Source organism: Pinus tabuliformis, chromosome 6, assembly GCF_031772625.1.
Source record: "Pinus tabuliformis cultivar Carrire ecotype Pingquan chromosome 6, CPIR1, whole genome shotgun sequence".
NCBI classification, from domain to species: Eukaryota; Viridiplantae; Streptophyta; class Pinopsida; order Pinales; family Pinaceae; genus Pinus; species Pinus tabuliformis.
The window spans coordinates 795,419,333-795,563,511 of NC_142292.1; the positions used below are offsets into that span (position 1 = coordinate 795,419,333).

The 144,179-nt window shown below is 36.4% G+C and overlaps 1 long non-coding RNA gene and 1 pseudogene across 1 annotated transcript; one reads left to right on the forward strand and one right to left on the reverse strand.

The window, feature by feature from the left end:
* The first annotated feature begins 48,469 nt into the window (after positions 1–48,469).
* On the forward strand, positions 48,470–97,501 carry LOC149261198 (uncharacterized). Its single transcript, XR_016248408.1, has 3 exons — positions 48,470–48,694; positions 48,790–48,888; positions 96,688–97,501. It is a non-coding gene; the product is annotated as an uncharacterized LOC149261198 (long non-coding RNA).
* Positions 97,502–143,964: 46,463 nt separating this feature from the next.
* Positions 143,965–144,179, reverse strand: part of LOC149261199 (hypersensitive-induced response protein 4 pseudogene) — a 348-nt pseudogene continuing 133 nt past the window's right edge.

Consider the following 144,179-nt stretch of genomic DNA (forward strand, 5'->3'; position numbering starts at 1 on the left):
TTATTCAAACCACAAAATGTACATGGTTTTCTATGCCATAAACATTGCTTTCTAACTTTCTTTTAATTAAAAGGAATGTTGGAATAGTTATACCTTGAATAGTTGTCTTTGGTGCAAATTTGGTGAGGATAACTTGACTTAGATCATCCTCTGAAATGTTTGCCTCAATTTTGATATGACTTGCAATCACGATTGCTATAATGGTGTGATGTGCTCGTATCCTGCACTGATTCAGAATCGTTACTTGACAATTCTCTTACTTCTGTGCCTTTGGAGTTTCTTTCATCAGTGGTCTAGGAATTTCTTTCTTTGGTGGACTTGGACAATGTTCCATCTTCATCTCTACCATAGCCTAATCCTACATATCGAGGTGTTTCTACCACTTGGGTGGGATTCACAATACCTTTCCCATTAATTCCAAGGCCTCTTCCTTCATATCCCATTTTTTTCATCAGCCTCGAGCCAATGCTTGTGGTGTGCTTTCCAAAAGCACCAAAATCATCATCACAATGGGAACACAAAACTAAAGAATCATTGAAACTGTTTACCTCAATTGTTGATTCTACATTAGGTGTGGAGGACGGCTCCACGAAGCCTTCACCACGCTATAACTTCACCAAGTCCTCTTCCATGGCTTGCAATTCCTGAATTTCATCCTCTTCTTCTTGCAAAATTCCCTTAACCTCAACATTATCTACTTGAATGCTTTGGTTTATTTCCTCTAATACTTTGAGCTATGATTCTTTCATTACATTTCCCATCTTTAATCCAATACTTGCAATCTCTGTTAGACCTACTCTGATACCAAACTTGATTCAGATCGAGGGAGGTAACTGGTCCAAGACATGATCTAGTCTAAAGTCCCTTAAGTAGGACACAAGTTATTAATAGAGATCTTCTGACTTGATTGCGTTAACAAACTTGAATCCAATTTGAATCAAAACATTCCTTAATGTGTTTTTTTGTCTCTCTATCATTACTTAATGCATGTTCATGAACATAATTGCGGAAATGAAATAAACATAGTAAAACATGAGACAAGAGATCAATCAAATATGAAAATAGATCATTGAATTGTAATGGAGTTCACCCAATGTGAGCTACCTCTATGGGCTCACTTAATCCGTGAACCTTTTCATTCTATTTGTCAGGATATTCTCCTTTACAAAGGGTTGAATGCCCACATCATTAATGGAAGAAGAATTCCCACAATAAGTGGAAATATCAAAGAGATGTTCTCATGCACAAAGTAAAGAGTTGATTCTCACAAGAAATTGGCCATGTCTCTCCTACAAAGAGACGATCCTCTCTAAATGGGCCGATCTCTCACAAGCATGTGGAACAAAATGGATTCTGTCAAAGCTAGTGGCAAAGGTTCTCCTTGAATATGGTGCTCATACTCAAATTACATCATCATCATCAAATATGTCTTGAAATTCTAAGACTTTTGACTATAAACATGACTAATTTATAACAAAGTGCTAAAATGGTGTTTTCTTTAGCACCACACCATCTTGGTTTGTGTGCAAAACTCAAATAATGAATTCCCCGCAATAATTTAGATCTGGTTATCTTATTTCAGCATACAAAAATCACTAGAATCTACACTATACATTCATCATCTTACAATTTCCCAAAAGAGGCAAAAAACCCATAAATGCATGAAACTTACATTGGGTTTTGTGCAAGGCACACAAGAAGATGCTCAAAACTTAGGAAACACAACATTAACATGTGGGCTTCAAATATGAGCCTACAGATAAACTGATCAAAACTCAACAAACACAACACCAACATGTCCATCTCGTCAATTTGATATTTTTGACTGCAAACATGACTACTTTAAGATGAATTTTCAAAATGGTTTTTTCTTCAACATTGCACCATCTCTGTTTGCGTGTAAAACTCAAACAATGAATTCTATGCAATGATTAAGATCTTGCTACCTTGTTGTAGCATACAATGATCACCAAAATATGCAATGTACATTTGTCCAATTACAATTTCCTAAAAGAGGCAAAAAAAACCATAAATGCATGAAATATTACATTGGGTTTCATGCCAAGATGCTCAACTAGATGTTCAAACTAAAAAGAAACCATCAACAAGACCGTCTCATCGTTTTACAACTTTTTACTGTAAGCGCAATTTTGTTCTGAACAGTTCAATTATGCCTAAAAAATCATGCCAAAGCATTAATGACAAATTTGGGCTTCAAACATGAGCCTTCAGATCTGTTGCTCGAAACTCAACAATCACAGCAATAATAGGTTTGTCTCATCACTATGAGACTCTTGACTTCAAACAAGACCCTATTTTGAACATTGCAATTATGCCTTGAAAATTGTGTTAACCATTAATCACACATATGGGCTTGAAACATGAGCATTCAAATCCATTGCTCAGATCAAAATTTGGTCTGCACCAATGGATTCCTTTCGAAATTCTGAGAAGAATAAGTATAAACTTGACTACCTTTTGACAAGTGCAACTCAATCTCATAAAACATGTCAATCATTAATGACACATGTGGGCTTCAGCCATGAGGCCTCATAACTATTTCTCATATCAAAATTCTTACCGCACCAATGGATTCCCTATGAATTTTGGATAAAAATGAGTATAAAGTTCATATAATTATGTCACCATCATTTATGGGCCCCTCGTGGGCTCTCTGCCTTGAAATCGATGCCACAACAATCCTCTCTTTGCAATAAATACAAGCTCTGTATTTGAATCTGTGCCAAGTACCACATCTTCCTTTAGCATAATGACCACCAAATTTAACCAAATATGCCAAATTACTGTTGTCACTAACTTGGTCTAGAGCTTTGCTAATTGTCACTAGGTTTAGCCATTAGCTTGGTCAAAACTACGAAATTTAACCGGACCACAATCTTGGCCATGGTCCAAATTTTAACTGGAGCTCTGCTAAACTTCCCATATGCCAAGTTTGACTAGCTAACCAAGGGCTGCCACTTGGTGGCCTCAAATTAAGCCACTTCAGCAATCAACCCATCCACATCACTTGCCGCTGAATTGAACAGTCATTGCCATGTGACCCAATCTAGGTGCCAAATGTGTCGAATCATTGAGCCACAATTCAATATGTATGTGTGAGCCATATAACAAAGTCCTCTGTGAGCTTGAACTTGGTACAAAAAAAAACCATGAACATTTGCAAACCATAGAGTCACGATCAAGCCATATGTATAAGCCATAAAATGAACCTTCATAAACCATAGATCCAGCGATCAAGGCGTTCGAGCCACAAAATGAAGCCCTCCATGGGCTTAAACATGGAACAAATGAAAACCATGAACCTTCTCAAACCAAAAAGGTATAACTTGTTGTTTGTTGTGAGTTAAGTGTCCTGCAAATGAAATTCATGGTCACGTATATATACATATTTGTGTGGACCTAGGGCATATGGGAGCCGACTGATGAATACCTTTGTTTCTCTAGGTCTAACCATATGACCTATCATATGACCAAGACTTTTTCCATATGCCACAATCATTTGGGCCTAGCCCCTCATGTCATGCAACCAAATCCCTAGAATAGAGAAATTTTGAGGTAAAAATGAGCCTCAAAACAAAATTGTACAACAAAAATCAACCTTATATGAACCAATAGGATTCAATATGATGATCTTAATCAACGGGGATGATTCACCATTTTTTGACTAAAAAGTTAAAAAGTTAAAAATAAAAATAAAAATAGAACTACTTTTCAACTCATATTTTCAAGTTATCTCCCTACAATTTTACTCAAATTTCGCGTGAGAGCACTTATTGAATGCATAATTTAATTTTTCATCTAAGGAGTACCCATGTTGCGTAATTTAATGTAGTAGGTTCCATCAAAATTATACAAGATGGGTAATCCTTGGATGCAAAATTAAATTATGCATCCAATGAGTTCTCCTGCTTGAAATTTGAGTAAAATCTCAAGGAGATAAGTTGAAAATACGAGTTCGATTTTTTTTATTTATTTTTTTTCATCCAAGAAATTTCGATTTGATCTCTTCGAAAAAATCCTTTTTAAACATTATGGATCACAGAAGTCTAAACTTAGTAATATAATCTTATTTTATTATTTCCATTATTATTTTATAATATTCCTTAGGAGGGTCATTTTAGACCTCAAAATTTCTCTAATTAAGGGTCATGGTCACCGGTGTATTGACATAAGCATGATGCCATCACGCCACAAGGCCACCTATGAAAGGTGTCATGTGTCACCTAAAATATGGTCGATCTGACACTAAAAAATGCCAACTATACCTTCCATGTGGCAGTCATCTGTACTGCCACATCTCCTTGCTAACATCATCATGTTGACGTGTCATGCTATTACTAGGCCATGCTTGTATATTGACGTCATCATTGAGCTTACATGTCATGCCTATGTGGGGAAACACCTATAATTAAATAGTACACAAGTTCATGCCTTGTCTGTCGTAGATATTCCTCCATTCATTCACTGCTTTTGGATTTTGAAAAATTGTACTTGTTGGATGTCCACTACCATTGATTGAATGTGGACATCTCGATCTACTCTGGAACATGCACAAACTTTAATAAATTTGGGGTTTCGCCCCTTTTTCACCCTTTTCCCATAGTTGCACTTCAAATTGTCATAACTTGTCATTTAGAAGGTGTTTTTTCAAGTGTGACATACAATTAGGTCTTGGAGATGACTATCCAACCATATCATCCATAGCATCATTTGGGCATCATAACTTTGAAAAAAATTCAGTAAACATTGGGCCACTTTGACATCGTTTGATGAAAACTTGTCAAAAGATCAGACTATCATATTGCTTCCTTTGATTCATTAATGACACTTTCACTTCTTTAGGTTCCCCCACTATTATTAATTGCACTAGTTTTCATCAATGACAACGCTATGTCCAACAACTTGACCATCATAAAAAATAAACTCTCTGAAGAGAGGTATATGATATTTGAGTAGAATAATGTTCCAAAATTTTATAACAAGAGTATCAGACCTAATTGGACAAAAGAATACATCAAAAGCAAAATACCAATATGATGAAGTCATGATATACTATTAAGTAGATGGGTCTAAGTTTGTAGCAACAACCTGGATGGGATATTTTTCATCATGGTTTTAACCCCAGATGGGGGCGAGATTATGAGATGCTGGTATATATGCTCGATCCTACGATCCAATCCCTTCATATGTCAGTGCAAGTGCTTGAGGGAGTGGAGAATATCCACTTGACGATCATGTTGATCCAAAATAACTCTACTTAGCAAGAATTTCATATGCTAGTAAAGGTCGAATACCTACATGTATTGGTTGTACCTGCCTCGTCTATGTCTAGTATCAAGAACCCAATCTGCCAACTTTGCAAGAACTTCCATGTCTGAGAGATGAGGTCTTTGGGTAGAGCTCTCTCCCTTATCACAAGTGATTTATTCATGTATAGGACATGGGGTGAGGCCTTGTATATGGTGGTTTCTTCCTCCAAGCAATGGTGCATTCTCATACTACCCCTATGGTTCCTCTCTTGGTAGTAAGCAACCCCTCTATTCACTCGAGCTCATTAGCATTGCATGGGAACAAGATCTAAGAAGCTAGAAAAATTAGACTCCAAGTAGCGGAGAGAAGGAGATAGACAAGTGCTAATGAGTCTCCATGTTGTAAGGTCATGGGAGAGATACAACTAGAGGTCTAATCACTGAGAAAACTTCCAACCTATCCTATTAAAGGCGAGAGGTCTGAAGGTTGGGAGATGCAAATTGCTAACCATAGAGGGTCAAGACAAGAATTGTCTTCGGAGCCCAAACAGGGTGAGAGATCACAGGAAGAAAGGAGGAGAAGAGAATAGATAAAATTTTGAGAGGGAGAGATGGGAGGCTAAGCCGGATGGATTCAAGGGACCAAGAGGGGCATGTTTAGAGAATGCTAGAGATCAGAGACTGAAATGTGAAAGGGAGCAGAGAGAGGTGGAGGCGATGAATATTAGGGAAACTTGAAGTATGATAGGAAAAAAAGAGAAAAATTATCTGGAAAATGGAAATAAATGATAGAGGATGGAGATGATACCGTCTTCCTCACGTTGCAAACCAAGCAGAAGCTGAAGACTAGTCAAGAAAAAGAATTATTCCAGCTGCAAGGGGTGATGTTTCTTCGTCTTGAGCACTGAATATTCAATAAGGGCCAAGATACTCAAAGAGATGAAGCCAACTTTGGTGATTTCCAAAAACCAATTGCAAACCCTACCAAGCATGAAGAAAGCAAATATGAACCAAATTGCATACCCCAATGCCATAGATAAATTCCTCATGTGCTGGAAAACATGCGTGAATAAGTAAACGACCACTTAGGTGATACAAGTTACGCTATGGACTGGTTGCATGTTGTGCTACGTAATGGATGGCATGCTCGAACTCCAGGTAATTAAATCAATCATAGGGGCATGCTGCCACATCCCACAGTGCTTTGACTAGGTTACACGACGACAACCCTCCTCCCCTAGATTTTCTTGATAACACCCCATTTAGGGATGTTTAGATAAGTTTATATATACATAATGTAAATTTTTACAATCGTCAACAATTATATTTAAATTTAATACGCGCGCACACACACACACATTAATTAATGATATTCACTATTTAATATTTGTATATGTTTAAATATTATATAAAACAAATATTTATGTTTCTATATAAAAATAAAATAAATATTTATTAGAGTGAATATTTGCATCTATTTAATGCTTATAAATTTATATTTACAAAAATATATATTGACATATTTATTATTTAAAATATTAATTTTTAATGTTTACATATGCTCACATATATGAATGATTAAATTATGATATCTCATATTTGGTATATTATTCATATTTATATATAAAATTAGTGTTATATATAAATATTTATATATTTATATTTTATTTATATAAATATTAAACATAAGAATCTTTAAATGGTTTTTATTTATTTTTTATTTTTGTTGTTTAGATTTTCAAGTCAACTTAGTTTATTCACAATTCTTATTGAATAAAGTTGATGTCACAAATCTCAAAGAGGATCTATTTTCCTTGATTGTCCCAAAGATGGACCATCTATCAAATTTAAAACATCCAGATCATTGGAAATTGGAACAATCGAAGAATATTTTTCTTGGAAACTTGGATAGAAAACCAATAAGAGGACAAAAGCTTATGCATTCTTGAAAGGAATTTCTCTAGCTCAAGCTCTTCACTTAGATTCGCTTCTAGTGTTGGAGATTCCCAAATCATAATCAATTATATGGTCAAAGGCACAAATGCACAAGACATCACACTCACTTTTATCATCAATCAAGTTCAATATCATGCTTCACCTTTAGCATGTCTGATTGAATGGTATCACATTAAGAGGGATGTCAATCAATTGGCATATCACTAAGCTAATTACACCATCATCCTAAAAAAAAAGGGGGCATATTTTTTAATAGTAAGGCTATGATACTTGGTTTTCACCAAGGTGACCCAGGGTTTATATGTATGCCAAAAAATCCCCTCATATACGAAAATTTTCAACAATTGTGAGTAGGCGAGGTCTCACTCAAGATATACTGATGGGTTTGAAGAACCTTTGAAGGTGTTGTAGCTGCTACAATAACCCCAAATTTTTTAGCCTGTGCACCTAAATTTTTGCCCCCCCCTCACTTTTCAAGGTTTTAATGGTTATTATTTTTGTTGGACTTGGTCAAAATCCTTAAATAACCTAACTATAATCGAAGGTTGTAGTTGCTTATATTTTCATGAGGCGCCTTATCCATGCTTGCCTTGCCTCATCCTAGTTATCATTTTCTAAATGCATTATGGTTTGTGACATATTGCAAAGAATTCTTTTCAAGCTTTGTGCCAATTCTTTTTGTATTTCTTCCTACTATAGGTGAAAAATACATTATATTTAACGGATTATGAGAACTATATTAAACTATGTTTTGTTTGTCCAAGGTTTGAACGAGGTTGTTGTTGGATCAATATACTTGTCACACTAGTAATAGTAAGAAATACAACACATACATCAAAATAATAATGAGCACCTTCACAGTCATAGTCCTATAGAGATAAAGGACAATGAAGTGTTTGGTCACAAAAAAACCATAAAGCAAGTATTTGTGGAAAATTTTGGCAAGGATCTCTCTAACATATATGCATAATTTGATGAGAAACCAATTGCTTCGACTTATATTTCTTAGGAGGTATAAAATGCATAAATAACAACAATAAATTTTAAGAAACATAAATCAGTTAAGGTCCCTCATATATTCTTGGTATATCATTTGAATATCTATGCCATGAAGTTAAGATTTGACCACAAGGTTGAGATTTAGTAGGAAGATTTTGTTGGTGGAAAGAGTGAAACCATTGAGTGGAAATCGAAATAAATATTTAAACAAATCATAATATGGGAATCATGCTCCTCCAAAGACTAATCATGGACTTCCAAAGGAAAACGAACAAGTTAGTAAGGGATGCAACTAGCAAGGGACCATCTTAAGGCTCCATATTTGTTGGTGAATCCATTGCTCAAATACTTGATGTTCACTATCCTTTTCCACCTCATCTTGAGTTTGCATATCCTCCCCCGTATAGGAATATACTGGCAAATACTGTCAATACACTTATTGATGTACACATTTTCTATACACAGGTGTTGCATTTAATTAACAAAATAAACTTACCAGTCCCATTTCGTCCAACATTGCCCACACCAACTTTACCACTGTCACTACTTACTTTTGATATCCCTGCTACTCCAGGACTTCAAGTTAGGGAGGTATAAAGTGATGAATCTGAACTAGAATCCTTAGATTAGAAAGGACACTACTTGAGTCGGTAGTGTGGTTGAATTAGAGAAGAGGAAGTTGAAATTTGTCAAAACTACCAAAGCATGAAGTATTCATCAGTTTAGTCCTAGATAAAGTTATAACATATGTAGTTTCTCAAGAAAATCTAGTTTCCCTTTTATCAAAGGAGGTTCCTATAATAAAGAAAAATAAGCTTGTTTTACAAATCAATATCATTCCAAAGGGACTACATGGAAATAGTATGCATGAAAGCAAATATATTAAAAGTAGTGAATGGGAGTTGAATGAAAGGATTAATATAAACATTTTCCAATTAGGGAAAACCCAATATTCTTTTGGATCAACATGAAATGCAATAGATGGAGAGTGCCCTAGTGCTGGTAAGTATTACCAATATTTTCTTGTCATTTTCATAGATTGTATTATTAATATTAAATCTTCTTTTGGAAAGAGTATGCCAATTGAAGAAAGGAAGCATTTAGGTCAGGAAGTAAGTCATTTTTGTGACTAATTGCACACTAATGAGGATCTAGACTTCCATTGTAAGGAAAAAAGGTAAATGTTGACTCAATAACATATTAGGAAGTTAAATTGTGACCAATTTCATGTTAGGGAGGTAGATATATATCCTTTGTAGTGATTTGCGACTTGTCGCATATTGAAATAACGACTTGCTTCTATAAATTGTGATTATGCAATTTCACTTATCATTGATCGCTATCATAGATGATAATAGGATCATGCCTCCTGTCTTTGTGATATGTGATTGTGATTTATGACTAAGATAATCATAATTTATCTCTCTCAAATTTCATTCTAACTCATAAACTTGTGACCTCCTTCAACTTATCACATCTTTCCTCATCAAATTGTGACTTATATCAAAGGCATCACATTTTGACGATTGGTCACTTCGTCCTGTAATGGTTGTTGATCAATATATAATAGTACATATAGGTCATTCTCAAACTTTTGTTGATCCCATTCATGAGGAAATCCTCCCCATAATGTGGTTTGTTGTGTACAAGGAGCTTCTTATGGCCAAGCTTACATTATAGCTGATTAGGTAGCTTATTTTTTGGAAGGATTAATTGCTTGAGTTGTACACAACAATGGGAAATGATGTACATTGGATTGCAGGTAATAAAAATAGTAGCCTCTTTGTGCAACCACTCAAAATCAAGCATATGCAAACATGGATCTTGATCTATAGAGAGGATTTACAATATTAGATCTACAACTTCAGTGATCTGTGTTAACCAAGCAACCTTTGCAATTTTTTGTTTTCCTTTAGTGAATGATGCAAGCATAATCACCAGAAAGGTTCCCATGTGATGAGTTAGGAAACATTGAAAAATGTTCCAAATAGATATAGTCAGTAAAATTATGAAAGAAAAAACTTGGATTCCATGCCATTAGGATTTATATTAGGAAATGCTATGACACCAATTCATTTCTAGTTTTTGGGGGTCCATTTGTAAGCTACATGATGAGAAACACACAGATACCATTGAAGAATGGATTTATGTATTGAAGACTAATACAAATGCTTGAATAACTCATTAGAAGGGTCCTAACTCTGTTTGTGGTAAATGTAAATCAATTCCACCAATACCCAATCTCGTGAAGACAAAATTCAGCTATGTTGATATTGATAGGAAAGTTTATGTTATGTGATGATACTAGTGCTACTAAATATTTAGCAAAAGTTTGTATATTGATTGTGCCTTAAACAGGTGGAGTGAGATTCCAAGTATATAGATAGCATGCCATGAATTTTCTTATGCAAGGGTCAATGGCCTTGTTTATATGTTTAAACGCAAAACAAATGAATAAATCATGACTGAGAAAAATGCAAGTTCATGGGATGTCATGGGCGATGAACATGCCAAAATAGGTATCATGGTGCGGTATTAGAAATTTCTCAAAAGATGCATATTGTAGGCCTAAAGACAAAATCAGATACCTCTTATCATGTGTATGTCAAAGCCTTACAATAGGGCAATTCGATTCATGTTATGTAATTCGAATTGAATTTGAGTTGGATTTTTCTATGGAAAATTTCCCTATGTTTATGAATGATAGGTTTGGTATTAATAGGATCACAAGGTTGTGGCTTGGTTAGATGTGGTATCAAGGAATTCATTGATTGATTTTTATGCATAGAATGACCATGCCTACCTAGCCTTGAAAATGTTTCTATAATATGTTATACCTAGCTCAGTCACAAGGACAACTTTACCACCAACATTTACACATTTAAGAGATTTATAACATGGAAAAGCAGTCCATTCTTACATAATTAAAAGTATATCCATTAGGGCCTTGTGAATGATGGATTGGTAGTTGATTGGTTCTATGATTATTAAATTATACTCAAGATTGAAAAATACAAATGTTGGTTGACCTTCCTAGTTGTGCTAGGCATCTTAATGAAGCACTAGACTTGATCGAAAAAATTACAATAGAACCTAATGCTTTTGCTTGGAGTTGTTTTCTCAGTGCTTGCAACATTTGTAATAATAGAGAGATGACAAAATGTGTAGAAGAGTCAATTTTCAGCTGGAGTCTTCGACACCTTTTCAGCTACTTTCAAACATCTATATTGATGCTAAAGAGTGGGCAGATATGAGAAAGAAATACTAGACAATGAAAGACAAAGGCATTGAAAAAGCACCCAGATGTAGTTGAATTGAGGTCAATAAGAAGGTGCATTATTTTCTTATATGTGACTGGTTTCACGTAAATGAAGATTTATCTAGAGTTTGAGAACTTGTTTTGAGAAACAACAGGGGAAAGACTATAAAGAACATCCTATGCACATACACATTCCAACTCTATTATTTTGGAAGCAAAATTTGGATTTTGATTTCAATTATTCTAGTAAAATACTTTGTTTGTTCCCTTGTACACATTTGACATTAATTGGAAGAACCAATGCAACATCACTGCTAAAATATGATATCATTGTCATATGTCATATCATGGGCTTAAACATAAAGTAGGAATTGGATAGTGATGATTTTTCATAGCCCTTATTTGTGGAGATGATTTTAATATTAACATTGTGCTTCATTGCAACTTGAATAAAGAAAATATATTAACCGTGTGATTTAAATTCTTTCTTAGGGAGTGATAAAAACGAAAAAGAGGCAGTAAATTTTTTAAATGATTTATTCAATATTAAGGAGATGTAGAAGCATGTGTGTCGAAGGAAAGGATTCGTCTTGTGGATTTTGAGCAACTCAAAAAAATTGGGGTGGATCACCTGAGAAGTTATTGGGATTATCAAAGTCTCGCTATTAAATAGACTAGTCGAGAAGTAGAAATCACAAAAGTAGGTTAAAGGGAAAAATACAATCTTTAAGAAATCAAGATCAGTTCACATTGAGATGATACAAGCAAAGGAGAAAGCTTCGGATGATCCATAATTTTATCAATGGAAAATGATAATCAACATGGAAATATGATTACTTGGCTACAACAATAATCTAGACTTCAAATCTCATGTAACAAGAAAATCCATTGCATTCCTTTTGTCATATTGCAAATGTTATTTTATGTCATAATTATAAAAATAAAAAATGCTAAAATCATGTGAGCCAATATGAATAGGAAAATTCGTTAGAATTAAAAGGTCATAAGGCATATGAAAAGTCACGGGGAAGGTAAAATATCACCCAACCTTTTTTTATAAATATTTCCTCATACCTCAAAGGGAATGGGATTTTGTCACTTGAGCTATGCTAACATTTATATAGTTGTTTGTGCTTAGGTAGCTAGAGCACTCTTACTCTTGGCAGCTTTTAGGTTGAGTGGTGGTGAGGCTATGTTTTTATCTTGGAGATGACCCTCATTACGTTATTAGATTTTGATGGGTTTGTGGCACATGTACTTGGATTTACAACATTATTAATAAGAAGTTCTTCATTTTTGCACATATTCCTAGACATTCCTCCATTGAATGTAATGGCCAACAAATAGTCTAATTATGTCTACATGTATGCTTTCATATTAATCTTTATGTTAATGAACTAATTTGTGGTGTATGACTTATATGTTTGCTTTGAATCTTTATAGTTTTATTCCACACTATGCTAGTAACTAAATTTGAACTAATTTGCAATTAATCTCTAGTACTTTCTTATTGGTATGTTTCAGATGGTCTTAGCTAACTTATTCCTCTTCAAACATACTTTTCTTATTGTTTTGTTGTTATGTTCTTGTACATTGTTCTGCAAGTTGGTTAATTGTGGGCTAAATTCATTCCTTATTCTCTAGGAATTTCACACTTTCTCTCGCACTAGCTTCTTTTCATTTGATAGCTAAGAGAAAGTACACATGGTGGCAACTGAGCCCACATACCGAATGGTGCTCCTATCCCAAACATTGTGAGGTCTAATTGTGACTTCACAATAGGGAGACCCCCTTACTATTGGTGGTACATTTTGGCCATCAAAAAATTTGGCACTAGGAGGGTAGATGACAAGTTGACCCTATGGAGCTTACATCTTAAGTTTTACATTAAATGGCTCCTTCCCAAATATTTACTCTAGTTTTTTTTTTCCTTTTCTGATAGACTAAATATTTCAATGCCCATAGAGATAGTTGATCTCTTGTCGCAGAATAAGTTTGATGACAAGTATTGAATATTTTCAATGGAACTTATGCTTCAATTTATTCAAAATTTTCTTTCTAATGATGTTCATTGTTAATATGTTGCTTGCAATATTTTCACCATTTCGCTTGAAAGTCATGTCAAAGAATAGTGCAAAACCTTACCAACTGCATCTATCTAGTCCTTCGAATAGTTAGTTAAGGAGATTCATTATGATTTTGACATGTATGATTTTCAAAGTCTCTTTAAAAGAATCAATTAGCTTACAATGAAACCAAATGAGTCATTGGAAGATTTTGTTGATATATTTTTCCATCTTTGTTATCAATTTCTAGAGAGAGACATGGATTGGAGTTATTTGCATGAAAAATTTCGACGATTGTTTTACCTTTCTAAGTTTGAAATGAATATTAATAATCAATAATCAGATGATTTTAGTAATTTGCAAGTTGCAAATCAACATTATATTATCCCTACTTCCATTATGCCAACTTTTGTCTCTTTTTCATTTGTGACTGAAGGAAAATCTCAAGCCTCGGAGGAGGTTATTGTCACTTCTGATATCTCTCATCCTCCCTCATATTCATTACCAAATGAATTGATTTCTCTTTCTAACAATGAAATATATGTTATTAGTGATCTAGGTGTTGAAGAAATTTACATGAAAAGAAACAAAGTTTTCTTGCTTTGGAAGCTCCAATAAATCCCATTGAAGTGAGGGAAGCTCAAACTTAAATTAGTAAGCCTTGTTTTAATTATCACGTTGATGAAATGCACACTAATTTAGTTAATATTCCATCTCCCCGATAATATGCTCTTACCTTCACCTCCCTTCCATGACTAAGGCATTGTCTTGGGTGACAGTGGATGTTCAAATGATTTTATAGAGCATAACTTGTGTGTTGATTTGTTAATTCCTCAAGTTGATGTGAATATGCAAGATATGAATTTTGAATCAGATTTAATTTCTACCTATGCACGAGAATATTTTCATCTTCTTTCAGCATCTATGCATTATTAATTGTATCCTGACTTGTTTGATGAATGTGTTGTGCCAACAATCATTTTAAATCCTTTGGATTTTTTTCTTCTAGACTTGATTGCAATCAAGTACAAGGTAGTGATGTCTCTCATCTAGAAGATGAAAAGAATGAATCCAATGATCATATACTTTTGATTTCCAATATTTAGCCTAGGAATAAGATGATTCTTCAACTTAGACCATTCATCAAATTCTCCAATTGATTCATCTACATTTTTAACAAATCAAGAATCTTTTGTCTAATATGATGAAATCTAAATATCTTATCAAACCAATGATCTTAACAAATGTCATTTTGTTAACAACGATATTATTGATATATTTGATTATGGATGTTCGTATTCATCCATTAACCTTAGCAAGCCACCAAAATTTGATGATTCATTGTTTAAAGGTTCAGAGGTTTGTCAGGACAGTGAGGCACTTCAACTCTAGATGATGCTTATGTTAGGTCCTCATGATCATGACAAGATCCATGAACTAGGTTAGGTTAGTGTTTCCTCACAAGATTATTTTCCTAGCTTTGTTTCATTGAATGAATGTGCATCTTTGAAATATTTCTAGGGTTTTCAAGCTTGTCATTTTGTTTATCATGATAGAATCGTTGATTGGTTGGAAAAATCCTTTTAATCAAACTCTTCTGTAAGCAAACAACCTCTCATTTCTCCTTTACTTGATACAAATTTAAATATGATTGCATGCATGTTTTTGAGAGGTTTTTACGGTTTCCATGGTTACCATTCTACATTTTTCATATAGAATTGTGGTCTGGTTAGAAAAATCCTTTCTAGAAAACTCTATTACCATCAGGCGGGACCTCCTATCTCTTCTGCAAGTTACACAAGTAAATGTCTTTACATTGGAACATTTTTTTGTACTAGTAATAATCATTGATATTTTTTTTTTGCAGATAGAGAGAAACTCTAGTGGCTCCATTAGAATTTTGAATTCACATGATCTCAATCTCATTTTTAGTTAGATTAGGGTTTAGATTTAGTTTTATTTTATTTTATTACTAAAGTAGTTTTGAACACAATTTCTTTCATACTTAGTTTCATGCTTGCATTAATATATTCATTTAATTTAATTAGTTCCATTGCTTTACTCTTTCATTCTGCCTTCAATTGTTGTTTGCATTTAATTGCCTTTTTCTTTTATTTTGCATTTAATATTCATTGCCTCAATTTCTTTTCTTCCCATTGCATTTATATTTCTCTCCTTCATTGCATTAGTATCATTTCCTAGCATTACTTTCCTTCATACAAGCCTGTACATAAATAAACCCCTAAAAGAGCCTCTCCTCCCATTTTTCCCTAAAGTTGAAATCCCATCACTATTGTGTGGGATTGTGATGGTTACTCCATGGGGAAATCAATTGTAGACCATGGAATTGAACTATGTGTTCAATATCTTTCAACGAACCTGCTTTGTTAGCAAGGAAAATATGATTTGATACTTGTGGGGAATGCTAATCAGTTTATACAACCTATATCTATAACCTAGGCTTTGTTTCTAGTCTGATTGTGAATATCTTTGATCTATGTGCTTTTATTGTCCACATGTGTCTTGGAGATGTGATGTAGAGATATAGTAGGAGGGAAAACCTAAGTTAGAAAATATTTTAGTTTTTATAAAGAAAGAAACAACTGCTCTTGCCTATGAAATAAGTTGGGATACCTCATCTGCCTTGGTGTAAAGAAAAACCTAGTAAATAATGGCAAGTGCATGGAAAGATAAAAATCAAATTAAATGGGTAAAGGTATGAGAAAGGATTCTTGCATAGATAGATGAAGCAAGAAACTTTGTTGATACTATGGATGCTCACTAGTAGTGAAGAAATGCTTATGGTTTCTTGAGTGACTACATCAAGGATGTGAATGCTTTCTAATAGTGGAGAACCACCAGAAACTCACTTTAAGTTTTGAACACAATAAATCCTCTGTCATGTTATTTATGTCATTGTCGAAGGATTAGGGTGTGAACTCTTGGTTTGGTGAATATAGCTAGCAAGACCTAACTATGAGATAGAAAAAAGGCACATCTATAAATGGTCAAGTAACTCAAAGTGGTACCCACAATATTTGTCCCTACTTGATTGCATTTATCTTTGGAAGAGATGAAGGCAGAGATGTTGGATTCTACAAGTGTTTCACCAATTGTTGCAACCACTACAAAACCCCCAAAATTCTTAGCCTGTACGCCTAAATTTTGTCCCCCCTCGATTTTCAAGGTTTTAATGGTTATTCTTGTTGTTGGACCCAATAAAACTCCTTAAATAAACTAACTATCATCAAATACCATAGTTTCTTATATCTTCATGAGGCGCCTTGTCCATGCATGCCTTGCCTCATATTGGTTATCATTTTCTGAAAGCATTATGGTTTGTGACATATTGTAAATAATTATTTATATGATTTGTTCTAATTATTTATGCATTTCTATCTACCATAGGTTAAAATTGCATTACATTTAGCATATTATTGGAACCATATTTATTTATGTTTTTCCTATCCATAATTTGAGAAAGGTTGTAGTTGGATCGATAGAATTGTCACACTAGTAATGTTAAGAAAGCCAACACATGCATGACAAGAATAATGAGAACCTTCATGGTCATAGTTCTATAGAGATAAAGGACAATGCAATGCCTAGTCCAACCAAAGCATAAAGCAAGGATTTGTGGAAAATTATGACAAGGATCTCTCTGACGCATGCATCATTTGATGAGAAACCAAATGATTCAGCTTCCATTGCTAAGGAGGAAGAAAAAGAAAAAAGAACAACAAGAAATTTTAATAAACACAAATCGGCTAAGGCCCCTCATGTCTTTTGGGTATATCTTACAAAAAACTATGCCATGAAGTACACATTTGAATATAGGGTTGATATTTATTTGGAAGATTCTGTTAGTGGAAAGAGAAAAACCATTGAGTGGAAATCAAAACAAAAATTTAAACAAAGAAAAATATGGGTAGCAAGCTCCTCCAAAGACTAATTATGGACTTCCAAAGGAGAAAAAACAAGTTAGTAGGGGATGCAACTAGAAAGGGACCATCTTAAGGCTCCATAATCGTTGGTGAATCCATTTCTCCAAGATTTGGTGTTCACTATCCTTTTCCACCTCATCTTGAGCATGCATATCCTCCCCTAGATGGGAATATACTGACAAATATTATCGATGCTCTTATTTGTGGAACCATTTTCTATACATAGGTTTTGCATTTAATGAACAAAAGAAGCTTACTAGTCCCATTCCATCCAACGTTTCCCACGCCAACTCTACCACTACCACTACTTACTTTTCCTAACCTAGTTGCTCCAAGATTTTATGTAACTATATCACAAAATAGAAGAAAAGATAGATCAACTACTTGAATATAAGCCTCTTTGAGGGGGAAACCTCCTTTTACATCACATAAATGAACAACTATTAGATTATTCAAATGACAAGACCTCCTTGTTATATATAGGAGTCTAAAGGGTCAAAATATAATTAGGGCCTACATAACAATAACAATGTAAGGGCTCACAAATAACATTAATAAGCTTCTATAGGAAGTAACGCTAACAATATGGGGGCTACTGTAGTATTATAGGTACCTAACAAGGGCACAAAAATAAAAATATGGGGGCTACACTAGTATTATAGGGACCTAACATGCCCCTCTCCTTCATAAAAGTGTTTTTGTCAATGCTTGATTAATTATGGATCCATTGTCAAGGACTCTTTGGATATCTAGAGAAATGGATGACTTAGATGTTTGAACATCTTGTGAACATAATTTTGCAATTACCTGTCATTGTTCCTTCTTCAAAATATTTTTTCATGCCATTAGATCTAATTATCTTCCTAGGTTTCCCTTTGATACACCTTAATTCAATTTCCTTTCCTTTTGAGAAAAAAATCAAGAAAATTTCTTGTCCCCAAAGATTGTGACCATTGGACTCCTAATACAACATTCGCACCACTCATCAGAATGGTAAGCATTGGACTATTGAATACACATTTCCCCATGGTTAGATTGATATTATGGCACTTCCCTGAGAAATTTATAGTTCCTCCATTTTCAACCATCACTTGACACTCCCCCGGATGTGGGTGTCTAGCAAGGGTAAGTGGCAGGTGGCCATTAAGGCACCACCGCAACTTGCTACCTGTCTCAATGCCAAGGCAGAGAGCAGGTACAAGTATGTGATGGCATGCAGCAAACAATTAAAGCACCAGGCAGTAGATGTTAAGGGAGATAAGTTCCAGGCGATTGAGGTTACGGGAGATCAGAGCGTGGTTCAGGCAGCATTGATGGTAAGCGAGACTGCTCCGGTTTCGAGGAGATCTGAATTGATGGAGTTGGATACGCAGCAGTTGGCAAGAGCGCAGGCCTGGCTATATACTGCGTCCGCAGAGAATGCTGCTAAGAGAATGTTGTATGCTGTGGGCAGAGGGCAAACCACCGCTCTGCATCACTACCTCCAGCATATTGCGCAGTGTCTTCAGGAGCTTAGCTGGGGATCGAAGATGCGTCGTCGGGGGGTGCCATGTCGAGGTGGGCGTTCGGGGGTTCGTTACGATACTGAGAGGGAGGAACCACCTCCGATAGCTCCGATGGCCACCATTTCCCCTTCATCTTCCAGTTCAGAGGATGAATTTCTGCTCATGAGGGACTCCTATCAGTCCTTCCGCCTTCGCATTCCCAGAGGGCTCCTTCAGACGGATATCATGGTCAATTTTACAGTGTATCTTTCTGAGGCTCCTCCAATCAACCCCACCGGGTCCTCCCCTGCTTTTGACAGTCTACACAGTAATGAAATTCTGCTGGGGGATATGCAGGGAAGATTGCACAGGATGCCCCGTCCGCAAGCGCCCATGGCTCATGTCGTCCAGCCTCCGCAGGCTCAGCATCAAGAGAATTCCATCTGCGATGAATCAATGCAAGAGATTCAGCCAGCTATGAATCAATGTGTCCAAACTGGGATTGCAGAACCGGTTCACGCTCTTCAGGGTATGGAGGGGCACATCCAGGTGGATGAAGAGTCCGTCATATGGCTACCGCCCAGCCCACCGCAACAGCAACTGCCGGCGACGCCCAGTCACCCTTCCTAATTCTGTTCAACAGCGCTGTTCCAGGTCTTGCTTTGTCTTTGCATATGTCATTGTTGGTCACTCTTTCAAATCTCGCTCTGTCCATGCTCTCGGCCCTATAGTGGCTTTGTGTTTCTGAGTCGGTTTTGTGAATTGTAATGGTGTCCACGCGGCACTTTTGGTTTTTTGTGAGGCACATCTGGACATTTTGTGAGGCACATCTGGCCTCTTTTTGTAATGCTGTCTCAAAGGTCTGAGTCTGAGTTTTTTGTCCCAGTTGTCATAGTCTGAGGGTGGCCCAGTCCCCTCTGTTGATGTATCTTATGTAAATATTTTCCTGCTTAATAGAAGTTACTTTTACCCAGAAAAAAAAAAAAAAAAAACCATCACTTGACACTCTGGTGTTAGATATAGAAAGCAGTTCAAATCCTTGGCTATATTACAATGAATAAAATTATGAGCACTGGATAAATCAATCAAAAGTATTACATTTTTCTTCTTTATATATCCTTATATCTTGAGAGTTTCATGAGTGGTAATTCCTTCCATTGCATTACAATATATGGTTGGATTCATTTATTCTTTTTTAGCCCATGGGGTTGGTTCATGGTGTATATTTTCTTCTTTTTATGTTTCCTGTTCTTGTTCTTACTCCTCTTCACAATCTATGTAGAATAATTTCTTCTCCTCACACTTATGACCTTTAGTGTATTTCCTATCACAACTATAATAAAGTCCTTTCGATATTTTTTCCTTTAGTTTTTGTGGTGTCAACCTTATAGGTTGTCGGAAGCTAGGAGCTTCAACATTTCTATATTTATAGTTGTGAGTGGTAGAGCTCCTTGTTGCCATAATTTTTCTTTCAAATTTTCTTGCCACCTTGAATGCATTCTCCAATGACTTAGGTTCCCAATGGTGGGCATCATGTTGTATATTATTCTTTAAAGTCCCTATGAAGACATCAATCATATGCTCCTATGTATTATCAATTACCTTGATCTTCAATCTTTGGAAGTCCTCATTGTTCTCCCCAACTGAACCCTTTTGTTTAAGATTTATCATTTGGATAAAGAAGGTTTTTCTTTTCATATCCTCATAGTGTTCTATCAATTCCTCCATACAAATTATCCAAGTAACAAATTATTTACAAGAACAAAGCCATTAATACCATACAAATTTATTAGGTTCTAAATATAAAGATGCAATGTTTACCTTTTTTGTATGTTGCACATCGTGTAGATCAAAGAACTGCTCCATTTGTAGTGTTCATGTTCCCAAATCCTTTACATCAAACTTCCTCATATCGATCTTTGGAATGTGGTGGGTCTTAAACCTAATGTTTGAGTCTCTAAAATCGTAATTCATATTCCTTTTGTCCTTATTATGAATTTCATAGAATACCTTGTCACCACTAGGAAGCATTTCTTGTAACAAGTTTGTAAAACCTCCCTTCAAACATTTCTAGGTAGCTTTTCATTTATGTTTTTAAACCATCCTTCAAACCTTCCATGTATTCTTTTAAACCATTCTTCAAACCATCCAACTTAGCTTCTAGTTCATATTCCTTTTCTTACTTTTAGGAGCTCGATCTTGAAACTTTTTTATCTATGTAATTTTAGCCTCCAAAGTTCTACATTTTGTTCTGTGATACTATTTTATTTCTTCTTTCCAAACCCACTAGTGAGACTGAAATTTGATTCTTCAAGATGAATTTATGCCAAGTCTCCCAATACGACCTAATTGTGGACTGGTTTAGTAGAGAAAACTTGTACAGTATGCCACATGTCATTGTTTTAGAATTTAACCCTGAAATTGATAAAAGAAAAACTATAGTATGTTAAAGTCTAGTAACTTTTTACAAAATTCAAATCTGATGCATGAAGATAAAGTTATGACAATTTTCCTAGGAACACCTGTTTGAGACTAAATTCTAGAGCATATAAAAACCCTAAATTCCTTGGACCATATATATGGAAAATGTAGAGAACCAAGATCTGAATTTTTTACACGAAGTTAAAAAATAATTCAACTCCATGTGGTAAAATTTTCAGCTTTACAAGCCTCACAAAAAAAATGTTATAGCGAAAATTCCAAGATGACTTGTTTGAAGAAGTGAAGTCCTAGGATCCATAGATTTGATACCAAATGTTATGTTATTAGATCACAAAATGGAAGAAAAGATAGATCAACGACTTAAAAATAAGCATATTTGAGGGGGAAACCTCGTTTTACATCACATAAATGAACAATTCTTGGATTATTCAAATGACAAGACCTCCTTGCTATATACAGGAGTCAAAATGGTCAAAATATAATTAGGGCCTACATAACGATAATAATGTAAGGGCTCAACGACAACATTAATGGGATTCTATGGGGCACAACAATAACAATATGGGGGGATAAAATAGTATTATAGGGACCTAACATGGGAACAACAATAACAATATGGGGGTTACACTAGTATTATAGGGACCTAACACAAGACCTCAAGTTAGGGAGGTATCAAGTGATGAATTTGAACTAGAATCCTTAGATGAGGGTGAGATGGATAATAGAAAGGACACCACATGAGTCATTAGTGTGGTTGTATCAAAGAAGAGGAAGCCAAAATTCATCAGAATACTTCCAAAACATGAAGAACTTGTCGGTTTGCTACTAGATAAAGTTACATCATATGAAGTTGTAGGAGAAAAACTAGTTACCCTTTTACCTAAGGAGGTTCCTACAATAAATAAAAATAAACATGTTTTACATATCAATATCATTCCAAAGGGACTACATGGAAATAGTATGCATGAAAGCAAATATATTGCAAGCGGTGAAAGGGAGTTGAATTAAAGGCTCAGGATGGACTTTTGCTAATGAGGGAAAACCCCTTATTCTTTTGGATATACAAGAAATGCAATAGATGGTGAGTGCCTTGGTGATGGTAAGTATTACCAATATTTTCTTGTAATTTGTACATATTGTATTATTAATATTAAATTTGGTCTGGGAAACAATGTGTCAATTGAAGCGTTTAAGTCGGGAATCAAGTCATTTTTGTGAATAATCACACACTAATGAGGATCTAGAGTTCCATCACAAGGAAGAAAGGTAAATGGTGACTTAGTCACATACTAGGAAGTTAAATTGTGAATAATCACATGCCAAGGAGGTAGATAGTGATCTATCATAGCAATTTTCCACTCGTTTCATATTGAAATAGCGACATGCTTTTGTAAATTGTGATTATGTAATTTCCCTTATCGTAGATCGCCATTGCAAATGACAATAGGATCATCCCTCTTGATTTTGTGATGTGAGACCGTGATTTACAACTAAGATAATCACAGTCTATCCATCTCAATTCACATTCTAACTTAGCAACTTGTGACCTGCAACTTATCACATCTTTCCTCATCAAATTGTGACTTATCTTAAAGGCATCACACTCTAACGTTTGATCTCTTTGCCTTTTGATGGGTTGTCAATTAATATATGGTAATGTGTATAGGTCATTCTAAAACTTATAATGATCCCATTCATGAGAATATCCTTCCCATAAGGTAGTTTATTGTGTACAAGGAGCTATTTATGTCCAATATTACGTTATAGCTCATTAATTAACTTATTTGGTGGAAGTATTGATTTCTCAAGTTGTACACAACAATGGGAAATGATGTAACATCCGATTCAACAGTAGCCTCTTTGTGAAACCACTTAAAATCAAGCATAGATAAATAGGAATCTTGATCTATGGAGAGGTGTTAGGGTCCCACCCTAACCCCCTTATTTATTTAGTAGGATCGAGTCATAGTTATAGTTAAGTAAAGAGTCAATAAAGCCCATATTAATAATTGTAAGTGGTTAACCCGCAATTAATGACGAGACCACAGTTAGTTGCAAATGGTCCATGGTATTAGATAGATGGTATTAATAAGAACCATGGTATTGATCCATGGTATTGCATGTATGAGTCATATATAAAGGATAGAGACTCCCTGCGAGGAGCATCGTTTCTTATTTTGTAATCAAGCTTTGCTCTATTGGAGGTTGCCCCCTCGAAGAGGCAAGTGAACATTGCTTTGTGAATAATAAAATACTTGCTCTTATTCTCACTATTCTATGTTCTGGGTATATTTCTTCACATATTTGGTATTCTGGTAATCGTCTTGCAGGTTAAGAGCATAACAAGTGGTATCAGAGCACTTTCCAGGGCAGGTGGGATCTCCATTTCTTAGCAAATTTTTTTTTGGCTAGAGACGTGTTCCGGTGTCTTTAAACCACGGGATCTGTTGTTGAGCGCATAAACCTGCAGATTTGGGGAGACATGCACGCAGGAAATATAAGAGGTGGTCACGCTTGTTGGACTCCCTTGTAACCCCTGTGAGTACCCCTTCAAGTAGTAGCGCATTAGACAAAACCGCACACGGACTGTCTTCCAAGTACCCTCGGGGTATATCGGAAGCCCCCTAGCTCCTTTGAAACCTCGCCATAGATAAACATCCGGCCGTCTTGCTGCTACAGTACACCAAGAACAACACTCGAAGAGATTACTCGCCAGTACGATAGGGTAGTAGGGTTGTACGGCTAAGGGTACGGTTGATCCTCCTTAGTTAGAGTCCTGAAACATTGGGCCGAGTACTATTGTCAGACCTTATGTATATTGCGATCTGTAGCACCTGACACTCCTCGAGACCATAGTTCCCTTTTCTATATTGGGATCACGCATAATCTCTGCCAGATCAGATCTCGCAAGGGGTTTGCAGCAGCAGCAGACATCAGTCCCGCAGTTCCGAGTTAGCAGACCAGCCTTTCTGATCTATTAGATCCATCAGATCCGCAACAATAATCTGTCCGTCGATTAGAGCTATCCGATCAACCATTCAGATCTCTCAGATCCACCAGATTTGAGTAGTTGTGTGGGGTTCCTATACCGAGGCGTGATTTTCGCAGGACTTTTGGCAGCATTGACATTTTGAGGATTCGACTACTGCAGTATTCCTAAGCAAGGAGTAAAACTCCATTAGGAGACCCCTCGGGGTGCTTATTGGTGATCTAGCCCATAAGAGTCAGGACGATGAGTTGAGCAAGGTCGTATCATTCAATTGTTAGTGAAAAAAATTTGGGCGGTCCCAAATTTCAAGTACATCGGATCGGTGCATGGTAGCAACTAGAGCTCAAGCTATGGCCTATGAGAAGATCTACAAACTTGAACAATCCTTGCAAGCTATCCAAGCTCAGCTTGACAAACTAACTGACGCACTCTCTAAGGGCAAGGAGGAAGCCCTCGAGGAGGCGTATATTGGCAATGGACATAGTGAGGGTGAGTCTAGCCACTCTCTTCACCTCTGGGGCACCCACCAACAATCCCGTCCGCGACCTCCCAAGCTGGATATGCATAAATTTGAGGGTTCTCACCTGGCCGCATGGGTAGCACAAATGGAGCAGTATTTCAATCTGAATAACATATAAGATAATGAGACTCAGCTCATGGTGGGGAGCATGTACTTGGACAATGAAAGATGGCAATGGTGGGAATGGCATCAACATTGCAATGGAAGTTTTTTGACTTGGGCCACCTTCAAAAAAGCTCTTACAGAGCGCTTTGACCAGGAATTTGCTTTTTTGGGTCGTCTCACTAAGCTCTGACAGACTGGCACAGTGGATGAATATGTAACAGCCTTTGAAGCCTTAGCTTTCCACACTAGGGATCTCCCAGATGCGTTCTACACAGAATGTTTTATCAATGGTCTTAAAGAGGCCATACAAGCCCACGTCTGACTACACCACCCTCCCACATGGTCAGAGGCTTGCAAGGTAGCTCGTAACATGGAACGTGCGTTAGCAGCCCAGTCCATTCGCCCAAATTTCACCGCCAAGGGTCGCCCCCCATAGGCTCACAGCACGACTCAAACACTTAAGGTTCAAAAGGTGTCACCTGCAGAAATGGCAGAAATAAGAAAGCAGGGATTATGTTACTCCTGTGATGAAAAATACTCCCCAGGTCATAAATGCAAAGAGCCCAAATTTTTTCAAATTGATGCCACTGATTACAGCTCATCGGAGGAAGCCCCACCACTTGAGGAACTGGAGTAGGTAGAAGAGGACAACCAGAAGGACAATGTCCCTGACGAACCAGTTATTTCGCTGCATGCTTTGGCAGGGATTTCTTCACCTCAAACTCTCAAAATCAGAGGTTTTACTAAACATTGCCTAGTAGTAGTCTTGATTGATAGTGGAAGTACACATAATTTCATCCACCAAAAAGTCGCGGAAGCAATGCATTGTTTTGTACGAGCAGTTTCTAACTTCCAAGTCCAAAATGCAGATGGGGGAACAATGAAATGTGAAGGCCGCTGTGAAAATGTCAAACTTCAAATGGGGGATTATTAGTTGAAGACCCACATGTTTGCCATACACATGGGAGGGTGCGACATTGTCATCGGTGCTAAATGGCTTCACACTCTTGGGCCAATCACAATGGATTTCTAGGAGTTATATATGAGCTTTAAGCATAACAACTCCACACATACCCTTCGTGGACTCCAGGCAGGAGCTCCCTCTATCATCAGCTCACATAGGATGGAAATATTGCTAAAATAGGGCCATCATGGAGTTATAGCTCAATTTAATGCCATCCAGGTCGTCGAACCCAATTCTCCGCTGATTCATCCTGAGATGCAACAGATTTTAAATAACCATCTGATAGTCTTTGACAAGCCTCATGAGCTTCGACCCTTGAGAGGGGAACATGATCATAGCATCACCTTGGTTCCAGGGGTCCAACAACTAAATGTGCGCCCATACAGATATCTGTTCACCGAAAAGAATGAAATAGAAAAAATAATCAAGGAACTTTTGGAAGCAGGTGTCATTCGTCCCAGCATTAGTCCTTATTCATCACCGGTGGTCATGGTGCTCAAGAAATATGGGGAATGGCGGATGTGTCCAGACTTCAGGGCCCTCAATAAGTTGACAGTCAAAGATAAATTTCCCATCCCGGTTGTTGATGATTTGCTGTATGAACTCAATGGGGCTCAATTCTTCACTAAGCTGGATCTTCGCTCAGGCTACCACCAAATTCGCATGAAGGAAGTCGACATTCCAAAGACTGCTTTCAGAACTCATGAAGGCCATTATGAGTTCCTGCTCATGCCATTCGGTCTTTGTAATGCCCCATCTACTTTTCAGAGCCTTATGAACCACCTTCTCAAACCATATCTCAGGAAATTTTTCCTTGTCTTCTTCGATGACATCCTCATCTATAGTTGCACTTGGGCCGCACATCTTCAGCATGTAGATCTGCTCTTGCAACTGCTCCGCAAGCATAAATTATTTGTTAAGATGTCCAAATGTTCTTTTGGCATGGAAGAAGTTGAGTATTTGGGCCACATTGTGGGGCGTGAAGGTGTCAAGGTGGACCCCAAAAAGATCCAGGCAATGCAGGATTGGCCTCAACCTAAGACCTTGAAGAGCCTGTGAGGATTTTTGGGTCTCACAGGCTATTATCGCAAATTTGTCCGCAATTATGGTCGCATTGCGAAGCCCCTCAAGAAAAATTCATTCTTCTGGAATGATGACGCACAACAGTGATTTACAGCTCTAAAAAATGCCATGTGTTCCACTCCAGTCTTAGCACTACCTGATTTCACCAAATCTTTTGTCATTGAATGTGATGCTTCGGGTTCGGGTATTGGGGCAGTCTTAATGCAGGAAGGTTGACCCTTGGCCTTCACAAGCCAACAACTAAGTGGGAAGAATTTGGGACAATCTACCTATGAGAAGGAAATGATGGGCATCTTACATGCAGTAGATACCTGGCGACCTTACTTACTAGGGCGACATTTCCAAATCCGCACAGCCATCAGAGGCTTAAATATTTTTTGGAGCAACGCCTATCCTCCCCACAACAAAATAAATGGCTCGCCAAAATGTTGGGATATGATTATGAGACCATTTACAAGAAAGGGCGCGAAAATAGTGTAGCAGATGCATTATCTCGCCAATTTGAGGAGGAAATTACCCTGCTCGCAATTTCCCTTCCCATTCCAGAATGGATTGAAGAGGCTTGTAGGGAATGGTTTTCACATCCCTGGCTCTCCCAACTCATTACTCAATTGCAGGCGGATCCAAATTCCACCAACAGCTACTCGTGGCAGGATGAGATTCTTCGCTACAAGGACAGAGTCGTAATATCACCAACATCCACCCTCAAAAGCCACATTTTGGCAGAATTTCACTCATCCCCCATTGCAGGACATTCAGGATTTCAGAAGACATATGCTCGCACTAGAAGATCATTTTTTTGGACAGGCATGAAAAAGGACATCCTTACTTTTGTAGCGGAATGCGAGGTCTGTCAATGCCACAAAGGGGAGACAGTAAAAGCACCAGGCACATTACAACCGTTGCCCATCCCGACATCTATATGGACGGAGGTTTCTTTGGATTTCATTACAGGTCTTCCAAAGTCAGGAAACAAGTTAGTCATCGTGGTGGTTGTGGACCGAATTTCTAAGTATGCTCATTTCTGCGCCCTACCCCACCCGTTTACACCGACTTTGGTCGCTCAATCTTTCGTGCATTAGATCTTCAAATTGCATGGCATGCCCACTTCTATTGTGTCTGATCGTGACCCAATCTTCACCAGTAATTTTTGGCAAGAACTCTTCAGGCTACATGGTACCCAACTAAAACTCAGTACTTCCTATCATCCACAAACGGATGGTCAAACTGAAGCCGTCAACAAATGTCTGGAAACCTACCTTAGGTGTTTCACTTCAGAAAAGAAACATCTATGGGTACAGTGGTTGCCTCTAGCTAAATGGTGGTATAACACCAACTATCATGCCACCACCAAAGTGACTCCCTATGAAGCAGTTTATGGTCATCTCCCTCCTTCCCCTACTTCTTATATCAAGGGGTGCTCAAAGGTACAAGCAGTGGATCAACTCCTACAAAACTGCACAACCATGCTCGCCCATCTTAGAGAGAATCTTCATCAAGCTCAAAACCGCATGAAGCAAAAGGTAGATCAGCATCGCTCAGAGCACCAATTTCAAGAAGGGGATCAGGTATTTTTGAGGCTACAACCATATAAGAAAACTGTTAGGATATTCCGACACATAGGATATAGTTAAGTTCAACTTGGTCTAGTATAGAGTTAGGTTAGAGTTAGGTAAAGTGTGTTTCTTTACCGTTGTACATTTTGTAACTTACAATCCGACGGTCACGATATGTAGTGATCCGACGGTTCACTCTCACCTCGGTATTACCGACACTTGATCCGTGGCTTGACACCCGATTGGTCCATGAGTTCTATTTAAAGCGCATGGAGGGTCATTGTTCGGGTAATCCGTGCATGAGAGAAGCTTATGTAAATTTTCATTCTTTGATTAATAAATTGTCTGTACCCACGTTGGGACAGGCCGTGGACTGTTTCCCTCCTTGCACTCTGAGGGTTTTAACCACGTCAAAAATACTGGTGTATTGATTTGAGATCTGGTTGTGAGCGGTGTCCTTTTGGTATTCTTCTGTGGAACTTACCCTGTAAATTCCTACATGGTATCAGAGCTATTTGAGGGCCGCGTCCGTTGGTGATCCAAATCTGAAGCCGGTAGAACTGCATGCGGCTGTCGTTTCCTAGATCTGCTGTTTCTGACTGCTTTCGGGCCGAGAGGACTGCTCTGTTGCATTCGGAGCATCTGTTTCAGTGAGGAACCCCTTTCGTTTCACGCGAAAAGGTTTCCGGTAGCCCTAGCTGCGTCATTTTTCAGATCGGGAGGTATACAGTGTTTTTTGCAGTTTACTGTCATTTTCTCTCTGCTTATTTCGGTTTCGGTTTATTTAGCCTTTTTTTTTCCCGGATCTATACCTTTCATTTCTGCGTATGCTCTTTGCCCTGCGACTCTGTGCGATCTGGGCAAATCAGAAACAGAAAGAAAGGATTTTTCTCATGCGTATGCTCTTTTCCCTGCACCTTAGTGTGATCTCGGAAAATCAGAAACATTGAGGAAAATATTTAGTTTTTCGGCTAAAAGCTAACTTTGAGATTTTTTTTAAATTTCTAGTTTTTTGGCTAAAGCTAACTTCGAGCCGTAAGGTTCGTTTTTCTTTGGATATTCGTGTTGGGTTTTGTGTTTTGTGTTTTGTAGGGGAAAAGAGTCTTCCCAAGGCAAGCACGCAAATCGAGGCCCCCCCCCCCCCCTCTCTCTCTCTCTCTCTCTCTCTCTCTCTCTCTCTCTCAAATATTTTGTATAGATCAATTGGTTCAAAGACCTTTTAAGAGAGTAGAGGTCTTGGGTTCAAGTCTCCATTTTGTGGGGGCGGATTTTTTCATTCCCGCACATTCGCGCACTTTGCCGGCAACGTCAACAAATTTTTTTCAAAAAGCCATAACTTCTTCATCCGGAAGCCTTTTTCAGAGCCGTTTTTTTTAAAACCGCCTATTTTTTCGAGATCTATCCATTGGACCACTTACTTTCAGCATCTTCAGCTTCAGTTGTTTTTCAAAAATGGAAAGTCCATGCCAAGTCATTCTTGACAGCACTAACTACTTCCAATGGGTAGCCTACATGGGAGATTTACTTAGAAGTAAAGGTCTCTTCAGAATAGCCACAGACCAAGAGAAGAAACCCAAAGATGAAGACAAGGCCGAAAAATGGGAAAATCGACAAGATCAAGCACGTGGCTTGATAGGAATGTCTGTTTCTCCTGATCTTAGATTCCACATTGCAGAAATTGAAACTCCTCATGAAGCATTAGAAAAACTTGCTAAAGTTTTTGGGATTAAAAATGAAATTAGATCCCATCAACTTGAAAATGAGCTGCTTACTTTGGATCCTAATAATTTTTCTTGCATTGAAGATTTCTTGTCAAAATTCAAGAACCTTAGATATCTCTTGGAAGGTGTTAAAGTTAAGAAAGATGATGGTAACCTTATTTATTCCATCCTTACTAAGTTAGGACCAGCCTACTCTGTATTTGTTTCCACTTTCCATTCTACCAGGGAAGCTTTCATTTGTCAAGGCAAAGACTACAAGCCCCTTTCCTTTGACTCCTTTTGTGATTCCTTAATAAGAGAACAAGAAAAACTCTTACACCTTGGTCTTCTTAATCTTGGAAACTCTTCCACAAAAGCGTTAGCCGCCCAGCAGCATCCAAATTCAAAGAATCCTAAGAAGTCTTATCCTCAAAGGAATGGTCCTAAACCAACTCAGCCTCAAGATGAAAGATCATTTCAGCAATATGATAAGCCCAATAAAAACAAATGGAAGAAGACTGATAGACATTGTAACTTTTGTAATCGAGATGGCCACTTAGAATCTAAATGCTTTAAGAAGATGGAAGCCTTGGAAGCCGCAATGAAGAAACATAACATCCATCTGGAGCCTACTTCAACTTCAACTTCCGGAACGGCATTTTCTGCATGTCATCGTCAATCATCTCAGTCTGGTTATGCATTAAATGTATCTTCTTCTTCTTCTCATTCTCATGAGTGGCTCATTGATTCTGGAGCCTCTTGTCACATGGCCAAAAACCAAGCCATGTTTTCTTCTTTAAATGATTGTAACACCAAAAATATATATGTTGGTGATGATAGATCTCTTAATGTTGTAGGGACTGGAACTGTTCATCTAGACAATGGTCAGTTCAATGATGTATTATGTGTTCCAAACTTATCCTGCAACCTTCTATCTGTCTATCAGATAACTCATTCAGGTGAAGGTAAAATTGTTGAATTTTCACCTCATGATGTTGTAATCAAGGATCTAAAAGATCCTAAACAGATTCTAGCTACTGGTCTTGCTGATGATTCCAAAAGGTTGTATAAGTTTCACAACTTTGGGTCATCCCATCTTCCCTCAGTATTTGTTGCTCATAATGATGAAGTGAGCAAACTTTGGCATGAGCGGTATGGTCACTTAAACTATCGCTCCCTTCAGCATCTATGTAAAGAAAACATGGTGACAGGTCTTCCTATGGTATCTTGCAAAGATGGTGTTTGTTCCGGATGTGTACTCGGAAAACATCATCGGGACAGTTTTGACAAACGTGCCTCTTGGCACGCCTCAGCCCCTTTACAGCTTGTGCACAGTGATTTATGTGGTCCTCTTCCTGTTGCTTCATTCTCTGGCTGCAAGTACTTCTTAACTTTCATTGATGATTTCTCTAGACGCACTTGGGTATACTTCTTAAAACTCAAGAGCGAAGTATTTACCACCTTTTTGGCCTTCAAAGCATTTGTTGAAAAACAATCTGGACATCAAATTCTTAAGCTAAGAACTGATAATGGTGGAGAATATGTTAAAAATGCATTCATCAACTTTTGCACCGAAAATGGAATTCAAATGCAACATACTGTTCCATACACTCCACAACAAAATGGTGTAGCTGAAAGGAAAAATCGCACTTTAAAGGAAATGGCTAATTGTATGCTGCAATCTAAAGGACTCAGTCTTAGTTTTTGGGCCGAAGCAATTAATTGTGCAAATTATATAATCAATCGCACTCCTACTAAGGTTCTAGAGAATATCACTCCAGAAGAAGCTTGGAGTTCCATTAAACCAGATGTAAGTCACTTTCGTGTGTTTGGAAGTGAAGCATGGGCCCATATTCCAGATGAAAAGCATAAAGCCTTAGAACCTAAGAGTGAGAAATGTACTTTTGTTGGATATTCTGAAGATGTAAAAGGCTATAGACTTATTCCATTTAAGTCCAAAAATGTTATCATTAGAAGAGATGTAAAATTTGATGAAAATAAATCGGCCTGCGAGCCTAGTCCGGCGGATGTGCCACCTCTTCCTATCTCTTCTATCTTTGAGAACATTTCTTCTTCTGATGATGAAAGCGAGGATGATAATCCTTCCCCACCTTCTCAGGATCCTCAACTTCCAAGATGGGTCCGTGCTACTCGGGATGCAGCAGGTGATCTTGCCGGTGATCCTACAGATCAGCGACGTACACGTTCTCAGTTTGAAAGAGCCTCTTCTTTACTGGCTCAAGCTCCAGTGAATCATGATCCTGACACTTTTGCAGAAGCTTCAGGCCATCCACATTGGGAAACAGCTATGAATGAAGAATATCATTCATTGATGACAAATGATACATGGGATCTTGTTCCTCTACCAAAGGGACGCAAACTTGTTAGATGCAAATGGGTTTACAGAACCAAGTATGGACCAGATGGGAAAGTTGATAAACATAAAGCTCGTCTAGTTGCTAAGGGCTTTTCACAGGTTGAAGGCATTGACTACACTGAAACCTTCTCTCCAGTTGCCAAAATGAACTCTATCCGCCTTGTTCTTTCCCTTGCTGCCTCTTTAAAATGGGAAGTACATCAAATGGATGTTAAATCTGCCTTCTTGCATGGGGACTTGCAGGAAGAAATCTATATGGAACAACCCATTGGCTTCATACAAACAGACTCCAGCCTAGTTTGTCGCCTTAAGAAATCCCTTTATGGCCTCAAGCAAGCTCCTCGAGCTTGGTATGCCAAAATGGATAGCTTTCTTTTAGAATCTGGCTTTTCTAGGTGTCATTCTGACAATACTGTCTACACCAAGAAAGTGGGCAACTCTCTCATCATCCTTGTTCTTTATGTTGATGATCTTATTCTTACTGGTAGTGATCCCAACCTTATAAACCATGTGAAGTCCAGCCTTAAAAAGAAATTTGAAATGACAGACTTAGGACACTTACACTATTTTCTCGGTCTTCAAGTCTTGCAATCCCAAGAGGGTATTTTCCTTTCCCAGTCCAAGTATGCTTGTGATATTCTTCGTCATTTTCACATGGAAGACTGTAAGCCAGCCCCTTCTCCCTTTCAGTCTGGAGTCAAACTTTCAGTCTCTTGTACTTCTCCTGAAGTTGATGCTACCTTATACCGTCAACTTGTCGGAAAACTCTTGTATTTAACCCATACTCGTCCTGATCTTTCCTTTGTTGTTGGCCTTGTTGCTCGTTTTATGCAAAACCCCCGTGAAAGTCATTGGAAAGCAGCTAAAAGAATACTTCGTTATGTTCGAGGTACAATACAGTTTGGGATTCATTACAGTGCCAAAGCAGCTCCTCTGTTAGTTGGTTTCACTGATTCTGATTGGGCTGGTGACCTTGATGATCGGAAGTCTACTGCCGGTTATGTCTTCACTCTTGGTTCAGGACCTATTACATGGGCTTGTAAGAAACAGGCTGCCATTTCTCTTTCGTCAGCAGAAGCAGAGTATCGTGGTGCCGTGGAAGCTAGTAAGGAAGCCTTGTGGCTTCGTCAGATCCTATCAGAGTTTGGCTTTGAGCAGCAGCATCCAACCACACTTTGGTGTGATAATCAAAGTGCCATTCAGCTATGCAAAGATCCAGTCCAGCATCAGCGCAGCAAACACATTGAACTACACATGCACTTCATCAGAAAGCTCATTCTTGACCATGTTCTTGAAGTGCAATATTGTCCAACGGATGATCAGGTTGCAGACATCTTCACAAAGGCTCTCACAGAGGCGAAGTTCACTAAACTTCGATATATGCTTGGAGTTCAGGAAGTTGTCACTAAGGGGGGATAGGCTCTAGTGCCTCCTTCCTTCTCCTATTGTGTCATATTTGTAAATCCTTCAATCCTATCCCAAGTTGTTCTTAAGGGGGGATGTTAGGATATTCCGACACATAGGATATAGTTAAGTTCAACTTGGTCTAGTATAGAGTTAGGTTAGAGTTAGGTAAAGTGTGTTTCTTTACCGTTGTACATTTTGTAACTTACAATCCGACGGTCACGATATGTAGTGATCCGACGGTTCACTCTCACCTCGGTATTACCGACACTTGATCCGTGGCTTGACACCCGATTGGTCCATGAGTTCTATTTAAAGCGCATGGAGGGTCATTGTTCGGGTAATCCGTGCATGAGAGAAGCTTATGTAAATTTTCATTCTTTGATTAATAAATTGTCTGTACCCACGTTGGGACAGGCCGTGGACTGTTTCCCTCCTTGCACTCTGAGGGTTTTAACCACGTCAAAAATACTGGTGTATTGATTTGAGATCTGGTTGTGAGCGGTGTCCTTTTGGTATTCTTCTGTGGAACTTACCCTGTAAATTCCTACAAAAACTTCACTCAAAGACAAGGGTTGTCATAAACTATCTCCAAAATTCTACAGACCATATCAAGTACTTCAGCACATTGGAGAAGTGGCTTACAAACTAGCTTTTCCACCCACTGCAAAAATCCATCCAGTTTTCCATGTCTCATGCCTCAAGAAAGTGATTGGGAACAATTGCAGAATTCAAACCAGTCTACCTAAATTGGATGAAGAAGGGTCAATCTGGCTCCAACCTGAATAGGTCCTAGACACACGAGGATGGCACCTGCGTGGACGCATGATCAGGGAAGTCCTCGTCAAGTGGAAAGACACCTCTCCAGAAGATGCAACCTAGGAACCAACCACTATTCTTCAGCAGTTTCTGCAGCTTCAGCCTTGAGGACAAGGCTATTCTTAAGGGGGAGGGCATGTTAGGGTCCCATTATGTAGTAGGATCGAGTCATAGTTATAGTTAAGTAAAGAGTCAATAAAGCCCATATTAATAATTGTAAGTGGTTAACCCACAATTAATGATGAGACCAAAGTTAGTTGCAAATGGGCCATGGTATTAGATAGATGGTATTAATAAGAACCATGGTATTGATCCATGGTATTGCATGTATGAGTCATATATAAAGGATAGAGACTCCCTGCGAGGAGCATCGTGTCTTATTTTGTAATCGAGCTCTGCTCTATTGGAGGTTGCCCCCTTGAAGAGGCAAGTGAACATTGCTTTCTGAATAATAAAATACTTGCTCTTGTTTCTCACTATTCTATGTTCTGGGTATATTTCTTCAGATATTTGGTATTCTGGTAATCGTCTTGCAGGTTAAGAGCATAACAAGAGGATTCACAATATTGTATCTGCAACTATAATGATCTACCACTGATTTCATGACACTGATTCATTTCTAGTTTTTCAGCTCTGTTTCTCGTGAAAACTCACAAATACCATAGAAGAATTGATTTATGTACGGATAAATGATGCAAATTCCTGAATAAATTATTGGAAAGGTCTAAACTTTGTTCGTGGTAAATGGTGATCACTTCCACCTATACCTGGTCATGTGAAGACAAAATTAAGCTATGTTTAGATTGATAGAAAACTTCAAGTTATGTGATGATACTAGTACTACTAAATCTTTAGCAAATGTTTTTATATTGATTGCACATTAAACAATTAGGATGAGATTCCAAGTATATAGATAGCATGCCATGAATTTGCTTATGCATGGGTCAATGGCCTTGTTTATATGTTTTACCCCAAAATAAATGAATAAATCATGGTTGAAATAAATGAGATTTCATGTTATTTGGTGGCTGATGGACATAACAAAATAGGTATTAGGGTGCAATCTTAGAATTTTTTTTAGAAGATGCAGGTTCTAGGCTTGAAGACAAACCCAACTATCTCTTATTCTGTGTATGTTGAAGTCTTGAAATGTGACAAGTTGATTCATGTTTATGTAATTTGAAGTGGATTTGAGGTGGATGTTTCTGTGTGTAATTTCCTTATATTTATGAATGCTAGGTGTGGGAATAATAAGATGACCATGTTGTGGTATCATGGAATGCATTTATTGGTGTTTATGCATAGAATGGACATGCCTACCCAACCTTGACATTGCTTCTGGAAGATGTTATACCTAGTTTAGTCACTAGGGAAACTTTGTTGCTAGCATTCACACATTTAGGATCTCTAAAACAAGGCAAAGAAGTCCATGCTCACATAATTAAAATTAAAGCCATCTAGCCTTGTGAATGAAGAAATGATAGTTGATTGGTTCTATGATTATTACATTATACTTAAGATTTAACACTGCAGATACATGGTCAACCTTCTTAGCCATGCTAGGAATCTTAACGAAACACTAGAATTAATTAATAAAGTTTCAGTAGAACTTGATGCTTTTTCTTGGAGTTGTTTTCTCAGTGCTTGCAACATTTATTATAATAAAGCAATGATAGAATGTGCAGAACAACTAATTTTCAAGCTAAAATTTTATGTGCCTTATGAGCTACTTTCAAACATATATATTGATGCTGAAAAGTGGCCATACATGAGAGAGATGCATTAGACAATGAAATATAGAGACATTGAAAATACGCCCAGATGCAGTTGGATTGAGGTCAATAAGAAGGTACATGCTATTCTTGTAGGTTACTGGTTGCAAGCAAATGAAGAAGATATAACTAGAGTTTGAGAACGTATTCTAAGAGACAAAAGGGGAAAGACTACAAAGCACATCTTATACACACATGCATTTCAACTCTATTACTTTGGCAACAAAAACTAGATTGATTTCAATTGTTCTAGTAAAGTCCTTTCTTTGGTGTCCTATATGAATTTGGCATACAATTGAAGAACCAATGAAATGTTACTAATGAAATATGATTAAACATGATATCATTGCCATATGTCATATGGTGGGCTCAGACATAGAGTGGGAATTAGACAATGACAATTTTTCATAGCCATGATTTTTGGAGATGATTTTATTCTTAACATTGTGCTTCAATGAAACTTGAACAAGGAAAAGATATTAACCCTGTGATTGAAATTATTTCTAGGGGAGAAACAAAAACCAAAAAGAGGCAGTAAAGATTTTAAATGAGTTATTCAATATTAAGGAGATGGTAGAAGCATATACATCCAAGGAAAGGATTCGTCTTAAAGGTTTGGAGTAGCTCAAACACATTGGGGTGAATCACTTGAGCAGGCATTGGGCTTATCAAATCTTCACTAGGAAATACACTAGTCAAAAAGAAGAAATCACAAAAGTAGGTTAAAGGATAAAATACAATCTTTGGGAGAGCAAGATCAATTCACACTAAGATGGTACAAGCAAAGGAGAAAGCTCTAGATGATCCATAATTTTATCAATGTTAAAATAAAATCAACATGGGAGTTTGTTTGCTCAGCTACATCAATAATCCAAACTTCAAATATGATGTAACATAAAAGTCCACTGTGTTCCCTTTGTCATATTGCAAATGTTATTTTATGTTATACCTATAAAAATAAAAAATGCTAAAATCATGTGAGTCGATATGATTAGGAAAAGTCATTATGATTAAAAGGTCATGGAGCATATGAAAAGTCATGGATAAGGTGAAAGATCATCTAACCTATTTGTATAAATATGTCCTCGTACCTCAAGGGGAAGGGGATTTTGGTACTTAAGCTTCACTAACATTTAGATACATGTTTTTGCTTATGTAGCTAGAGCTCTCTTACTCTTGGCAGCTTTTGGGATGACTGGTGGTGAGGCTAGGGTTTTGTCTAGGAGATGATATGAGAAACTCTCATTCCATTATTAGATTTTGATGGGTCTATGGCACATGTACTTGGATTTGCAACATTATTAATAATAATTTCTTCATTTTCGTACAAATTCCCATGCATTCTTCTGTTGGTTGTCATGGCTAACCGATGCTCCAATTATGTGTGCATGTGTTCTTTCATATTGGTTTTATGTTAATGAACTAATTGATGGCGTATGACTTATATGTTTGCTTTGAATATTTTCTCTCTTATTCCATGTTATTCTAGTAACTAACTATGAACTAATTTATAGTTAACCTCTAGTACTTTCTCACTGATATGTTTAAGATGGTCTTAGCTAATTGATTCCTCTTGAGGCATGATTTTATTATTGTATTGTTGCTATGTTCTTGTACATTGTTCTACAATTTTTTCAATTGTGAATTGATTTCGTCCTCATTCTCTAGGCATTTCACACTTGCTCTCACACTAGCTTCTATGCATTTGATATACAAGAAAAAACACACATGGTGGCAGTTCAGCCCACATACTGAATGAAGATCCTATCCCAAATGGTGTGACGTATAATTTTTACTTTAGACCTAGTAGAGTCCCTTACTATTGGCAGTTCACTTTGGCATGTGAACAGAAGGTTGTGCAAGGAAACAGGGGAAATAGAGATGACTTTGATTGAAAATAACCCACCTCGAACTAATGCAGTTTCCATATGTCATAGATATATTCATTAAACAAAAATGAATTCATACACCCTTACAACATGCATTAAAACCTTCCCAACAACTACAACATGTATTGTTTGAACACATTATGTGGTTTAACTAGAAAATTAAACTTTCGACAGGAATTCATTGCGTGAGCGAAAAGCCAACTCTGCTTCAAAACAAAAGAGGCAAAGTTCATTTATTTATGCAGTGTCACATTTATTTACAATATAATTCAACTATACACTATTAACACAAAACATTGCCACAAACTTTGTTACGACTCTATAATTATTTCGTTGATCTCACTATTGATACGAAAGACAAGTGATAAAACCATGAAACTGGAACAAAACCTCTGGATATTTCATATTTATAATAATCATTTGTAGCACAAGTTATACACAAACTCTATATACCCTAATATGAGAACTCAAATTATGATAATTTATTACACTGTCTAGCCAACGCTATTACAATAAATAGAGTAAATATTTACAATAGAAAAATATACTATCAGATCCATAATACAATCATCAACACAATGAGATAGCAGAACTATTATTCAACAAATGAACAAAAAAGAAAATCAAACAAAGCAAAAAAACCACTAATCAGACAACATAACCCACTACTATTGGAAACAATTCCTTTTATAGCTTTTTTCTTCAATATCCTACTTCAAGGAATCCCCAGCTAGCTCACCTAGCTAGCTTGCCCTAATGCATCATCCTCATACATGTTGAGCTAAAACCATTCATTAGACCAAACCAGGATGAATCACAACCATTGCCCATATCTAACCAATCTGCATAGTTGGAGGATACACTACCAACCAAGGAATATTTTGTTTAAGGCGTAGTATTCTTGACCTTCATCACATATTTGTGCATTCTGTCAGGAATATGTGGCATGTTGTGTGTAGTTTCCTTCATCCTTCGCGTGATTTCTCCACACTTAGAAAACATTTCAAAAAATTTCTCCCTTTTCTCATTTTTATTTCTTATCCCCAATACTCCCCCAAAACTATTCGTGGCTCATCCTTGGGCCACTTTGTCGTGGTTGTGAACCAATGGAAGAAAGAACCTCTATAGTCTTTGCCACAATTTTTTTAAATATTTCTTTAGTAGTGTGTGTGATTTTCTTTGTTGCCTCTACCAATCCTATAATATTTGTGGTAGCCTTAAAAGGCATAGGAATAATTTGGAAGAAAGTTTCATTCTCAGGAATGACTTTGTGCATTGTACATTGTGATTTGTGCTGCAACGAGATCATCTATGAGCTGCATGGATTCAACTTGCAATTGTTTTACTTTTTGAGCTAGTTGTTGTTGCTCCACTCTTTATTGGTTAATCTTTCTTCCCAATGCTGCACTTTTGACAATTGAAACTTTTTCATTTTATAACAGCTACATATAGTTTCATTTTGTTGCTCCATAGTTTTAATCCCTACCCCAATGTCTTTGAGATCGACACTATCTTGCAATTTATTCCATAAGTCTATGTTGACCTCATATAATTGTGCACTCATTTTCAATCTTTGATGCACTCTCAAAATATTTGGAGGTTACATATATGCTTTCCCTTCTTTCTAGTTCTTCTAGTGGGGTAGTGGGCTTGATATCTAATTGTAGCTCTACAACCTTTTCTTTTAGGCCACAAACAACCTCTTCAATCTTATAAATTTTTTGCTCTATGGGATTGTTAGTTTCCATGGGGACACCTGACATCTTACTATATAGTGCTTGAAACTGTACTTCTTAGGTAATGTGTTGTTGCTAAGAATGTAAAACATGCATTGGAAACTAAGAAATAATTAGAGGTACCTGGGGTAACACTTGAGCCCGTTGTCGGTCATTAGTATCCTTGAAGTGTACTGTGACTAGGGGGATGACCAAGGTGTGTTGCTCTGCGAAATTTTGGGATGGTTTTGATGGTTCTGGTCATATCTCCAGTACAAGAGTCATAGTTGTTGGCTCTGCTACACTTGTTGTAGGAGTACTTTTCCTGGATGCCTTGATCATTAGATGCAATTTCTCTAGCTGCTACTATGTTTGATCATGCAATTCCCTCTGTTCCTGCAAAGTTTTCTCAATAGCTATGACAAGAGTGAAAATTCCCTACCCCATCACTTACTTGATTTTCTAAACTAATTTCTCTAAGTCCTCCTCCGACATAGAAGGTTTTTCAAGGATCATTATCTTGCTAACCTTTTTATTCTTTTTGGCACCCTTCTTCTGACCTTACAATGGCCTCTTCTCACCTCTTGGTGCAGCTTCCTCTTCCTTGGGTTCCCATTGAGGCGTGTTGGGACCCTCTTGTTCAGGTTCCTATTGTGAAGGTTTTTGGTATTCCTTCGGTTGTGGGGAAGATGGCCCAGTCTATTTTGGTCCTTGAAAGTCCCATTTTTTGCCATCGTCAACTGTATGTACCTGTTAATGCTCATTAGGGGTTGGTATATGCCAATTCATCGACTAGTAATTCATTATTTGTGACACTACATTCTCATCAAGACTGTAACAACACTTCCACCATTGGTTTTCAAGGTATGCATGTGCCTATATAGACATGTGGTGAGGAGTTGTTTGGAACATTGCAATTTCCTTATAGGCTTCAACGACCTGGACCAAAATGCACGTTGCCTTAAAAATAACATGATAACTGACTTATTTCCATATATAAAATTTTATATTTGTATTCATCCAACTCTTTTTATCATAAGTATACTAGATTGATCCAAACCATGGTGTGATGAATTTCATCTTGTTTGGTAAAAGGAAAGTTGGTACCTTGAGAGACTTTCCATTTTTACAAAGAAATCAGGATCAGTGGCCATGTATAGTGGAACTCTGCATTCCTATCCTGTGCCTACAAGCAGTCCTACATAAATTGATTTAGTATAAAGGTGGCCCATTTCATTTGAAAACTTGCGATGCATTTCATTGTGGAAACCACTTCTCTTATGGGGAATTACTCCTTTTGGCACTTCCTAAGAAACTTAGAAGACATTAGTTGCATGGAAAACTACACTTTCTCATCACTTATAAAGGAGATTAATACCCCCCTCTATCCGAAAATTGCACTATATTTTTCTATCACCTCCTCGGCAATATACTTTTCATTCTTTTTGTCAAAGAGATTTTATGGATCCTCTCCTACCATGGATAACCCGTTAATCCGAGATACAATATATGAATCAATTTCTATGGGTCCATCGAGCTACATAATTATGTTTGTACACAAATCAATAGTAACTTGACACAAATATTTACTTTGTTACTAGGACCAAAATTGGGGATATCCAACAAAATTAAAATACCCAATTTATCAAGCCCCCTAGTCCATTGCTGAGGTTCATATACCTGTGAAATTTTTGGTTGCACTATGATAGTCATGTACTTGTCCTGAGAAAATTGGGAAACGTGTCAAGGTATGCGACATCATGGTCATTATTTTTTAGCTTGTCAATCATGTTAAGCATGTCACCTTGTTTTTTATTTCCTTGTAGAAATGGATTTGTTAACAGTTTATACTTCATCTCTTTCAACAACTAAGTTTTTGGTTTTGCAACAAGTTGTGGAGGTGGCACACCACTAGCGCCCTTTGTCCCTAATTTCTTTGGAACTGACGATGATTCCCTGACATATGTATCTAACAACTAAAAAATTCATTTGCAACTACACTTTGATTTTAGAACCTCTCTTTGTTTGTGCTTCATACCTCAGATCTATTCTCACAAATATGAGATAATGAGAAAATGGTTGGATGAAGTACTAGTGACTTACATGTCTTGTGCACATTTTTAGTTGCAATAACTCTTCATAATATTGGTCATATCTTATAATAACTTCACCAAACAAGAACATTGTCTATGATTCTAACCATGGTGGAAGTCATGTCAACAACCTTTCTGATATAGTTTCCAATCTAGGACATGCTTTTCTTTAACTAAATTTAATGTCTTTTTACATAAATTTCCATGGTGTCCCATCCACATGGGTGTCACATTCTTTTTCCGATGCTTTTTTATAATTTCCTGGTTTTAGTTACCATCATCGACCACTAGCTATAGTCCACTTTTCATGCTATCACTAGTACTGCACACTTTCCTTGGCTACTTGGTCACCCAAAATTTCAATTTTCTTGGTGTGCACTGCATTAGTCCTTTACTGCTGCAATGAGAAATATCTACTCTCCCAAGTTTTTCACATTGTTCTTGTAGGAACAACATTCTCTAGGTTCTCTGCTTCACAACATCTACCTGCAAACACTAATAAGGTTACAAAAATAAAGGAGTTTTTTCCCTACAAATAGATCTACTATGAAAAGTGGGGCAATTGTCTCTATATAATTTTGGTTAGTTCCCATTGATAAGTTCATTGACACGACCCTCATTCAATTTCTCCAATTGTAATATCATTGAATTTTTGACACATTGGATAGTATACAATCCAAACAAATGCATCTGAAATTTCCCAGAGTGTTTTAGAAATTTGTTGTCATACATCAATACAAGATTATCAACTTGGAATTGATTTTGCTTGATATGGAAATCATGCCATGCCTTTTCCCTAGCCTTCACCTCCTAATAGGTCAACATTGTTTAGTTCCTCAGTTCAATAAAGATGTAAAACTAGAGATGAAAAGCTTCATTACTAAACTACATATCAAAGTATTTTTTTAAGAATAAATCATTTTTCCAAACACAATTGCAAGCAATATTTCAAAATGCAATATTTTCAAATGTTCTATTTTGTTTTGATTTTCTCTATAGGAGCATGCAATGTACAACTTTATAAGTTCAATACATAAAGTTGACTTTTCAGTAAATTGATATATAATCGTAGTCTAAAACCTCTCTACAATGAAAATTTGGGATATTAATAGTTGAATAAATTAATGAAATAAATAACATCGATATTTTTTTATGGTTATGTAATAGTCATGGGAATGAGCATAAGGACAAGCAAACAAAAGGAGAACTTTTGGGAGAACTACATTGAAGAAAAATCCCATTATCTAATTAAATATAACAACATATAAGTGAGAGGAAGAAGCTTACCTTAATAATGTGATCGCAAACAATAACACAATACTCTTTGTGCCATTAATATTTTCTCTGGAATATTGTCAAGTTGGTAGTGAAAGGTTTGGAGTTGAAAATAAGATCACCAAGTGCAGTTCTATTCTAGATGGAAAGGTCCAGTTGTACCCAACCTTGTGAAGAAGGATCATCCCTTTCTCTTTCATTGTCCCTATCAACAAAACCTTTTCTCTCGGTCTCTTTAAATTCTTGGTCCTATTCCCTTTCAATTCCTCTCTCTCTCTCACTCTCTCTCTCTCTAAATTCTTGTTCCTATTCCCTTTCAATTCCCCCCCCTCTCTCTAAATTCTTATTCCTATTCCCTTTTAATCCCCCCTCTCTCTCTAAATTCAATTCCCCTCACGAGTCTCTCTCTCTCTCTCTAAATTCAATTCCCCTCACGAGTCTCTCTCTCTCTCTCTCTCTAAATTCAATTCCCCTCACGAGTCTCTCTCTCTCACACACACTCTCTCTCTAAATTCAATTCCCCTCACGAGTCTCTCTCTCTCTCTCTTTCTCTTTGAATTCTTGTTCCTATTCCCTTTCAATTCCCCTCACGAGCCTCTCTCTCTCTCTCTCTCTCACAATTCTATTCCCCTCTCTCTCAATTCTCTTTCTCTCTCTCTATATTCAATTCCCCTCTATGGTTTCGTTCCCTTTTCCTCTCTACACCATCCCCGATAAGTTGATCCTTCTTTGATACCAAGCTCCCTTGACTAGTCACTCAACCCTCTAGAATATATCCCTTCTTCCCTTGGCTAGATCATTTCAAAGAGCCCTCTCGAAATCCATTCCAATAGAATTTTCTTTGATTTTTGGGTTATTTTTTTGACATAAAATAAATCCTCTGACATGCCAAGTAAATAATCCTTCATAGGTGACATCATATCAAACATAAGTTTAATACTTTCAAGCACTAATTTGCTTTAAAATCAAGTTTAATATTTCTATTTTGAAATTGACATGTAATTTTTTTAGCTCGTCTCTTTCTTGAATATTTGAAAAGTCTCATAGGGATATTGTCAATAATAATGGAAAACTCATGTCATAAACCTCTCCAAACACCATTAACAATCCATAACACAGTGAAACCATCGATGGTCACATTCCCTTTCCTTCTCCCCATTGTCCCCGATTCTTGTTCCATCATTATGGACATTTTGATAAAAATCTCCCTTGATCGACCACTAACCTTGCAATTAACTCTATTCCTACTCCTCTAGCTTAGGTGATTTCACAAAGTCATCTGCAATCCATCCCAATAAGATTTTCTTCATTTTCAAGTATTAGGTCATGAGGTCGAAACCCTATGGATTTAGGGTATATTTTTTGTCATTAAATAAAGTATCTGACATTTCAAATAAAACCTACATCGATTAACATACTTTTTGGTGTCTATAAGCTAAAACAAATAACCTAATAGTTTTTATTGTGAAACTCACCCAACAATTTTATGGCATGATTTTTTTTGGAATTTCTATCAAGTCTCTCAACTTTAAAGTCAATAATATATTTCTCAACTTTGGTCCATTCGTTTATCGAATGTTTGGAAATCTCTCAAAAATCTTGTCAATAATAACAATGGATTTCCCTTATGATCATCTCCATAGACCATTATAGTCCTATAGCATAATCCCTACATAATAGCTATTACATTTATTTGCATTGGAGCATTACTCTCCAACGAAAGGTGACAATATTAGTAGTCGGGAGCCTAAAACTTCCTACTTAGAAGTTAAATTGGGTGAGAGGAATCAAATGGGAAGCTTAAGGAAGTTAACGATAACCAATTTAACCTAATTTGGAAACTTGTCAAAGTTGGAGCCAAGGTTGGTACTGTACATGGCAGTTATAACATAAAGCATGTCATCAATTGTAACAACTACTACTTCTCGAATTTTGAGAAGCAGTTCAAGGCATTACCATTGCTGGAAATGCTCCCAAATGACAACATTTTGGTGAACCTCGCCTGTCTCTCTTGTCACTGTTTTATTCCTAGTTCTTTGCAATACAATAAACCTATTTGTTTTTTAGTTTGTAAATGGTTTTTTTTGTTAACAAAGAGGGCCTCCATCTTTGGATTAGATGCCATTTTCTTTCAAATTCATCCTAAATTTGTACTTTCTCTCATCTGTTGAGATATACTACATCCTTATGTTATTAAGGTCAACAAAAATTCCACTTTGCTTTGAATGGTGTAGTTAACTCTGTTGGCTGCGTGAACATAAGGTAACATGTCTTGGGGAGATTTTTTTTCCTGCATAGATTCCAATATCCATATAAGTCACATCCTTTGGAAACCTACTAGTATCCCTGTAATTCACATCCTTTGGAAACCTTAAACTCCCGTAGGTATCACAATTGTGGGGATGTGTTCCCTGGTTCAACAATGTCTGATCATTTCCTGCATTTTAACAATATTCCATAGGAAAAATTTAGATTGCAGCAAGTAACCTTGCAGATAACTTTATACTTATAGACATGTTTGTACTTTGATATCCTTTTGTTCATTCATATCCATATTTATGGGTTTTACTTGGTGTCTTGTCTTCTTCAATGCACTCAAGTGCTTTGTTTCTTTGCTGTTAATATTACATGAAGAAGAGCAAATTTGGAAGTGTCATAATTTCCCCTTTATTATCACACTGCAAATATGAGTTTATTGAAGAAAAACACGCACATGAAATATTGAGCAAATTGCTGCAAATAACTGCCTTAGGTTAAAATGATGGTTGTGCTTGGGGGACTCGGTGGTGATTTCTCTACTATTAAATGTTCTTAACTCATTGGAAATTGTGATTGCATGTATTTTTCTTTGGATCAAGCATACCAACTAGAAATTTAGCATTTTGTCTTGATTTACTGCTTATTATACCAATTAGAAATTTAGCATTTTGTCGTGGTTCACTGCTTATCAATTGTTACGTGAACACTCTAGGTTGAGAGAAATCTCATATTCCCAAGTAAAACTAGGTTAATTTCAAGAATAAAAAGAATAAAAGACTTTAAAAATTGAAAATTAGAAAATAAGTTGTTGCATGTTTATACTAACCTTGGGGGTTGCCCTAGGTTTTGGGGCAAATAAAAATAAGGTTGAGCTCGATTTTTACTGGTGATCTCATCTTTTTGTACTTTGTATTTAATAGATTTTACATTTAATAAATATATGACAGATTTTAATGGAAGCCAATAAATATTTAACAAATTCGAAGTGAAGATAATTTTTTGTTAATTATTGCATATTCCTATATATATATTTTTTCCCATGGAAAAATTTGTAATTTCATTAAGAAACATAAATTACATTTTGTAGATGCATACGCATATTCCGATATTTTTATCAATAGCCTATCATCTTCTGAAGAAGCAGCAAAGCTAGTTACCTGTATCCACGCAAGGAGGTAATAGCCCAACAAAACTGTGAAAAGTATCCATGAAAAATGCAGCAGACTCAAAAAAGAAATATATTATATTTATCCATGCAGGGAGATAATATTCCAAAACATAGTACTGTGCTATTCATATAAATAGCCGCATACTAGATCAGTAACAGTGAAAAGAAATATGTACAAAAATATGATATCGAAGCCCAGAATCTAAACCATAATGTCCATAAACGGCTGGTGATAGTATTGGTAATGAACTCCTTCATTCTGTTCACGGATCAACTGCCCGACTCCCGGATTGCAGCTTCTTTGGAAAGACGGTCAACATCTGTGTTCTGCTCCCTTAATAACCTTCCTGTAACAACAACATGTCCTTTACATCCATTGAATTACATTCTTGCACATAAGTAACTGCCTGGGTAAAACTTGCATCATGGTAAAGACCGATTTAGCTTCAATTTCCAGAACCTCTTCATTTAGTGCGCTACAAGCTATCCTAGGTTTTTCTCTAGCTCGTTTTAAATAAATTGAAATGGAAGATGTATCTACTTTGGCTCTTTCCTAATACTTCAGAAGAATTGAATGTCACATATTCCTATATATATATATTATTGAAATTGAAATATATGTTTTTAAAAACTTATATAGATTAATTAATTTGTTCTTTAAATAAATTCACAATGTAATAATGATTCTATCATTATTATGGACTATTTCACAAATAATTAAATTTGACATTTTTTTTCAAATTAGATGAATTAAAATCATTCAATTTATAACTAAATTTAATCAATAAATAACTAAAATAACAATTTCACTTACTTATTTATTTGAAAAAGTTACTTAATATTTTCAATTTGATTTTGTTATTTTTATTTTAGTTAGTATAATTTCATTATAAAGTTAATCAATTAATAGGTTGATATTGCAATTTTTAAATATTATACTATATTCTCATAGTTTGAACAATGTAAATTCGGAGACATTGAAATTTAAAAATATTGAATCTAATAACAATTTAACAATCTTATCAACTCTTTGCACTCTTTTTTTTTTAAGACAATTGCTAATATTTTATTAGTGTTAAATTTGAAGAGCTTTCGTTTAAAATAGAGTGAACCTAAACACTCGTAAATTTTGACGGGACATTGCGCATAGGCCATGAGGACGTTTTCAAATTTTTTGGATCCTCAAATACATGCAATTAAGGTGAACGACTTTGACAACAGCCATTCAGAATTGTAGCCGTATTCCAACTCTAAAGAACGAAGTATTTAGGGAACATTGCCCCATTTCCAACTCTAAAGAACGAGGTATTTGGTGAACATCGCCCCACTTCCTGGGTTGGACCATTAGATAAAGACAGCGTTCAGAGCAGGGGGACAACCAGAGAATCATGAAAACCAAAGCCAAAGAAGCTATGAAGGGTCCAAGAGGCCGAGAGGAGAAGCCGGCTCCAGAAGGAGAAGCCCAAGCTCTTAATCAGGATAAGTTGGAGATCTCACAGGACATCGCAAGGGTTTTAAACATTGTCATTTGAAGGGAATTCTAAGGGTTTTAACCATTGGCATTTGAATTGATAGAGATATTCCAGGTAAAGCTTTTCTGCTTTTTATTTTTTTGTCAGTTTCATTTTTATTGGTTTTTGGCATGGTCAGTGATTTTATAAGGAATTTTGCTCTGCAACAGGTGAATGCAAAGAAGAGGGTTCACCATCGTGGAAGAAGGTGAAACGAGGAGGGTTTGTGCAAGTCTGAGGGATCAGCCTCATTCTTCGTCTGGAATCAGGTTGGTATACATTTGTCATTTTCTTTCTATGTATGCATTCTGTCATTACCTATTTTTCGACACGGAAAAAGAAAACAACTAGGTAAATCCCCGTAAGATAATGAGGTTAATATTTAGAAATCTGATGTCATCTTGTGGTTGATAGTATGAACTAGGTATATATTCTTTCATTAATACAGAAAAGAAAACGGCTAGTTAACCCCGTAAGGTACTGTGGTTAATATTTAGAAATCCGAAATCATCCAGTGGTTAATATCCAGAGCTAGCTAGATGATTACGTTGGCCAGTCATGGTATAGTTTTTTTAAGCTGTGGTGGTGCCTTTATTTTTCTATTCATATAAAATCAAGTTGATCCATATACATCAGCTTGGTGGCCTCAACTTGCCCATATGGGAAACCAAGTCTGTTGGCCACCTGAGATTATGATAGGCCATCCAATAGCAAAAATTAATAAGTCTTTCAATCCACGTTAAGTAAACCTCACAACAGAAGTCACTAATCAAGTTCCAACCTAACATAAGACTATTGAAAAGAAAATGCTATCCTAAAAAAGAAGCAGACTGTAAACTACATGAATTAATCCTTTCAGTCTTCATTGTCACAATCCACCTTTGCCGGTGCTACTGCCGAGTCCCACGGTGCTGGAGATAGCTTCTTCAGTTGTTGCTGGATTTCATCCCGTTTGCTGTCCTGCATAATCATGATGATTTGCAGGTTTTTCATATCTTTCTTTATATTTGGCATACCTTGGGCGATTTCAGCCATTTCGCCCGCCACCTGCTCCAGCGCCCTGGCAAGTAAGCGCTTCAACACCCAATACACGTGCAAGGCTTGCTTGTAGAGTGTCATCCTCCCTCTGGTGTGCCTTGGGTCGAGTATGATGTTCCCCATTCCTCCATCTCAGGCTCAGAGTCTCCTTCCATGACATTGTCTTCCATTTCCAGAATGAGCTGAAGAATGTCAGCGTCTGTTCCTTCTTTGTATGAACAGGCTGCCTCTTTGATCGCTGTCCTCATGGTTTTCCTGCTACGCCTCTGATATACTGGTGTGGAGGTCGTCGGGTTGTTTCTGCCTGGCTGGCTTTGCTGCCCTCTTCCTTCGTGACCTCTTCCTCTGCCCATGCTAGCCATCTTTCCCTCTATAGCCTCCTGTTGACAGTGATCAACATCAAAAGTTAGTTTATCAGAAATTACATTTATCCCCAACGCCTACATATCCTTGTCACTGGGCTTGCCCTCCCCACTCCGGTTTCTCCCGGTGGTCTGGATGCTCCTTGGTCTCTCTTCCCTTGGGCTAAACATGGGCGGGCCCTCAGTTGTCCTATCCCCCACCCAGATTGCATGCTTAACTCCCTCAGGCGGCCCCTTTGCCCAGCTCTCACAATACCTCGGCAAGCCATTGCTCTGGTTCTCGTGCTTCCTTACCATACATACCTCTACCCCAATCTGAATCGCCTCTTCCTTTGAATTTCCCATTTTACCCCCCTTCGCCACCTTACTATGCGTGACAGGGTGAATCGCGGGCTTGTTTAGACACAGCCTTCCCTCAGCGATTCCTAGCTCTCCCCCCTCCTCCATCATGCTATGAATGGTCGTAAGAGATGCAGGAATTAAGACTAAGAAAACATACCCGAACTTTCGCTCGACCGCTGAAGGATCAAACGCCCGCTCAACTCCTTTCTCCACCTTCCTTCGTTGCATACTGATCTCTCTTTCCCCCTCAACCACCCTCATTAACCCTCTCCCACCTGTCCTACGTCCCATCCCACTTCCGCCATTGTTTCCTCCTTCCTCCTCCCCCTTTCTCCTGTCACCTCGTCGCCTCGGAATTCCCTCAGGCATGCATGCTGCCACCACGTCCCTTTGAATTATTATGAGGGTAGTTGGTGGCCGGCTTGGCCAACCTCTCCCCTGTGCTGTCCTTCTGGTCGTACTCCCCACTTCCCTCACCCCGATCAGGGGAGTCATGGTATAACTTTTAATTATAATTTTACTTTTGTATTAGTAGTGTTGTGCATACAGCCGTTCATGCTGGTATTTTGTAGTTAGTTGTTTCTAGTTTTGTATTTTTTGTTTGTTTCACATCGTGTTTTAACTATTAGCTTTGGGGGCCTAAATGATTGAATTTAATTAGTAGGTTGAATTTAGTTGGGCAGTAGATTGAATATAGGGGCTTCAATGTTTTACATTATAGCCAGCTATTTATAGCTTCGTTCTTTGTTTCATATTCTTGTGTGTAAAGATCACCAGTTTTAGGCAGGTCAATGTAAACTGCTCTTATGCTAGAGGTATCTAGTAATTTGGGAGAGTTGCAGGTATAAGGAGACCTGCACAAATAATGTAACACTAGGAAGGACCGTAACCCTGTTCAACCATAAGTGGTTTGTCTTATGTCTATAGTCAATGAATGATTTGTTTTTTCTAATTTGTTAAATTAGCTTGTCTGATTTATAATTTGGGCTCTATTGTTAGACTAGGATTGTTAACATCGTCACATTATGTTTCAATCATTAAATTTTGGAGCTGAATTTAATTTATGCTAGATTTAATTTGTAGACTGAATTTAGTTAGATGGTATATTGAATATAGGGGCCTTGATGATTTTCCACAGTTTGTACACGTAGAACAAATTTTCAGTCATTTTTTTCTTTAATAGAATGAAATTCAATATTGAAAGCATATTGATCCAAAATGGATCTTAAACCCTCTAAAATGTAAGTCTTCATATATGTTAAACTATCAGAAAACATTATCGCAGAGAAAAACACTAAGAATGGCTGAAAACAGAGCTAAGCGGAGGTTGAAGTAACATTGCACAGGAGCCGTTGGATCGGACAGGTCGACAACCCAGATTAAATCGGGATGTCGCATCGGGAGAGGCTAGCGGAGTATATCAGAGGCAACGCTAAGGGAAATGCGACTGCGATCAACGATACAACATGAGCCGTGGATCAAGCGCGCATATCAACAGTGGACATGAACGGAAACATATCACATCACAATTTTCTAAGAGGAGGACTTAACACGGGTTGCAGGCTTAAGCGATATGCGATGGCCGCATTATCACATCGCAATGAACCATGGGGCAAGGATCAGACCCATAGACTTTAACACTTGCAATGAGCACTTTGGTCATAGCTATCGGATTGGCGAAAGGAATGGACAGTTGTGATTGTATCGGCGATCAGAACGATTGGGGTGATCGGAGATCAGGGATCGGGAGCGCAACAGAGCAAAGAACCGTTGAAGCAGCGATACTACCGATGTGTCGATAGCCGATGAGGTTGATCGGAGCAATCAGAGATCGAGAGCGCAATAGAGCAAGGGACCATTGAGGTAGCGATACCGCCGATGCACCGAGAGCTGATGGGGCCGATCGGAGCAATCGAGGATCGCAGATTGATGAATCACAATGCCAAGGGACCATGAACTGAGCGAAAGGTGATATGCGACATGCCCGAACCCGATGATTTTATAAATGCGGGTTTAATGTTTTTGAGTTCCAGATTAAAGCATTGCGATCAGGTTTTTCCGTGTATTTCATGTATTTTTGTGTATTATTGAAAATGCTCTGTATCAGGACTTTATCACACAGAAAGGCCAGACGGTCAGGTTACCTGCAGCCGCCGGTCCTTTTCGACTGTAAAACTATTTCTATTATGAATATTGCTCCACGCTGTAAGCATTATCCTTGTAACAGAGAACATGTCATAAAGACCAGCAGAGAGAGATGAAGCGACAGAGAGCAGAAAAGACAGAGCCAGAAGAGAAATGGTAGGACATTCCAAAGGATCCTTGGGAGGCAGCGTTACTTTCTGGGCTCGAGAATCTCGAGCGAAAGCTCTATATATGTATCCCATTGTTGTATTGAGAAAAGGGCAGGGGAAGGAAAACTGATAACTGTAATTTCCCATTATATGAAGACATAATATAGAGGTCAGCACTGAAGGCTTGGACCAGGAGACGTAGCCAGGAAGTCTGGTGAACTCCTTGATTATTTGTTGTGTTGATGTGTTGAAATTTTATGTTTTCTAATTATTAAATGTCTGTATTATTCGCAATCTTTTCTATCCATTGCACTAAATAATATAGGCATTCCTGCAAACGAGTCTGTAATACCTTTATTTTCAATTTTAAGATCATTTCAGATCAAGTGGTATCAGAGCATTTGATTTTGGTTTTGTTAAGGTTAAACAAGATTGTGCTGGATTTTGAATGCTAACTAGATTAAAGCTCAGACTAGGAGAAGGAGAACTTGTTGAGGCTAATCTAGAGATTGGAAGAGTCTATTCTCAGAGGAGAATGGCAGAAGAAGCTCCATTGGGATCAGAATCTCAATTTATAGAAAGTTTTATGACAATCCGAGCTATATGGTGGAAGAGATGTATTTGGAGTTTAAGAAGGGTTGAGGTGAAAGCACTGCAACAAGCAAACCAGACAAAGGAGCAGAGGAACCTTTTCTAGTTGCCCCTCCAGAAGGCAAAGGGAAAGGGGAAATGCCTCCTCCACCATCTCCTCCATCATCACCTTCATCATCCTCATCATCTTCTTCGCATAACACTAGCTCTTCTAAGAAGAAGAAGAAAACTTTGTTAATCAAATTAGATGTGAAGTTTGATTTGCCAATTTATGATGGAGAAATCAATGCAAAAAAGCTAGATAATTGAATAAGACAAATTGATGTATATTGCAGGTACAGAACATTGATTTAGAAAGGAAGAAGATTCAGCTGGCTAGCCTTTGACTCGGAGGAACTGCACTAGTATGGTGGGAAGGCAAGACACAAGCTGATCTGCAAAAACATGGTAAAACCATTTCTACCTGGAATGAATTTGTTTCTGCTATCAAAAAGCAATTCTATCCTTTAGCTTACATGCAGCAGGCAATGATGAGTTAGCAAACTCTTCGCCAGTTGAAGGGTCAAAGTGTACAAAGTTATACTCAGGAATTCAGAAAGAGAGCTTTAACTCTAGGTATATCATTAGATTCACCTGAGACTTTATTGAATTATATAGGTGGTCTTTATAGCTATTTAATGCATACTATTCTCATGTTTAATCCCACTATCTTAGATGATGTATCAGTTCAAGCCACACATCTAGAAGCTAAACGTAAGAATGTAAACCCAGAGGTTGGGGGATCATCTAAATATTCTGTAAGCAAGAGCAAAGAAAAGAAGAAATTGAAATGGAAGGAGAGGAAAGCAAACACTGTAAAGAAGGATAAATCTTCATGCACTCATTGCAAGAAAGGACAAAATGAGGCACACTGCTGGTTTTTGCATCTAGAACAGAAAGGTAAGAAGTTTGGTGGTAAGGAGAGAAAGAATGCTGCTGCTATTCAGTAGGACTTGGGATAAGATTCAGGCGATGAAACAACAGTTACAGCCACAGGTATTAAAGGTAAAGATTCTGAAGCATCCACAAGTAATTCTGCACAATTTGTTGATAATGAAAGTAATGACAGGGAAAGAAATGAACTTTTTCGTATTAGAGTAATTTCCAAGCATAATAAGATTGATACTTTATTTGATAGTGGATCACAAGTAAATTTGATTTTTGAAACAATTGTAAAGAAGTTGGAATTACAAACAAAACCTCATGAGAAGCCATATCCATTAGGTTTGGTGTGTGATAAAATGAAGCTACAAGTAACGAGACAATGCAAACTTAGGTTTGCTATTAGATCAACATTTGTAGACGAAGTTGAGTTAGATATAGTTCCATTGGATTTATGTGGTATTGTTTTGGGAAATCCATACTTATGATAGAAAAGCTATTTTCTATAGAGTTGAGAATAAGTATCAACTTACTAAAAATGGAATAGAATACATTGTAAGAGCTCATAAACTCAAAGGTAACTACTCTCTCATAAATTCAGGGCAGATGAAAAGAATTGTGAATTCAAGTAAGCAATTTTTACTAATGGTTGTAAAGGCAAAGGATCCTAAAAAATCCAATGCATTTGAAGGCTGTGATTCTAAACAGAAAGATGATTTAGTTAAAGTTGTTTTAGAATATGATGTTCTATTTCAAGAACCTAAAGGTCTGCCACCCAAGCGAGAAATAGTACATGATATTTATTTGCAGCAAGATGCTCCATTACCTAACATTGGAATGTATAGGTTGTCAGCTTTAGAGAATGCAGAGATAAAGAAGCAGGTACAGGAGTTGCTCAATAAAGGGTTTATATGACCAAGCACATCACCATGTGGATCTCCAATCGTGCTGGTGAGAAAGAAAGATGGTTCGTGGAGAATGCACATTTATTATAGAGCACTAAATAAAATAACGATCAAGAATCGTTATCCTCTTCCTTGTATTGATGATTTATTAGATCAATTAAAAGAAGCAGTTTACTTTTCTAAGTTAGACTTGTGAAGTGGTTATCATCAGGTCAGAGTTGCAGAACATGATGCATGGAAGACTGCTTTCAAGACAAAGCAAGGATTGTATGAATGGTTGGTTATGCCTTTTGGCTTAACTTATGCTCCTGCTACATTTATGAGAGTTATGAATGATGTACTTAGACCATTTATTGATGACTTTGTAATTATTTATTTAGATGACATTCTTGTTTTTAGTAAGACATGGGAAGACCATGTAAAGCATGTAAAGCAGACTTTAGATGTTTTGAAAAGAGAAAATCTCTATGTAAAACTGTCAAAATGTGAATTTGGCAGAACATCCTTAAATTATTTGGGTTATATTGTAGGGGGTGGTGAATTGAAGATAGATCCCTCTAAGGTTGAAGTCATTGTGAACTGGCCTAAACCCAAATCTGCTACAGAGGTTAGGGGTAGGGGCAACACAATACTAGAGAAAGTTTATTGCTAACTTTTCTTTGATTGCAGCTCCATTATATGCTTTAACAGGATTGAAACAGGTGTTTTAGTGGGGAGGCAAATAACAGAAAGCCTTCGACACCTTAAAAGAAAAAATCAGTACAACACCAGTACTAGCACTGCCAGATCTTCAACATCCATTTGAGATTGAGACAGATGCCAATGACTATGCCATGGGAGCAGTGTTGATGCAACACGGAAAACCCATATGCTATCATTGTGAGACATTTACTTCTGCAGTAGTTAATTATCCCACATATGACAAAGAATTGTATGCATTAGCACAAAGTGTGAAAAAGTGGAAACATTACCTAATGGGTAAAGAAACAATCATACATACAGATCATCAACCACTTATTATTTGCACTCACAAACTAAATTGCAGCAATCAAGACATTATAGGTGGATGGATTTTCTACAACAATTTCATCTTGTCATCAGATATAAGAAGGGCATACACAATAAGGTTGCAGACATGTTATCAAGACCAATCATAAATGCATCTACTATACTTAAGCATAACTCAGTAATGCATGAAAGTTACATTGAACAATATGTTCAAGATGTAGATTTTAAAGATGTATATGCAACTTTAAGTCATGGCAAGCAAGTAGAAGAATTGGATTATTATGTAAAGGACTAACTCTTATATCATTTGGGAAATTTATGCATTCCGCAAACTGAAAGAGTTAACATAATCCGAGAAGCACATACTTCTCTCATATCAGGTCATTTTGGTGTAAGTAAAACAGTTGCACAAATGCAAAGGTTCTGTTATTGGCTAAGAATGCATGAGACAGTTTCTAGATATATCAAAGGGTGTACTATGTGTGCTACAAGCAAGCCCAATAATAGGAAATTAGGCTTGTACACTCCACTTCCAATTAGGATTTTGTTGGGGGATTGCCAAAATCTATGAAAGGTCATGATTATTTGTATGTTGTCGTGGATAGGTTCAGTGAAATGTGTATTTCAATACCATGTAACAAGCAGGGTACAGCGGAACAAATAACGAAGTTGTTCTTTCAGAATGTATGGGTTCATTTTGGGTTACCCACTTCTATTGTATCTGATCGAGATTCTCGATTTGTTGGGAAGTTTTGGTCAAATCTATGGGAGTTGATGGACACCAAGTTGAAAAAGAGCACAAAATTTCATCCACAAACAGATGGTCAGACAGAAGTGGTCAACATGACAGTGATTCAGTTGCTCAGAGGTTATTGCAGCAAACATCCCAAACTTTGGGATGAACATTTGTGTTATGTGCAACATGCTTACAATCGTGCCAAGCACTCTCCTACTCAAAGATCTCCTTTTGAGACTTGTTTTGGTTTTATACCAAAGTCTCCCTTGGATTTTGTCTTTGGTAAAGACATAGCAGTTGATGGACACAGTGATGTGGACAAAGCAACCAAGTTCATTGAACAAATCCATGAAATTCACTAGGCAGTACAAGAACAACTGGAAAGAAGTCAAGCCAAGTACAAGGTGAGACATGACAAGCATCGAGTTGAGCATAGTTTTCAAGTTGGTGATCAAGTCTGGTTGTAATCAGCAAAGACAAAATGCAAGGTGAAGGTAAGAAGCTAAAACCAATAAGGTATGGACCTTTCAAGATACTTGATAAAATTGGTGAAAATGCTTTTTGCCTTGATTTGCTAGCTTATATGCAGATCTATTCAGTCGTTAATGCAGAAAACTTGAGATTGTATGAACCTTCATTGATTGAAGATCCTGAAGAGCAAAGTCAGTTGCCTTCTATTGGGGATTTGTTACCTGAGTATCTCAATGAGTTACACGAGGACATAGTTTTAGATAGGAAGGTAAGAACTACGCGTCAAGGGGATGTTGAGTACCTGAGAGTAGGACTCAAAGGTTCAAATCCGAGCAAGGCACGATGGATAGAAATTAGACAAGTGAGGGAACTGTATCCTCACTTGATCGATGCCTAAAAACCAACTTTTGGTGGTCCAAAAGATTTTCAGTGGGAAGGCGTGATCCAAAATGGATCTTAAACCCTCTAAAAATGTAAGTCTTCATATATGTTAAACCATCATAAAACATTATTGCAAAGAAAAACACTAAGAATGGCGGAAAACAGAGCTAAGCGGAGGTTGAAGTAACATTGCACAGGAGCCGTTGTATCGGACAGATCGACGACCCAGATTAAATCGGGATATCGCATCGGGAGAGGCCAACGGAGTATATCGGAGGCAACCCTAAGGGAAATGCAACTGCGATCAGCAATACAATGTGAGCCATTGATCAAGCATGTAGATCAACGATGGACATGAACGGAAACATATCACATCGCAATTCTCTAAGAAGAGGACTTAACACAGGTTGCAGGCTTAAGCGATATGCGATGGCCATATCATCGCATCGCAATGAACCATGGGGCAAGGACTAGACCCATAGACTTTAACACTTGTGATGAGCGCTTTCGTCATAGCGATTAGATCGACGAAAGGAATGGACGGTTGTGATTGAATTGGCGATCAGAACGATCAGGGTGATTGGAGATCGGGGATCGAGAGCGCAATAGAGGAAAGGACCATTGAAGTAGCGATATTGCCGATGCACCGATGAGGCTGATCGGAGTGATCGGGGATCGGGAGCGCAACAGAGCAAGGGACCATTGAGGTAGCGATACCGCCGATGCGTCGATAGCCGATGGGGCCGATCAGAGCAATCGGGGATCGCAGATCGACGAATCACAATGCCAAGGGACCATGCACTGAGTGAAAGGCGATATGTGACATGCCCGGACCCGACGATTTTATAAATGCAGGTTAATGTTTTTGAGTTTCGGCTTAAAGCATTGCGGTCAGGTTTTTCCGTGTATTTCATGTATTTCTGTGTATTATTGAAAATGCTCTGTTTCGGGACTTTATCACACAGAAAGGCCGGACGGTCGGGTTACCCGCGCCCACAGTCCCTTTCGACTGTAAAACTGTTTCTATTATGAATATTGCTCCACGTTGTAAGCATTATCCCTATAACAGAGAACGTGTCATAAAGACCAGCAGAGAGAGATGAAGCGATAAAGAGCAGAAAAGACAGAGCCAGAAGAGAAACGGCAGGGCATTCCAAAGGATCCTTGGGAGGCAGCGTTACTTGGGCTCGAGAATCTCGAGCGAAAGCTCTATATATGTATCCCATTGTTGTATTCAGAAAAGGGCAGGGGAAGGAAAACTGATAACTGTAACTTCCCATTATATGAAGGCATAATATAGAGGTCAACACTGAAGGCTTGGACCAGGAGACGTAGCTAGGAAGTCTGGTGAACTCCTTGATTATTTGCTGTGTTGATGTGTTAAAATGTTATGTTTTCTAATTATTAAATGTCTGTATTGTTCACGATCTTTTCGATCCATTGGATTAAATAATATAGGCATTCCTGCACATGAGTCTGTAATACCTTTATTTTCTATTTTAAGATCATTTCACATCACATACATTGCTAAGAAAGTTGTTAAGTTTGTGACACAGGATCTTAAATTGCCCCTCAGCCAGCAAGTTGGCCAAACAGATCCATAGTGTCTACTTTGAATCTTCTTTTAAAAACATAAACTGCTGAAATGATTGTAAAGGTCATGTTTCTAAATCATTTATTTTCTAGCAGGTTGGCCAAGTCAACTCATAGGGTCCATTTACTTTGTGATATTAGATTTAATTGATGATCCTGGTCTATTAAATAAATTTTGTCCTCTAAATATTGAAGCTGGTGTTGCACTAGTGCAGGAACAGATATAATTTCAGCCAATAGTTAAAGCCTTAAAAATAATTGGGTTTTATATCAGTTAGCCATTAATAATGTAGAACCAAAAAAATCCATGAAAATACTGTTTTTGTTCACTTCTTGTTCATGCATATTAGCCATCTCATTGTCATCTATCCTTTTTTATTTTATTTAAAAACATTTAATGATGCACCCTACCCTCGAGCTGGCAGGCAACGGTGAGTTATCCTCATGCTTCACGAAGAGCTTGAAACACAATTGGCTTATGAAGAGTGAACATGTCGCTAACGGGATTTGAACTTGGGTGGGAACAAAAACAATTCTTCCTTGCAAATACTCTATCTATCCCAATTGACAAAATGTCATCAATCTTACTGTTTGTGTTACTTCTTGTTCATACATATTAGCCCATCCCAATGTCATCTATCATTTTTTAAATTTTATTTTAAAACATTTATTGATGCACCCTACCCTCCAGCTCATAGGCAATGGTGAGATATCCTCATGGTTCACAAAGAGCGTCAACCACAGTTGGCTTATGAAGAGTGAACGTGTCACTAACAAGTTTTAAACTTGGGTGGGAACAATAACAATTCTTCCTATCAAACACTTGAGCCATCCTAACTAACAAAATACCATCAATCTTATTGCCTGATTGTTCATATTTAAGATGAAAATTCTATATTAAAACTGAATGGAGATAAAACAACCATTGTTCCCCTTTTTCTCTTAGCTTTTCCTTTCTCAATTGTGAACCCGCACTTATCTCATTGAGCTTTTGTGGATCCTCTCTTTGGTCTATTTTGAGTCCTCTTGCTCAAGAGACCTTGTTCCTCTCCTTTTGAGGACGTTGTCTCCTTGCCCTCCACCTCCTCTGTGTGCCACATTCCTTCTGGCCCCTCTCTCGTTTAGTTGTCATTGTTATTGCCTAAAATTTTCCTATGCTGACTCCCTTGTCAGTTGTGGTACTCTTTTTTCCCTTTCCTTGATGTGTTGGATCCTGTAGTCCAATTTTCATTACTTGGCCTTTTCCTTGTGAGCATTCCTTGTTACTCCCTGCCTTGCTTTCTTTTTAGTGTTTTTCCCTTTTGTTAGGAAATCCCTTACGACAACTTGCTGCTCCCTTTTTATTTTTATTTTTTAATTTTTATGAGTCTTTTGGATGATAGCAACTTGGTAGCCTCCTCCTACTTGTAGTATTGCACCTTTTGCTCATGAAGGTTATTTTTTGGCTAGATTTACATCCTCTTGTCACTAGTGCTGGTTTGTAAGCTTGTTGCATTTTATTTTGCTGTGTCACCTTTGTCGGGTCTCTTATTTTTGCTTTGCTTTGCATTTTACTCTCTTGTTTTCATCTTTGTTTTATATGAATGGTTCCTTTAGTGATGGAATAGCTTGGTTAGCATCCTCCTTTGGTCCTATTAGATTTTCTAAATGATTGTCAACAGACTTAGCACTAAAAGAATTCCTAAATTACTAGATCCTTGAAACCTGAAAGGCACACACAACTGCAATTATTGCTAAAGCCTAAAATATACAAGCATATACTGCAAAAATCTTAGAGAAGGAACTCATGGGTTTGTCTCAAACCTCTCTACTGTTCTTAAGCAGGAAGAAAAATATAATTGCAGAATGCTTGCTAAATCATTGTTAAAAGTAAAAGAACACAAGAACTCAGTAGATCGACTGTGAAGACTTGTTATTGCTTGCTCATTATTCTGCAACGAAATCTGCTACTGGAAAACAACTTGCTCATTATTCTGCAATGAAATCTGCTACAGGAAAACAACAACAAACTAAATTCAATGTTTTCCATTAAAAAACTGAAGAATAAACCTACATCCCTACCTTCTTTCTTACAGATTGAGAAGAAGAGTAGGTACAATGAATTTGGACACATGCACAACAATGCCTCAACTCTAGATGATCTGAGGCATGTAAGCATGCACCCTACCTACTAGACTGAATCTAACTAACTAAACTTATACTTGAGCTAATAATTAGAAAACTGCCAAATAAAAATAAAGTTAACACATGCAACTGCACACGCCATCTTTTACTGAACTGAGAAACAACTTGCAAACTAACACATGCTGTTAATTTTCCTTAGGGATATATTGTTCTTTGCTTTGATAATTGCATTACGTCATTTATACATAAAATTCACCCCACAGTATTATAACATCATTACATCATGTGCAATTATGTAGAAAGAACAATATCAACAACAATGCAGTGGAACATAAAGTAACAACAGAAGAAAAGAAAGTACACATAGAGACACCAGGATTGGTTGCAGACCAGGGTAAAACCCCACAAGGGGGAAATCCCAGAATTCAATTCTTCTTCTTCTATTAGATTTCATCAATTGTTCAGCTGAGATACAAAGTACATCCATGGAGAAATACATCTTTACAACAGACCATCTAGGGCCTACCCAGGTCAGTTCATGACTTTGTTTGTGAACTGACATTCGATAAATCAAGAGTGTTGTAATCATGTCGGGGCAATATCTTCATTACAAACATAACAATACTGTCATCAAGAAGATAGGTCATTAGATTACTGTAAGGTTTTATTGTCATTAGGGTTTCACTTGAGGTTTCTGCATATGTTTTAGAAACGTTGTAAGACTATAATATATACATGAAGCCATTATATGTCATAATACTGCCCATCATTGAGGTCATACCAATACATTAATACAATGTCATATGCTTTGCACACTATGCCATACGAAAACTGATACATGATGTTAGTGAACTGTAAAGGTAATAATGCCACTAACCTACTAATTGAACTACAAACCCTTACTGTTCCATGCATATATTATACTGCTGATTCATAACTCAGAGAGACTATGTAATAGATTAGTGCCATTATCATTAAGATAATTGAGATCCAATACGTAAATGCCATATACCATTTCTTATGTGCCAAAAGAGACCATATGATCTATGCCATGCGTACGTATGTGTTGAGCCAAACAGAGAGTGATGAATGTCAAACCATGGATATGTTGAAAAGTGTAACTAGGTTCAGTCTTCATAATGACATATGTAATTGATGAAAAGAAGAAAAATAAAATTATTATTGTAATGCTTGTCTCACGGGTTTCATGCGAAAGGAATTTTATTTTTAGTGATGGCTCCTATTAAGAGCCTTTAGGATTTGTCCTCTAGTCATAAAAGTCAATTTGAGTCTATGTCATGTATGAAGGACCCTTCTTGGGCATATTACATTTTGTATGAGTCATTAGATAAGTATAAATAGCCCTCCAAGACAAACGCGAGTATCTTCCTTCAAGTCAGCTTCAAAAGGAATAATATTATCTCTCCAAATGACACGACCTAGCTGGATGAAAATTTGGCTTATTATGAGGATGTAACAACTATAAATAGGGCAGCCTGTCCACATTTCATAGTAAAAATTTCTGTGAAGCTCTGAAGTTCATAAGTGCCGCGAAGATTAACGAAAGGGTCAAGGAAGGCAACCTATAACCAACAAGTAAAAGAAGAAGAAGATCGAACCAATTTTAGATATGTTTTGGGCTCTATCTTGTCACATGTGCGAAGTAAAGAGGAAACTTCTGTTGCAGAAGTAATCGAGGGTATTGCTGAAGGATTAAAGGTTGGGAAGGTCACTTAAGAAGCTGAACTTATCAAGCCGAAGTATGTGAGGAAGTCTCCCCTCCAAGCGAAGTGATGGTAAGGTGTAGAAGTTAGTTATCATACTTATCACATGTTGCAATTAGGGTTGAAATGCAGTGCAGGTCTGAAGCAGAAGGAAGCCGAGATTGAAGGGTAGCTGAAAAGAAGGAAGAAGCAGAAGTTTGACTAGTATTGACTTGGGAACAAAGAGCAATGGAAGGGAACTTGTGTCTTGGTCTTGGAGAGGAAAATAGGTCAAGGGTCTTGGTCTTGGTATTCGTCAATTGGAATCTCTATAAGAAGAAGAATTTGTTTGGGTTTTCCTCTCAAAGAGTGAGAGGTTTTGGCCCTGGATGATAGCCTACATTCTGTGTCTCTTGTCTCTTTATGTTTATGCATTGGTAGCTGTTTGATGAAGAAGAACACTATAATAACATAAGTAAAAGAAGATCCTAATATAAGAAGTAAAAAGCATTCACAAGCAGTTATCTAAGAAGAGAAATCACCTAATACTTGATGCCCTAGATTTCTCAACAGGATAGAGCCAAACTAGGATGCAACTATAACGTGATGTCATGACAAATCTATAGTGTGAATGTGTTAATTTTGAGTTAACATGTCCTTATTATGATACAACTACTTCAAAGATTCATATAGCCCATTTTTCATTAACAATTACATAAGATTCACTGTAACTCAAGAAAGAACATAGAAGACAAGCCAAGACAAGAGTACACAAGATATGGCTTACGCCAACGAAAAACCCCAAGATGGGGAAAACCCTTGATCAATTATTCTTATTATAGATCATCAAATGTTTAGAAGAGAGAGAGAGAGATAAAGTACAATGATTTAAAGTCAATACTGACTTGTCAATATGAAGATCTAGACATTACAACCCTTAAACAATGAGTGATCTACTCAAGACTGTAATCTCAACATGAATTGGATACAACTGAAAAGGTTAAGTCTGGTTAGGGCTGTATACTGTCATCCATCCAAAACACTGATTTTGGTTGGGGCTGCATACTGTCATCCATACAAAATACTGAGACTGGTTAGGCCGCATAAGGTTCATTTTCATCCATCCAAAACACTTCTTCATAACTGCAACTGAGCTTCAGATGCAAGGAGCTTCCATTAGGGTTGGTCTTTGATAATGTAAGGCATCTCAACCTCCTTTACTTGGGCTATATATACAATGGTCCTTTCTCAAATAATAGGATAGTGATGTGGCCTCATAAGGAGAGGGCTTCTCCTTCATATTATCCACAAACAAGCCTAGAAACTAACTCGGCTTTTCACTCTTCTCCTTAACATGAATCTGTAATAGTAAAATAGCCCATACAAACTTGTCAAGGCTTGCTTCTGTCCATCAGAGAGAGTCTTGCCCCTAGAGCAGAAATTAACCCAGAAACAGACCATCCTTCGACCTCCTTGAAGATGTCGGCTGCCTCAGACATAGATCCAAGCCCTTTGACGATCTCAAAATGAGGGAGAAGGCTCTTCTATATATACAATTCGGTGGAGATTGTTGAAAAATGTGCAACAAGAAATGTTAAATTTAGAATGTGCTAAAAATAGAGCTTCTAAAAATAGCATGTCTAAAAATAGCAGTTTAGCCAGTGAGGTCATTGGCCACATTGGGTGAGAGGTGAAACTGCTAAAATAGAAAGTTCTAAAAATAGCATTTCTAGGTCCCTTCCTAATTATAGCAGTCCCTAGTCTATCTATAAGAAGTAAAATTAATTTTGGTCTTAACAACAGTTGGAAATATTAATTAATTAATTCAGTTGAGTTAATTAGTTAAGGAAATTCGAATTTGAAGTCTTTGTGAGCATGCACATGAGTTGTCCCACTGATTGAGGAATTTATCCTTAATTTCCTCCACTGATTGAGGGAATAAGTATGAGTTCTATAATGAGAGAATCAGTTGACTTAGTTCTAACTAGTCAAGTCTAGTTAGATTATTTTAACAAGTTGTTAAAATAATAAAATATAGTTTGTTAATGCTTGCATGCATGTGACAACTATTATTTTAGATAACTGAGAATTCACTCATGGATAACTGTTGCATGTCAGTTCTGTCAGAGACCTAGTTGAGATCAGATGTGGGACAGTGTACTATCAGATGCTTGACTATTTCTAGTAAGTAGTTTTTGCATGGTTGAGGAACTAGTGTCCTCAAGGATTGTGTAGTTGGACCATTGGTTAATTTGGTATGTTTGGAATTAATTTCATATGCTTTTGCTATTATTTCCTAAGCAAACTGTGCAAGGAAATAGGGATTGGACCATAGGTAAAGCCTTTATATACAAGGCTTGGTTGGTTCATGAGACATGTCTTCATATCTTCATAGTTCATTGAGAACTGAATAGCTTGAGAGCTAATTCTTTTTGTATTGTGAAGAGGATTTCCACTCATTGATAATACATGGATGGGGTTTTATGCTGGTGCTTTCCCCTGGTTATATCTTGTGTTATGTGTGATTATTTCTCTTGATCAGTTATGCATGTTTCTACTTGATGTTGCTCATGAATTCGATTATGCTTCCGCTTAATGTTTTGTAGAAGTAGAACAAGTATTATGCTTTAGGACATTGCATATATTAGTTTGTTCTACAAGTGAAATTTCTACATAGTATCAGAGCTAGCTGATTTGTAGAAAAATTCTACAAAATTCTACATGGTATCAGAGCACAGGTGATTAAGCAAGAACAATATACTAACAGGAGAAATTCGAAGTTTATTATTCGGGATATAGATCTCAAGTTCTTATCAATCTATTTCATCAATGGCGTTCTATGGTTTGAGGCTTGAGTATGCTCTTGATGGCAGCTCAAACTATATAGCTTGGAAGGATTGCATGGAGGCAGTTTTGGAAGATAATGGCCTTAAGGATTTCATTGATCAAGAAATTATTAAGCCTACTGACAAGACTGAGCAGGTGAAATGGAGGAAGTGTGTGGCTAGAGCTAGGAGAATTCTCTTGGAGGAAGTGTGAGATCACATTGTCTCAAGCCTCCATGGGAAGGAGGCTTCGCATCCAATGTGGAAAACATTGAAAGATTTATATTAGAATAGCAGTGACCAGAGGAAGCTGGCACTGAAGGACAAACTTTGAAAGATCAAGTGTGAAAGGGATGAGACGATCTCTATCTATCTGACCATGCTCATCACATGCAGGGATGAGCTTGCAAGTGTAGGGGTCGTGACATCAGATGAGGATATGGTGAGTCTAACACTCCTTGGCCTTCCTAAGAGCTGGCATAGCTACCAGGACTCGATGAATGGAAGGGAGAAACTGCCAGATTGGGAACGACTATGGTCGGATTTGATGTAGTAGGAGATCAGACGGAGCACCAGAGACAGTTCTTAATCCATGCATGATGAGGAGAACTATGCCTTAGGGAGTAAGGTGAAGAAGGGAAGGAGAAGGTTTCTCTTTCTGAATCCAGTTCTTCCAATGATGGGAAGAAGGTTGACAAATCGAAAGTGCGACGCTTTCGTTGTCATGAGGTGGGCCATAATGCTGCAAATTGTCCATGGAGGAAATCCAAGAAGGGATTCGGGGAAGGATCTGAAGGTGAGGCACTTGCTTCACAGTTTGAGTTGGATTTCACACTCTTCGCATGCATGGTTTCATCCATGGTGGGAAGTGGTTGGTTTCTTGAAAGTGGAGCTTCTTTCCACATGACCGGTGACAATAGTTTGTTTAGTACTTTGGAGGAGAAAGATCTCTAGATACTCATAGTGATGGGTAATGATGAGAAGTATAGTGTCTCAGGTGTAGGCACAGTTATTTAGAGGGAGCATGGATCTCGCCTTACCTTGACCGATGTCAAGTATGTACAAGGACTGAAGAGAAACTTGGTGTCGATCGCGATGCTGGAAGACAAAGGCTATGATGTAGTCTTCAGTAAGGGAAAGGTTTTCCTTAGACACATCATCACTAGACAGGTGAAGCAGATTGGTTCACGGGTCAAGAACCTGTATGCTCTTGAGGTTCAAGATGCATGCAAAGCCTTGAGCAGCAAGGCAACTGATGGAGACTTGGTGGTTGAGAGGGAGGGTATATTACCTCTCAACATGCAGAGCCAGAAGAAGTTTCAGATGATTGTGGAAGAGCCACGATTGGTGCAACAACTTCAGGATGTTGTGGAGTAGCCACAACAGGGAAAGCTGAGTGGAGATCGAGTAGAGACATCTACTCATGTAGAGACCTCCAGTAGGGGGAAACTTCGAGCCAAGTGGGCTGAAGGATCACATGTAGCCATACCTCCAGGTAGGAGGTGGGGTGATGTGGAGTGATTGTCCCAAGGAGGTGGGGCAAGATCCTTGAGGTACCCAACCTCTTGGATGAGACCTCGCTACAGGAGCCTCGATGTTGAGTATCAGGAACTGACTGATTGGGTAGAGACAGATGTGGATGGAGTGGCAGAGAGAGCGACAGTGCAGGAAATCCCAAGACAACGCATAGTTAGCAGGCTGCAACAATGCGAGAGGCACAAGTGTTTTGAACAGTGCTAGGTGGCACAGAGAGGTGTGCAATGGTGCGAGATGCATGGAGATGTTGCAGTAGCACAAATGTCAGAGAAGGAGCACTCTTCAGCAGTAGGTAGAGCTTCAACATCAGAGTATGTTCCAAGCTCTTGGATGAGACCTCGCTACAGGAGCCTCGATGTTGAGTATCAGGAACTGATTGATTGGGTAGAGACAGATGTGGATGGAGTGGCAGAGAGAGCGACAGTGCAGGAAATCCCAAGGCAACGCATATTTAGCAGGCTGCAGCAATGCGAGAGGCACAAGTGTTTTGAACAGTGCTAGGTGGCACAGAGAGGTGTGCAATGGTGCGAGATGCATGGAGATTTTGCAGTAGCACAGATGTCAGAGAGGGAGCACTCTTCAGCAGTAGGTAGAGCTTCAATATCAGAGTATGTTCCGAGCCCAACAGAGTGGTCAGTTGGGAGTGTTTTTGTTCCAAGTGTTGTTGGAGCAAGTGGACCGGGTAGATGTGTTGCATGCAGAACATTCCAGAGTTACAGGATCGGGTTCGAGAGAAAGCCTTTCTTGTTGAGAGGGAGTGTTGAAAAATGTGCAACAAGAAATGTTAAATTTAGAATGTGTTAAAAATAGACTTTCTAAAAATAGCATGTCTAAAAATAGCAGTTTGGCCAGTGAGGTCATTGGCCACATTGGGTGAGAGGTGAAATTGCTAAAATAGAAAGTTCTAAAAATAGCATTTCTGGGTCTCTTCCTATTTATAGCAGTCCCTAGTCTATCTATAAGAAGTGAAATTAATTTTGGTCTTAACAGCAGTTGGAAATATTAATTAATTAATTCAGTTGAGTTAATTAGTTAAGGAAATTCGAATTTGAAGTCTTTGTGAGCATGCACATGAGTTGTCTCATTGATTGAGGAATTTATCCTTAATTTCCTCCACTGATTGAGGAAATAAGTATGAGTTCTATAATGAGAAAATCAGTTGACTTAGTTCTAACTAGTCAAGTCCAGTTAGATTATTTTAACAAGTTGTTAAAATAATAAAATATAGTTTGTTAATGCTTGCATGCATGTGACAACTATTATTTTAGATAACTGAGATTTCACTCATGGATAACTGTTGCATGTCAGTTCTATCAGAGACCCAGTTGAGATCAGATGTGGGACAATGTACAATCAGATGCTTGACTATTTCTAGTAAGTAGTTTTTGCATGGTTGAGGAACTAGTGTCCTCAAGGATTGTGTAGTTGGACCATTGGTTAACTTTGTATGTTTGGAATTAACTGCATATGCTTTTGCTATTATTTCCTAAGCAAAATGCGCAAGGAAATAGGGATTGGACCATAGGTAAAGCCTTTATATACAAGGCTTGGTTGGTTCATGAGACATATCTTCATATCTTCATAGTTCATTGAGAACTGAATAGCTTGAGAGCTAATTCTTTTTGTATTGTGAAGAGGATTTCCACTCATTGATAATACATGGTTGGGGTTTTATGCTGGTGCTTTCCCCTGGATATATCTTGTGTTATGTGTGGTTATTTCTCTTGATCAGTTATGCATGTTTCTACTTGATGTTGCTCATGAATTCGATTATGCTTCTGCTTAATGTTTTGTAGAAGTAGAACAAGTATTATGCTTTAGGACATTGCATATATCGGTTTGTTCTATAGGTGAAATTTCTACAGAGATGAAGAGACATGACTTTTGAGCTAATTGAGCTAACATATGGAAGAGGTCAACCTTGATAATTTACATGAGAGAAACATAAATTCAAAAACCCACTTTTCCTTATCCAAATTTGATGATCTTTAGATCGATTTTGGTCCTCTCAAAAAGAGGAATGCAATACTGTAATAATATTTCCCAAAGGAGCTGTCCAAAGTGGAATTTGGCCCTAGTTTCCAATTTTAACACTCCCTCTCAACTAGGGAGAATTCCACTTGCCAATCCATCATCAATCATCATGCCATCCTGTCGTCATGTATCATTTTTGTCATCTCTGCCTCTGCTTTGGTGAACCATGATGTAATAATGAAGAATAATTGATTGAGAGTGAGTCACAAGACCTTGCCACTCTCCATTGATAAAAGTCAGTCCACATAACCAAAGGGGTGAACTCTAATCGGACTTGATCCCAAGTGATTAAGTTGAAGAAATCATTCATCCTAGACATAGGCAATACGACAATACATGATGCATCCATTGGTAGTGCTATGGTCCCTATCCTCTTTTCCCAACTCATTGGCTAGATGAGAGGTACTTCCCATGTGTCCCGGACTACCTGGGTATGAGGATACTGAATCAATAGCGGAGAAAGAATGTATCACATCCTGCTTACAACCACACGTAGGGAAAGGATGAACCACATCCTACAGTCAAACATCACAATCACACATAGAGAAAGGATGAACCACATCATACGTATGCAAATCCTGGACTACATGGGTAGGATGATACCGAATCAATAGCAGGGAAAGAATGTATCACATCTTGCTTACAACCACATGTAGGAAAAGGATGAACCACATCCTACAGTCAAACATCACAATCACACGTAGAGAAAGGATGAACCACATCCTACGTATGCAAATCTCCGAAAGTAGGGAAAGGATGAACTGCGTCCTACAAGCACAAGTCACAACAATCAATCGTAGGAAGGATCCTACACATGGGGAAAGGATGAACCACATCCGACCAACATGTCAACCATCAATCGTAGGGAATGAGCATCCTACATGTGGGGAAAGGATGAACCACATCCTACTGACATGTCAACAGATTCCTATATGCATCTCTTATTGGGGCATCCGTAGGAGAAGGTGAACCTCTCATCTTGCTCGTATGCCATAGGAGAAGGTGAACCACTCATCCTATGCATATGTCATCAATAGTAGGGGAAGGTGAACCACTCACCCTACACACATGTCAACCATCATGGGGTATCACAGGGGAAGGTGAACCACTCACCCTATAAACAATGCACCAATAGGGGATGGTGAATCACTCACCCTGTACACAACGCACCAATAGGGGAAGGTGAACCACTCACCCTATAAACAGTGCACCAATAGGGGAAGGTGAACCACTCACCCTGTACACAATGCACCAATGGGGAAGGTGAACCACTCACCCTATGGTTGCTCGTAGCTCTAAATGTACCCCAAGCCCCCAGGAGCTCCCAAAGCTCAATATTCAACCAAGGATCCCTTCATATAGGGAATAGTGCCAAGCTACTTTTTGAAAGATCAAGATTAGATCTTGATGATGATATTGATAATCGGCTCATTAATGAGAGCCTCATAGCTCTACCCAACATCATATAGATGAATATAGATCTTTCTACAGACATTGATTTACAACAGAGATTGTACTAAGCAATCCTATGCTTCTTGCATATCTTGATGAAGAAAATATTTAACTGTACTTACTCCCTCTTACTCAGGGAGACCACAAGCCTAAGCTTGTCTTACCAAAGTGCACAATGTCCATCTGGCAGCCTGCTCATCATAAGATCCATGCCATAATACCATGTAAAGTGGTATCTGTTGTTAATATGTGAAATACTGGATTCTCTGAATCCCACTCTAAACAAAGGTGTGCCCAAGTGGCTTACTGAAGAGCTAACTCAAATGGCTTCATAGTAAGATAGGCTTACTACTTTATGCATTCAACCTAAACAAGCTTCCAAACTTCAATCTTTCATGAAATAAGATGAATTATAGCATCTTACTTTTCATCATACTGTGCTTCAGCAATTTCGATAGTGTACCTCAGAGCACCTGCAAGATGTTTGGATCAACAACATCTCCTTAAAGCTAAGGAAGACATCAACTCCCTCTGAATCATAGCTCCCTCTGAATATTTAAAAGAAACCTTGCCCATTGAGATCTTTTCAACTGGTTGTTAGTCCTTATGGACAATAATCATTGGGCAAGAGGAGGTATTAATTCATTTGACCATTTTTGTATGAAGAGGAGCTGACACATAGCTTTTCCCAGTTTTATGAAATACTTCTACTTCTTTTGATCTTCCTGAAGATATGGTCGAAAAAGGGTGGAGGAAGCTTGACATCAAGTACAACTCAGGTTCAAGTACGACTCAGGTTCAATCGCATCATCAAAGAGAAAGGACAAGGTCACTACAACCATCTCCTTTTCTCAGCGAAGCCTGTAAATGAAGGCTTGAACAGTATTTACTGAAGCCATATCGACAGAAAAATATTTCTTAATTGATTCAACTCTTTTTCTTTGTATTCCTCGAGAGATTCTGATATAGATACACCCAACGATTGAGTAAAGCGCACATCCCCATTTCTTACTATCTGCTTCTGTACTTCATGGTCAAAGGCCTAAAATTGGATGCAAAGATCTTGATCTTGAAGAAAGAAGACTCCTAGTCTAAGATGTCAAAGTCGAAGGTTCATGCAACTATTACTGTTGATGTTGTGAGAATTTCGAGGAGTCAAGTTGGTTTATTTCAATAATGCCTTCCAGGTCATGTAAACTTTTTTAGAAAATTCCTAGCCTTGAGGCGACCAACTGGAGAATTTCTTGCTACGATACAGTTTTGTCCAGCAGTCATTGATTCACAAATTTCTACTTGATCTGAAGCTATAAAGAAATATGACTTCACGCTGTTACCATTGTCATATCATCGTTGTCACCTTTATCATGTTTATAATGCTGCCACAAGGGCACTGTCATCATAATGAGAAACATGTCATTGTCGTCAAAGAGTATAAAAGCCTTACAAAATTTGAGGTATTTACTACTGTCATCACGACTTAGTATTTTCATGATAAATAATATAGTAGTATGATATGAATGCCATATGTTGTTCACTATCTAGTATTCTCCATAGATTTCAATGTACTTAGGGTCATTTGAACAATAATATGAATTTGACCTCTCTTTGAATCAGACTTGTATATGTCCTCTGAAACGAGACTGAATACTGTAGTAAATATTGTGATGTCATACTTTTCGTTATTTCAAGGAATACATTTACTGAATAGTGATGTCAGCACATACTACTGATGCCGAATTTCCTTATCTGATGATACCGAGACCATAATACTGAAATGCCATGATCATAAAACTGATCTATAAATCACATTGGGTGATCTATAATTAGTTGTGATGCCAAACAGAGTCATACATCTACTATGATATGCTGACCATACAGCTGATCTAAGGCACCATTTTCGTAACCGTGGCAAGGTTACAGAGGTGTCATACTTTTTTCTGCAACTGATAAACTGTTTAAGATGAGGCACTGCAAATGAATGATCATACAATGTTGAGGTCTATATGTGACACAACTCCAATTGTTTTAGGTTTCGATTTTAGAATAGATCCAGGTCTGAGATCCTTAATAGCCATTTCTACACATTTTTGATAAAGCTTAGAATGTGCTTCAAGTCCCCTAAGAGCTTTAGAAAGAATGGCATTGCCCTCTGTAGGCATCAAACCCCATACATTAGATAATTCAAAATATTGCATCGGATAAACATATTACAGTTGGAACAGAACTGGCAAGGCTATTATCATTGGAAAAGTCTTTACAGGGTGCCATAAAACTTGTCAGTGCTAGGAAGCTTCCAGTGCTTGCAGAATGGTTTAATACTATACTGAAGGAGAAGAAAATGTGGAGACAATCTTTTGTAGGAGATTAACTTCGGAGGCACAAGACATGGACACTCTAATTTCCATTGGTGTCAAATAAGTTTCATACAAGGCAAACCTTGGTGATAGCCCCACTCTTTCAAATCGTCAGGTCGAACCAAAGCATTCCACTCCAGTGTTTTCAAAGTCGTAGATACCTCAAAAGCTATAGCAAAGGGTGATGCTTCAGTACAAAATGGAAATATAAAGAGTGGTGATGTAGAGATCCAACTTGCGAGTCACAATGACCCCATCAAATATGTCTGCAAGCCAAGTTGGACAGCGTAATGCATCTTTACTGAGTTCCATCAAGCAAATGAAGACTACTACAAAAAATGAAGGGAAGCGAAAAGAAAGGGCAAGGTTAGGTTCCTTACCATAGAAACTAGCAGAGGATGCTGTACATAATGCAGAGATATTATATGCAGTGATACCATAAGCAAACGATGCCATACATAACACAGAGATGCCATACGATACATATAATGAAGCGATAGACATGCGAGATCATAATTAAGACCCTGTTAAGTGATGTGAGACCGTATACCAATGCGAGATCACATAGGTCGAAACCATATGCCATTATAGTGAGATCGAGACCATATGCTATTACAGCTATTACACTGAGACTACACATAGCAAGATCATATGCCATAGCAATCATACTCGAGTGTGAGATTGTATGCAATTTTAGTGGTACCTGAGAGCGAGATCACAATGCGAGAGTCCTGTAGCGAGAGTGCGGAGTGCCTCAGACATGCGAGAAAGAATACCTCATCAGAGAGTTTATATAATCTGAAAGTGCCATCATTCTACTGAGACTGATCATGAGACCGTACGTGAATAAGAACTTGTGCCACTGTCATGCGAAGATAAGCCTCTGAGCCAAGCCATACAAACATAAACTCTGTGCTAACTAGATAGCGAAATCTGCCTCGGAATAGTGCCATAGATAATTTGTCAATCTAAAATTATATGACTGATCAATCTAACTCTAGCTTGGGCTTGACTTCTCCTAGCTCTGATACCATGTTCTTATCATGAGATAGTTACTTCAGAGATTCATATTGCCCATTTTTCATTAACAATTACATAAGACTGATTGTAACTGAAGAAAGAACATAGAAGACAAGCCAAGTCGAGTACACAGGATATGGCTCAAGCCAGGGAAAAACCCCAAGATGGGGAAAACCCTTGATCAATTCTTCTTATTATCAATCATCAAATGTTTAGCAGAGAGAGAGAGATAAAGTACAACGATTTAAAGTCAATACTGACTTGTCAATATGAAGATCTAGACATTACAACCCTTAAACAATGAGTGATCTACTCAAGACTGTAACCTCAGCACGAACTGGAGACAGCTAAAAAGGTTAAGTCTGGTTAGGGTTGCATACTGTCATCCATCCAAAACACTAAGTCTTGTTGGGGTTGCATACTGTCATTCATCCAAAATACTGAGACTGGTTAGGGCTGCATACTGTCATCCATCCAAAACAGTAGGGCGACATACTGTCATCCATCCAAAACACCGAGTCTGGTTGGGGCTGCATACTGTCATCCATCTAAAATACTGAGACTGGTTAGGGCGGCATGAGGATCATTGTCATCCATCCAAAACACTTCCTCATAACTGTGACTGAGCTTAAGATGCAAGGAGCTTCCATTAGGGCTGGTCTCTGAGCATGTAAGGCATCTTGACCTCCTTGGGCTATATATACAATGGCCCTTTCTGAAATAATAGGACAGTGATGCGACCTCATAAGGAGAGGGTTTCTCCTTCATATTATCCACAAACAAGCCCATAAACTAACTCGGCTTGTCACTCTGCTCCTTAACATGAATCTGCAATAGTAAGATAACCCATACAAACTTGTCCAGGCCTGGTGGTTGTCCATCAGAGAGAGTCTCGGTCCTAGAGCAGAAATCAACCCAGAAATAGACCATACTTCGACATCCTTGAAGACCTCGGCTGCCTCAGACATAGATCCAAGCGCTTTGATGATCTCAAAATGAGGAAGAAGGCTCTTCTATATATACAATTCAGTGGAGATGAAGAGACGTGACTTTTGAGCTGATTGAGCCGACATATGGAAGAGGTCGACCTTGTTAATTTACATGAGAGAAATGTAAATTCAAAAACCCACTTTTCCTTATCCAAATTTGACGATCTTTAGATCGATTTTGGTCCTCTCCAAAAGAGGAATTCAATGCTGTAATAATATTTCCCAAAGGAGCTGTCCAAAGTGGAATTTGGCCCTAGTTGCCAATTTTAACAGAATGTGATGCCAAAACCTGTTATATAAATGGGATCCCTGAACTTGTAATATAAATGCAATGTCGGGACAAACTTTTTATGTGATGCCAAGATACATGTGTGATGCCTGTCATACATAAGATGTAGGGATGTAACATTTACCAAATAACTTCCTATGCGAGCATACCATGCTCTAGGGTCTTGTTTCAAACCTTACAATGCCTTCTTCAGCCTGCAAACATGTGTCTTTTGGTCCTCTACTTCAAATCCTTGTGGCTGCTCAATGTAGAATACTTCTTATAACATACCATGAAGGAATGTTGTCTTCACATCCATCTCATGAAGGTTCCATCCTTGACTTGCAGCAAGAGCGACTATGGAACAGATGGTTGTATATCAAGCCACAGGTGCAAATATAACATCATAATCTTCTCCCCCTTTCCAGGAGAATTCTCAGGCCACAAACCTTGCCTTATATTTCTCAATATGCTCCCATCGACTCCATGTTTGATCTTGATTAGCCATTTTGAAGTCACCACAGATTTCCCCTTTGGTCTCGGCACAACATTCCATACGTCATTCTTCATAATTGATTCATATTCTTCGGCCATAACATCCTTCCAAAGTTGTTCTTTCATGGCTTCTTCAAAGGTGGGAGGTTCAACTTGAATCATAGTATTCATCGCTGCAACATATTCCTTGTATCGACATGGCTTCTTGCTTTCTCTAAAAGATCTTTGAGTGCCAATGCATCTGTCGTCATTGTGTAATGTGTCACGAAGTCAATGTGGCCTCTTCCTAGAAAGGGGATCACATGGAGGAGGATCTAAGGGGTCCACGAGCTGCATGGGATCATCAACAATGTCTCTCTCAGATTCAGGCATGGAAGGACCATCTAAGATATCCATATCATTAGTATTCTTCTAAGGAGGAGGAGGTAGAGGAATGTCCCTTACTTTTCCAAGGGCAACATATTTTGCAAATGTTACATCCCTGCAAATTTCAACCTTCCTTTGACCAAGAATATATATTCTAAATGCTTTAGAATTTTCACAATATCCAATGAATGTACCTTTTCTTCCTGTGGTTTCCAGCTTGTTTCTTTTGTCCTTTGGCACATGGAAATATATGGGGCAACCAAAGATACAAAGATGGCTAACATCAGGCTTGACTCCTATAAATACTTCTTTGGGAGTCTTGTTGTCCAATGCTTGATGAGGCACCCTATTTTGAACATACTCTGTAACATTCGTTGCTTCTCTCGAAAGGAACTTCGACAAATTTTGATCATGGAGCATGGCACGAGCAACTTCTACAACAGACCTGTTCTTTCTTTCAGATACTCGATTTTGTTTGGGATTATAGGGCACAATCATCTCTTTCTTGATCCCTTTCTTCTTGCAAAAATCTATGAAATCATTTGAAATGTACTCTCCACCGTTATTATACCTGAAGATTTTAATTTTCTTCCCTGTAAGATTTTCGACCAAAGCTTTGAACTCTTTGAACATTTCGAAGGCTTCATCCTTGTGCTTCAAGTAATATATCCTTGTCTTCCTTGAGAAATCATCAATGAAGGTGATGTAGTAGAGATGACCACCAATAGAATGTACAAGCATTGGTCCACATATGTCAGAATGAATGAGTTGGAGGATGTCATTCGTCTTATTCTCGCTAGAGGGGAATGGTCCCCTTGTCTTCTTTCCACTGGCACAACCTGGACATACTCCATCATGTTGGGCTTGAACATCGGGAATTCCAGAGACTAACTTCTTCAATTTTGGAAGAGCATCATAATGTAGATGGGCCAATCTTCGGTGCCAGGGTTCACTTAGATGATGGACCAATGCTAGAAGAGGTCTTCTAGTGACTATATAGAGTCCTTCAAATCTTGATTCCAATGTGAATGCATTTCTCATAGAGGATCCAACAGGCCAAGTAAGAAGCTTTTCCTTGATGAAAGAAACCCTCATACCTTTTTATTCCAAAGTAGATATTGATACCAAATTCTTCTTCAATCCCGAAACATACATCAGATTCCTCGGAATCCAAAGGAAATTTGACAGATCCAAAGCCTTTAACGGGATGAGTGGAGTTGTCTCCAAGAATAATCTTCAAATTTGACTCCCTCTCTTCCAAGTTAGAGAGAAATTCCTTATATCCAGAGAAATGATGAGTGGCCCCACTATCAACTAACTAACCAACTATCTCACGAATCTAGAGGAGAGGAACTAGTTGGAGCAAAAATAAGAATATATTCAAATTGATTGGCAACATTACTTTCATACATGGAATATCTTGACTTCCTTTGTGGTCTATGATCTTCTTCATGATCACTACGAGCATCTCTTCTTCTTATTTCATCTCTTCCATTACGATCATTCCTTCAGTCATCTCTTCTTCTTCGATCTTTAAACCTGTTATTGTTTCCTCTAGTGTTGTAGCATGGACCATTGTTCTTCTCAAGGCAATCTCGAGCATAGTGACCTTCAATGTGTGATGATTCTCTTTCTTTCCTTTTCTTTGCATTTCGAGGAGGAGGCTTCCTTGAATTTGATGGACATCATTTTCCTTTCTTCTTCTTGTTATGAGTGACAAATGTAGCGTGCTCTCCTTCATGCTTTTGAATCTTGCCTCTTGAAATCATCCTTGATTCTTCTTGAGTGAGCTTTTCAACAGTCTAATCAAATGACAAAAAATTGTTGTTATTGCTTATAGAGGTACTGAAGGTATCCCAAATAGGAGGGAGACCTCTAAGGGTTACAATCACGAATTCCCTGTTAGGGATAGTTTCCCCAACTCTCTGCAATTGATCTCTAAGACAAGATATCCTCATAATATAGGATTGCATAGACTCTAATTTATTCATCTTCATATCTTTGAGTTGATCTTTCAAGGAGATCATTTCATTTAAATTGTTGACTTCATACATGCCAACTAGCTTATCATACATATCCTTAGACTTCTTCAAATTTCCAACATATGCAAGTAATTATTTTGTAAAATAATTAGCTATAATTTGCTTTGCTTTTAACTCACCTTTCTTGTACTTGTTCTTGGCAGCAGTGGAAGCATTCTCCGGAGGCTCAGGTACCTTTCCTTGAATGTATTCCAAAACATCATTGTTATCAGCTATGATTTCCAACCTGATTTTCCATGCAACAAAGTTAGATGAATTACCCAACTTCTCATTTTCCTTGAAGAAAGAGGAAGACATATTGACTTGATTAGATAGGCTCCTTCAACTTTTCCAAATATGATTGCTTCAACTCTTGTCTCCTTTTGGGCTTGTCCTTCACCTTAGCTCTGATACCATGTTAATTTTTACCACTGCTCTATGTTGTTTCAATTACTTTAGCCCAATTCAATTATTCAATTAGCAATCTTTTAAATAACAATTAATATTTCCAATCATCAATAGTAATTGAAGATAGAACAGTAAATGCAATGACAAAAGAGACAATCAACGCATTAATAAAAGACATCAGATTTGGTCAAAGACCAGGGAAAAACCCACTACGGGGAAAACCCTTTGAAATTCTTCTTGTATTAGATTGTCATAAAATGTTCAGCATAGAGTACAATGAGCCAATACAAAATCATCCATCAAAGTTAACCCAACAACATTCAGAAATATGTTCCCAGTATCAATATATATCATAGACAACTTTTTCCGTCTGCGGTCAACTGTGGTCAATATTTGTCAGATGTTAAGTTGGAACCCAGAGCTCAACCGCATGGAGGAAGAGTTATGCATGCGGTTTAGAGCTTCCAACCACGTGGATGAGCTCGCGAGCCTGCAGTTGTAACCGAAATTTTCCTGTGTCAAGCCTGCAGTTGAAAATCAAAACCCTAAACACATGTGCGAGCTTTAGACCCTACGATTTCAGACTTGTACGGACCAATCTCCGCGAACCAGCCTCAGACTTGTGCAAACCAATCAATGAAGAAGAGAAGAAGAAATTGCTTGGTGATGTCCAAATGAGCTTGAGGTCACTTGTATTTATAGGCTTCCAAGGGTGTCCAATTTCCTGTTAGGGCCGACCTGTCCTTTTGTGCACATGTGGGCTTTACTTCAAGAATACACTTTCCCTTGTCCAAATTGAGCGCTTCAATAGTCAAAATTGGTCTTCTCAAAAAGAGGAATCTAGTCCCATGGTTGAAATTTGTCACTGAGCTGCCAATTTAACAACCAAAACTTTAAAATTCAAATTTCGAAATTTTCTCTTTTGATATCGACATGAAGAACATGTCTTATAATAATTCTTTCAAGGGCTAAACAATGAAAATGACATGAAGAATGCGTTTTACAATTTCATTATATATTTCAAGGACTAAAATACAAATTATGAAGACTGACCATAGCTTAGTATTGTCAAGCATATCGACACATACCTGAGTTTTTTGTCACTTGATAAGTTGTTGGTAATTCACTGTGCTCACTGCATATTTCTCAAGACCAAAACTTTGCTCACTATCATCCATCTCATTATATATGCAGGGATAATCAGTATTGTAACTACAATTCTGAATCATGAACTGATTCACCAGTGCCTTTTGCATCTTCTAAATACTGCTATAATTGTGCTTGTGATGGGCCTTCTTGCGTTGCAATTTTTGAAGATGGGATTATTTTTAAACCCTTCAATACAATGATCATGCTCTAAACACTGATATCCATACTATCATATCCATACACTTATAATCACTTTATGTGGATAGTGTGCTAGAGAGTGTCATCTGCACCCACCGCCTTCCTGATTCATGGCACTAAACGAAGCTTCATTGGCAACCTTCATTGAGAAATTACTTAGCAGTGACTATGACCTTGGTAGTTGTCTTTGGGGTGAGGGATTTTGTAGCACTATTACATTTATTTTAGAAAACATTTTTGTCTAGAAACCTTCATCTAGATCCATTGTTAGATTATCTTAAAACCAACTATCCAAACAAACACATCAGATCTAGTTGCTAGAATTATTAACTCATGAATGCAAAAAAAAACGAGAAAAGCAATCACATTATCACACCCAATGCACAATTATTTTTGCTTTTCTAGATCAGTTCACCATTCAAAATATCTTCTGAACTTACAAGAGCCCCTTATAGGGAAAATGGCTCTGATAAATTAACAAAAGAACAACAAACCTGGAAAAGTTTCAATCTGCACAAAAATCAAGGCATATCTGCACCAAATATGTGGTCCCTTTGCAATCTGTACAATTGTACAAAATCTGTATTGATGGTTGTACGACCTACTCCGCTGGGCTGTATGACTGCTTTTCTCCTTACTACTGTTTGATTGCCTCCTCCTTGCTGAACTACTATTGAAACTTCTCGCCAACGGCTGAAAATCAGACCCTTGATTTTTTTCTTCACTCACGTGACATGTGAAATGCTTTGTGTCTTTGTCCTTTGCCCTCTTTTTCTTTTATAGCTTTAACATGAGCCAAAATCCTAATCTTCAACAGTTAAGATCTAACCATGGGATCAATGGTTCTTTTTTAATTAAATCGTTAAGTGACCCACTTTAGTCACTTTAATAAAAAGCATTCACTTAATTAATTAATAAAGTGAAGTTCTGTAAAAAACATAGGTTGCATTTAATGATGATTTCGATAACTAGACACCCTCATGGAAATACTTGTTTGTGCTACAAACACTAACACTCTTTAGCGAGGAAGGTATTATCCACCACTCCAAAGTTGTCTCAAAACCAAATGAAACTTGCCCTTCACAAGAGCTTGGTGAACTTTTCTACCACTGGCTCCTCGTTAGAAATATTTTGGAGCTTGACTGCTCCCTTCAACACCCTGTCTTTGATGAAGTGGTATTTGATCTCAATGTTGACCTTTCATGAAACACTGGATTCTCTGAGAGTTTGATACAACTCTAGTTATCATAGTGGATCATTGTTGGCTCAAGCTTCTTACCAAACAATTATGTGAGTATCTTGTGAAGCCAAATGGATTCACAACTAGCTAGATTGGCCACCTTGTACTCTGCCTTACTTGAACTCAGTGCTATTGAGTTATGCTTCTTGTTGAACTAAGAAATTACGTGTTAAAATTGGCAACTAGGGCCAAATTCCACCTTAAGACAACTCATATGATGGAGATGATTATTGAATTGGATTCCTCTTTTCAAGAGGTCCAATTTTTATATAAAGATCATCTCATTCTGACAAGAAGAAATGGAATTTTAAATTTATTCTCTCTCATGCACAAATTGTTAAGGTCGGCCTCAGTCAAATATAGGCTCAAAAGCCCAATAGATGTGTCTCCTCATTCTCAATGAAGTGTATAAATAGGAGTGACCCTCTCCTCATTTGGATATCACTCATCTCATTACATAGCTCTCTTTCTCCTCCCTTGATTGGTTTTTACAGCTTGGAGACAACTTCTTTCTACTTCACACGTGTGGCAGGAGGTTGAAATTATGGGATTGTTTGTTGGCCGAATTTCTGGAAAACATACGAGCGTTGACCAACGTTGACCATGGATCTTTTGACAAGCGTTGACTTCGTTTTTTGAGGGCATAAATTCGATCTTTGGAGGCCGCATTTATTGGCATAGGAATCAAGGTGATTGGGACAATTTGACTAGGGTTGACTTCGGATTTGACCGCAAAAATTACAACAGTGTTTTCTCTTTCCTTTGATTAGGTTGACCAAACTTTTTTGGGTTGACTTTAACTCTCTTGAAAGGATGGATTAATCTGTTGTTGATCGAGCTACTTGGAGGACATTTTGGTGCTTCTTTGACCAGCGTTGACTTTCTGGTTAGGGCTGCAGTTGACAGTTGATTTTGATAGGAATGTTTTGGGCAAGTTAATTTGATATTTGTACTCTCTCTCTATTGAACTATTATATATTAATAAGAAGTTTTGATCAAAGGGTTTTCCCCACATTGGGGTTTTCTCCCTGGCATTCGCCAAATCTTGTGTCCTCTTGTCTTGGCTTGTCTTCTGCACTTTTTTTTTATGTTCTATTTGCATTTACTATCAACGTGGTTAAGTTAATGTGATTGCTACTGGAAATAATTGGAAATTGTCATCGGGCTGATAAGGAACTTTGAAGTAAATTGTGCTAAAGCATAGAACATACCATTGTTATCTAAAATTAACATGACAGCTAACCCCAAACTGAAGCAACACCTTGAGGTGCTCTTTCGATTTGTATCCTTGCATGTCCTATTTGAATCTGAGTACTACAAACTCACACCATCTCCGCCATGGTACTGTAATTCATATCCTACTGTGCATGTAAATATCTAAGCATGTGCTTTGTTGCAACGTAGTGAACCTCCCTCGATTCCACCATGAATTGAGTCAAGGTGTTAATAGTAAAACTAATGTTTGGTCAAGTGTTGACTAGATACATCAATGAGCCAATCAATTGCCTATATTGTTTGGAGTCTGCCAACTCTAAAACTAAAGAATCAATCTTCTTGAAATTGGTCACCATCGGAGTGGCCATTAGTCTTCTGTCCTCCACCTTGAATCTCTTCATGATCTCTAGAGTGTACTTCCCATGTGCAAGAAAGATCTCGCTTAGTTGCTACCAAACCTTAATGCTAGAAAGTAATGCATCGACCTAATATCCTTCATCTCAAATTCTAACACTAGGTTTGGCTTGCAACCTACAATCAATCTCTTTGCATCTATTAGAATGAGATATTCCACATACAACACCAAAATGAGGGTCTCATATCCAACCAACAATAAGTATAGCTTGGGATTTGCCTCGCTCTTGGTGAAGCCTATGCCCTGCTAAGTACTACCAATCCTAGCATATCGGGCCTTGGGCTTATGTTTGAGTCAATATAAACCTTTTTTAAGCACGCATACATGTGCCTCATTATCATGGATTGTTAAATTGTAGCAAGAAAAGGCTTCATTTGACTTGTGCCTTAATCAAATGGAGAAATTCGAATTTTTACATCGGCAGGATGACTTGAGTTGCATTTAGCAGGAGTGACATGGCATTGTCACTTAGTTAAGTCAGTCAATTCGAGTTTGTGGGCAAGAAGTAGAGGTGTGCATGGGTCGATTGCTAAGATGTAGCAATCTAGTAGAGTTATTGTTAGTTAAACTCAATTATCTGAGCTCTAGTCATAAATAGAGTTAGTAGGAGTTCAATTGAGTAGTTGTAACAATTGTTAACTCACTGATCTCTCAGTTAGCTAGTCAATTTACTGAAAATAGCCCCATTCATGCATAGAATTCGTATTGCATAATTGATTGGAGGAAAAAGGCATCAATGTAATCATTATTGTATACTATGTACTAGTGTGTACAATGCTTGCATGTAGCAGGTGAGACTACTCTCTTGGAAATACGTAAGCAAATAGGGTCTTCTCATATTCTTTAGGAGCTAATTTTTTCAGGAATTGCGCAAGGAAATAGGAGGAGCAGGAGGCCCAAGAATTGGCTAAGTATTTTGCAGAGCAGTCTCAGGAGGAGGAGATAGTATTGCAGTGCAGGTTGTGCTTCAGGATTGAAGTTGTCATTGTAATAGATTAATTTTTCTCATCTGATATAATACAAATAGAGGGGTTTTCCCCAGTGAAACGGATGTTCATTGTGATTTGATTGATTGCATGTGTTTCTATTGTATGTTTTCCCTTACGTAGATTGAGTAGAAGAAATTTGTGTCTATTGTTTTCAGTTCGAATTCATTAGCAGCTACAAATTTCGAGTTATTTCTACATGGTATCAGAGCCTTGAAAACTACATAGAAACCAACTTCTTGATCTTCTCTTAGAGAAATTTCGAATAGCAGATTTGTGGTGCAGGAATTTTCTTCAGTGCAGGAACAATGCCTTCCAATGGATTGAAACTTGAGTATGCATTGGAGGGAAGTTCAAATTTCATTGTCTGGAAGGACAGAATGGAAGTTGTGCTGGATGACAATGGATTATTGGAATACACAAAAACTGATATTGCAAAACCATTAACATCCGATGCACAACAACTGGCTTAGTGGAAGAAAGATACAACTAAAGCCAGGAGGATTATCTTGGAATGAGTCAGAGACCATGTGCTTTCGAGTTTGCATGGCAAGAAAACTGCTTATGCAATGTGGGAGATCCCTATAGACCTATTCGAAAGCAATGGTGATGCCAGGAATTTGACATTGAAAGATAGGCTCATGAACATTTGAATGTAGAAAAATGAAACCATTGTTCAGTACCTATCTAGATTCACTCAGGTCAGAGATGAACTTGGAGGAGTAGGAGAGATTGTGCCACCATCTAAGATTGTGAGCTTAGCACTCCTTGGTCTTTCTAAGTCCTGACATAGCTATCAAGATCCAGTTAATGGAAGAGACAAGCTCCCAAAATGGGAGAGACATTGGTCTGACTTGGTGCAGGAGGAGATTAGAAGAAACAATAGAGATGGAGTCTTAGCCAATTTGATGAGGAAGAACACTGTGCTCTAGTTGGCAAAGGAAAGAATGCCAAAGGAAAGAAGGCCCAAGGCGAGGCATAATCTAACCAAAACCATGGCAAGAAGAAAGACCTCAGTCAAATTAAATGGTTTCACTGCCATGAGTATGGACAATATGCAACCAAGTGTCCACATAAGAAATCCAACAATGAACTTGCAACAACAATAGGAGGAGATGTTTTCACATCCCAATTCGAGCTGGATTTCACCCTCAGTGCATGAACGACAAGCACAGTAAGAGGGAGTGGGTGGTGTTGAAAAATGTAACTAGGTTCAGTCTTCATAATGACATGTGGACATATGATTTTATGTAATTGATGAAAAGAAGAAAAATAAAATTATTATTAATGCTTGTCTCGTGGGTTTCATGAGCAAGGAATTTTATTTTTAGTGATGGCTCCCATTGTAAGCCTTTAGGATTTGTCATCTAGTCATACAAGTCAATTTGAGTCTATGTCATGTATGAAGGACCCTTCTTGGACATATTATATTTGTATAAGTTTCAATGAAAATGTCAAGTAGCCCTCCAAGACCAAGCACAAACATTAAACTTAAGTTGGCTTCAAAGTGGAATTAATTATCTCCTCTAACAGACATGTCGACTCACCCTCTTCAAGTCCGACTAATTTTAGGAGGAAACCACTACAAATAGGCAACTCAACCTCAGTTCAGATCACTGAAAAATTTAGAGAAGTGCAAGTCTACAGTTAGAACTGCGAAAGGGTAAAACGAAAAGCCTCCCAACCAGCAAGTAACAAGAAGGAAGAGCGAGTTTCTTAAGGAACTTTTTGAGTCTGTTTTAAGGGTTGAAAACTCTATATGTTCAAAGGAATTTGTTGCAACAAGGTCGAGAAGAATTCTAGTACAGTAGTGGAAGCCGAGGAGAAGAACAAAGAATTATATTGCAGCAGTGGAAGCCAAGGAGAAGTACAAAGAACTCTATTGCAGTAGTGGATGTCGAGGAGAAGTGCAGTACTCCTAGAGAGCCGAAGTGGAAGAAGGGGTAGTCAAGAAGGTCTTGAATTAAGGTCAAGGATTCCAGACATAGTTCAAGAAGGTCGAAGGTCTGAAGCAAGAAGGAAGCCAAGGTTGAAGAAGAAGCCGAGAAGGAGGAAGGAGTAGAAGGTTGACTATCATTGACTAAGGATCTTGGAGTGGCAAATAGGTCAATGGTCTTGGTCTTGGTATTTATCAATTGGAATCTCTATAAGAAGAAGATTTTGTTCAGGTTTTCCTCTCAAGAGTGACAGGTTTTGGCCCTGGATGATAGCCTATATTTTGTGTCTCTTGTCTCTTTATGCTTTATGCATTGGTAGCTATTTGATGAAGAAGAACAATAATAACCTAGGTAAAAGAATATCCTAATCTAAAGAAGTAAAAAACACTCACAAGCAGTTACTAATAGAAGAGAAATCACTTAATTGCTACGCCCAAATTTCTCAACATGGTATCAGAGCTAAGGTGACAAAATCAAGGAAGGGCATCTTATAAAGGGACACTCAAGGATCAAATCTCGAGAAGGACATCAGAACAATTTGAAGGATATCGAAGTGAAGTCAAGATATACAAGAAAGCATCAAAACCCTATATTCCTCCCACTGAAGATATCATCAAGAGGTCATCATTGGTCCTCATCAACAATACTTCACCATCAAAAGGGATCTCCCTCTCTGTGAGATCAAGGATCATTATTGAAGAAAATTATCTTCAATAAAGAGAAGTTTTCTATCCTCTATATCATCATCAACATCAAGAAAGCAACAAGAAGGAGCATCCTATCAAGTAAGTATATTTATGTCCACATATGAATCTGTGAAAATGTCTTTTTGCAAGGAAATCAACAAATCGGTTGGGTCTTCAAACTATCTTGCATGGAAGAAAAGGACAGATCTGAACCTCATTGAAAATGAGGTTATGGACCATGTCAAAGGATCTATCACTAAACCAAGAAAGGAAGATGCTCAAGCTCTTGCAAAGTATATGAAAGGGGAAGTCAGGGCCCAAAGGATTGTCATAGAATCCATCAATGATTCCCTCATCCCATATGTATCCAAACTCGAAACTTCAAAAGAAATCTATGACAAACTGGCAGAGTTGTATTCCGTAAGCACTGTTGGAGAAGTCATCTCATTAAGGCAATAACTCTACCAATTGAGGATGTCAAAGGAAGATGGAATAGCCTCATGCTTTATGAGGATATCTCAAATTTGAGATCAACTACAAGATCTGGGAGAAGTCATGTCTGATAGAGAAATGACTACAATTGTATTAAATGCACTACCATAAGAGTGGGGTAACTTTACTTCAAGTATTTGTGGGAAGAAAGAAGCTACTCCATTCTAAGACCTATGGTCACTATGCAAAATTGAAGAATCTTGACTAAGGGCCAAATCTGATGTGGAAGTAGGTGAGCAAAATCAAGCATATGTTGCTATGACTAAAAGAAAGGGGAAATTTGGAAAGCTTGGTCCTCAGAAAAAGAAGAAGAACATGGCTAAAATACAATGCTATGGGTGTCAAGAATTTGGGCACTATAGAAGAGATTGTTCTAAGCTCAATAAGGACAATAACAAAAGAAGAAGAGAAGAAGACCACATCAATGAGGAAGTGGAGGAAGCTGAAAGGAAGAAGTCGAAGGAGGAGGAAGTAATAGATCTCCACTATTGAGATAGTCTTCCTCAGATAAGTTCTTTTCAAGTTCCTAAGTCTTATGTTGTAAGATATGGCTATCATGACTCATGAAGTAAAATAATGGGACGCATCAAGGCATCATGGAAGCATTGAAATCAAGTGCTCGAGACATCATAGAGAAGCATGAAATATGGTTAGAATCTATGGAAGTCAAGGATATAGCTCTTGGGAATCTCATTGAAAAAATAAGTGGCAAGGTCATCTAGTACAAGGTTCATCATACATCTGTCAAAAGGAAACATCTTCTGATGGCAATACTTTAGATCCTCAAGATTCTCTGATGAAATCTACATTGAAAGGTTCATCGATCATGAGGGGAAGCAAGTGTTTCATCAAGAATTCCAAACTTGTGGAATTCATGGAAGATGGTATGATGACATAAAAGGAGAAGCAAATCGAGGGATTGAAGCTCTTTCAATCAAGGAAGTTGTTATAGGAAGTCTGGATGACCCAAAGGAAAAAAAGGTATGTATGCTTACAATCTATATTGAAGAGTCATGTCATATTGTTGCAGCTTGCAGGTAACATGGATCAATGCTCTATCGTGAGAGCATAATCAAAGGAGGGATCTCCTCCTTCGAATGAATGTAGAAATGCATGTGTCAGACATTCATTAAAATCAACATTATATGTCCTCATATGTAATATGAGGTGGTTGACTATAATTGAGGAATTCTGATCGGAAGTTCCTAGGAATGAAATGCGTGAAGAAAGGAAGAGATCGTAGAATGTGCAACCATGTTAAAGGTAATCAACATCCGAAAGACCAAGAAGATTTGACTAGGATATCTCCATGGAAGATATGAAGACTCTGATAAAGTCTGAAAAGAAAGAGACCCTTGACAATATATATCTTTGGGAGATGTGTCGATATGTATGCAGGATGTTGACGCAAACTAGAAGATGTCATGATGAAAGACCATTCAAAGGTAATGTTGATTTTCATGTTCATTACTTTATTTTTTGAACAAATATTTGGATGGGTTTATGCAAGGTTGCTGAGGGAAGATCTATGGATGTCTTCCAACACTGATGCACATGTAGTAGGATGAAAGATCCTTAAGGAAACATAGCACGAAGAAAGAAACATGGCATGAGGGAAGGCTAGATATGGATTGATGGATCACTTTTCGATGATGACATGGCTAACCCATGTATGAAAGTGATGGATGGTCGGTGCCCTATGAAGAAGAAGCCAATGTTGAAGAAGAAGCCGAGAAGGAGGAAGGAGCAAAAGGTTGACTGTCTTTGACTAAGGATCTTATGTCTTGGTCTTGGTATTTTTTAATTAGAATCTCTATAAGCAGAAGATTTTGTTTGGGTTTTCTCTCAAGAGTGAGAGGTTTTTGCCCTGAATGATAGCTTATATTTTGTGTCTCTTTTCTCTTTATGGTTTATGCCTTGGTAACTGTTTGATGAAGAAGAACACTAATAACCTAAGTAAAATAAGATCCTAATCTAAAGAAGTAAAAAGCACTCACAAGCAGTTACTAATAGAAGAGAAATCACTTAATTGCTATGCCCTAGATTTCTCAACAAGTGGTGCCTAGACTCTAGTGCTTCATATCAGATGACAAGAAATAAGGAGTTCTTCAACAACCTAGAGGAGAAAGACCTACAATTACACATATAGCTTGGAGATGATGGGAGATATAGTACCAAAGGGATCTTAACTATCACCTTTAAGATGGAGTCAGGCTCTCATCTTAACCTCAAGAATGTAATGTATGTGCATGGCATGAAGAAAAATCTAGTGTTTATAGCTGTACTTGAGGACAGAGGATATGATGTGGTGTTCCGTAGGGGGAAATCTTATCTAAAGCATATTGCTACTAGAAAAGTAAAACAAATTGGTGTTCGAGTTAAAAATCTCTACAAGCTAGAGGTAGATTTCGCCTTGCATGCAGCTATACCTCTAGGAGTGAGGTGGGGTGATGTAGAGCCTTAGTCCCAAAGTTGAAAATATTTGGGCAAGGTCCATAGGAGAGCAACAACAATTGTTGTATACTATTCTCATGGATCATTACCCTTGCTATAGGGGCATACAATATTCAGTAACAGAAGGATCAATATCAGTCAATGCAGTCAGATATTGAGCGACAGTTGCAGAGGCTAGTAGCAGCCAAATACTCCGAAGACAGTTGCAACTCAGAGACATAGTTGATTCAGTGTTCTGGATGCTTCTCAGTTGCAGTTGTTGCAGTAGTAACAACAATAGTGAGAGGGAGTGTTATTTGTGTTACAGTGCATTCCTCAAGAGGAGAAGGATTGGAGAAATGGAGAAATTCAAATTTCCACATCAGCAGGATGACTTGAGTTGCAATTAGCAGGAGTGGCATGACATTGTCACTTAGTTAAGTCAGTGAATTCGGGTTTGTTGGCAAGAAGTAGAGTTGTGCATGGGTTGATTGTTAAGATTTAGCAATCTAGTGGAGTTATTGTTAGTTAAACTCAGGTATATGAGCTCTAGTCATAAATAGAGTCAGTAGGAGTATAGTTGAGTTGTTGTAACTGTTTTTAACTCACTGATATCTCAGTTAACTTGTCAATTTACGAAAAATAGCCCCAGTCATGCATGGAATTCAAATTTCCTAGTTGAGTGGAGGAAATAGACATCAATGTAATCATTATTGTATACTAGTGAGTGTACAATGTTTGCATGTAGCAGGTGAGACTATTCTCTTGGGAATTGTGCAAGCAAATAGGGGCTTCTCCTATTCTTTAGGAACTAATTTCCTCAGGAATTGCGCAAGGAAATAAAGCATGAGGCCAAGAATTGGCTAAGTATTTTGCAAAGCAGTCTGAGGAGGAGGAGATCAGTATTGCAGTGCAGGTTGTGCTTCAGGATCGAATATGTCATTATAATAGATCAATTTTTCTCATCTAATAGAGGAGGGGGTTTTCCCAGTTGGGTTCCCCAGTAAAAATTGTGTTCATTGTGATTGATTGCATGTGTTTTTATTGTATGTTTTCCCTTCCACAGATTGAGTAGAAAAAATTGTGTCTATTGTTTTCAGTTCAAATTCATTAGTAGTTGCAAATTTCAAGTTATTTCTACATGGACCTCAAACCCTTGCGTATGCTCAATGTGGAGTTCTTCACATCCATCTGGTGGATGCTCTATGCCATCTCAAAAGTTGTCGAAAGAATTGCTCGAATATAGGAGTATCTGACTATGGGAGCAAAAGTCTCATCGTAGTCTACTCCCTCTTTTTAAGAGAATCCATGAGCAACAAATCTAGCTTTGTATTTTTCCACATTGCCATCTACTGCATACTTTAAGCCACAATTGACTTCCCATTTGGTCTTGATACAATCTCCCAGACATCATTCTTCATGATGGATTTGTGCTCCTCCACCATGCCATCTCTCCACACTTGTTGGTTGGTTGCTTCCTTAAAGCTAGAAGGCTCTAAGTTTCTGATGTTGGTAATCAAAGCAATGTACATCAAAAACTTCTGCAGAGGTCTTCTCTCCTTGAAATTGGTCTTGCGAGGGTTGACATTCTCTCAATCATCTCGTAAGGTCTGCTTTTCCCACCTGAGCCTCTTGATTGATGTTGAAGGAGTTGACTGCTCCTCCTACATTGAAGGTTGGCTATCTATGCTACTGGAAGTCTCTGCTCTCGGCTTCTCCTTTGGTTCCTCCTCTTGAGGCCCCTCTGCAATTGTTGGTAGGTCTTGATATTTCCTAGATGCCAAGTTCTCCTCAAATTCGACATGTCAACTCAGCACTGTCTTCTCGTGATATGTCAAGAAGACTCTATAAGCCTTGGAATTCTTGTTGTATCTCACGGGGATGTTCCTCTCACTGGAGGGCTGCAACTTTGCCCTCTTTCCAAAGGTATGTGGATGTAACTTGTTAGGCCCCTATACTACTAGCGTAACCCCTTATTGTTATTAGTACAACCCACTTATTATATTGATGTACCCATGTAGTGCCCATATTGTTACTATTGTGCACCATAGAAGCCCACTATTGTTATTATTGTGTCCTTACATTATTATTGTTATGTCGGCTCTGATTATGTTATGACCCCTTAGACTCATATATATAGAAAGGAGGTCTTTTCATTTGTATCATCCAAGAATTGTTCATTTATGTAATGTAAAGGAGGTTGCCCCCTCGAAGAGGCTGAATTCTAAGGTGTTGATCTATCTTTTCTATCTTTTCTTGAGCTGGTTTCATACCATAACTAGACAACCAAATATCCCAAGTTGTCCTATCCATCTCAGTAGTGGTAGAGCCCTGTGATGGAGATGCCCCATCCTCTTATGCCAAAGCTCGTAGATATTGTCATTGGTCTGCACTAGTGCATGAGCAGGTTGACCTTGAAGTCTATATAGGTTTCTCTCTCAGATTCTAATGTTACTGCAGTCTCTGGAATCTGGATGGGCTCCCTTTAGGAAAATGAACACTCGCCCCCTCCGGAAGTTGACTTCAAAACCTTTGTACTCCATGATTGAGATGGACAAAAGGTTCTTTAGGACAAGTAGATAGAGTACCTCTTGCGCATGAAAAGACCCTCCTGACTCATGCTGGAACTAAAGTATCCCTTACCCCCTCATTGCATACTTGGCATCATTACCAAGCTTAATATGTCTCTGAGTCGTTTTATGCAAATCTACTAAATATCTGTCTAGCCTTTGAGGTGGTAGGCACCACTGTCCAAGTACTAGGGGCTTCTAGCAATAACTCTAGTAGAAAGGTAAGACATGCGTGAAAAAGTCACTCTCGAACATGGAAGCAAGTTCGCTCAACCTTTTCTCTATTGTTGCTGCAACTTTCTGTGACTTCCCTTTGCCTTTCTTCATATGTGGACACTGAGAAGCAAAATGACCATTCTTATAACAAATATAGCATTTGATCTTTGTCATATTTCTCTTCTTCTTGGAATGTTGTTCCTCTCCCTCATTGTTGTTAGAAAATCGGAAAGGCAAAAAGATTTTCTCTTGTTGATAATTATTAATTACTTGTGATATCTCTGAGTTCTTATCATCTTTCTTATGTTCTTCTTTTATCTTAGTTTCATCAAGCAATTACCAAAAGAAAAACACGAAGATAAAGTACACCAGATGTAGGCACTCTGCCAGGGCTAAAACCCCTCTATAGGGGAAAACCCAGTAAAAAACTCTTCCTTCAGTAGATTCAAAATGAGATAGACCAAGACCTAAGACCAACAGACCTTCCTCCTCCACCAAGTCAGCCTTCCAATTAAATTCAACAACCTTTAGTAGTCTCTTCTTGTCCAACAACTTTAGCCCAACAACAACCTAGAGATTTCGGCCCCCAACAACACAAAATTTCGGCCCAGCTTCAGTACTACATTTTCGGCCCAGCTTCAGTACTACAATTTTGATCCCTCCAGCAGCCTAGCAACTTCACACATGAGAGAGGGATAATTTCGACTTCTTGTGCTTGATAGAGACATCCTTCTCCTTCGCTAGCCCTTTCCTCTTCTTCCTTGAATTTCACACTTTTTCTGGCCCCAAAAGTTCCATATAGAACTTGATGAGGGAGTTCGAGTTGTTGCCTTTATATAGGAGTTTCTGCCCCTTAGTTAGGCTAACTTGTCCTTCTTTGAGATGGACTCGGTAGAGGAAGCCTAGGAGACCTAATTTCACATAAAATAAATTTCTTTCTTGACAAATAAATCCCAAGAAGGGTCTTTTACAATGTGACATGGACAAGGACATTTGACATAAACCCTAGAAGCCTGCAATTGAGGCTTTGACCTATAAATAATTGACCCAAGCATGAAACCCATGCTTTAATAAGTCAATTTTATTTATAATAAAATTTCTTTTTCTTTCTTTTGACAAATACAATACATCATGAATGAAATACAATTATGAAGACTGACACTAGTTACATTCTTCAACAATTGTCACCCTTTTTGATGAAAATTTTCCCTTTGGTCTTCTTCATCTCACTGACCAGGACCAAGTTTTCATTTGTTGCTCCTCTCCGCTTGCTGTTCCTGGACTCTTTACGAGTATCCTCTTGGATGTAGTCATCCCAAAGTCTCTCCCACTTGGGAAGATACTTTTGGGCACAAATGCCCATGATGAATGGTTCCTGAGCCTTGGTGAACCCATTCAGAGCAACATTCACTAGCTCTGTATCTAGTACATCCTCTCCAATAATTGCAAGCTGGTCATGGATTTGTGTGATTCTCATAAGGCAGTTGGTCACATTGTTGGAGGGGTTCATTTTGCACTCTGAGCTTAGTTTTGAGAATCATTTTTTGACTCATGTTATCACTTTGAAAAAGTTATACTACGACATCAAATATCTCCTTATATTTGGTCTTTTTGCAACATGTGGAATTAGATGATCCTTAATAGCGTAAATGATCACCCTCTTTTCCTTTATGTCCTTATCCCATGCTACCTTCACTATAGGGTCTACTATTGTTGGTGTCTGCATGCTCCCTAAGGTCTATGTTTGAGCAGGAGGGTCAGACACGACTTCCCACAAGTATTGCTCCTTCAAGATCATTAAGATTCTTGCCTTCCATGGCAAGAAATTCGAAACCCCATCAAGTCGATCCTCAACTTTCACATTGGTTACAAACATGGCTGTCCTGAGCTCTGTCTCTCAAGCTTGTTGAAGTATCTTGGAAAATAATAGATCTACTTTTCTCTCAGAACACAACCTCTAACACCACATTAAATTATCTTAAAACCAACTATCTAAGCAAATAGATCAGATCTAATTGGAACTATTAACTCTTGCTTTTAGCGGAAAATGAGAAACACAATCACACACAATGCACAATTATTTTTGTTCTTCTAGATCAGTTCATCATTGAAAACAAGAAAAACAATCACATTATGCACAATTATTTCTGCTCTTCTAGACCAGTTCATCATTCAAAATATCTTTAGAAATTTTACAAGAGCTCGCTTACAAGGAAAATGGCTCTGATAAATTAACAAACAAATAATAAACCTGGAAATTTTCAATTTGCACAGAAATCAAGGCATATATACACGAAATGCATGGATTGCCCTGCAATTTGTTCGACCTACTCTTCAATCCCTACAGGTGACTTTACGAATCCCTACAAATGACTATACGTCCTCCTCTGCTGGGTTGTATGACTGAAATTCTCCTTGCTACTGATTGGATTTCTTCTTTTTGCTGAACTGCTGCTAAAACTCCTTGCTAATGGCTGAAAATCAGACCTCCGATTTTTTTCTTCACTCATGTGACTTGTGAAATGAATGCTCTTTGTGTGTCTTTGTCGTTTTCCCCCTCTTTCTTTTATAACTTTTCTCTTATGACTTTGGCATAAGCCAAAAACCTAATCTTCAATGGTTAAGATCTAATCGTGAAATCAATGACTCTCTTTTAATTAAATCATTAAGTGAACCTACTTTAGTCACTTTAATTAAAAAATGTTCACTTTGTTAATTAATAAAGTGAACATTTAGAAAAAGCATAGGATACATTTAATGAAGATTTGCATAAGTAGACACCCTCTTGGAAATACTTGTATGATCTACATCTATTTTCATTGCCTAGGAGCTTTGGGGTGGAAGAGGTTTGGGAAGGCAAAGCCACCTCTTGGTTGACCTATGCCATAAATGGTCACATCTACGATGATCCATGATTTGAGAGCAAAAATAGATTTTGGAACTTGGGATAAATGATGACATGTGTGAAAGAATACTATGTTAGATAATGGTTACAATTTTAGTTTTAATATCCCACTATTATTGATTAGTGAATGTCCACATTACCCATTTTCATTGTTTTAGGTTCATTGAATAATCATCTTGACTTGACATTTTAAGCTTTGTCTCTCTTATCTTAATGCAATGATTTTGATGATATGTCGGAATTTGTTGTAGCATGTCTTTTTTTGGATGCTAGAGGCCATCCTTTTTGGTTTAGAGATGGATTACACTCGATATTATTTTGGTTATATGCACCCTTATATAATTGAGAACTTTTTCATATTTGTGCATAAATGGTTTGGATTTATATGGATGCACATGAATATATACATTTTTTTTTTTAAATTTTGAATATTTTATATATTCTTTGGCCAACCGGATTTTTGGTTTTGTTTTTTTTGTTGATTCTGGTCCAGTTTTGACTAGTTGGGGGTATACTTGTTCAGTGAACTGTCTGGTTTTGCTAACATTGCCTCATATTGAGGCAGATGGTGGGAAAATCACTAAGGCTAATTTTAGATAACTTCCATTAGAGGGGATTCTATCTGCTCTAGGGCAAGCCATAACTTCATCAAAAGGCATGGGAAATCCACCTATACTAGGCAGTTCGCGGGCCTCAAACACGAGTTCATGCAATTTCATGCATATGGGTTGAGTATTGAGTCGTTGAACTAAAATAGGAAGAAATATTTGGTTAGAGTGAGGGTGGGTGCAAAGCCCCCACACGAATCTAGTGTTGAATCAATGATATAGCAAGCACCCTCTTCCATTGAAGTAATTCAAAATGGAGCCCACTCTTAAATGAATGGGCATTCTTGGAACAAAATTTTGAGGAGCCTTGATTCTCCATTATTTAGATTGACAAAATGGCGATGTATTTTTTAGTGGAGGCCATATTAGCTCGAGAAGTTTATATTTAAACAAAACAATGAGAAGAGCTAATGCTATAAAATTGCGTAATTACTCAACCACCCTAAGGATCACAATCTCTCAAGTTATAACTCTTCTCTCTCTAATTATGGTCTCAGTGATCACCCAATTCACGATAATCTTTATCTTCATTATGCAAGAATATCAATAATGAGCATAGTAATTAATATTGTATTTTTCCAATTTATGAATATACTAAATTTACTTGTATTTCTTCGGTTTATGAATTTCGTCTTTGTGATTTCTACATTAAATTTATACTTTTGAATTTCTTTTCACTGAAAAGTGTTGCCCAATATATCATTTTCATTGTGAGAGATAATTTCGTATATTTGTAACTTTAATTTTCGTGTCTTGCCATGTCAAGTGGTGATTGTGGAAGGAATTGACAACAAACTTCAAATGGTCTCATGTGAGTAGATGATTGAACTACCCTATTTTATTCATGTTGAATATAAGCTTTCATCCCATGTTTTGGGATGCTTGTGATTATATCCCCTCAATAAATGAACAAGTATTGTGTTTACAATTTTTGTGTATCCATTTACTTGGGTATGGAATGAGTGGATTTGAATTCATACCTTCTCAAGGAATTTTTCAGTTGTCTTTTGGGCTTTGATGCTTTTCTTACAATGAGTAAGAGAAAAAACTCACTGAATCTATCCATCGCCACTATAAAATAGTCATTTGCACTCTGTCCTTAGAAAATCTCTTGAGAAATCCATGGAAATGTGTTTTGTGTTCTAGAAGGAAGGTGCAACGTTGTATACAATCCCAATAGGGAGGTCGTTGGTTTGCTTATATCGCAAAGTGTGCTTGCACTAACATACCTTGAAACATCTTGATCTATGCTCATGTCCTTTCAACAATTTTCCTTTGATGCTTCCTCCTTGTTTAGGTGTCAACACCATTAAAAGAACTTTTTACTGGCAGTTACCAACCTTCTGGTTTGATTGGCACCTAATGACACAACCAGACATTCAATTTCATCAATATACTTAAGTGATAGCAAATATGTACATGTATTTCTTTGTCACTTGCATAATGGTGTCTTTGATTTTTGAATCCAATGTATATGTTTGAGAATGGGCATAATACTCCAAGCCAAGTTGTTGCACCAAAAGATTTGGAAATCAAATTATCTTAGAAATGGGATCAAAGAGTCGACACCTTATTTGTGATTTGAATCTTTCTCTTTCCTCTTCAATTTTTTCTTTCCCTTCTTTTTCCATCTGTAAGGCTGATTTTTGTTCACCATTGGGCAGATTTCTCTTGCTCATTGCTAGATGATTTGTTTTTCTCTTTCAAGACTGATTTTATTTTGCTTGTGGATAGATCCTCTTGCACATACATGACTGATTTTTAATACTTGCAACCATTAATTTGCATATTTAGCTTTGATTTTGGGGCTGGGCATGCCAATTTTACACCTCTAAATTGCATTCGATTGCTTCACCTCCAACTTGAGCGGTCATTCCTGGCTTCACATCTTTGTTTTTATTTTCTCCTTTCTGAGTTTGTTGATGATGCAGTGCTTGTAATGATGTTTTGGGTCTCTACATGCATGAGATGTTGCAAATGCATTTTCTTGCCTTAAATTTTTTTTTTAGTTGTAATTTTTTGTTCAAAATTGCTTCATATGTTTTGCTTATTTGTCATCTCCATATACTTTTTCATGGAAGCATCATCTAAATTCCTTGGAGAAGAATTATGACTAATGGCACAACATCACATTTGTTTTCATCAATATACCTGGAAATAATAGAAAATCTGAACTCACATTTCTTTGTCACTTGCATATTGGTGTCTTTGATCAACCAATCCAAGGTGTGTGCTCAAGGATAGGCATGAGTCTCCAAGCCAAGTTGTTGCACCAATGATTTGGAAATCATTTTTTTCGCAAAATTGTGATCAACAAGAGTCGATGCCTTCAGTAAGAAGAGTCGATGATTCAAGCATTTGGTAAGAAGAGTCTTTGTCTTTCCTCTTCAATTCTTTTTTCTATTTCCTTACTTTTTGACTTTATCAATTGGTGATTGTAGATTTATCTTGGTCACTACTAGCTGATTTATTTTTCTTTTTCAACACTTTTTTTGGCTTGTTCATAGTTTTTCTTGCTCATACATGACTGATTTTTCTTTAGCCATAGCTGATTTTTCATGCTTGCAAATGCTTATTTATTTATTTTGCATCGATGGGGTTGGTTTTAGGTCCACTCTAAATTGCTTAAAATTTCTTCTTTGTTTTTATTTTTTAGATGGGTACGAGGATGGAGCTTCAAACATGTCATCCTTTTATATCCATCAATGCTACAATGCTCACAATGATGTTTTGAGTCTCTACATGCTTGAGAAGCGTGAACATATTTTTTCTTGCCTCCCAAAAATATGTGATTGTAATTTGTTTTCGAAATTGCTTATCTTGATCCAATGGCACCCTGCCTAGTTCTATATAGCTTGTTTTCTTGGAAGCATCATAAAACAGAATTATGACTAATGGCACATCGCATTTGATTTTATTGATATACTTAGAAATAGTAGCAAATCTGAACTTATATTTATTTATCACTGTCATATGATAATCATATCTGAAGATAGGCATGAGTCTCCAAGCCAAGCTGTTGCACCACTGATTTGGAAATTAGATATTTCTAATAAATGGGATCAATAAGAGTCGATAACCTTTGATCTTAATCTTCAGTAGGAAGACTTTTCCTCATTCCTTTTGCACCTGTAACGCTGATTTTTGTTCACTGGGAGATTTCTCTTGCTCTTTGCTAGTAGATTTCTATTTCTTTTTCAAGATTGATTTGCTTTTGCTTGTGATTAAGTCCTTTTCACATACTTGCCTGATTTTATTTATCCATGCTCATTTTTATAACTTGCATATTTGGGGTTCATTTCAAGGCCAAACATGCCAATTTGACACCTAAATTGCATTCAATTTCTTCAATTTCTTCACTTTAATCTTGAGTGATTATTGCTTGCTGATGGAGCTTCCAAATGTTCATCAATGCTACAATATTTGCAATGATGTTTTGGGTATTTGGTTGCTTGAAGTGTATGCTTTTGAAAAATATTGTTTTGAAATTGGTTATTGCTCCAAACTTTTGCTTATTCTGATTCTCTATGTAGCTTGTTTTCATGGAAGCATCATCAAAATCCTCTGGGCAAGAATTATGACTGATCTGCCTCCTTAGGAATTTCAATCCTCAAATATATCTAGATAACATATACGGGACTTGATGTAGATACCCCATGTCCATGTGAAGTAAATTGGTTGTGTATTCTTGGATGTTTTGACCTTGTTTTTTTTGAAATTGCCATTTTATTTTCTACTTGTGCTCATGACCTATTGTGTAGAAATTTCTTCTCATCATGGATTTGAATTTTCCCAATTGGTGATTGGTAGCCATCATTTTTTCTTTGAAGACTTCGCATGGGTGGCCCACCATATTAATGTAACTTAGAGATCTTCAATTTGGTATATGTAATTTTTTTCTTATCTCCACAGTGATGTGCTTATACATCTCCAACATTTTATTTTTTGCTTGTGCTCATGACATATTGTGTAGAAATTTATTCTCATCATGGATTTAAATTTTCCCAATTGGTGATTGGTAGCCATCATTTTTTCTTTGAAGACTCCACATGGGTGGCCCACCATATTAATGGAACTTGGAGATCTTCAATATGTTATATGCAATTTTTTTCTTATCTCCATAGTGATGTGGTTCTACATCTCCAGTTGTTCAATGATTTACTCTACCATGTTTTAAAGGGTGGATGTATCTTAAATGTCCTTATTCCCTTGGACTTTTCTTGTTCTGTGTCCTCTTGCCTTTGTGGAGGCTCTTCTTCTTCTTTAAAATCATCATCAATTCTTCTATTGACTTCATCAATTTAATTTTCGTTCTAAGCAAATTTTCTACACAATTCTCCAATCTTTTGAATCTTGCTTCATAAGTGTTGTCTTCCTGATTTGATCTATCATTTCCAATTCGTTGTCTATATCTATAGTTTCTCTTTCTCTAATTCCTTTGCCAAGAGCCTTCCCCTTTTGATTGAGAGTGTTACTCTTCCTTTCACTCCCACAACTCTTATTGCTTGAAACTGTAGGTCACTGGAGAAAGTACTATGCCACCTTGTACAATCTCTTTGTAGTCTGGATTAGTGCTTGCTAACCTCACATGAATCCCTATTCAATTTGGAAACAAAATATGAACCCGAGAGACCAAAAGCTTGAAAATGCACCCTTTGAAGATGATTATTTGATACCAAGCTGGAAAGTGTTTGCTATTTCCATTCTCATAGCTTAAGACTTCACATTATTATTTGTTTTATGCTATAAGATTAAAGTTGTTGCTTTACATATATTCATTATCAATGGTCATGTTATATGTGTCATTACTATGATGTGATGATTTCATATTATTTTTGAATTTATGGACATGATGTTGTGATGATTTGTTTCATTGCCATATCATTATGAATAACACATGCATGACCCATTGTGGCTGGTATATAGTTATGTACAAGTTATATTATTTATTAGCCTGTGATAATTGTTCTGTTTTGATCATGAAATAATGTTGATATAATACCCGTGATGACATGCTTTGATAGCATGCATTGCGTGCGATTTATATATCAGCCACAAGATGGCGATGGGTTGATAACATGTGGTATATGCTAGTTACATTTTCATTGTTGAGTGGTGATGATTGGATACATGTTATAAATAATATTTTGTTATTATTCCTCACATTTTCAATGAAAGATCTCATGGGATCCCATATCCATGAAAAGAAGATTCCCTTATCAACAAAATCTTCTCCCTTGGGGGCAACTCAACAATTTCTCATTAAACATATTTGAGAAAGTAGGAAGTTGACTAATTAGTAGGGTGACAACTAATTACATTTCTGGACAAGCATCTAGGAGGGGGACAAATGAAATAACTTAGGGTGGGGTGGTGGTGGGTGTGAGTAATTGAGATGGAGATAGTAAGTTGGTGAATTATGTAATTAGGGCAAGTACCATTGATTACATCAAAGATCATGAGCATTTATAATAGTAACATACTAGCAGGGGGACCACTGGTGAAATAGTAAACCAAGAGGGGGCACAATAAATAGAAATGAATAATGGTAGTCAACCACCATGTTGTTGCATTAATTTACAAAATGGGTGTTAACTATAAGTGGTGTGAACATACACTTTATTCTTTTTGTTGGTTCTTGTGAAGCTACACTAGTAAAGTGCAACACAGAGGCTAACTAGGTCAACAAAGGCCATTGGCTATGTTTTATCCCTTTGAATTCTCTATCCCGAGGCTACATAGAAGGTCTCTAGACCCTCCATGGTACGAGCCTTAGAAATTTGGTCCTCTGAGATTATCAATATAGCGTCACTGTCAATATGGCCCTTAACCAATTACTTAACCTCTTGAGATTATCAATAAAACGACACCATCAATATGGCCTTTAACCAATTACCTAGCCATTAGTTTAGGAAGAGGATTCCTCAAATAACACCCAAATTCACCTTAGAGCTATGTAGATAACTAAGAGCTTTAACCACCAACGTTGGGGGAAAGGGGCACCTTTGTCAGATATATTTGAAAATTCCAACCTACTTTGAAGATCATATCTTAATGATAAGACACACATGATAAGGCATGAAGTAATATTTCAATGCTATTAATAAGCCTAACCCTAGAGCAGGAAGAATTCCTAGAGGGAAGGGCCACTCTACTTTATCATAAAAGATGTGTCAAGAAGATTTATAGATGTATAAGTCATGAAGCAAAAAAAGAACAAATGTAAAGGCTAGTAAATGATTCATAACAACACCACATAAATGTGAAGGGCTATTCTACTCGATCATAAACTTTCTAAATCAAGGTAAGGTCGAATGACTTGTGCACTCCATGCCTTGAATTGCACTCAAATTCACTTTGTAGCTTAATAAATATCTAAGTGCGTCAACCGCCACCACGAGGATTGGCACTAAGGGGCACACTAGAGGGTTTCTTGCTTTAAGATCATAAACAATGTGTCAAGAAGATTTATAGACGTATAATTCATGAAGCAAACAAAGAACAAATGTAAAGGCCAATAAATGATTCATAACAATACCACATAAATGTGAAGGGCTATTCTACTTGATCATAAACTTTCTAAATCAAGGTAAGGTCAAATGTCTTGTGCACTCAATGCCTTGAAGTGCACCCAAATTCATCTTGTAGCTTAATAAATATCTAAGAGCTTCAACTACCACCACGAGGATTGACACTAAGGGGCACACTAGAGGGTTTCTTGCTTGAAGATTGAGGGTGGCTTTTAGGTAAAAATATTCTCATTGGCTTCCCTTAGGAAGCAGAACCTTGAAATGTTTTGTAGGTTGGTCCCCAATTTTCACAGAATGGAATTGCACTCGTTGAGTTCTTCTTGCAATGTATTTTTTTGTTAGGGTCATTCAAACCCTAGAAATCCCATGGGGTCACTTTTTGAAGATTACTTGTAATCTTTGCTTTGGTATGGAATTAGTAGTATGTGATGATTTCATATTATTTTTCAATTTATGGACATGATGTTGTGATGATTTGTTTCGCTGCCATATCATTGCAAATAACACATGCATGACCCATTATGGTTGGTTTATAATTATGTACAAGTTATATTCTTTATTAGCTTGTGATAATTGTTCTGTTTTGATCATGAAATGATGTTGATATAATACCTATGATGACATGCTTTGATAACATGCATTTTGTGCCATTTATATATCGATCACAATATGGCTATGGATATGTTAGTTACATTTTCGTTGTTGAGTGGCGATGATTGGATATATGCTATAGCTAATATCTTATTATTATGGCTCACATTTTCAATAAAGATCTCATGGGATCCCATATCCATGAAAAGAAGATCCTTTTATTAACAATTAGTAGGGTGACAATTAATTACATGTATGGACAAGTAACTAGGAGGGGGACAAATGAAGTAAGTTGGGGTGGGTTGGTGGTGGGCGTGAGTAATTGAGATGAAGATAGCAAGTTTGCAAGTACAATTGATTACATCAAAGATCATGAACATATAATAGTAACAGACTAGTAGGGGGACCACTAGTAAATAGTAAACCAAGAGGGGCACAATAAATAGAAATGAATAATGGTAGTGAATTTATGTTGTTGCATTAATTCACAAAATGGAAGTTCAACTATACGTGGTGTGAACATATGCATGCTTTTTGTTGTTGGGTTGATTCATAATGAATTAATGCAACTACATGCTAGTACAAAGGAAGAATTTCTTGTGAAGCTACACTAATAATGTGCAACAAAGAGGCACACTAGGTCAACGAAGGCCATTGGCTATGTTTTATCCCACTGAATTCTCCATCTTGAGACTACATAGGTCTCTAGAATCTCCATGGTATGAGCCTTAGAAATTTGGTTCTTCGAGATTGTCAATATAATGACATCATCATTATGGCCTTAGACCATTACCTAGCCTCTTGAGATTGTTAGTAAAGTGACACCATCAGTATGGCCTTTGACTAATTACCTAGCCTCTAGTTTGGGAAGAGGAATCCTTGAATGACACCCAAATTCACCTTAGCTAAGAGCTTTAACCACCAGCATTGGGGGCAAGGGGCACCTTATTTAAATATATTAGAAAATTCCAACCTACTTTGAAGAACATATCTTAACGGTAAGACACGATAAGGCATGGAGTAGTGTTTCAATGCTATTGATAAGTCAAACCCTAGAGCAAGAAGAATTCTTAGAGTGAAGGGCTACTCTACTTGATCATAAAGGATGTGCCAAATCCTTGAGTCGTCTCCAAGAAGATTTATAGACATGTATAACCCATGAAGCAGAAAAAGAACAAATGTAAAGGCTGGTAAATGATTCACAACAACACCGCATAAATGTGAAGGGCCACTCTACTCAATCATAAACTCTCTAAATCAAGGTAAGGTCGAATAACTTGTGCACTCCATGCCTTGAATTGCACCCAAATTCACCTTATAGCTTAGTAAATATCTAAGAGCTTCAACTGCTACTACTAGGGTTCGCACTAAGGGGGCACACTAGAGGGTTTCTTGCTTGAATATTGAGGGTGGCTTTTAGTTAGAAATATTCTCACTAGCTTCCTTAGGAAGACAAACCTTGAAAGCTTTTGTAGGTTTGCCCCCAATTTTCAGTGAATGGAATTGCACTCGTGGAGTGCTTTCAATGTATTTTTTTGTTAGGGTCGTTCAAATCCAAAAAATCCCATGGGGTCACTTTCTAAAGGCTTACTTGTAATCTCTACTTTGTATGGAAATAGTTGTATGGGATGAGTCTCTTCCTGTCATTGCTTCTAGTGGGCCCCTAGCACATTTACCCAATTTATGTGGGTGGGTTTCTAGAGAGGTTTGGGTGCGCAAGGTGACCTCTTGGTCGGCTTAGGTCATAAATGGTCACATATGCGATGGTCCATGATTTGAGAGTGAAAGTAAAATGCAGGATAAGTAATGAATTGAACTTGTTTGCTTTGCCCTGATTACGAACTTTAATGAACACAAATGCCTTGTGGTCTTTAGACACACATAAACGTTAATGCAAACTCCATATTGAAGTCGAGGGTGGGAAAATCACTTAGAGGGGATGTAATCTGCACTAGGGAAAAAAGCCACAACTTCGTTGGGAGCCCTTAGAAATCCCACATATACAAGGCAAGTTAGGTGGGCAATTTTTTCAATTGAAAAGTCAATATTAGAAGGGCCTCGAGCATGATTTCATGCATATGGATTGAGTGTTAGAGTCAAGGAACTAAAATGAGAAGAAATTTAGCAATAAAATTTTGGTTAGAATGGGTGCAAAGCTCACACACCTTAAATCCAGAGTTAGATCACTAACTTAGGAAGCACTCTTGCAAGTGACATGATGAGCTTTGACCTAATGGTGCCTATGGTGTAATTAAGTGGATTACAACTTTGAAACAAATTTTTTTAAGAGCTTTTAGTAATCTTATAGATTATTTTTTTTTAGTGTAGATTATCTCTCATATGATCTCACTTTATATTTTTGAGTTTGTTTTTTATTCTTTTTAATATATCTTTTTTTAATTCACTTAATTACTGTTTAGTTTCCTTTGATAATTTGTTAAATATTTTAATGGTGTATATAGCTTTTAGTATGCTAATTATAATATTTCATGGTGTATATAGTTGGCATTTTAATTATAAAATGGAATAGAAGCTTTAATTCGAATTGATTCATCTATCATGCACGAAAAGGAGGGAAGGAAAAACTACATTTTATATAACTTTTGATCAATGGCCTCATAAGTTCTAATCAATAATTACTTATGACTTTGAGACTTGTTCTTTGATCCATGAGACTTACAATATGACTCCATCTATATATATCTTTGAAATTCATTATTGTGGTTGTACTTTTGTACTTGAAATTTAAAGTTCGGTGAGGCGATTTTGTTAAAATTGAAAAATGGAATGTGTAATCGTTTTAATTTTAATGACATTGTATTAATCTGGGAATTATATTATTAAAATGATACTAATGTTAATTTTGATTATGATTATAATATAGATGTTAAAATTTAATTTTACAAATGACCATATTTTATAACATAAAATTTGATTATATAAATAAAATAAAATAAAATAAATTTATGTTATTTATGATTATATATGAAATCATATCTATTTTTAATTTATAAAATAAAATAAGTTTGTGTTAATTATGATTATATATAAAATTATCTTTGTAATGGGATGAAATGTGATGAAATTTGATTTTAGAAATGACGATGTGGCAAATATTTGAGACCTGCATTTTTAATTAATAAAATAAAATTAATGAAAAAATATTAAAAATAAATTGTAAATATTAAATAATTTAATATGATGATTATATATTAAAAATGCATTATTGATTTTTTGTGGTTTGATGAATATTTTACGAGGAAATCTAAGGAATGTTTTTTTTGATTTGTTAGTTGTAAATTAGAATAAATTTCATGTACATTTGAAGAAACAACTTCTAATCTTATGAATTATGATCTCCTTAAAAGGGAGAATAAAAAGTGGAATATTAATTAAAATATAAAGTGCAAAATAACTTGTTCTTAATTTTAAATGTTTGAAAATGAATATTGAATTGAATTGAATTTTGTTTAGACTTTGATCATGTCAATAATTTTTAGATCACATCTCGTAACACTCCTTTCCAAATTTAATGATTTGTGATAGTGAACTATAAATATGGACAATAAATATGGGAGGCTTTGAAAATTTGATTTAGGCACAATTGAGCATTATATTCAACTAGAAATATTATAAAGTTGAACATTATGTTGGAAATAAACGATATGGAAACCCAACTCCACTACAAGTAAATTATTTGAAAGAAATAAGATGGAATAAATAGAATTAACCTTTAAAATTGATAATTAGAAATATTATAAAGTTGAATATTATGTTGGAAATTAACCATATAGAAACCCGACTCCACTACAAGTAAATTGTATTGTTTGAAAGACACGATAGAATAAATAGAATTAACTTTTAAAAAGACAAGATAGAATAAATAGAATTAACTTTTAAAATTGCTAGTTACAATTTAGAAAGAGAAATTTAAAAAAAATGTCACATGTTTCTTTTATACATTTTTTTTTTTGGGTGTCAAGTGATAATTAGTGATTATATTACTCAAAATGATATTGAAAACTCCACGAGTTCCAATGTTTGCCATTGTTATTAAAAACAAAACCTTCAAATTTTGAGAGCAATATATGTTGAATAATATACATCAATGTTTTTTTTATTAGTAAAATTAAATGCTTGGTAGGACCTTCTATTTTCTATTTATGAAATACAAGTTTACACCACATAGATGAGATATGTGGCCTCAACTTGCCCAATGGGAAACCAAGTTTGTTGGCCACCTATCCGCGTTATATGCCATCCAAAAATCATATAGTTTAAGGCGGTCTAGCCAAGCTATATATACATCTATATCATGATAAGAGTCTAAGTTATTGTCTATCATAAGCATATGTTAATAAAAGTAAATGCTATCCAATAAAAACTAAAAAACAGTCAGAAACATGACTATTCCTTTTGATCCTCTGAGGCTGAGTCAACTGGGCCCGAGTCTTCAGCTGAGTCTCCTGGTGCATCTGCCAGCTCGATAATACAAGGGATATGCCTTTGAATATGATCTAGGCGGAGGTCCTGCTTGCACAACTGAAAGTGTATGGTCTGTAGGTCCTTGTAGTTTGGCATGTCCTGGAGGGTCATTGCCATCCGCATTGATAGCTGCTCCATGGCCTTCCCCATCAAGCTCTTCATGAGCCAATATAAGTATAGAGTTTGCTTAAATTGAGTTAGTCTTCCCCTCGTATTTCCTGGGTCTGGGATTACCTCTCGCCAGGCCTCCATTTCCTCTTCTGAGTCTGCCTCCTCTTTTATCTGTTCCTCCCAATCTTCTAAGATCTTCCGGATGCCTGCATCCGTCCCTACCTTATACGCTTTCGCCGCTTCATTAATAAGCCTTTCTACTGGCTTTCTTCCACGTCTGGTTTCCGAGGTGCCTGGGTCAGCTGCTCAAGGCTCCTACCTTCCCCTTCTGCCTCGTCCTCATCCCGGGCTAGTCTAGCCATGTCTCCTGTTGTGCGCACCTGTTCACAAAACATTCCGGTTAGCTTACATATTATATTTGCCAGCCTTTCCACCGTTTTGTCGCTTCCACTCTCCTTGCATTTCTTACCACCCTTGTCTTTGCCTTGATGCCCCTCTTCTCACTGCTTTGCTGCCTCTTCTTTGCCTAAAGTAACAATGCCACTCCGCTGCCATGCAATAACCTCTCTGCCAGAAATAACAGTGCCACTCCCTTGCCATGCAATAGCCTCTCTGCTTTTTTGGTATTTTCCTCTCTTTGCTCTGATCCTTGGGTTAGAGTCTTGGTGCTCAATTTGTATGACACTTACATCCTTAACCTCTTGCCCCTCGAACCATATAATTGCTACACTCAATTTCTTTCCCTTGTCTCTCCCCTCTGGCCAGTGCGCCTTTCGCTCTTCTATGCCACTCACAATTGCCTTGCCTCTCACTTACTTATCTCCCTGATCTCCTTCCTCATTGTAAGTTTGTCTCGTTAAATTAATGGCATCTGCTTCCTCATATTCCCGTCGCTAGTGGTTCCTTGTGTTACCAATTACAGGTTCGACCTCAGTCCCCTTCCCTCTCTGCATGTCTAGTTCTCTCCCTCCTTTATCCCTACCCTCCTCTCTGGTCAGACCTCCCATTCCCTTTCCATATAAACAGACAAGCATAATTTCAATTAATGAATATAGCTAGAAAACATACCTGGTGCCGTTTCGAAGGTGTCATTGTAGGTTTTTGAGTTGAGCTTCCTCGTCAGTCCTTCGTCTCTCCTTTGCAGCAATACTCTCCCCATCACCCTTCATTCCTTCACACTCCCCGTTCTTCCTTCTCTGTTATCAAAAATTTCTATTATTTAAGTAGCCGAGGAACCCCTTTCACCTACCTCAAATGTGTTATGATTAACACTCTCTCTAACGACCCCTGGACCTTCTTTCTAAGGGTCACTCTCCCCAAAGGTAATATCTATCGAATTGAGGGAAGAGAATAGTAGTCATTAAAAGACCACACGGGCTTGCTTGCTTGCCAAAGAAGGCCTGTGCTATCAAAGCTTTGCTTCCCTAGCAATGAAGGTGTCTTGTCCTTCCCACCTCCATCACTACCCTGGCACTGGCTGCCACTTCTCACTTCCACTCTTTACATCGTCATGCGAGAAGCCACAACACCCATCGCCATGAGCGTGTGGGCTGTACCCATCCTTGTGTTTTCCTGACACCCATATCTGGCTGACTTCCTTGTCAGTCCTCCATCTCTCCTTCGCAACAATACTCTCCCCATCACCCTTCATTCCTTCACACTTCCCCCTCTTCCTTCTCTGCCCCATCCATTCTCTTGTCCTGTCCTTCCCACCTCATCACTACCCTGGCATTGGCTGCCACTTCTCCCTTCCACTCTTTACATCGTCATGCGGGAAGCCACTGCACCCATTGCCATGAGCGTGTGGGTTGTACCCGTCCTTGTGTTTTCCTGACAGCGATATCTGGCTGACTTCCTCGGGAAGCCACCCTGATCGGGGGTAAAAAATAATTTTAACAATACATTAATTATTTGATTTTTAAACTCTATACTTGAAAAATTACCTTATGGATTATTGAATTTTATTCATAAATGAAATAATATATTTAAGTAGAAAAAATCACTTGTATAGAGAAATTTATTTTATTTTTCATATTTTATTTTATTAGTTTTTCTTACAAAGATTTGTTCGTAAAGTTGAAATTTTGCTCATGTCGGCCAAAATAATTAAAAAAAAAATCTAAAAAAAATAAAAATAAATAGCTCATAAAAAAATTTGAAAGTGCAGAAATTGGATCCCTCTCAGCGCATGTTAGATCCATATTTAAGATGTATTTATGCTGGTTTATCTAGATTTATGGTTGGTACATATTGTTCATTAAAGTAGTTATTTAATATTTATTTATTTATGAGGTTTGGTACATTATTGTTTATTAAAGTTGTTTTTAAATATATTTATTTATCTAGGTTTATGGTGTATTGTTCATTAGTTGTTCTTTAATATTTATTTATCTATGTTACACTATAATTCATTATTATTATTTTTTTCTTTATATATATATATATATATATATATCTATATACATATACATATATATATATGTTTGGTACATTTTGGTTCAAAGTTGTTCTTTAATATTTTTTAGGTACATTGTTGTTCAAAGTTATTTTAAAATATATATATATATATATATATTTTGTTACCTATGTTTGTTACGTTGTTGTTCTTATATATATATATATATATATATATATATATATCTGTTTGGTACAATGTTGTTCATTGAAATTATTCATTAAACTTGTTCTTATATATATTATATATATTTATATTATTGTTATCTATGTTTGGTACATTGTTGTTCATTAGAATTATTTTTTAATATTTATTTATCTAGGTTTATGGTTCTACATATTGTTCATTAAAGTTTTCCTTTAATATTTATTTATCTATATAAGTTTATGCTTAGGACATTATTGTTCATTAAAATTGTTTATTAATATTTATTTAAGTAGGTTTATGGTTGGTACATATTGTTCATTAAAGTTGTTTTTAAATATTTATTTATCTCAAAGCAAAGAGAAGCTAATTTGCCCAAAAAACTATGCATTGTTGATATGGGGTTGTTAACATATCAACATGCCAACATAATTTTATTATATTGATTTATGAGATGAATGTGAATTTTTTAATATATTAATAAAATGATTGAAAATAATAATTTTGTTATTTTGGTGGTTTAAGTGGAAGAGGAAGTGAATTTTTTTAATATGTTGATTTGAAAATAAAATATATTAACCATATTTTTATTATTTTTATGAAATTTATTAAAAACTTATTAAAATATTATTTTGATTCTTTTATAAATTTTATTAAAAGTTTGTTATATTATTATTAAAAAAAATAAAAATAATATAAAATCAAAATAGAAATAAGAAAATATATATATAAAAGATTAAAAAAGAAGAAGTGAGAAAACAATATTTATAAAATTAGATATATAAATGTATTTCTAATTAATATGTAATAAATAAATAACTACTTTAACAATATAACCTAAAAAACAATCTCATTAAAAAAAAAAAAAAGCATACATTCAGAAAAATATATATACATATAAATATACAAATATTACTACTCTTACCAATCTTAAAACTTAACCTAGCTAATTTATAATAATTTAATATAAATACATACTAATCATATAGTAAAAATAATAACTACAATAATAAAATACAAAAAATAAACATGCACTAATAAAATATAAAACTAATAAATATACATATTTAAATTTAATCTATAGCAAATAAAGAAACATTAGTGGAGTTGCATACATATACAATTTCAAAACGCACATACATCTATGTCAAAACCACCAACAAGCATGTACAAATAATTTCAAATACTCAAAGCAACATACAATTTGAAATAAGAAAAATTCAAATTAACAAACATAATACAATTTCAACTCAGAATACAAGCATTATGAAACCACCTACATATGCAAATTCAATTAAATAAATAAACACATCATACAATTTCAAATCAACATACAAATTCAATCTATCAAAACAATTTATATACAAATTTTCAAAGCACACCTACAAACATAAAAAGTAAACACATCATACAATTTCGGATCAACATACAAATTCAATTTATCAAACAAACAAACATTGCAAAAGCTACTTACACACGAATTTTCAAAGCACACATATAAATATAAAACAAACATCATTTCAAAGAATTTCAACTTAGAATGCAAACATTATGAAAACCACTTATACACAAGATGCATATGCAAATTAAATTAAATAAACAAACATACCATACAATTTTAGATAAACATACAAATTCAATCTACCAAAACAATTTATATACAAATTTTCAAAGTACACTTACAAACACGAAGTAAAAATCATTTCAACGAATTGCAGAGACTCAACACAACATACAATTTCAAATTAACAAAGATAATACACTTTCAACTTAAAATACAAACATTATGAAGAATTCAATTAAATAAATAAACACATCATCCAACTTCAAATTAGAATACAAATTCAATCTATCAAACAAACAAACATTTCACAATCATATATACAATTTTTCAAAAAACACACATAATACAATTTCAACTTAGAATACAAATATTATGAAAACCACCTATAGACACATACATATGCAAATTCATTGAAAGAAATAAACACAACATACAATTTGAGATCAACACACAAATCCAATTTGTCAAACAAACACACATTGCCTAAACAACTTACATACAATTTTTCTAAGCACACCTACAAATATAAAGCAAACATCATTTCAAATAATTTGAACTACTCAACACAACATACAATTTCAAAGCAGCATACAAATCCAATTTATCCAACATACACACATTGCCAAAACAACTTACATACAAATTTTCAAAGCACACATACAAATATAAAGCAAACATCATTTCAAATAATTTGAACTACTCAACACAACATAGAATTTCAGATCAACATAATACAATTTCAACTTAGAATACAAACATTATGAAAACCACCTATACACACATACATATGCAAATTCGATTAAATAATTAAACACATCATACAATTTCAGATCAACATACAAATCCAATTTATCAAACAAACAAACATTGCAAGGACAACTTACATACAAATTTCAACTTGGAATACAAACATTATGAAAACCACCTATACACACATTTATATGCAAATTCAGTTAAATAAATAAACACATCATACAATTTCGGATCAACATACAAATTCATTTTATCAAACAAGCAAACATTGCGAAAACAACTTACAAATATAAAGCTAACATCATTTCACATAATTTCAACTACTCAACACAACCTACAATTTCAAATAAGAAAAAATCAAATTTACAAACATAATACGATTTCAGCTTGGAATACAAACATTATGACAACCACCTATATACACATACATACAAATTCATTTTATCAAACAAGCAAACATTGCGAAAACAACTTACATACAAATATAAAGCTAACATCATGTCAAATAATTTCAACTACTCAACACAACCTACAATTTCAAATAAGAAAAAATCAAATTTACAAACATAATACAATTTCAACTTGGAATACAAACATTATGAAAACCACCTATATACACACATACATATGCAAATTCAATTAGCTAAATAAACACATCATACAATTTCAGATTAACATACAAATTCATTTTATCAAACAAACAAACATTGCAAAAACAACTTACCTACAAATTTTCAAAGTACATATACAAATATAAAGCAAACACCATTTCAAATCATTTCAACTACTCAACACAACCTACAATTTCGAATAAGAAAAAATCAAATTAATAAACATAAATACAATTTCAACTTAAAATACAAACATTATGAAAACCATCTATACACATATACATATGCAAATTCAATTAGCTAAATAAAGATATCATAGAATTTCAGATCAACATACAAATCTAATCTACCAAACAACCTAATATATAATATATAATTATTTTATTTAATTAAATTAATATAAAAAATAAAAAAGAAAAAAGAAAAAAATATAATATACTTATAAAAAAGAAGGAAAATAGAAAAGAAATAAAGTTAAGATAAAAAAAGTAGAATTAAAATTGCAAAAAAGAAAAAGAGAAAACTAAAATAATATAAATAGTTTGCTTATGAAATTATTTAGTGTTTTTATTTTATTTGCGAAATTATATAATTTCCCTGTATATAAAATTTCTCTAACCTCTTTTTAAATGCACTAAAATATAAAATTAAATAATTCAAATATAATTAATGACGATATGAAAAAGTAAATGTGTATACCTGAAATGTATTTTGGTATGTGTAAAAAATATACTTTTATTAATACTTGTATGTACATAAGTCTGACATTATACAAAGAAAATCTCTGAAAAAGAGAATGACTATATAACTACATTGATATTTATTTTGAATAAACATATAATTAGGAACCATTCTTGGACATCTATCTGGAAGTAGACCTGCAAAACCAAGAAGTATTCAATTTGTAAGAATAATTCTTATTTTCTACATATACTGAAAATATGCATTTATGTGTAGTAAATTTTAAAAATCTTTTATAAAAACAGAATTGATTCAAGAAATTAAAAATAAATCTTATAAACACAAAATTCAATAAATATGATGATACAGAAATACAAAAACCGGTTATATTTCTTATATATTAATTATAAAAAATACAAAAATATTAATACCCAACAAAAATTTAAATGAGTGAGACTATATTTGTTATATATTAATTATAAGAAATACAAAAATGTTAATAACCCAACAAAAAATATTAATTATTGGTTCTTCCTTTAATGGAACCAATAAAAAAATATTAATTATATATAATATAAAATCAATTATAATGGAAAGAAGCAGAGGAAGTATGACCCAGTCATGTCTCCATATGCAGATTGAGTTCCCCATTTGTAAGCAAAGTGACTTAAAATAACGGTTAAAAAAATAGTATTATATATATATAGAGTTAAAATTGATTTGGGAGCTAGGAGTTTTAAATGTCAATTAAGAGCACGGGAGCAGTATTGAAATTTATTGAAAAAAAAAAGAGTTCAAGTATAGTCCAGCTTTGGGAGGATGATGTTCTGGTCGAATTAAAAAAAATCGGAGAAATGGCGGCAAATTAAATAATGTCTGCGCATGAAGCAAACATAGAAAGAAGCAGAGGAAGCATGGATTTTCCATATGCAGGTTGAGTTCCTAATTTGGAAGCAATGTGACCCAAAGTTACTATTTAAAAAAATAATCACATTAAAAACATAATTAAAAATAAAATAAAAAAATAATGAAGCAAGAGCCAAGAGACTTTAAAGTGAAGAATTAAGAGCCCGGGAGCACTGAGTAGGATGTGGTGATTTTCTTTGTTCAAAGAGTCAAGTTCTGGAAGCCTAAAGGGTTAGGATTTAGTTATTTTCTTTGTTCAAAGAGTCAAGTTCTGGAAGCCTAAAGGGTTAGGATTTAGTCTGATTTCAATTTTAATTATGATAAAATAAATAAAATTATAAAAGTGACTGGACAGTGGCGTTCAGAAATGTGGGAAAATTATATTATTTGAAAATTTAATTTAATTTCAGGAGGGTTGATCTCCTAATCATATGAGAGAGAGGAAGCCAGCACATACCTGGAGCTGGAGTTGAGACTCGTTGTGGCTTTTTTCTGGGGAAGAGCTCCACGGATAGAACTCTATTTTTTCCTGGGGAAGAACTCCATGGATAGAACTCTGTACTTGAAAAATTACCTTATGGATTATTGAATTTTATTCATAAATGAAACAATATATTTAAGTAAAAAAAGATAGAAATTTATTTTATTTTTCATATTTTATTTTACTAGTTTTTCTTACAAATATTTGTTCATAAAGTTGAAATTTTGCTCATGTTGGAAAAAATAATTAAAAAAAAAAATCTAAAAAAAAAAATTAAATAGCTCATAAAAAAATTTGAAAGTGCAGAAATTGGATCCCTCTGGGCTCATGTTACATCCATATTTAGGATGGATTTATGCTGGTTTATCTAGATTTATGGTTGGTACATATTGTTCATTAAAGTAGTTCTTTAATATTTATTTATTTATCAAGTTTGGTACATTATTGTTTATTAAAGTTGTTTTTTAATATATTTATTTATCTAGATTTATGAGGTATATTTCATTAAAGTTATCTATGTTTGGTACATTGTTGTTCATTAAAGGTTTTTTTTGGTTTTTTTGTTTTTTGTTTATGTATGTTTGGATCTGTTTTTAAGATGAATATATGTTGGTTTGGTACATTATTGTTTATTAAAGTTGTTTTTTAATATATTTATTTATCTAGGTTTATGGCGTATCTTTCATTAAAGTTGTTCTTTAATATTTATTTATTTATGTTTGGTACATTATAATTCATTAAAATTTATATACGTTTGTGTGGGGGGTACATTTTGGTTCAAAGTTGTTCTTTAATATTTTTTTAAAGTACATTGTTGTTCAAAGTTATTCTTTAATATATATATATATATATATATATGTTACGTTGTTGTTGTTTAACATTTTTTTTTTAAATCTGTTTGGTACAATGTTGTTCAGTGAAATTATTCATTAAACTTGATCTTATATACATTATATCTTTTTATATTATTGTTATCTATGTTTGGTACATTGTTGTTCATTAAAATTATTTTTTAATATTTATTTATCTAGGTTTATGGTTCTATATATTATTTATTAAAGTTGTTATGTAGTATTTATTTATCTAAGTTTATGTTTAAGACATTATTGTTAATTAAAATTGATTATTAATATTTATTTAAGTAGGTTTATGGTTGGTACACATTGTTCATTAAATTTGTTTTTAAATATTTATTTATCTATGTTTGTTACATATTGTTCATTAAATGTTTTTAATGTCTATTTATCTATGTTTATAGTTGCACATATTGTTAATTAAAATTGTATTTTCAAGCGTATTAAAATAAAAAAGCTTCTTTTTGCTTCGAGATATTAAACATCTCTACTAACAGGATCACGGGAAGGTGGAAGCTAATTTGCCCCAAAAACTATGCATTGTTGATATGGGGCTGTTAACATATCAACATGCCAAAATAATTTTATTATATTGATCTATGAGATGAATGTGAATTTTTTAATATATTATTAAAATGTTTGAAAATAATAATTTTGTTATTTTGGTGGTTTAAGTGGAAGAGAGTGAATTCTTTTAATATGTTGATTTGAAAATAAAATATATTAACTATATTTTTATTATTTTTATGAAATTTATTAAAAACTTATTATAGTATTATTTTGATTATTTTATAAATTTTATTAAAAGTTTGTTATATTATTATTCATATGAAGTTTTTATGTTTGTGATATTTATTTAAAAGATTAAAATAATATAACATCAAAATAGAAATAAAAAAAATATATAAAAGATTAAAAAGAAGAAGTGAGAAAATAATATTTATAAAAGTAGATATATAAATGTATTTTTAATTAATATGTAATAAATAAATAACTACTTTAACAATATAACTTAAAAAACAATCTTATTCAAAAAAACATACATTCATAAAAATATATATACATGTAAATAAACAAATACTACTACTATTGCGAATCTTAAAACTTAACATAGCTAATTTATAATAATTTAATATAAATACATACTAATTATATAGTAAAAATAATAACTACAATAATAAAATACAAAAAGAAACATGCACTAATAAAATATAAAACTAATAAATATACATATTTAAATTTAATCTATAACAAATAAAGAAACATTATTGGAGTCACATACATACACAATTTCAAAACGCACATACATCTTTGTCAAAACCACCAACATGCATATACAAATAATTTCAAATACTCAAAGCAACATACAATTTGAAATAAGAAAAATTCAAATTAACAAACATGATGCAATTTCAACTCAGAATACAAGCATTATGAAAACAACCTACACATGCAAATTCAATTAAATAAATAAACACATCATACAATTTCAGATCAACATACAAATTCAATCTATTAAAACATTTTATATACAAATTTTCAAAGCACACCTACAAACATAAAAAGTAAACACACCATACAATTTCGGATCAACATACAAATTCAATTTATCAAACAAACAAACATTGCAAAAGCTACTTACATACGAATTTTCAAGGCACACATAAATATAAAACAAACATCATTTCAAAGAATTTCAACTTAGAATACAAACATTATGAAAACCACCTATACACAAGATGTATATGAAAATAAATTAAATAAACAAACACATCATACAATTTTAGATAAACATACAAATTCAATCTACCAAAACAATTTATATACAAATTTTCAAAGTACACTTACAAATAGAAAGTAAAAATCATTTCAACTAATTGTAGCTACTCAACACAATATACAATTTCAAATTAACAAACATAATACACTTTCAACTTAAAATACAAACATTATGAAGAATTCAATTAAATAAATAAACACATCATACAATTTCAAATTAGAATACAAATTCAATCTATTAAACAAACAAACATTTCACAATCATACATACAATTTGTCAAAAAACACACAATACAATTTCAACTTAGAATACAAATATTATGAAAACCGCCTATACACACATACACATGCAAATTCATTTAAATAAATAAACACAACATACAATTTGAGATCAACATACAAATCCAATTTGTCAAACAAACACACATTGCCTAAACAACTTACATGAAATTTTTCTAAGCATACCTACAAATATAAAGCAAACATCATTTCAAATAATTTGAACTACTCAACACAACACACAATTTCAAATCAACATACAAATCCAAGTTATTCAGCATACACACATTGCCAAAACAACTTACATACAAATTTTCTTTGTTCAAAGAGTCAAGTTCTGGAAGCCTAAAGGGTTAGGATTTAGTTATTTTCTTTGCAGGGAGGATGTTCTGGTGAATTTCAACTTAAGCTGCAATATTCCCTAACCAAATCTGTGTGGTTTTTTAATTGTGAAACTTATCATATCAAATATTGATTTCAATTTTAATTATGATAAAATAAATAAGATTATAAAAGTGACTGGACAGTGGTGTTCAGAAATGTGGGAAAATTATATTAATCAGAAAATTTAATTTAATTTTAGGAGGGTTGATCTACTAATCATTTGAGGGAGAGGAAGCCAGCGCATACCTGGAGCTAGAGCTGGAGTTGAGACTCGTTGTGGCTTTTTTCTGGGGAAGAGCTCCACGGATAGAACTCTGTTTTTTTTCTGGGGAAGAACTCCTTGGACAAAACTCTGTAACAGAAGATCTAAGAATTTTGTTTAATAAAAGAATTATAGCACAATATAAGTCTCAGTATAATATAAGAGATTTCTTTTCATAGAAAAAGCACAACAATTATAATACTTGAGGCCCTGAACCAAAAATTTGTGAAGAGCAATTTGAATACAGGAAAGTGTGAACACTTATAATATTGTTTAGGAGTCGTTCTCACCTGTAAATAACAAATAGAAATCAGATTTCTTAAGCAATTGCTTTTCTGAGGTTAGTAATCAATGAGAAAAGCATGTTGGGCTGCAGTCAGGGTTTGAACATCCTAATTTTCCCTGGGAGCCCTAGATTACAAATTAAAATCACACAAATTTACACAGAGAAGGAGAGCCACATTATTGAGCCACTTATTTCAATTTGTACATTTCCCTAAGAAGAGAGAGCTGGAGAATGGTTATACCAAAGATTTGAAGCAAAACAGTGGACAAATTATAGAAAATGAAATATATTTACCTGAAACCAAAAACCCTTGCATAGAGGCTCTCCCTGAGATGGGATGATCCAAATGGAGGCCTGCCTCTTCCTCCTCTGTCACATAGACCCACATGACTCAGACTCAAACTCTGAACCACGCACAGACATGACGTGACTCGACTCGACTCGACTCAGACTCAGACTCAGACTCAGACTCAGAGTCAAACTCAAACTCAAAATCCCAATCCCCACAGACAGACAACGAGTAGGCGATGGACAGAGGAGGAAGAAAATGCTAAATTTGGGAGGCTAGATGTTTATATACCCACTTCCTTTCAACGGATAGAAATTCTGTTACACATGAGCCCCAACAAACCATTGAAGCATCCGAAGTCGAATGCTTTTTTGAACCATTAATCAAAGGCTAGATAATTCGCCACCATTCACCAGATGCAAAGGGTTTACTCAGAACTATGGAAAACACGTTGGATCCTGCTTTCTTGAATCCCAACGATTCCCCACCTCAAATGGTTACATCAGAACTATGGGAAAAGCATTCGAACCTACTTTTTTGGGATTACAGTTCACCATCTCAGCAGTAAAAAGCATTTTCATCTTGAGTTTTTGTGTTTTCTTGAATTGTGTTTAGAATTATCTTTTTGGTTTTTTTGTTACTTTTGTCTTATGTTTTTTTTAGCTTTTTCAGATTTCAAATTTTTCCTGGTGTAGATCAAATAAGTAAATTTTTATTTTATTTTAATGGAAATTTGAATTTTTTTTTCTAAATTTGAAAAATAACTTATATTAATGGATGTGCCATACCTTGAAATACATCAACGTGAGAAGACTATTCGGTGTTGCAAGCAAAAAAACCAGTGAGTCACAACAAGTATTGGGCATAATCTCCAGCATCCATGCTGGCTGGTCATTACTCTTATCCTCCAATTTGACAGAATTCTCCTACTGAGTCCATCTATAGCTCCCTATACTACTTGCAATATTCAAATGACGTTGAAACTTATGCAGTCTTCGTGCCATTATCAATGAAGTGACAGGAGCACATGCAATGTGCCAAGTATTGTGGGAGCCATGACCCCCTTTCATGTGAGTTGACATCAAATCAAGGTGAGGGGGAAGGGGTGGAGGTATGCCTGTTGTTGGACACCCTTTGTAGGGGATATTTAAATGATATCTGTTATTTCCATCTCTAAAGGTCATTTTCTTCCAACCTACCCATAGGCATTCTCCCATTTACAAAGATGGTCATAAATGTCCAAGTATGCATCCTCTTGCTCTAAAGTATTGGTTTTCTATTGAGTTATTGTATGATTTGCATTTATGTGTCTTCTAAAATTAGGTCTAAAATTTGAATACTCACTATTTCCTCACAATGAATTTTGGCGTAAAGTTATAATACTTAGTTGTTTATGTCTATCTATTAATATCATTTGAAACCTATTTAGTCATGTCGCCTTTCTCATAATCAAAATCTAAAGTAGTCCTTGATCTTTACATTCTTCTTCTTCAACATGTATATTGCAACATATCCACCAAGCTGCGATTGGCATTAGGGGCAATGTGCTCATCAACACCACATTGCTCCTAACTATGAGCCTCACCTTGTGGTTCAAAATGTTGAGAATAATAGTGGTTTAGCTCACATTTCCTCACTTTTAATATATTTTCCTAGGTATAAGAAAGTGGACAATGCATATTGCAATCATCATCATATACTTCAACAAAAAAATATGAAGTGAAGCTATCATCAATGTAACATTAAATCCACTCATTCATTATTATCATGAATTTGAAAATCATCTTCAATAAAAAATAATTGCTAATTGTATTATATCTACTCTCGTTGTTCTAGTTGTTACCATTTAGAAAGTAATTTAAAACTTTCTAACATTTTGCAACATCAAGTCTTTTGGTTTTGTAAATGTAATTAATTAATTGGGGAATGCTATGGAAGAGTGGTAATTTTATTTTCAATTTAATCCACTTGAAACTACTTTATTGGGCTTGTTTTTCCTCATTTTTTTGAAGCAATCACACATTTCTCCTCATTTTGAGGATTATACTTAGGGTAAACTAAATTCATCAAGGCCTAAGGGTTCATCCCACCTTCGACGATCACACTAACAAAGGTGGTGGAATTGTTGGCACCTTTCCATTATCACATATATACATCATAATTGTTTGAAACATATTCCACCCTACCTTAATTGGTGTGATTGTTGGTACCTTTCCATCATCACATATGTACATCTTGCTCATGAAGGACACACATGTCACAATCTAGAACTCTGGTGGGGAGGAAAACATTTCTTCCTTCCAAACAGTCTCACTAGATCCAATTGATTCATTTTTCCTATTATGTCAATGCTTAAAGTTATTTTCCTTTTAATGGCATGTGATTGTTGGTTTTGTTCTAAACATTTCTTGAGCTTAAACATATTATTATCTTCAATTAACAAGGAAACATCATTGTATATTTTCCCCTTGAGCTCACTTTATGCTACTAAAACTCGATATTGCTCACTCTTGGATGGTTGCCTTTGAATCCAACACTATAGTTGTTTTGAGTTTTACAACTCCTATCTATGATGGATATTATGTAGGGACCTTAGCTGATCATCTAGGTTGTTTTCCATACATCTTAGAGTTCGTCTCATGCAAATTGACAAGGTAATAAATAATGGTATGTGGAATTTGAGAAATAGGTGTTAACTGGTTAAGACCCTTTTGACATCTAGTTCTCTATCCCCTCCATTGCTAAAACTTGATTATGGTACTAAGGAGAATCAACAATCTTGAATTCTAACAAGGTTTTTACTCATACTAACAGGTCATTTAAGAATGATTTCAATGGCCATTGGTTTTCCTCCATTAAACTTTATTCTAATTTGAGCCTGAGCTCACCTAGATTTGGTTTTCTACTCACTAACTAAAGGCTTTGTGAAATCCAACATTTTCTACAATTCCATTTCTTAAGTAAGTTAACATTAACATTATGAATTAGCACATGGTACTTTGTTGCTTGAGGTCTAATAAGAAAAGAAAATTAGAAGGTTTTATTTTTTATTTTTTATCTTATGGGTATGATAAATGAGATTCTTTGATCTTTGTTTAGAAAAATACAGGTTGCTTATGTAAATGGAATACTTTTACTTGTAAATATTTTAGTGTCTATATATTGGATATGACCCCAACAACAACTTTAAAATATAACCCTAAGTTACTAGAAATCCAGAATATTATTTTCAAAACTTGAAGAAACAATGTATACTATTTCAACATCTCTAAAAAATCAAAACATAGAGAAAAATTAGCAAAAATGGAAATATAAGTAAATATTAGAAGATTTGAACAAATCAAAACATGAGCACACAACCAAAAATGTTGTATTGAATTTTCAATTATTAGAGATTTTAATGAAGATGTGACTATATCAAGATAAGTACATCAAGGCATTAGGGGCTAGATGATGATGATGGAGATCATCATCCGTTTAATACTCCACATTACGCTGGCATTAAGTTTGATTTTGAGGATACCAAGAACTGCCACTGCTAAGGAAATTGAGTTTGAGTCACGATTTACCATTATTTCATCCATATAAGCATCTTTAAGATATACATTTTTTTTTTTTTACTCTGGAAGCTTTCTCGCGTAGCTCTCTTTATTTTGATACGTAAGGAAAAAATTCCAATGGAACTAGACTAGATCTTCTATGTTCATGGAGTTGAAATGATCATGCTTTCCCAGCTTGACATAGTTGTATGTGCTCTAATTTTTCTTACATGCCAGTGAAATTGGTATCCATCTTAAAATATAAGACTTAGTAACCTGAAAAATATGAAGTAAAATCCATAAAATTTGGAATGTGTTTCAACCATTTTGTATTTTATTTGTTTATTCTAAAAATTGTATCCATCTTAAAACATAATACTTAATGAAACATTGAATCAGATAAAAAAATCAAAACTAAGTAAACATCAAATAAGCCATGTTTAATGAACTTATGCACATGCAATGATGGAGGGTTTGATAGCAACAACAATGATGGAGTTTTAATCCAATAAATAATTCAATTGATTGGATAAATAGGTGAATGTAATAAGAAAAGCATATGTGGATAACTAAGGAGGCAAAGAAAAATGGTTGAGTTGAATAAATATCTGGGTTAATAACTTAATGAAGTCGAAATCTAGATGTGTTAAACTAATAAATTAATGGGTTAACCATGAAGGACACATCAAGCCTAAACAAAACTAATGTGAGAGCCAAAGCTAGCCATACCCTCCACATACTATGGACAATAGTTTGGACCGTCCTAGATAAGTGTAGAAGTTACCATTAGCTCCACTTTATTGTTTTCCCTCCTCCCTAATCCTAATAAGAATGTTATTTTCTCATTGTTTGTCAGAGGGAGGGCTTGATCAATGTCACTTTACCATAGGTTATCTCTTGACAATTCATTAAGGTATACCATGCTTTTGCCAAGGGCCCTAATTAGGGAAACTAGAACTTAGGGGCCTTCATTTTCTTCCTTATTGTTCCGTCTAGAAATTAAACCTTTAATTGATTGGTATGGAAAAAGGTTTTCTTTTTGATCCACTAATTTTTTGGCTAGCCAAATTGCCCATATGATGTGAAGGACGACTCTTTGAGCTCTATCGTCACTTTTTTTCTTGTTCAAGCAATTTTTTGAACGCTACACCTCCAACCTCTAACCATCCCAAATAGCCTCGTAGGCCATTAACCTATTTGCACAACAAAATATTTCCCTAAGTATGAGAAAATCATGAATGGATGAGGGATTGTTTCTATACCCTCCACATACCATGGACAATAGTTGGGACCCTACTAGCCTTTGCACTACAATGCATACCAAGTTAATATTTTGTTATTGAGTGCTAACCATGAAAAGGGTATGACCTTTAGTGGTGCCTAGAACTTCCAAATTGAAACCTACTAAGGGTTATGATGGTTTTCCATAATGGAGTACTATGAGTGATAGCCAAAATTCACTAAGTATGCACCTCATATGAGATACACACTCTACCAAAGTGTATCCTCCTCCTCCACAAGACTAATCCCAACATTGATTAATTGGCTCGTAAAAATATGCCATTAAATAGCCACCCCCTCTCAATTATCTTGAGATTTGTTGAATAATTGAGGTTTATCCATTGATAAGTGGGATATTGATAAAACCAAATTTTCTAAGATATGGTAGTCTTGAAAAACAGTAAATATTTAGACTCCCTTGGCATATCAAAGTCCCTACCTAAATGAACGATTGTGCAATCCCACACACTAAAATATGCATCTTCTAATCACAACAAAATACTCTAGCAAGGATTTCCAAAATGAAGAGATCCATTTGTGTAATTTATTATCCATTCTAATTCATCACTCCATATGCATTAAATTTATTATCTTGGTCAATATTCCTTACTAGAAACATCTCTTTACGATGAATTTTAATCCCCCATTTTGTTTGATTTGTTAGGCATTTTAACCCACTTATATAGATGCATTTAATTTAATGGAGTTATTTAAAATAGTATAGCCAAATTATACATCTCTTGAATAGGAGTTTCCAATGCCCCTTTTTGTGAATTTTTACGTTTTCTGATCCATTCTTGAGTTTATGCATTTCTTGATCAATATTTTTTGTCAGATATCTCTCTCAATAATTATTTTCAATTCCTCCTTTCCAACCAAGGCCTTTGAGAAAAGCGATGTGCTTTATACCCCAACCATGTTGTTCCATGCGCTATTTCTGACAAGCCCTCCCCATTAACCAATGGAATTCCCCTTCACATCTTGTTTCCTTTCCAGTGATAAGAGAATCATTCCTTCCTAATTCTATACTCTAATTGGGGATGCATGCTAGTGAGAGATAAAATACACGGATGGAGAAGAGGAAGGTTTTCATGAGTTCCACCCTATTATCCATAGAGATCCATTTATGTACATGACAATTGACCGTCTTGATGTTGTGTATTAACCACAAGTTACAACTATATCTTTGAGGGCTTCAACTGGAAACCAAAATAACCATAACCATGTTCTTCCTCAAAAGGAGCCAAGGAAAAGGGGAGAAACTTTGAAATTATGTCCTTGTGGTGTTTTGATACCATTCAATACCAAACAAACAAATTATCTCAATTCACATCCATTTTAATGGCTCTAGAGAAGATACAATATCAATAATTACAAACTTTGGCTTCTCTAGTGGCTGCATTACTGAATAGTATAAGGATCAAAAAATAGCCATGATAATTCTCATGTTTGTAGATATCTGTGGGGATGATCTTGAGTCTGTGATGTCAGAAATTTCTCCCCAATAGACATTTTTATTTATCGATGTTTCGAGTCTAAACCAAGACCCATCATCAGGACAAAGGTCACAACTAAAAACATTTACCGTGGAGCAATTTCTGACATCACAGACTCAATTCTCATGTCCTTTGGCATTTGAAGATTTAGCTTATGACCTTTGGTTCAAAGTATGTCGTTGTAGATGTCGTATCATGCACATGAACTTCTAAAAATCTAATTGTACGTAACCATGGAGAAACACTACAAACTACTAGAAAAGACACAATATTTCATTTGATTTGGTGATAGTATGTGTTTGTTCGCAAAGCCATTTCATCTTCATTTTGGTGTAAATGACATAATTTATTTCCCTAAGTGGTTCAACTAAGCATTACTTGAAAGAGTTACTTTTTTGAATCATCTAGGTGGTACCTACTCGGGTCACTTCTTTGAATTGATCATGCATGTCGTATTAGTCATGCATCCTTTAGTTGGCCCCCACACAACTACAAAAAGTTTACTCATTTTTTTACCACTTGGAACCTTGCTTGACATTGCTTCAATTATATATAGGGTTTTCAACACTTAAAAATTGTGATTTTTATCCAAGCATACCTATGGCCTCTAAGATATCAATATAGGTAATTCAACGCTAGGTTGTGCAACTTTCAGGTTCAGATTTTGTTGAACCATTTTTTGTTGATTTCCCTCAAGTTCTCTTAAATGACACTTTAGTCACGTAGCTTAATTCTTATCACACTGGTGGTTTTAATAATTTATAGAGATTGATGTACACCCACATTTTTCTCTTAACAAGAAAAAAATAGGTTTACATCTAAGAAATTACATGTTACAAAAGTAAACATCTTATTGATTTAGCCAAAGCATTAATAACGTACCATTCAAGGTTGGTATTAAGCCAAGATAATATCATTACATAATCTCTACAACAATCAATCCTCTCATGTAGCTACTCTTTTTTAGAGATAAATTTATTTCAATAACATATAATATCTTCTCAAAAGGACATGCATAATCGTCTAAGGTATGATAGCCTTGTCCTAACTCTATCAACACACAACATTCTAGTGGTTGTCAACATCATTCTAAAAACAACTTGTACTTGTTAAATTGAATTAACTTTCATGTACAATAAGCATTCATCACGCTATCAACACATAAAATTGTAATCACTGTGATGAATTGAAAATTTTATGCCACAATAAATTCATTGCATTAAGTAATTTATTTTGTTCTAGGGCCAATACAACTCCCAAATTGCTATGATGAGCTTTGAATATGGACAATGATGCTTTGGAATAATGACTTGGAACATTAACCCAAGGATGTCTCTTTAAAACATTATGTCGTTTTCAGATCATAGGCTAGAAAGGTGAGGTCATATAGATGATTCATTAATATTATATGGTATGCCTTTGTAAGAAGGGCAAGCACAACAATCCTCTTTCCTTTGATATTATTAACTATGCACCACATGTTGACATCATTCTACAATAATTGCAATGATTGTGTTGGATAAATCCAATTAAATTTCACCCTAGATGAGCGTCCTAGGTTGGACTAAAATGGCATACTTCCAAAACATAGAAAACATGGAAATCCTCTTTCTTTCCATCTTTTCAACTACACACCATACTTTTCCATTATGCTACACTTACTACAATTATTGTGTTGATTTATAAAGAATCCAATTAAATTCCACCCTATAATAGCATCCTAGGTTGACCTACCTCCAAAATATAGAAAAACATAGAAATCCTCTTTATTTTCATCTTTTCAACTACACACCACAATTTTCCATTATGCTATTCTTACTACAATACTTCTGCTGGTTGATAAAGAATCCAATTAAATTCCACCCTGTATTAGCATCCTTTGTTGGAACTAATATATTTTGTTCAAGTTACCTACACCCCATGATAAGACAAAATGAAACTTGTTAGACTTCAAAATTTTTTATAGTCATCCTAGTCTAAACTTGAAAATAGGGAAAAAGAGAATGGAACCAAGAACAAATCACTAATTTAATATTTAAAATAAAATAACAAAAAAACATAAAATCAAAATATCTACATCCCAAATACACAATGATTAAATAAATTCTTTACGTACTTATAAATCAATGCCAAAAAATAGTTGCAAAGGAATCCTTGAGTTTCACGAATATAACTAAATACCTCAAGTATCTATCTAGCACCTTGAGATTGAGAAAATATAGATAATTTCTTAAAAAATAGGAATTTGACCCTAAATATTTCACTTTGTGATGTCAAATTAATTCGTCTAATTCAAGGATCCACAATTCATATTGCAGTCACTAAAGTAATCATATGACAATGTTGACATAGATAGGATAAAAATGTATTAAGCCAAGATAATATCATTACACGAGCTATACAACAATCAATCCTCTCATGTAACTACTCTTTTTTGGAGATAAATTTATTTCAATAACATATAATATCTTCTCAGAAGGACATGCATAATCATCTAAGGTATGATATCCTTGTCCTAACTCTATCAACACACATCATTCTAGTGGTTGTCAACGTCATGCCAAAAATATTTCTCATTGTTAAATTGACTTAACTTTCATGTACGATAAACATTCATCGCTCTATCAACGTAGAACATTGTAATCACTGTGATGAATTGAAAATTTTATGCCACATAATAAAAGTCTTTGCATTAAGTAATTTATTTTGTTCCAGGGCCAATACAACTCCCAAATTTCTACGATGAGCTCTGAATGGGGACAATGAGGCTTTGGAATAATGACTTGGACCATTGACCCAAGTATGTCTCTTTAAAACATTATGTTGTCTTCAGATCATAGGCTAGAAAGGTGAGGTCATATAGGTGATCCATTAATATTATATGGCATGACTTTGTAAGAACGACAAGCACAACAAGCCTCTTTCCTTTGATATTATTAACTGTGTCCACATGTTGACATCATGCTACAATAATTGAAATGATTGTGTTGGATAAATCCAATTAAATTTCACCCTAGATGAGCATCCCAGGTTGGACTAAAATGGCCTACCTCCAAAAGATAGAAAAACATGGAAATCATCTTTCTTTTCATATTTTCAACTACACACCACACTTTTCCATTATGCTACACTTACTACAATTATTGTGTTGATTGATAAAGAATCCAATTAAATTCCACCCTATATTAGCATCCTAGGTTGACATACCTCCAAAAGATAGAAAAACATAGAATTCCTCTTTCTTTTCATCTTTTCAACTACACATCACAATTTTCCATTATGATACTCTTACTACAATAATTGTGTTGGTTGATAAAGAATATAATTAAATTCCACCATGTATTAGCATCCTAGGTTGGAACTAATATTTTTTTTCAAGTTACCTACACCCCATGATAAGACAAAATGAATCTTGTTAGACTTAAATTAAAGATAGGGAAAAAAAGAATGGAACCAAGAACAAATCACTAATTTAATATTTAAAATAAAATAAGACAGAAACATAAAATCAAAATATCGACATCCAAAATACACAATGACTAAAGAAATCCTTTACATACTTATAAATCAATGCCAAACAATAGTTGCAAAGGAATCCTTGAGTTCCACGAATATAACTAAATGCCTCAAGTATCTATCTAGCACCTTGAGAATGAGAAAATATAGATAATTTATTAAAAAATATGAATTTGACCCTAAATATTTCACTTTGTGATGTCAGATTAATTTGTCAAATTAATTCGTCTAATTCAAGGATCCACAATTCAGCTTGCATTCACTAAAGTAAGAATATGACAATGTTGACATAGAAAGGATAAAAATGTATTCAAGATTTATAGTTTGTTGGTTTAAATTTGGGCTTCTATTAGAGATATATTGGACTAATTATCTTATTGTGAAGCCTAAGAGGCACCACATAAAACATGTGATAATTTGGATGGTAGAGTAAACAAGGGAGCCAAATACTAGAACATTTAATACTAAATAAGGACCTTGAGGGAATATTTTAGTTTAATTATTTGGGACAACTCCAACAACTTAGAAAAAATTACAATTTATTAAAAGAATCATGGAGGAATAAATATCCCATGATAGGGATTGATTGAGATTGGAGGTGTGTATAGGTATCACAAAAAAAATCCATGGAAATATATTGCCAATAGTTGCAGTCCTTCTAAACTAACACTTTTATTTCATTTTTTCTTACAACCTTTCGAAGGCTCTCTGCTTGAATGAGATTGGAAAGATGATCTTAGACAACAAACTTTGTTGCCAATCATTTAATTTATTATGAATCCAACACACTTGAAAGCTCCAAAATAGTACAATGCTCTATTTTTTTCTTGAAATTCTCTTTATGGCCCCATTCCAATTACACTTAGATGCAACAAATTAATATATGTTAGTTTATACAACAATTATTTTGTTGGATAGGTTCTAATTGAAATTGGTAATCTGAACCATATTAGGTATTTATGTCCATACAACTATAGTTCAAATGGTTACACTCCAATATAGTATTTACAAGAAAAACCTCAAGTTTAGGAGCCTTGAGATCATAATGAAGAAGATTCAATGCATGTGGTGGGATGGGAAGCTTCATTTTTGTATTCCAAGGCCCCTTTGGTATCCACTGATTTGAGGTCATTGGAAAAATAATTCTCCCTATATTTGGGTGTGGTGTTGTTGGAAAAATAATGGGGTTGGTTTTGTTGCTAGGAAAACAATGATTCATGACCAACAAAACCATTGTAGGCTAATAATTACTGGCTGATGACATAGAAGTTCAACATGGATATTGTATTGTTCCAAGCTGAGCTATCACCAAACATGTTTCTAGTAACATATTCCTTCTTTGAGGATTCAAGAACTAGAGGACTTTATATGCCTATTATGTTAGATTGGTAGACCCCTTTTGATTACTTAGCTATACTTCAATTCCTTGATGGTAATATGCTCCCTTGGTGTATAAACAATTATACATTTACTCTCTAAATAAATTGTTCTAAAAATAATAGGCTTGTGGTACTAGTTTCTTTATGAATATATTTTCCCTTGGATGATCCTTTTGTTCAAGGTAAATAATCTACATCAAGTTATATAAATGGAATTTTATTCTCTTGTTTTTCTTCTCCAATTAAGCTATTTTAATATGTTAGTGACTCGACATGAAATTGAGAAGAGGAAACTATCTTACTATTATATAATGTGTGAGAAATTATGAAAATTCAAGAGAACATCTTGTTTCTTTCCTAGAACTCTCAACCTTCAATAAATTAATATTTAGTAGTATATGTGGCAATGTTGTCAAACTCAAACTCTTTTGAGACTCAAGTAGCCTCTCCACTGCACTTCAAGGTTTCTCCCCCACCGTGGGTGCCTAGCGCTGATGAATGTAAACAAGCATTTAGGGCCTCATGAAATCATTAGACATATGGACATGCTGTCAATATTCCAACACATTTGTATTCACCTAGATGTAATGCCCTACCAATAATATTCGTCGTCGTACTTCACAATTAACTCACCTTACAGGATAATAATGGTTCCTCATTATTACTTACATTGGTTTCTTGTTACAAAGGACAAGGGTGGTGTCATGGCGAGCTAACACCCTCCCTCGAGTCTATTTCCATCCCCTACCACCTCCATCAGAGGCCATTCGTCTAGGGCTAGTTGAGTCTCAAAAGAGTTTGAGTTTGACAGAGTCCAGGGCATAATTTTGAGACCATTGCACATCTAATGGAGGGCTCCTAGAGTCCAAGGCATAGTTTTCTAGGTTGTATGCAAGTTTGTTTCCAGATCGACATATATGGGCCAACAAGGGAGCTTGAATACGATCGAGCGAGGATGATACTTTGGATAGGTGAGATTCTATGTGCCAACTGTTAGAAATTTTTGAGAGAGATGTTCCATATTGTATTTTCTTCAACATTGATATGATGAGAAAAGAGTCTCCTTTGATGAGGAACTGATGGTAGCCATTTCTTAATGCTATGCATAGGCCATGTTCTAAGTCCCGTAGTTCAACTTTGTTATTAGTGATGAAACCCAATTTACCTAGAATTATATAGATAATTTGAGAACAACAGTTAGTAAAGACACCTCCATAGCTAGTTGGTCTAGGGTTTCCCCTGAAGTTGCCATCAAATTTGAGCTTAATGAAACCTTATGGCGGGGGGACCAGGAGGAGGGACTGTCAAGGAAAGGCAGAAGAAAAGTGTTATGTGGGAGGGAGGGATAAGAGCTTAGTCCTAAGCGTCTTGTTATGCTCAGTTCTTCTGGTGGGCATTCCCAATCTTGCGTAGTCCATTGTGAGGAGGAAATTGTCTCTTTGAGTTAAGAAAGGCCGAGGTTCTAGACAATGTTTAGGGAGGTAGATGAATTTTTAAAAATTCTATATTTTTTTTTTTTTTCAAATATTCCAGGTGAGAAAGCTAGGGATGAGAATCCATGCTCTGTTCAGAACAATATTTTTAAAAGGAGAGTTTGCCCAATTATTCAAGGAGGCATTGATAAACTGAGAGGGTTGTCTTGGACGTTGGAAGAAGATGGCTATCAGGTCCCAGGGTTTGGAAGAGAAAGAGAAAGTAAGAAATAGGTGTGTAGGATCCTCAACCTAGTTCATGCATAATGGGCATATTGATAGGCCCATTAAACCTTATCTCTGAAGTTTATCCCATGTTAGAGTTTTATTCTTCAGTAGAAACCATAGGAAAAGTGTTATTTTGATCCAGTGCCTCATTTTTCAGAGGTGCTTCCAAGTACGATTGGGAATGGTAGGCTGAGCTTGGGTTAGGATGCAACATGCTTCTTTGAGATTGAAATTTTTGGAAGGTCCATAGCCCCAACACAATATATAATTATTAATTTTCACTGTGATGTTTTTGGTTTAAAGGATTGGTGACAAATTTTACTGCTCCTCCATGTATGTGCTAGCATATTTTGGATTGTGAATTTTCCATTTTCGTCATGGAGAATCAGATAGATGGTTATACCAATTTTGAGCCACCATAGAAAGCCCTTGATGATGAAACTATTCTTGAAGTTTTTTCAAATTGGGTAGGGAGGAGAGCTTGGGCCATTGATTCCAAGAGTCATCCTTGAGAAGAGAAGTTCATCTATTTCTAATTTCCCTGAAATAGTGATCCTGTATTAGATGTTTGTTTTTCCATGCTACATTCAAGATGTGTGAGCCTTTAATACCTACCATCATTTTTAATTACTGCAAGGAGTGAGCACCTTGGGCATACTTATTTTTCCACACTTGACACCAAATAGATGAAGGGTGTTTTAGCCATTTCCACCAAGTTTTGGCTTTCAAAGCTTTACTAAGAATAGTAGGCCTAATCCTCTAGTAGATTTGGAAAGACAGAGCTTATCCCAGGCTACCAAGGCTAATTTTCGATTCAGTTGGGTGCCTCCCCAGAGGAAGGAATATTGAAGGCTACAGAGCTTAGAGAGGATAACCTTGGGAGTCACTAGAGCTTAAAGCATGTATGAAGGCATTGGCATATTTGAGTAGAGTGAGATGGCTTGCCAGATTAAGGGCTCTAAAGGTCCAACTAGAGAGCTTGGCTTCAATTTTAAGCAACAGTTCTTCTCAGATGGAGAGATGCGAGAGATTAGAGGTGTGAGGGGATCCAAGGTATTTCGACGAAAGGAAGCTCTTCTTGAAACCAAAGAGACAGGATATGTGGATATGAACCTCCTGGGGGGTATTAAAGAAGAAAATATGTGATTTGTTGTTATTTATTTCAGTGCCTGAAGCGACTGCAAAAGTGTCTAAGATCTGTTTGAATGTCAAAGCCTCCTGAAGAGAGTGATGCCCCATTAGCAGGGTATCATCAACAAATTGTTGGTGGGCTGATTTTTGGTGCATGGAGCCAAGAGGAAGACCTCACAAGTGATCGTGGGAGAGGGCATGCTTGATGGAGTGGGTTAAGCCTTTTGCAACAAGGATAAAGATGTAGGGGGGAAGGGGATCTACTTGTCTGATGCCTTTAGAAGGGTAAAGGTAGAGGAGGGTGAGCCATTGACAAAAATGGAGAAGAAATATTTAGAGATGAGCAAAATCACCCAAGATATCCATATGATTTTAGGGTATGGTAAATGTATTGCTAATTCACCTTGTCAAAAGGCTTGGACATATCAAGCTTGAGGAGAATCCCCAGTTGCTTTGTAGAGTGAAGTGAGTGTATGTGTTCCTGGATTAAGAAGAGACTATCCAAAATTTTTCTAGTCTTCCACATAGCCTGTTTGTTCTAGGGAGATGAAATCAGGAAGAAGTAGCTTGAGGAGATTGGAAATTGTTTTCGAAATGATTTTGTAAATCACAATGTAGAAGGAAATGGGATGAAATTCGACAAGAGAGGAAGCCGTAGATGATTTTAGCATTTAGAGAGATGAAGGAAGCATTGAAGGTAGTTAAGAGTGAGGTAGTGCATCGAGATTTTTCCACTACTTTCCATACATATTGTCCTAGGATTTTCCAGCATTATTGATAGAATTTGACAGTGAATCCATAAGGACTAGGAGCTTTATTTTTGGGCATGTTCATAACCACCTCCTTAACATATAGAAGGGTGATTTCTTTCAAGAGTGCATAATTTTGTTCTTCATCAATAAGCTTGGGAACGTGTTGAGTTACCTAGTTGATTTCCTCGTGCCTGTATGGGGACAAATCCGTTTAGGAGGGACTAGAAGTGTTGAGATAAGACTTGCGTGATCGCTTCTTGATCCTCCACCACTTGGTTGTGCTAATATTTTAAGTGGATGATGTGATTTTGCTACCTGTAATTTATCATGGACTGATGGAAAAATTATGTATTTCATTCCCCTTCTTGCAACCATTTCACTCTTAATTTTTGCTTATAGAGGATTTTTTATGCAACTAGATCACAAAACATAAGAAAAGATAGATCAACGACCTAAAAATTAGCCTCTTAAAGGGGGAAACCTCCTTTAACAATTATTCAATGATAAAAATGACAAGACCTCCTTGGTAGATATAGGAGTCTAAGGGATCACAATATAATCAAAGCCTACATAACAATAATAATGTAAGGGCACAACAATAACAATAATGGGGTTCTATGGGGCACAACATTAAAAATAAGGGGGCTACATGGGAACAAAAGTAACAATAAGGGGGCTACAATAGTATTATAAGGACCTAACATGCTCCTCTCCCTCAAAAGAGTGGTGTCCTCAATGCTTGAGTAGTTATGGATGCTTTTGTATAAAATTTTCGTCCTCTCATGTGGAATCTTCAGCGAGGAAGTTCTTCCACTTAATGAGGTACTCTGAAATTGATCAATTTCATAGTTGTCGGTTTCTTGTTTTTGTAACTGCTTTAGGATTTAATACAATTTTTCCTTCTTCGTCAAGTTTTAGCAATACTATTTGAACTGGGAGCATGCCATCGATAACCTTCTTTAAGCATGAAACATGGACAACTGGGTGTACTAGGTGTTGACGGTGCTGGACCTGCCAACATTCAGGGGATCACCTTGGTATGAAGTCCCAACTAGACCTCACATCGTTTGGTGTGGGAGTCCTATCAAGTATGATGGCTCGATTTCCATTGTCTTAAGGATTTGCCTTAACTCTTGCTTCTCAGCACAGGAGAGTGGTTCGATTTGTCTTCGAGAAGTGAGGCTTGAATGTATTGTGAGTGTAAGTGTACTTGTGTCAATGGTTCTTTCACTTTGAGGGGAAGAAGGTGAAGGTGAGCTCCAGGTTGAAAGGGATCAGTCCCAACTCAGCTAGGAACACACAACACAAAAGGACATACACAACTTCCGGCGAAGAATTCCACTCAGATGTGGCAGTTACAACGTACAAGGTAAGATAACACGTACAACACTCACGGAACAGTCCGAATGAGTGCAATGATTGTTACAACAAGGTTCATGTGAAAGGTTTGTCTGATGTCCGACAGAGCAGTCGACACGGACATGACAACATTAACAACATATACAACACATTTCCATTAATAGATTATGCATTACAACAAATGAATCAGTTCAGATGTAGAACACAGGTTAAAGCAAAATGAATTACAAGTGTTAAAGATCAGTCTTACATCAAATACAATACATGTGTGAAAACGTGTTAGCCTGTTAATAGAATTTTGAATTAAGGGACAGTTCCAAGACACATAGTTACACCATACATCACTAACCCCGTCAACGGGGCATTGTAGCCACTACTTACTCCTCAAATAAAATATTACAGACTCTCTTGGCTATGTGGGAGGAGTTGAGGTGAAAAGTCCTTTCATGTACAAATGAGGGGCTATTTATAGCCAAGGTTGAAACTAACCCTTGTGGCTGTTCAAATACACTCATGACCATTCAACTTCCATGAATTTTCGACTGACATGATTCTATGTTCAACAAGTGGGTCTCTTGGACTTCCACGTTACATCACATTGATTGAAAACAAGCCCATGGTGGAGATGTGGGCGACATGACTCATTACTTGGCTCGACATGACTTGACATGACCATGTTGGTACACTCGTGTTGCTACTGGAGTGTATGTCGAGCTACAGTGATGTTGAGTGATGGATGTCTTCATGGTGTATCATATCTTAACCTCCACATGGTGAGGTGTGCGAAGTATTTGATGGTACTTTGTGTTAGCGCTTGAGATTTCACCTCAGGATGAGAAAGGTAAACCTCAAGGCAACATCAAACCATTCAGCCCCGTAGCTAGCCCTACGGGGCAGGAGAAGGCTCTCTCCGGTCTATCTCGTAAAATCTTCAATTAGGGAGATGACCAACTAGGTAACACTGATATTAGGCTAGTAAACTGATTAGAATGATTGATTTGGGGTTTTTAATTAAATAACGGGGTTTTTCTGGGCTGCATGGGCAAAATCACAGCTTGAAACAGAGAAATATAATGAACAACACAGGTTGACGACTGAGGCAAGGTAGGTAAGGAATTTAGCATAAAATCTAGATTTTAAATGGGATGGCAAGACTGGTGAGGAGCTAAGGAGGGCAAACAATAACTTTGAATCCTCCTTAAACAGCAGAAAACATTAAACATGAACAAACTTATAGGCAGAGCATGGCAGGCATGAATTCTTACCTAAACACTTCATTTGTTCAGTTAGAAATGATCATGTAGTGAGATGAAACATAACAGACTACATATGACACAAGAGAAAAACTTATGCTAAATTATCATGCCACAGGAATCTCAGAAGTAGAGCTGTGAAATTTCATTAAAAATCCCTGCAAAAAACTGTACATTGAAAGCTCTGTTCCAGCACTCAGCACTCAGAAAATCTCCCCCCTCTCTCTCTCCTCCTAAAAAATTATTATTTTTATACATTAAATCAACTAAAAACAAAAAACAACAGATCGACCCCCAAAACAGGGGCGCTATTTCAACTAAAGCCATAAAAATAGAATAGAATCCTCCATCTGCTCTTAAAGATAGATAAACAAGAAACTAGAGGCGCCTTGTTCAATCAAGCGTTTTCACAGTTCAGAGCCGTCTTAATTCAGTCAACTGTACAGGATATGAGGCTGTTGACAGTTGCAACCGACCCTAAAGATAGCTTTGCTGTTGGCACAGAATCGACTAAAATCTGGAAAGCCACAGTCAACACCGAGCCACTGGAGACTTTGTCATTAATGACATCGCTACCCAAACTTGACTGTGTGCCATCAGGCAAAATAACAAAACCCGATGGTAAAAGAGCCACGTAGTTGGGATCACCATCGTTGAGAATGACATTCATGGCCACTATATCAACGGGAGCGTAAATAACGTAAGAGCCACATACATCAGTGCAGCTCTCCTGGAGAATAAGCATGTTACCCTGATTTGATTTCAAGTTGTTGACACGCAAACGAACCTATGAATGCCACTTCGCAAACTGCGCCCCAAATCTGGAAATGCGTTGGCCATTTTAATCAAACAACCTTTAAACTAACATTCTGCTGATGGCTTGACATATGGAGCGCTGATCCTCATAGGATCAGGATTGAAATCTTAAATCAAATCACATTCTTTGGCTATGATAGATAGCACAAAATCCTCCATTTGCTATTAAAGATAGAAAGCCTTCCATTATTCCAGCGTGAAAACCGAAATAGGCAAACGATCCTTGACTGCCACTTTGCAACCGCTCTCAAATTTTTGGAGATACGCTCTGCTGCTTTACAAAAATACGGGTCAAACCGCCACATAATCAAATGCGCGCATATCGCAATGAATGCCACCTAAGAAATGACCTCTGTATCGGTTGGAGTCTGTTTGCCATAGAAATTAGTTGCAACAGAAGAATAAAAATAGGGCAAGCATTTACTGGTTGTTGAAGTAGTGGCTGCAGAAGACACCAGCACAATATATAGACCATTCCAACAAATGAAATGCAGTTTCTTGTTCCTGCTTCAATGCAGTTTTTAGTAATACCAGAGCAGAACTGAGAAACAACTCATATCTCTGGCTTTTGGCTTTTAGAAACAAGGCTACTAGAACTTGGCAGAGATATGGTCCAAGGAAAAACTAGCAGTGTTGTTAATGCCGTTAAACCAAGAGAAACATATACCAAGCGGGCCATCAGTGTTGGCCAATAATCCAATGATGGCATGTTTTGGTCTTGGTGCCATAATATGAACAGTAAAATTGAAATTCCACACATCAAGAAATTTGTAGCAACAAAAAAAATGAAAAAACTTTCTTGGTTTAACTGCCAGGAAAAAGGAAAACGCTATCAACATTACTGAGAGAACTGAGGCTATCCGTAAAGATTTTGTAACATGAGGGCTGCTGTAATCTAGCCACTTTGCAATGTCTGGCAAATAGACCCAATTGACACCACCTTGATGCCATGATCTTAAAAGTTTTCCAGCGATCCGCACAAGGATGACAACTAAAAACTGACAAGTGCTAAGTTGCTGAGCATGTAATGATCCTGCACGTTCACAATTCAATCTCAAAGTTGTATCTGGACTCTCCATATTGCTGCTATGGCATTGAAAATTAAGATTCTCTCTCAACTTTAGTTGGTCCTGAGACCAGAAAAATTCAAATTTCTCTTCTGATTAAGAATTCCAAACTTGACATGTTCTATGTATAAGAGTAATGGACAATGTTAATAATAGAAAATGCCACGTATACTGCTCTTCCTCCACCGATGAGCTAGATCCCAGACTAAGCACATGAATGCAAATTCCAAAAATAGCTATTATTTTTTCTAGATTTCCAGTATGATTTCGTTCCTCAATCTTAAGGGAAAGGCGTCACTTAATGCTTGGCGCACTCTGAATGAAATACCAAGAAGCAAAACCAGAGATCCAAACATTAAAAACCCTCCCAATGCGAGCAAAACTGATGGCTTCTCAATGTTTCCTCTTGCTAAATATTCCGATGCAGTCTTTAAGAACTCAGTATAGGCCTCCACTGCGAGTTTTGGATCTTTATCATAAATGCACTGATCAAAATCTAGACAGCTTTCTTGCTGTTGCCAAGAATCATGCAGGAAAATAGCTCTTGTAAATAAATAGCATAGTCTTGCATCCATTGGTTCACCGCCCATTTCTCTTTCCAAATATTCATTATGTGTTTCCTTATTGCATAATGATATAATACACTTCGAATTGGGCAAACGTGCTTTTAGTAGTCTCAGCTGCCAAGAATTTAATTGAAGTGTTCGAAGCCTTTGCTCATAAATTTATCTTCTATAACTCGATGCCTCCCAGGTCTAATTGCAATTTGATTGAATAAGCTAATTAAAACACTTGTAATTTAATTTAATCAATGGAACTTGCCCAATTGATGGTTGTAAGAGGGCTTCTGGTATTCCGCACTGATATATCCCAACAGCAACCTTCATCCCACTTCCAGCAGTCATATCTTCATTCCAACGTGTATATTTTGAATGAGGTAGGCGCAGAAGATTGCAATGCATGATTGAAAAATGATGAGTCCTTTTTCCTGTTTTCAAGCCGCTCACAAACAACACAGTGATATACAATGTTTTCTGTGCCTTGCACATTTTCCTCTTTTCGATGGGATGAGTCAACCTCTGGCGATTCCTTTCCAGTTGCAAAACAAGGAGCACAGTATTAGCTTTCCACTTGGAATTTCTTCAATTGGAGGTGAAAGGCAATATGTATGATATGCTCCATCACAGGCATCACATATTAGAAGGCAATCGGCGCACTCATCAATACCACAACAAAGACTATCATCTGTACCTGATGAAGGAGGGTCACACTGCTTATTTTGTAGGCAGGGGCTTACAATATGTCTGAATTATTCTTTTCAAGGTTCCTCTTTATTGTCTCCATAAACTATCCAAGCAAGATTACGAAGACCATAACGCATCATTGTCTCTATTTGCAAGTGTTGCATCTTTATAACCATCCGTGTACCATCTTTCAAAATACCACCATGAACTTGTGCAATTGATACTGCTGCAATTGGTATTTTCTCCACATAACTTTTTGCCTCTGATTGCTAATGATATTTTGAATTGTGCTTGTGCAGGGATAGGAGCTTGAAGTTGCTACTGCCTTTTGAAGAGCTGGAGAATAAATTACATAATCTAGAAACACAACATTAAATGATTTCTTCTTCAAAATAGGGTTTTGAAGAAGAATCAATCTCTGACATGAGACGGAGTCTAACATCGGCTCCACTTGGGATGGCAGCTGCCGCTTCGTGGAGGTTCCAAGAACCACAGAACTTTGGGAGAGCAGACAATGCCTCCACCCATTGGGCAATGGAGTCATCATCAACACAACCATTGACTTATTTCAAACTCAAACTGAACTCAAACAATCTTCAAGCAAACTAAAACAAGATGCTGCCCTTATGGCTGCTTATTTATTTACAAAACTACCCTCCTTTGCTGTACAAACACTAGATCAGGTGATACTAAAATGCCATATTAACCATTCAAGTAAACCTGACAATGAAGCCGCTTGAGAATGCTGCCACGAAGTCACAGATGCAGTTGCTGGCAGCCCTTCATGCACATACTGAGCCTGGTCATGGAAAAGACAGCCTGATCTGTCAATCAAACTGAAAAACATGTCCATGTATGCTGCAATAGGATCACGGAAGCCGGACTCCGTTGGCTGCCCCAACTCTGCAATGCATACTTCCAGCTGCACATTGTCAATGTATATATCTATAGGAAAATCTGTTATTTCTTGTTTCAATGGAGGAACGATTTCCAAAAACTTTTTAGGGTCTTGGAAATCATATGACTGAATCTGCTCATCGAGATACTGAATCTCATTTTCAACTCTTTCAACAACTAACTCACAAAATCTAGTTTTGCTTTCAAGATGAAGCTTCGGAGATTTCAAACATTGAAGGAAAATACTGAAAAATTCTTCATTAATTTCAATATCTACTAACCACTCTCTAACTCCGTTTAGAGCTTCACAAAGTGCAGGGTCTGCCACATACCCTACCATTGCATGAACAGATCAGCATGCGTTGGAATGTCTGGATCGAGTTGGAGTCGCCAGGTGAATGGTTCAGCCTGCATAAGTGTCTGACTGCTGTCCACCATCAGCATCAGATCTGCACCTTGATTGCATGTACTGGGACAAGACAAGAATGTTCTCCCCAGTATGGTCGCCAGTATGTTAGCGCTTGAAATTTCACCTCAGGCTGAGAAAGGTAAACCTCAAGGCAACATCAAACCATTCAGCCCCGTAGCTAGCCCTACGGGGCAGGAGAAGGCTCTCTCCGGTCAATCTCGGTAGATCTTCAATTGATGAGATGACCAAACGGGTAACACTGATATTAGGCTAGTAAACTGATTAGAATGATTGATTTGGGGTTTTTAATTAAATAATGGGGTTTTTCTGGGCTGCATGGGCAAAATCACAGCTTCAAACAGAGAAATATAATGAACAACACAGGTTGACGACTGAGGCAAGGTAGGCAAGGAATTTAGCATCAAATCTAGATTTTTAAATGGGATGGCAAGACTGGTGAGGAGCTAAGGAGGGCAAACAATAACTTTGAATCCTCCTTAAACAGAAGAAAACATTGAATTGAACAAACTTAAAAGTGGAGCATGGCAGGCATGAATTCTCACTTTAACACTTCATTTGTTCAATTAGATATGATCATGTAGTGAAATGGAACATAACAGATTACATATGAAACACAAGAAACACCTATGCTAAATTAACATACCACAGGGATCTCAGAAGTTAGAGCTGTGAAATTTCATTAAAAATCCCTCTGTCAAAGACTGTACAATGGAGCTCAGTTCTCCTCCAGCGCTCAAAATTTTCTCCTCTCCTTTCTTACAAATGATTTTTTTTTAATACAATAATAAAATGCTGCTAAGGGAAAAAACAAATCGATCCAACAGCCCAGGTGCTGTTTCAACTGCAATTACAAAAATAGGAAAGAGCGTTTTCACCTATTCTAAAACAGAACCGTGTCCCTAAAAATCCTCTGATCATTGGCTAATTAAAAGATAAATGCTGGAGCGCAGATCTCCACAGGATCAGAACTGAAGTCTTAAATCGAGTCTCATTCTTTGGTTGTGTTACATTTGTCAATTTTAAACTAAAATCCTGTCCTTTCAGCTCATGGTGACAACTGTAATGAGCACGGTTGCATTCAAGGTTTAATTTAAATTTATACTCATCGAACTCCAACACGTCCAACGCATCAACAATAACTCACAATCCGCCTTCTTAGAGGCACATCTCCCACCAAATCTCCAAAGGATCAATCGCTGGCGGAAATCATGGAACAGAGTCCTGTACAGAGTATCGGAGCCTTTCAACGGACTGCACAGTAATTTTCTTTCCAGAATACATGACCATTACGCTTTTGGTAGAGTAATACCAGCTGTCTGCAACATAATTGGTCGTGATCCATCCTCATAAAGAACTGAAAAGCCAAGATTTCGAGCAATCTTTCTAACAATCCGAGTTAAATGCTACATAAGGCATGCCAGACAGATCTCCATCTAACGCAACAACTAAAGGAGTGGACGAAAAGTTGGCAAGAACCTGACTCATTTGGCCAAATCCAAGAATGACAACTAGTTTATTGACATTGAAATTCTTACTTCTGTGCTTTTTCATTTGTCTCAAACGTTGAATCAATTGCCTCAGCAACTTTGCGCCCTGATTCCATTTGTTGTTACAACCTTTGATTGTGTTCCTTTAAATCTTTGCAGTGAGGCACACGGCATTCAGATTCTTTGCAAGCCCGTCCATGTAATTGTAACAGATACCACATTTTCTTGCAAAGAGAACAACCCCCAGAAGCACGAATTTTACACTGTCTTCCATGACGAAAAAGCCCTTTTACTCTGCGGCAATTTGTATATTGGCACTGAGGAGAGCAACGCAGAGAAGCATGTGCCAAGAGGTCCAACATCATCTGCAGCTGTAGGACCCTTCTCTGTCGAGCTTCCTGATTTTGTGAATTGTACTCAGCATTTGAGGGATGGGCTATCAGCTTATGAGGGTGACCCGTGGAATCATTATTTTGATAGCAGGCATTACACATGTCAAAATCAATGCAACTTTCACAACGCCATCCCTATCCTGTCTCAATATCATGGTGGCATACATTACATGTACTCACAAACGCAGGTGCCGTTGGATGATGAAGGTGATAAAGAATCATCATGGAAGAATGTTTAGCCCGACGCAGAGTATCAAATTGGTAGTGATTCCCCTGACAAAGACTTAAGAAGGCCTGGCGCGTATCAAAGAATTCACTTTCTATAATCTCATCTTTATCCTTGTTGATATCTATATGAAAATCTGTCACCTCAATTATTGATAGGATGCCTATCTTCTTCATCAAGCTTTTTGTCTGCACCATAGCATTTGCCACATATCTGGTAATTCCTGCACTGATAGTGGTCGCACAACCATCTCTTTCCAGATAATACGAACTGATGGCAATGAGCAGATAATACGAACTGATCATCAATTCAGATTGCTTCCACGGAGATGGAGCAAGTGAGATACATAAAATATTGCCTCAGAATCATGGTAATGTGCAATCCAAGTTACACAAGCCACAAAAAATGCGTCAAAATCATGGTGCGATCCATTTCTTTCGGAAATACGATCCACATATTATGAATCTAACCACTGAATTATTTAGACAAAGCGATATGTAACCCACAGAGAAATGTATTCAGATCACTGTAATAGGCTGCGAGCTTTAGAAAATATCACAGTCAAACAAACATGAGCCTTAGAGAATACCAATTGGATACCCAAAATTTAGTCTAGTTCACCGAAAGAGAGGCTGCCAGATCAGAAATTCATCCAATAAAGGTCACATAGATATGCTGCGAAACACTTGCAAGTTGAAGTCGTTGAGCTGCATTGATCTCATTCATTGCCTTCTGTACTGAAAGATCCGGAACTATATCAACCACAAGTATCTGTCGTATGTTATTCCCATATGACCCTATTGCTTTTTCAAGCTCTTCTAACACAACTTTGGCAACATCGCCCTTTTGCTCAAATAATTCAT